The sequence below is a fragment of the Ciconia boyciana genome, chromosome 27 (assembly GCF_034638445.1).
Source record: "Ciconia boyciana chromosome 27, ASM3463844v1, whole genome shotgun sequence".
In the NCBI taxonomy this organism is placed as follows: Eukaryota; Metazoa; Chordata; class Aves; order Ciconiiformes; family Ciconiidae; genus Ciconia; species Ciconia boyciana.
The window spans coordinates 2,617,110-2,753,914 of record NC_132960.1 but is presented as its reverse complement, the minus strand read 5'-3'; the positions used below and the strand labels follow the sequence as shown (position 1 = coordinate 2,753,914).

The window sequence follows — 136,805 nt, the reverse complement described above, 5'->3', positions numbered from 1 at the left end:
TATAGTTAAATGGGAACCAATATCCCATTTCTAGGACCTAGCACCACTGTGTGTGGAGTCTGGAGTGCCTTTAGGAGAGACAGGCAGAGATGCTCTCTGTGTTAGAGAGAGACGGTTTATGAAAATAAAAGTTTTGAGGAGTTTTAGCTTTGGTGGCATGGGAAGGAATGAGGGGCCACCCAAAAGGCAGTAAAATCAGTTAAATACTCTGAAGTGGCCGAGGATCCCCCAGTAGAGCCAGCATGTTTGTCACCAGATATGCAAATCCAGATGTTGCAAATCCACCTGGCTCAGGTTGTTTACCTGCATCTCCCCACCAGCTCAGCTTGGAAAGCTCGATGTGGCTTCCAGAGGAAGGTGGCATCAGTGAACACCTCTCACAGACACACACAGAGCAGGGACAGAGCAGAGAGAATGATTTTGTAATACTGGTGAAATGGCTGAGCTGATGGCTTCTGGCTGCTGTGCTAAAAGCTTGTGTAATAATACTTTCCCCTCCTGCCAAGTTTCCTGTAGGTAGATCTCAAAGGTTGTGAATGCAAACCCTCTGGGGAGACAGACCTAGAGAGGAAGGTGTTGGTGTGGGTATCTGAATGCGAGAGTCTCTAAAATCCTGGGTTGGTTTCTGCTTGTAACTGGTAACAGAGATGTTAACTGGGATGTTGTAAAGACAAACTTAAAAGAGACAGCCTGGAGTGGATTCTCATCCTTTGTCCCTCGGCTTGAGTTCAGGAGAAAGTGCTTTGGCCTCATTTGGCTACAGATGCCAACGGGTCTTTGTATTTATGCTGTGGGGCTCCGTTTCTCCTAGGAGCATTCTTTGGTGGGCAGGGAACTGAGCTTTGGCCGGGCACCGCTGATGAAGGCGTCTGCTTCAGGTGTTGCTGAGTTGTCACTGTAGCTTCTAGAGGGCAGTATCTTTGTGCTGCCTCCATTTGGCTTCATAGCACCGTTGGTGCTGCCCGTTCCTCTTGCAAACAGCTTGGAGTTTCTCAAGGTGCTGGCAGAAACTGCCGGGGTGGGGGGGAATGAGAGGGGGGAGGTTAGAAATGTTTCATTCATGCTCTGCTTTACAAAGTCGTATGAATAAAACTACTTACGGTGCTTTGGTCTGGAGTGGACGGTGCTGATGACTGTGGGTATTGGTTGCTCCATGCTGTGAATGCAAGGACAGAGTGTGAGGACACGTATTAACCTCTGCAGTGCCAGAGAGTTATAGAGGGCTGGAGTTTGGCCCATGTGAGCTGGGCTACGTGGGTAGAGCCAAGCGCATGGTTGGATCACGAAGGCTAACTCAACAGTATCTGGGCAAAGCATCATCTAGAGAAGTGCTGGTACCTTCCAATCTGGGGACTCTAAGGAAAACTTCAGAGCAAGAAACAGGGCTGAACTGTATGGGGACTGCTGGGATTTGTTCTTCCTTTGATCAAACCTTCAATACCAGACTCAAAACTTGGGATGTCTGCTTTCTCCTAGGTGTTTGGGTGCATCCCTTCCCCGCTTCAGGCACAAGGAAGCCCAGCTTACCTGCTCTCCTCCCCTTCCATCAGCTTCCTGTAAGTGAGGATCTCTACATCCAGTGCCAGCTTGATGTTCATCAGCTCCTGATACTCTTTCACCAGATGAGCCATATCCTCCTTGCTCTTCTGTAGGGCTTCTTCTAGCTTGACCAGTTTGGCTTTGGCATCCTTGAGGGCCATCTCGCCATGCTCTCCTGCTTCTTTGATATGCTCCTCTAAGTACAGGCACTGCAAAGGGAAAAGGGTGGTGGAGGCATTAGGTGTGTTGTAGTTTCAAACCTGTATGCCAGAGTTGTTTTGTCACCCACCCCAGGACACACCTGGCTCTTTTGGGACACGAGGCAGGACCTCAGCTTCTGGATCTGTATGTTCAGGTCTGCGATCTCCCGTCGGCTGTCAAGGAGGTGACCCCCGTAGGTGCCTGACTGGGTGCTGCTTTCATTCAGCTGCAGGAGAGATGGAAGAGTGGGTTATCTGTGTGCCTCCTCTGCTGTAGCAAAGGAATCTGCAAGGATTCCCACTGCCCTTGAGGAGAAACACCTAACTGGGGAAAAATAGCAGCTGTGCGGAAGGATTTAGGGCTCATTCTCATATCCTCTTCTGGCTGTAGCTGTGCCAGGTATAGAGCACACTGTCTCTTGGGGTTAATCACATTCTTTCTCTATTTGGAGGAGGCACTGGTGCAAGATCATTTGCATCTTAGGTGGGACAAACTGCCACTGGGACACGTCCTTGCCTTTCTCCACTGACAGTATGGAGAGCCTAGAGCAATGAAACTACTAATTTACACACCTGAGTTAGGAGGAGTTGATCTGGGTTAGCACCCTGTCCCTCCCTCCATTCCTAGGTGTAGTCTGTCCCTCCACATCTTGCTGATTCCTGTAGTTTCTAGGCTGAGCTCTCTCCCTCTTCTTTCCCTGCCTCTCCCCAGTATCAATCAGATAAGAAGACAAATACCTTTCTCCTGGTAAGTGCTTCAGCCTCCTCCCAGCTCCGAAGAGCCAGGGCTTCGTACTGGGCCCTCACTTCTTCCACAATTCTGCTCAGATCAAGTTTGCATGCATTGTCAATTCCGAGTACAACAGAAATGTCCTTAATTTCTGTCAGCAGCTCCTCGAGTTCCTGAATAGCAAAGAGAAAAGGACTGAGATACCAAGTAGTCAACACAGCTACAAGCCAGGAGAGAGCTGAACCCTGGCAGATCTGCTGTGCTTAGCTAGGCAAAGCATCTTCCATATGCAGCATGGAGATGGTGAGATTTCCTAGGTTTTCAGTCCCTGAAGTTTGGAACCTGGTATTATTTTCTGCATAAAATCCGGACTCGGGCTAGGCTGTTGGTTTGGGACCTTTGGCTACAATCTGTTAAGAGTCTGATAAAATAGTGCACTTGTACTGCATTGAGAGCAGGTTAATTGAACTGATGATCATGCTTCAATATCTATCAGTATTCAGATGGTGGGCATATATGTCTTGGGCAAGAAATAGGGCAGCGCGAATCATTCAGCAAGCCGGTGGTGCTAGAAAGATGCCTTTGCTGAGCTCTGCTTCAGTATCTAGAGAGGCTGTGGCTGCCGCTTGTGTTGTTATAGTCTGCTTTGTGTCTGCTTAGCGAAGGGAGAAACAGGACCCTTCTCTGAACACGTACATCGCTAGCAGACCTATTCCACTCCCCAGAGCTGCTCTCTTATGCTGAGGAAACTCAAGACAGCATGGGGGAAGCAGGAACATGCACACACAAGCTGCAGTATCACTGACTGGGATATTTGCTCTTGATAGCTGACTCGGTCACAGCTTTAGAAGAAGGAGCCAAATAATGATGAATGCAGACTCCCTCAGTGAACCTAGAAAGGATCCTTAATCCATGCCTGTAAACTGCACTCCTGGGTGGTTTGTATCCAGGCAAGATGGGACTTGATGTTGAGCAGATGGTGTACGCATTCACTTGGCAGTTCCCCCCAGCCTCAGACTGTTCCTGCAGGAGTGTCACTCTTATCAGTATCTCTGCAGTTGCTTCTGATTTATACCAGTGTTAAAAGAGAGCAGCATACATCTCTCCCCATCTCTTATCTTTCATCTTGATGTTTTTGTTCTTCCCTTTTGTGCTGAGGGCTCTAATCTCTTTAGAGAAGCATTTGTATACCTTGTTTGCCTTGCCTTCCCCTGACTGGGGAAAAAAAAGGGCACCCTGACATGGTGATTCATGAATAACAGAAAAATACCCCACCACTCTTCCAAAGAGCAGGACTATCAGTGTATTTTTTCCCCACTGGTGTTTAATCCTTGAGCCTCTTTATTAATCTTTGTGCAGGTTAATTGCTGTATGAGAAAATGCATGTTTATTGCAAATGCTTGAGCATCCTCTGCCAGGGGGGAGAAAAAAAAACCACAACCAAAACTGGTGGTTTATTAATGAGGATTGAGGCTGGAATTTTCTTCTGATTCATACCAACATGCTGTGAGCAAAGCTGTCAAGCAAAGTTTTCCTCATTTGCCCTTCCACTGGGTATATGTGCCTATACGTTAATGTCAGTCAAATCAACAGGTACAGGCGAGAAAATAACTAACCTGAAAACAAGCTATTGAGAGGAGAGGGCAGAGAGAGAGGTGGAGGGTAATTTCTTTGCATGAAGCATGGGTAAAAAAAAAAAATAAAAATGCAGCCTTCTGCCAGGACAGCAGTGTGGAACCTGGAGGAAATCAGCTCAAGAAGAAGATCCTCACAGCAGGATCTGATTTCCAACTACCCCTGTGAATTGCCCTGCACGAGGAATAATTTTGTTATTTTCGAGAAAATAAGGCTTCATGGTTAGTTACAGGCAGGGCATGTGTTCTAAGGCAGTTCTGATATTATGCAGGTCCTTCTGCCTCTCTGTGCCTCAGTTTCCCCACAAGGTATGTTAACATTCCTCTGTCAAGCATTTTAATTGTTTGTATTGGTAGAATTTAGACAAATCATTAGTATTCCCAAAACACTGCCGAGCCTGCTTGGTAACATTTTACAGGCTCTGAGTAAGTGGCTGTAATCGCTTCACCCTGTTTGAGTAGATACAGGCATGCTGCAGCCTTTGGGTTTGTCTGAAGGGCTGCAGACTCTGTATCCTTCCCGCCTTGGTGAAATCATACCTGACTGCACACTTCTCATTTAAGTGGAAATGGAGTATGTTGGATTGTGTTAAAGAGCATCCAGCACCTCACCCAGGTTCACCACGGCTTGTCCTGTTTTGTTGCGAGCCCTTACTCTGACTCTGAATAGAATAATATTCAGCTCGCTCATGACCTGGGGTGTTTGGTCTCGAGGCAAATGCTGTCAGTGGGGGTTAGGAGCTAAGCCCCAAACCAGCCAGCTCGGGAGTTAGATGGGGGTTCCAGACTGTTAGAGGGGAGACTCGACGGAGCAGCCACCCTGCAGTAGTTGTGAGGCAGAAGGAACATCCTGATCAAATTTAAAATGGAGCTAGCTTAGTTAAAGAAAGGGGATTAGTTCATGAGACCCTGCCTTAAGCCATCGAATAGTTGTCTGCAACACCATGCAGCTCCCCTGGGACAAGCTCTCATTTTGGTGTAAATTCGGAACAATGCCCTCTCTTGTAGTGGAACTGTCCACAAAAATGCCTTTTTTTTTGCATAGTAGCTTGCATGTGTGCCAGAGCCACTCTCCCAGTTGCATTTTTACCTGCTCATAGATGGTTTTCTTCAATTCCATCAGCTCTTGGAGTCCATTGAGTTTTACCTCCAGCTCAGTTCTGTGCAAGGAGCTCACATCTAAATCCTGCAGGAGATGGAAAGTGTATTAATAAAGTAGTTTGTCTTTGAGTTTGTAGCAAGAAGTATTTCCCACTGCCACCTCTCCCCCAGCAAGTGTCCTGCTTGCTATTTATTGGAAGGTACTTGTGAAACTGCTCTCCTGCTCTACAAGTGGAGAGGCTCCTTTTTCCTCTGCAAGTTGTTGTTGGGTTGTTTGGTTTTTTTTTTCCCTGGTGAGCACTTCGGTGGAAGTCTCAAATGAGGTAGGGTGGAGAAGGAAACAGGCAGGGCTGGTCCATACCCACTCATCTTTTGTTCACCACAAAAAGCACGGGTTATTGAAAACTCTGATGCCATCCACAAAGTCACCAGAACTGCCCTTACTGGCTGATGAGTGTGTCAGGGAAAACATGCAATTAGCTATAATGATCGTTTGTGGAGAACGTTTCCTCTGTCTAATAATACCCTGCATTCCTGCACATTGGATTTTTTTTTTTAATGTAAAGGCTGTGCACAAAGCTTCCCGTTTCAGCTGATATTCAAATACAGCTACTTCTGGGGTGGGATGTTTAAACAGGGTGTGGCCATGTGACAGAAAACAAAAGCAAACACATTTATCACTTTCCAGCCTTTCCCAACCTATGATGTCATTCTGAGAGAAAACATGCCAGGGAGGAGAGGTGTTGCCTTGGAGGGTCCTGGGGTGCAGAACCCTCCCGGCCAGGTCTGGCCAGTGCAATTGCAATGTGGTTGGGTGCAGGCATGGTCTGACCCCCAGGCGCTTCCGCCTAGAGCTGTGGGGCTTTTCTGTAACCACAAGCGGCCCAGGCTCACTTGTACTTTTCCTATTGAAATGGTGACTGTGTTCACCACTCTGCTGTCCTCCTCAAGACCTTATTACCCCACCAAACATATGTGGTACAAGCTAGCCAAGAGCTAGCTCTGGACTGTCTTAGCTGAGCCTGGACCATCTTGCCTCTCCAGGCTCTTCTGTGACTACGCGGAGCTGGTGAAGAGCCCGTCTAGATGAAAAGCTTCTCTTGCCACTAACCTTTTTGAGCTCCATGAAGGTGTATTCCATGCCGCTGCAGAGGCAAATTTCATCCTCGTATCTGAGGAGAGTGAAAAAAGCAGTAAGAAATTGCACATGGTGAAAGCCTCCGGGATGCTTAAGGTTGTCTTGCTGGCCCCAAAAAGCATTGGTTTCAAAGCTTTCCTCTTCTACTGTGATGTCCCACCTCCTTGACATACTCTAGACAGCAAGGAGAGAGATCTCTTAGGTGTGGGCATCTTGGACAAGAGGGGATAACAAGCTGCCACATGCTAGCTGCTCTGTAGTAACACTATGAGCACTTTAAGTCTGAAGAGCCCCGAGTAGAGAGGAGGTAGCTTTAGTTCTAATTTAGTTTGAGGGCTAAGCAACCTCAGGTTACCTCACATTTGCCACAGAAAGAGAGAGTAGGCATGGAGAAGTGGGGTGTGGTTAGTTATTCTCTGTGAAACCCAGTCGCATGCCCAAAGACTCCTAAATTTTCACCCTGAGCCTTCCTCTTCTGTTTCTTTCAGGTATCCTCAGCGTTTAATTTCCAGAGTCTGAGAATCTTCTCAAGGGAGAAAACTTTGGCTTGTGAAAATTCCAAGAATACTGGACTGGTGTCATAACTTACCCTAAACGTAGCACAATTTGTGAAGTATCACAGGACCTGGCAAAACAACTCGTGGAAAATAGTGCCCACAGAGCAGAAGGTAACAAAAACCGTACGGGATAGGGTGGAGTCCTAATGGTAAATATCCAGCAGAGGAACCAACCCCGCAGGTGCTTAAAAACAGGTTTGATAAGGCAGGACCAGGAGAGCAAAGACTTAGTCCAGGGGCATATGCATTTCTTGATGGCCAGCAGCAGACACAAGAGGGTAGCTTAGGGAATACACCAACCCTTGTTGGCTCTTGGGACGAGCATGTGGCTAGCCCTGATGTTGCTAAAAGCAGGTATCTGACCAAGAAGCCACAGAGTCTCTCTTGGGCCTGGTGTGTGACCAGCAGCGGTTGGTTCGTTTGCCATGCAGGAGCGTTATGTGATGGGTGTTTGGTATCTCCCACTGTGCTGCTGCTGGACACGCTTTGGGAGAGTTGGCTCTTCTGCTGAGACCAGAGCAGGTTGCGTGCTCAGGGAGGTCGTGGCTTCCCTGCTCTTCCATGATACCTCAGGCTCCTCTTAGCCTAATGTGCTCATAGCGTTCCCAGACTGTGAATTAAACCCTTTGGTGCTACTTATAGATGTCACCAAATTGGCGTGGAGGAGGCCGAGATCTTTGGGAATGAGGTAAAATGGCATCTCCTAACAGAGTGATGATGATAAAATCAGGAATGACAGCCGTATTCTGTTGTTTGGTGATCTAGTGCATCATCACTGTGGTTACACTCGAGAGCCCTCCCTGCTGTTGTACAAACCTTTAGGAGAAAGAGGAGCTGTGCCTAGGAGCAGGAGGAGAAGGTATTGGGAATGCAGCACAGGGGATTGCATTGCAGGGCAAGGGAGGAAGTCATGCTCAGGAGCTGACCTAAAATATCAAAAGCAGCTCCCTGGAGCTGTTGCTCCCTCCACAGAGGGGATAGTGGGAGCACAGAAGGGGATCTGACTGGTACAGGCTCTACATTTAGGTACTTCTAAGGTTTCTCTTGGGTACCCCCATGGTGTTAAACTCACCCTCTCCTTGCCTGCTCTTATAAGGCCAGGTAGTGTGGCTAACGAGATTTACCTGTCTGGTTTCTCTGCTCTTTAGCTGGAATGTTAGCCATGCTGGCAGGAACTATGCACTGAGCGTAATTACAGCCTGCCACTCTTCCTTCATCTTCATTGCATCTCAGCCCAATCCCAGTCTGTCCCAGCCTGCCGAAGCAGCTTTGCACATTGCTGGGCGCTGACATAATCTTGCATATTGAACAAACAACACTCCTGACTGAAAGAGAGCAGGTCCAGCCAGCCAAACATGCTCACCGCATGGCTCTGGAGGGACCTGGCAGCCGGGAGATGATTCACATGGGGATGGAGCATTCCACAGACACATTACAGCATTTATCTCCTCAGAGATAATCCTCAAGCAGTCATGCATTAAGGCACAAATCCATCCCATCTTGATTTGTGCACTTAAGACACAGTTGAGACTGGTGTCTGGTTGCCTTGGGCTCCTTCCATGTGAAGTGCTTCACTTCCAGGCAGTGAAGCAAAATCAGAGGTGAACCAGATCTCAGGCAGGCTATGTTCCTCTCTGGATGTGCCTTCAAGACTACTTTAGGGTGAAGATATACTGGTGGGATGGATGTGAGCCTGGTGGCATGAAATTTAAGTCAGTCTTCCTCTTGTGGAGCAAGGAAATGGGGTAGGAAGTAGCTGAAAACCAACTGCAGAGGTTGAAGGTAGAGGGATGTTGACTGTCTAGTCTTCAGGTGGCAAGATTTGACTAACACAATCCCTGGATCTCAGAACTGGATCCTCTCAGGGCTGCATGCTCCATATTTTCCTGTAGTATCTCCACAGTGCCACACCAGAGTAGGTCAGCATGGGCAAAAATTCCCTGCCTTCTCATTCAAGTGGGTCTTTGCATGTGCAAATCACACGTGTGGGGAGCTGAAGTGAACACTTGTACAAATGTGCATGTCTGGGCAGTCATCTCTGTTTGGGTATGTTTCAGTATTTGATTTTTTTTAGCTTGATTTCCTAAAGAAGCAGGGTTTGAGATCCTGTGCCAGCCTCCAACCTGCTTCCCTGCCCCCTCTCCATCCTGCTCTGTGTTTGGAATTGCTGGTCAATGGCAACCTAATTTGAGAAGGAGGTGCAAGTGTCCTAGCTAGTTAAATCTCCTATATGATTTTTGGAAAGCAGTCCCTGGATGGAGAAGACAGACCAATTAGGGCCTTATAGAGGGGCACTGACAGGCAGATTTCACACGTTAAGTGATCTGTCGGGCAGCAGCCTGCTTGGGTGGTCACTGTGTATATGGCGTGTTACATCTGGAGTGCGGCAGCAGGGATGAGAGCATAGCCAGTTAAATTTGCCAGAGAAGCTATTAGCTTTTCCTCCCCCCCAAAATTTCCTTTGGGAAAAGAAACCTCTGCAGGAGTTGGACGCCTCCAAAATTTGCGTGGTTTAGGCAGACCATTTGCTCCAGAAAAACAACTGGGCTGAGGCAGCCTTCTTGAAGACGGCGTGCAGGACTCAACAGAGTCAGCGTGGGTTAGGATGGGGTTGGATCGCTGCCTGGAGAAGGCTCAGCAGAAGCAGCAGTTCTCTCCCTGTGAATTACTAACCGCTGGGAGCAGCACGGTGGATTGTCACTGTCACAGAAATCCACCTGCACTGGCTTTGGGTGTTAACAGCACCCAATGACAGGGTGGGTTTTGCCTATTTGCTGCTTAGGTCACCCCTGGCAGGGCTTGTGCCTTGCAGCTCACTAATGGGAGAAAGCGGATGGGGAAGGCTCTGCAAATGAAGGCGAAGTGCTTTGAGGAGCAGTGTTACTTCTGAACGCTGTTTTCCTGTGGCTGTGTAGTCCCACAAAGCGGGAACTCTTCTCAAGACCGATAGTTGGACTAGTCATAAGCTAGTGCCCATTGTGGATTTTCTGCTAATACTGTGCGTGTGCACATGGTGCATCCTTATCCTCTGTGTGTGTTGGGTGTAGGATTCTTCTAGTCGGTCTCTTTTTTTTTAATTTTGAGGGATGTAGCATCCCTATCATGTCTATCCTGCTGTCCAACTAGGTAGTAACTATCCAAGAAAATCAAAAGGTAGGGGGAAACACACAGACAGCCTGTTTGTGTAAGCAGCTTTATCCTTAAGAAATCAGGCTGAAAAAAACATGAAGTGCCAGGCCTAGGCAATTAATGAGGCAATTACTGAGTACGGATATGAGTACGAACTGTGAGAGCAGATATAGGTGACTGATCTGACATTTCTTCACCAGCCCAACCATTTTCCTGTCTGGGTTTTCCTGACTGTCAGGGAATAAGCCAAGAGGTATCTTTTATAACTGCAGGGCCACAGAGCAGATATTTCCTCAGGGAAGTACAAGGAAGACCAAGTGCTCCAGAGGGGGATGACAGATCTTAATCTTTTTAGGGGAGGGAGTAAATGGCACAATCCATATTGTGGCTTTGATCCAAGCTCAGGGTTGCTACCTGTCAGCAAGGCAAGCATCAGAGAGCCCAAGTCTTGTAGTGAAACCAACATCCAAATAAAGAGCAGACAGACACCCACCACAAGGAACTTAGGGATTTCTAGGCACCTGGGTATCAGTGCATCACTCTTATACAGAAATCATTATGCTCAGCATAAGGTCAAGAACCAAACTCCTAGTTCCTATTCCTGCTCTGCCACCAGCTCACTCCGTGAGCTTGAATAAGACACTTAACTGCTGTATCTCTGTTAATAAGTCTGTAAAGTGGAGGTATCGGTCCTTCCCCTAATTTGCAGACACGTTAAGTAGCTGGTTTAATCAAAGTCTGCAAAGAGCTTTAAGATCCTTGGGCTAAACTCTCTGGAGAGGGCACTGTTATTATTTATGCATCACTTTGTACATCAAGAACAGGTTTGGGCTATTACTACAGTGATGTCTATCAGTGCTAGCGGAGGGGTAGTCCCTTAGCATCACTGTTCTGTTTTGACAGTGCCCATACATGGCTCTTTGCTACAAATCACCATGGAAGACTCCAGAGATCTTGTGTAGGCAGATGGGTGTAACTGTAAGGGAAAATATCTAATTGTGGATTCATCTGTGGTATGCAAATGACACCGATAATAAGAAAAGCATTGTCTTCTTGAATGAGCCATGGCACATCTCAAATGTTCTTATCTGAAGATCTCAAAGCTCTTGGCAAAAGCAGCGATAAGCACGTGGCAGCTGGTCCTCCCTTAAACTTTCAGCTGCCTCAATATTTTCAGTCAAGAGGTTTCAAGAGGTTTTCTGGGTAAAAGTCTGACTTTTTGGTCACAGCAGAATTTTGCATTAAGTGTTGCAGGGTGAAGAGGGAAAGGAAGGGATGTTTGTTAATACTAAGCAGCCTAGATCCATAAAATGGTCTGGGGGGAAAGTTCTGGCTTGTGGTAATAGTGTGGAGAATAAATATTTCTCTGTTTTAGTGGCTGTCATTCCTGATAATACTGTTCTCCAGAGCTCTCCTCTGGCCTGAGGCATTTCTCAGATGCCCTGCACTCTTTGGTATTTCACTTTTTATGGGTTTCCTTTCATCTCTAGTTAATCAGGAACAGGCTAGGATGCTAACATCTCAAATGCACAGCTCTGTGCACACCAAACTAGGAATTTGTTCTGGGGAATAACAGGTTGTCTGTGTTAAATCAATCCCACACTACTCTTTGTGCACAGAGCTGAACTGATACCTTGCAGGCACGTTCCCCCTTATAATATCCAGCTAGGCTAGACACTTACTTGCTTCGAAAGTTATCCATGGTGCTCAGGACCTTTGTCAGCTCTGACTTGAGATTTTCCTGCTCGTAGTTGAGTGCCTTCATCTCTTGATTCATTTTGCTCATGTACTGATCGTAGATGGCCTTGATGTCTGACTCGGAGTGGGAATTGTCTTGATCCTTCAGGAAGTTCCACCTTGTTGTCAGGATCTTGTTCTGTTGCTCCAAGCACTGGACCTGCAGAAGAGATTTCAGAGACATTAGTAACACCAACAGCCAAAAGCAAAGCTGACTGCTCCTGGCAGGGCAGAAGGCATTGACGTGGAGACCTTCAGAATAGTGGCAAGCTGCTGGGATCAGCAGAGATTTCCAGGTAAGAACGAGAAACCCCCTGACAATTAGGCCTGAGGATGGAGGGTTATAGGGACTTTTAGAAGTTTTACACATTACCTGCTAATTTCTTGATAGAACACGTTCACATCAAAATGAATGAGCATCTTTTATTGTCACTGAAAAATAAGAACTGTTCAATGCTAGTCCCCTTTGTCTCTGAACATATTGAAGCAAAGGCTGGAAATCCACCACAGGTCATGTACAGATGTCCAGGGTGCATGCAGGTCAGATTTACCACCTCAGAGTGGCACAAACAAAGATAACTCCTCTCAAATCTGTAGGATTACAGCATGGTGAAGTTTGAGTAATGAATCAGAGTCCCGGTTTGTATTGCAAAGCAACAAGGCCTATGGGAACTCTAGAGAATAAGCAAAATAATTACAGACTCCACGTGAGGTCTATGTGTGCGTGCACCTGTCTGCTTGAGAGAGGATGCACTGCATTTTCATCCACCCACCGTTTCATGAATCTGTCACTCTTCTTTTCTGATATTCACAATCTTAACAGTAATGCTCAGTGTTTAGCAGTTTTCATCTTCAAAGCTCTTGGCTAACTTAAATTAATTATCTAATTGCTACTTCTCTCCCTTACTGCTCTGTGAACAAAACCGAACTCCTTCAGTCACGTTTTGGCTGGTGATTTGTGGGTTGCCTCCAACAGTGTCCTCCACTCTATCATGGAGGTGATTCAATGCTGGTACTGCGCCCTGTGCAGTGTGAGCAGTGGGGTGCAGATGCTATCAGGCCTTGACCTTCTGCTTGGCCTTCAGCTTTAACTTTAACTTTCTGTGGCTCGAAGCGGCATCAGTGCATTGAAGAGGCAGAGTTCCCAGCTGCTAACCACTGCACAGATGCACCTGGTGAGAGACAGCATCTTTCCCAAAATGCTTCTTGTCTGAACAGAGAGAGAGAAGCAGGAGCAGAGAGCAGCCAAGCAAAGCACAAGCACTCCGATGCTCAGTCAGTTTGCAGCAGAAGGGATGTGAGTGGGATCTTCCAGGTCTCACCGTTCAAGACCTAATCCTTTCTTCCTGGTATCTTAACACATGGCCGTAGACATCCCATCAGTAGTCCAGTCTGCTGACTGACTGCTTTGTCCTGGCACAAAACCAGAGTGGCACGCTGTGTGTGTGCGTGCATGCGTGAGGCTGAGAACCGGAGGATGATGCTGCAGTGGAACCGAAAAGGGGCATTGTAAGTGGCCCAAGTAAGTGGCCTCTGGGGCTACCAGGAGCCAGTTGGGCCATTTGTTCTCTCCATCTGGGGCATCTCAGGGGTTGTGATAGAGCATCCCTCTGTGGGGCTGGGGTCAACCTGTGGGATTGGCTGTAGGGAACAGCCTCTCATTTTAAGGCAGCTTCCCCGTTCGCTGCTGGGACAGTAAATGATTGAATGCATTGGCTGTTGTTCTAAGTCCATCTTTGACACTCAAATCAAGTCTCAGTTCCTGAACTTGCTCCTAATCCTTAGGTGCTCTTTTCAAACTCTTCAGTTTCTTTCCTGTTCCCAAACCATACCCATCCACTGGGCTGAACTGCTTACATCTTGGCTTCTTATACAGTGTCCCTCTTAGCAGAAATTCTTCCTTGCAAAGTCTTTTAACGTGAGCTTTGCAGCAGAAGAATCACCCAGATCTAGCCTAATTTCCTGGAAAATCATGCCTGAATGCAGAAGAAGTGACCAAAGCTTGGTCCTCGGAGGCCTCTACCTCTGCTGCTCAGGCTAAACGTAGGGCTTCAAAGAGGGGCTCCAGGACTTGGCTTTTTCCTGTCTTCCACCTGGATGTATCTGGATGGAAAATAAATACTAGCAGATCTGGAACAGCCTGCTGGAAAACCATCAGCAGCAAACTCCTAAAGTTAGTGTGGTCAGTTATCTGAGGAATTAGCCTCTCAGGCTTGAGAGCATCTGAATTCCTGATTAAAAAAACAAGTTCTCTTTGACAAGCAAGTGTCATTACTTTCCTCTGGAATGAGGGCCTGAGGCAGATGGCTGAAGTTTGCCACCCGATGTACCCCTTGAAGCTACAGCCTTCAAAGCTAAATGCAGGAGCTGCTAGTGCTAAAGTCAAAGCCACCCAACTAAGGTGGGGTGTTTGTATCTTCTGTCCATCAGGCCCTGCAATGCACACTTTCAGCAGGCCACCAGATTGGGTTTATCAGGAAACCCGGAGGCTCTCTCACTTCTTCCACTCCTGTTTGCACGGACCAGGCTAGTGCATGTGGTCCGGCTCACGTACATATTGTCACAGCGTGGTCTTTTCCTGTCTCCCCTACCCCCATCCTTTCTGCTGAGGTCTGGTTTCTGAGCAGGGCTAATGTCCACACAAGCCCTGACCTCGATCTGGATAGTCAAAGGACCAGTCCTGCAGCACATGCAACACAACCCACCTGGGTGATTTCCAAACCAGGGGTTCTCCAAATTCACATTGCCAAGATCTGTGCTTGGAAGAGCACAGACGTGGAGGCTGCCATGCCCGCCCATCCAGGATCAGGCCCCTGGTACCACCACACGCCTGTTTGCACGTGTAGGTGTTATTGGTTCACAACTATTCAGTGTAGATAGATGCTATAGGAGATGGTTCCCCCGCCCTTCTCCTTCCCAGTGTGAATTCAGGTCCTCTTAAAGGTAGAGTTAAAAAAAAAAAAAAAAACCAAGCCATAGTAGCTTGGCATGGAGTGCCTGTATTATAGACTGCAGTGAAGCAATCCTCCTAGGAGATTACCATCTGTTTACAGAGCACCAGGGCTTTGCAGAAACCTGCCTCGGCTAGATGAGTTGTTTTCCTTTGAGAAAACCTTCTGCCTTCTCATGGATCTTAAGAGATGAAAGCAACACTTTCTTAGCTAAGCACACAACCCCTCACAATAAAAACCACAGAGGAGGGAGGTGGGTGGGGGGTCTCCCTTGCCCACAACATTGCTATGGAGGTGAATCTCCAGCTCTCTTTAGCAGCTAGAGAAGAATTTGAGCTGCCGCCTTAATCAGCGTCACTGCCCATGGCTGTTTGTCCACTATGGGAGCCAAGGCCTGCTCTGTCCGGCACCGTGCCTCCGTGGCCCTGCCTTAGCTGCTCAGGCGGGGCAGGATCCCCAGGGGCAGAGCTGCCTGTGCTCCCCGGGGACCCATGGGGTGACAGGCACAGCAAAGGAGATGCACAGGCTGCCTGATGCTGCTGACCACAGATGTGGCCCAGCTTCACCCAGAGATGATGCTAACCCTTGTTAAAACAGATAGCACTGAAGGAATAACTAATTGGGTAATTAGCCTAATATTCAGGGCCTGGCAACAGTTAGTTGAAGGCCTTCATAAGTCTCCTAAGAGACTGATTGGTGTCTGCTTCCCCACCACCATCCTCATCCCCATGCTGCACTGTGGTCCTCAGTAGCTCACCTTACCTTCTCAATTAGGGTCACGAACTTGTTGTTGAGCAACTTGATGTCCTCTTTCTCCTGCTGCCACGTGGCTTGGGAGTCGGGGTCAATATCGAGGTGCATGGGGACCAGGAGTCTCCTGTCGATGGAGAAGGAGGAGTAAGAGGAGCACTGGTGTCCACCATCTCCGTGGAGGCTGAGAGCACCATAGCCATTGCTGGCCACCCCATTGGGACTGCAGCGGCCCAGGCGATCCGGGGACGTGCTGGCTGCTTTTTCTCTGCTCATCTTTCCTGACACCTCCCAGGAGGAGAGGGAGCCACTGGTGAAGGCTTTGCAAGGGTTAGTCATGCTTGGCTTGTGGCTCTGCAGCTCAAAGGGAGGGAAAGGGGGAGGAAAAAAAGAGATGAAGTTTTCTTGCTGCTGCTGCTGCCTCAAAGGGAAGGAGAATAGTGGCACGCTGAGGAGTTTGGTCGGCGTAATTCCTGTCTCCTCAGCTCGTGGGTTGGCTAATGAATTACAAGCACCTGTTCTCCTATGTTCATTAAACGGAGGAGGGTGTAACCGTTGATGTAATCCAGATCAACCTGTTGGCTTTTTTTTTTTCCCCTCCTCTCTCTGTGCCCTCCTTTCTTCAGGAGCTTGTTTGTGTGGTGAGGGCATAGGCACTCGAAGCAAAAACAAATCACTCACAGGTAATTCGCTGGGCCCCAAGCAGCTGCTTTCCTCATCCTTAAATGGTGAAGAAAGCAATCAAAGGTGCTGGGCTGCAGCAGGCTTGGGGAGGATGGCTCTGAGCGCGGCTGCTGCACTAGTACTTGGCACATGGAGCCTGGATTCAGCCCCTAGCTGGTTTCCAGCCAAAATCTGAATCTGCAGGAAGGAATTGTGATTTTTTTTTTTTTTTGAGGGTGGGGAGTGTTTAAAATCATAAAGAAAGAGTCTGAATTGGCTAAGGGTAGGAGTTTGGAAACTCATCTCAAGCTCATCGTGATTAGAGGTGCTCATGGTCTTCCTTTGACCACACAGGCACATCACAGAAGCTTCTGGTGCTCTGAGTGTTTTAGTGATGATAGGTTTGGTTTTGAGACCCCCGGGTGTGGGGACCAAGAGTCCTGAGGTTATTCAGTCATCTGGTCTGGCAACAACGGAGACCTTCAAAACCTCTAGACACCAAGTTGGATCTCAAAAGTGCCCAAGTCCATCTTTGACCGCCTCACTCCAGCTCCTTGAAAGCACTTTAAAAGCTGGCACTGGAGACACCAAAAACCACTGTCTTTTAATGAATTCTAGGCTGCTAAGGTGGCACGCCCTTAAATACCTGTTTGGACCTAGGTATAAATCAGTGTTGGACATGGCTTTCTTGAAAGCGTTTTCCTGCTTTTACTCAGTTTCTCATGTGAAAAATCAGGACAGAAGAGCACCTGTTTCTGCCTCTTTTTGTCTGTTCCATTGCAGTGTTCTCAGGAAAGGGGATGACCAAAATTGAGAATTTCCATTTTGTGGGAAAGCTGCTGTTCTACAGTCTGGTTCTGCCCCATGTTGGAAGACAAGCTGGGAATTTCCCTGCCAAGTGAAGTGAAAGAAAGCTTGGATCTGTCACAGACCTGCTTCAACAAGAAATGTGTCTGATGATGTAGTAGTTTCTGTCTTAAGAAGGCCTTCAGAAGGAAGATGACCCATTCCAGTAGGGTTAACCTTTTCTTGAAGCGTTGTTTCAATGTTTTGCCAAGAACAGTGTGCTTTCTCATGGCATCCCCATCTTACCAAAACACCCTTTCCAGGGAAAATGTTTCCCCTGATGATCTATTTGAATACCAAGTCCCTCACTCAACGGATCCTTGTCAGGACTTTTCAGTTTAATCCTGGTGGCTTATTTTAAGGATTACAACAAAATTTATGGCTGGGAGATAACAAAGCTCATGGCTCTTGCAAGGTGAGGTGAGATTATCTATCTCATCGTGGGCTGCTCGTTTGTGGCTTTGTGGTTGTAGGCACATCAATGTTCCTGATTAGCATCAGGTCATGGGGTCACCTGGCAGGTTTTTTGCTTCATCTGGAACTGAGGGCAGTTGTGATGGCTCCCTAGGAAGGATCCCTCTGAGGGAAGGAGGTAGAAGTGAAATTAGGCTAGTTCAATTTAATAGCAGCTGGGAGCAGTGTTCTGCACTGAGCTAGGCGAGATATTGCACGATCATGTTTTGCAAGATCCCAGGAGGCACTGCTGCAGAGAAAGCACTGCTGGTCATCACATCGGCAACCACATCTGCCTGAGCATCAATCCCTACTCCTTTCTCCTCTAAGTATCAATTCTCTCCTTTTTTTTTTTTTTTCCTTGAAATGAAATTTCTAGCACTGGATCCAGCCTGTGAGGATATCCAGTTTGGCTGAAATGGCATCTCCCGGTGCAGAATGGCACAAAGAACTCTCCTGGTGATCAGATCTAATTGTAAAGCATTGCTTGGTGCCTTTTGAGTCCTGGTTCCTGTATAGCATCATGTACTATATATCCCCCATCCTCTCTATTAGGTGCTGGAGGCAGGGGCACGAATCATTCTGCCACAGGAGAATGCAGAAGGATGATGTCTTAGGATTAAAGCTGCCTGTAATGCTTGGGAAAGGCAGGGTGGAAAGCCATTTTCCAATGGGAGCATCTGGGGCCACTCTACGGTGAGATGAGCAAGGCTTTTCAAAGTCCTGCCTCCTGCCAGAAGGCTGGGTATAATTTGCAATAACCGTCTGAGGAAAGTGCTTGCAAGTGGTCATCTCTGCTGGCAGGTGATGTGAGGATGTGTGGGAAGAGCTTACAGAGAGACGATTAACCTGCTTTCTAACCTCTCCTTTCTGGGTGCCAAGGCTGAAGCTCCTGTTGTCCCACCTGCTAGGTGGAGGGGCGAGGTGGGGATCCAAGCTTGCCCTGTTAAGGGGAGACACTGCTGCTCATGGTGCTGGGTCTTAGGGGGACCCTAATTTCAGTCTAGCCAGGGAATTGCTCCATGGCAATGCCCAATGGCCTGATGCTGAAATGATACCGCTCTTTGGTATCGTAGGTGCACTTAGCAGTGTAGAAACCTGTCACGCCATGCTGTCTTTTCAAGGATGGAGAAGGGAGAGCTGCTTTAACAGTGGCAGCCAAAGCCTTGTTGCATGTTTCTCTCTTGCGGTCTTCCCTGCCCTGTGGGAGAGGCAGTGCTGAGTCAGGGTGTTTCTTTCCTTCCTGCCGATGTTCTCGATGCTCCTCCTTGGCCAGGTATTTGGTTCAGTTTGGAATGGGCTGGTCTCCAAAATCGGGTTTTAAGAATTGGCGCCAGCCTTCTTGGCTACACAGCAAAATAAGCTAAAAAAGGATGGGGATGAGAGGAAGGTGGTACCAAGGTGGAGAAGGCTCTGGAGGATGCGATGAAGGGCCCAGTCACCTCCAGCTAAATGGCTGTGTTGTCCTGCTCCCATAGTGTTGCTGCCTGTGTCTTTGCAGCCTGGTCTAGCTTGTCTCCTGATCCATTTGGATGGAGTCGTCACCATCCAAAGATGCTGAGTGGTCCCAGGATCTCCCATTCTGGATATGTCTGGAGCAAGGCAATGTGTTGCCTTGAGTTTGCAGTGGGGTTGGTTGGCAGGTTGAGGTTTGGGGATGGGCACAGGGTGGCTTAAACCATGACACGGTGGCTTGGGGGTGCTTAAACCTGTGCAGACAAACCTAGAGAGTCTTGTCACCCTTCCCTTGATACATGGAGATTTATCCCAGCCATCTGGAAAATCACCTTTTAGGGTTATTGGCTCAATATATATATGCATAGTAGAATAATTTATTTATCAAGGTTCTATAAGTAATTGCTGTTTATGAAGTATGGATAATGTATGAAGCATAAACAACAAATCAGCATTTGCCCCAAGGAATCCGAATGATTAAGGTTAAGCAAGACAGAGACAGGGCTGAGGGATGCAGAGAGCCACGGAGGTAATGAGTGGGTCAGCAGGACTTATTTAAGCCTCATCAGGCACGCGAGGAGCATCTGGAGTGGCAAGTGTGTGTGCTAAGCCAAATGACACATCGCAAGGGAATGGCTGATATTGTGGCCACAGGTAGGACAAGGCAGAGCAGCTGCAGGTTCCTGGTTCCAGAGAGCCAGGTTCAGTCTACCAAGTTCAATTCAGGTTTAAAAAAAAAAAAAAAGGCCTATTTTGTTAAATGTTTGGTTTGCTTTTGTTAAATTTGTCTGCTGGCCCTCGTACTGTGACAGGAGAGGCATTTACCTGCTCTGTGGCATAGGCTGGAGATAGGTTGATTATATGGGGTCACAGGCTTTGTGGTGAGGGACTTTGACTGCAGAGACGCCTCAGTCCAGCTCTGTTTCTCAGCCCATCTCTGCAGTGCCCGGTGGAGAAGGGAAGGTGCTGGGCTGGGCTGGAGGCATGCCCAGACCAGTGCTGTGGTAGGACAGCCAGGGACATGCCAGTGACCACAGGGCTGCATGCTAATTTGGGCACGCATGTGGTTTGCCATTGCTCTCCTTGTCTGACCCTTCCCAGCCCTGAGGGACGGTGGATGGGCGCTGAGGGAAGTGCTGTAGCCACCCTGCCCATGCTGGGATTGGGGCACGGTGGCTGGGGACAGGAGAATTTCACCCAAGACTGTGGGTTTTTGTGGACCCTGGTTTGGGGGATGGTTGGGGATAGCTCTGCAGCCTCCCCTGACTCCACTCCATCCCTGCTCTTCCCCTCTCTCTTACTTATTCCTTCCTTCCATGCTCATCCACCCTTCTAGTGTCACATTTCCATTCTCACCTCCTCCTTTCATTCCTTTATGTGCCTGCCCCGAGCCATCCACATCCCCTTCCTCCTGCCAGCCCCCTTCCCTCCTTCCTCCTTTTTGATTTCTGGGTGAAACAGTGAGTAGCTAAAACTCTGCCATCTAAATCACTTCCCCCAAAATAGGCGTCACTTGCAAAGAATTTATAGAAGGGTTTGGAAGGCAGGAAGGGACGTGCCCACATCTACTTCGCACTCAGGAAGGTTTCCAGCCCATCTGCTGCATTTGTGCTCACGTAGCTTCCAGGAAATTTCAGGTATTGAAAAAAAATAAGTAGGCCTAATTAAGTGGTGGTGACATCACTTGTTTCTGCTGGGGTGCTGCAGGCTCTTCCCTTCCCATTGTACAAAGGGGCTGGGTGATCCCTGCCTAGGGCTGGGGAAGCAGCTGCTGGGCGCTAGATCTCCCCCAGGCAGCCGCATCGTATCATCTCCCACATAAAGGGACTCTGCTTCATCTTAGGAACCGCTGCTTTATTTTCTCAGTCAAAGGCTGTCGCAAAGTCTGTGAATCTCCATGTGTCTCACTGGCTGTCCATCATCCCCGCTTGTCCTTGTGTCAACCACTCTTTGAGCCCACTCTTTTGAGCTGGGCTGGGAGCCTGAAGGTTGCCAGTTCCCTTTCTAATAACCTGGCCTGTTACTTTGGCAAATGGCTTCTCCTTTCTCAATGTCCCTGCTTATAAAAAGAGCATAAATGAGACACACAGTGTGAGGATTTACTGCTTACTGTTTCTCAATCCACACTTGAGCAAATGACTTCATTCCTTTTAGACGGCACCCAGTATCCACCACTCCGATTACAATCTGGCTCTGTGCTCTTGTGTCACTTTTAATTAGGCATTTTGTTTCTGCATTGTGTGTCATTCTCACATGGTTTGCAGCATAAATAATGATGTATTGTGTTTCAGTGGGTACTGCAAACCTTTAGCCCTTAATGAGGTTGCATGGATATTTATGAGGCCATCTACCTCGTTTTGCAACATGCAGGTTCTGAGGCTAAAATACACTGGGATCTTTTTTGGGGAGAAAAAAGACCTAAGACATCAAAGAGAGAGTTAGAAGGTGTACATTTGCATTGGGAATTGCAGAAATAGATCATTTTGCCCCAAGGTGGGGATTGGTGGCTGATCAGAGAAATCCCAGCCTGCAGCAGCTTCTCTCCTAAAATTACTGCAGCGGGAGTAAGCCCAGAAATTTAAGGGATGGCACATGAGGTGAGATGTCTTTGGGTGTATTTTTTTCTCTGTGAGGACGGGGGTTTGGGCTCCCACTGCATTTGTCATCAGGTGGGAGCCACAAGCTGGGAGCTGGGGCATGGTGAGGGTGGGAATGGGAGAAGGGGATGGTGGCACTGCTTGATGCAGCGGCTGTTAGGACAAACTGAGGGACAATTTGCTGTGGGAGCTCCTTGCTGGAGAACCAGTGCCTCTATGCCCCCTCAGTTGTGGCTGCCTTGTGCCTGCTCTCTTCAGAGGCCACATGCCCAAATCAGCAGGCAAAAGGTCTGAGTTTATTTTTTTTTTCCTGGTCACTTATGGGAGTTGGATCTCAGTCTCCCACTTTTCACCTTGTGCCACCAACCCCTTTCTGGAATAAATGCAAAGCGGGCGTTCGGCCATGCCTACGCCTCACCACAGCCTTCCTGGGGCAGTTTGTCGTGCTGCATACTTCCCAAACGATGCAACCCAACCCGTCTGCAGCACGGGCAGAGAGGTGCAGGGCACGGCCCAGTCCTGGTCAGTGCCTGAATTACTGCGAAGGGACAGTTGCTGTGTGCCTGGTTTTGGTGCTGGGTTACCCCCGGGGGCTGGTTAACTCCTGGAGCCTCCTCTTAGCAGTGCAGCGTGCGGTCGGGAGCTGCTTGCTGTCCCGACGTGTCTGCAAGGGAAACTTTGGCACCAAACGGTGTGCCCTGTAGCGTAGCTCAACAGGTTCGTAGCGTGCCCGTGGTGCAGGCACGGGCCCAAGTCAGCACCTTGAGGCAGAGGGAGGAATTGCCCGCTTGCTTCGCGTCTCGGCGTTATGACATGGCTGAGCTGAGCTGCGTGTGCCCATGCGACGGCCCCACGCAACCCCACGTGTGTGCGTGTGTCAGGGCCACACCGGCACTAAGCCCAGGAGCGAGTCTGTAATCCCTCTTAAATCTGGTACCAGATCTGATTCATCCTGATTTTCAACTCCTGGGGTCAAATTCTGCGGAACTGATTCATGCCTGGCGCATGCCTGGTGAAGGCCGTAAACTGGAAGCTCAGTCCTGCTTTGAAGAGCCCTTACGCCTTTTTTCATACCGGGTAAAGCTCTTCTGCACCGAGGGGCTGTGCGGCCCATGGTACGCAGGAAGGAAGCATCCTTAGCATCATGGAGAACTGTTCTCACTCTTGGCACTATTTTTCTTCTTCTCCTTTTCCTGCCAAGCCTCTCTCCTCCTACGCTGTCCTCGTGTAGCGTGAAAACCTGCTGCAAGTGGAGCTGATGGCTGGAGGTGGCTTTGGGGCTCTGGTGGGTGTAGGGAGGAGGCGGTTGGGTGCTGGGGCTGGAGGAGGTTTCTCTGAGCAGCAGGATGGTCATGGGTAGCCCCAGCTCCATGCAATGCTGGACCTGATCTTCCCTCCCTTCCCACAGACCTGGAGAGAGTCACTCATGTCATAGGCAATGTGGGCAGGTGCAAAGTAATTATAATTATAATTATTATTGTCATCGTTGAATGTATTGATTATGATGGTGCCTGACACAGACCTACCACACCCTCTGCTGCCATCAGCACCCAGGGCTTGGCTCCCCATCAGGTCCAAGGCTGCAGTCTTGCCCTTTGCTCGTACTGTAAAACCTGATACCAAGTCCCAGGCTGGGAGAAGACCAGAGGAAAGGGGGGGTTGTGCCTTCCTTTTTGCTTTCATTTGGAAGCTTCCAGCTCTGTCATATTTGGGTTAAAAGCTGGGTGCTGGAGCAGTGTGTCTTGCTGGCTGAGATATAAATGCTGAGATAAAATACCTGGCTGGTGTGACAGCAGGCAGGTGGGAGTACTGAAGCCCAGATCTTGGGAGCACGATTCTCCTTGTTTCTGTATTTCCCCTGTTTGCAGTTGTAGGAAAAACCCCTTGTCTCCCTGACAGCTGAATTGGCCCCTCTGTAAGCAGAGAAAACTATCTCAGCTTGGTGATTATAGCCATAATAAAATACTGGTAACAAATTAATTGTTTGAATTTCTATTGCCCTTCTATTCTTCTGACAGTGACTCATCTGGGAGGAGGTCCTACACCTCTTTGGTTTAGCCCCTCTGCCTTTGCTTTTCTGCTTCTCTGCCTTTTACAAAACCTGTGTTCAAAAGTTGAGCTGTTTTGGGTAGATCCTGTAAGCTCCCATTTTTACACGTTGAATGCGTTAAATTCCTGCAGTTCCACACGGAAAACATCCCCGCTGTGGATGTCCCCGGCGCTTGTCCAGGAGAAACCATCTTTGGAAACCCTGAAACCCTGGCTGGTACAAACCACCCTCTGTAGCAGGAGGACAGTTCACGCTGAATCTGATGGAGTTTTTGCAATCCGATGGCCTGAAGATTCAAATGAATATTCGCAGCCACATGTTTGGTAACATGTCACGTGCGGGTAGGGAGTGGAGGGAGGTGATACGGGTTTTACTCCTTCCTCTCCCACGTACTTCCGGCCTGCAGGACAGTTTATCTCTAAAACACCGCATACAGTTCTGTGTTTTTCTTTGTTGTTTTTCTTCCCTGGGAGCATTTATTGGCAATGGATCTGCTTGGACAGTTTTGATTTTGCGAAAGATCTCAGAGTTCGTAATTGGGACCAGAGGTTGCGGAGCAGTGTAGTCACCAGCGTGAAGATGGTTATTTGTGCTGTGGTAACTGTGTAAGAAACCCAGTCTTTGTCCGCAATTACGTTGCGCCAAGGGCTGTACAAACGGGTGAATTAGGATGGGTGCCATGTTGGATGCTTAGTATTGTGGGGGTAGTAAGACCTTAATCCTTCCTGGACGTGGAGATGAAGGATCAATTGGTGTAAAGTGGCATTGTGCCATTGACTCTGCCCAAGCTGTGTCAGATGAGACAAAATTCTGATAAGAGCACTTCTCCTTGATGACTGTGCTACATCATTTATCTCCTTCCTTGCTCCATTCACTTTGCGGCATTATCCTTTAACCTAGGCGTGAATCAGGCCCACAAACTCCTGTAATAATGCTGAATACTGTTGCAGTAGTTTTATTTCACCTCCTATAAACTGGTGGTGTTCCCTTGACTGCAGTGAAATGACCTCACGGTTTCCATCTGCTCTGAATGGGGCACATTAGTTTGCAATTGAGTTAATTAAAACAGGAACACAGGAAGATCTTCTCATGCCACATGCAATCTCATTGCCGCAGGCTGTAGCAAGCAGGGATGAGTTTAACCAAGGAGTGGACCAATAATGGGGAGAGAGGACCATCAGCAGCGGTTAAACGTGCTGGTCAAGATGAAACCTCTAACTTGGGAAGGGTTAAACAGCTGGAGGCTGGAGAAATAATGGCCAGAGGAAGAATCACTTTATAATTGCCCTGTATTTTGGGGCTGGCCAGAGTGTATTACTGGCTCAAGATAGATGGACTCTGATCTGACCCAGCGTGCCTGCTCTGTACCACGTGAGTCTCTGCAGAGGTTAGATCAGATCATCTGTTAGGAACTTGAACAGACCGACACATTCAACAGGCTGGGCTCAAAAGTCGCGTGTGATTTTTGTGGGGACAGAACATGGATTTTCCATTCTCTTCCGAGACGTGCCGTTTCCAGAAAAACCAACTCTGGCGTTACCAGGGCTGGCAGTTTCACCTCGGCTCTGAGAACTGTAGTGTTTTAATTTATTTGTTTGTTTGTTTTTCCTTAAGGCTTTAGCTGTGGGAGCGACTCTCAACTTTCATGTAGAAATTATCCATGTAATTATGATTATACATAATTATAACTATATTTATAGTTATTCCTTCATGATTTCTTGTAATCATAGGATCTTGTAATTTGGGGGAGAGGGGAAAGAAAACAGCTTTAGGTGCATGTAAAATAGGCTGCAAGGGGGGAAAATCCATAGCTTGAATGCCTCCACCATGCGTCAGGCACAGAGAGCTTTTCTGATGAGCTGGTGCCCCGCCACGCGCTGTGTCCCCGGGAAGGATCCCTACAGCCCATCTGCGTGGGCTGGGTTTGCTTGTTTGTCCAGGAGCTCATGGCAACGTGCAGAGGTTCCCATTGCTGCAGCTGCCACGCGGGGTGTAAACGCTCCTTCTGCAAACAAGACAGGAGGCATGTGGGGCTCAATCCGTGGGGCAGGGGAGCTGCATTGCTGTGCTGAGCAGCTGGAAAACGTTGGAGGGGGGGAGATTCCAGCTGCAGCAACTCCTTTGGGGTCCAAGTTGTTCCTGGAGGTGCTGGCGAGTGGTTTTGTGCTGTTATCTAAACACCTTGGGGTTTAGACTGATGCTCTTTTTGGATTTCAGCTGACGGAACAAGCGTGGCCAATTCTGAGCTTGAGGAGGTGTTTCTCAGTGGTGGATTACACAGCAGGCAGCTTCCCAGGAGTACCCAGGCAGCAAGGAGCCGAGCCGAGAGCTTCCCAGCGTCAGTGGAGCGGGCAGAGGGAGGAGGAAAGGTGAGATGCAGCTCCTGGAGGGACGGGAGCTTGCCGGAAGCCTTGTTAATGCGAAGCTGGCTCTGGCCTATAGAAGCTGGCTCTTACCCTGGGCAAGCTGCGTCCAGCTATTCCTACTGGTCCTGGTGACGCCCCCCTTAATACTAAGGTTGTTCTGCTTTGTGGCAAAAAGGAGGGGTATGGCTGGAAGACACGGTGTAGTTTAGTTGAGACCCATCATCCCAGCCGCTAGCACTGATTGAGACCTGAGGCTGTTACAGCTGCCGGGCTGTAAGAGTGGAGAGCAAAATGCGGTTTCCATGTGTAAAGCTGCATGAAGTTGCAGCGCAAACAATACCGATGCATGTGCCAAGGGCACTGGAGCAGAGAGAGGCCACGGAAGTGATTTCAAGTCCTCAGAAAAGCCGCTTGTTTATGAAAGATGTGAGGATTTCAGCCCATTCAGTTTATCCAATGTAAGACTAAGAGGGTGGTGACTTCACATTAATAGGAGAATCATACCAGGTTCAAGGGAGCCATTTAAGTGCTTTGGAAGTGGGCAGTGGCAGGAAACTAAAGACACCAATTAAACAGCTTCAAATTGGAAGTAAGGCCCTGAGTTATAGCAAGAGGGTTCCTATTGCAAGGCAATGAACTGTACCGAGGTACCAACCTTTGGAACAAATGAATCCTTCAAATCAGCCAGCCGTCGCCTTTCTGGAAAAGCCGCTTTCCTGTCATTGAGATACTAGGCTGAAGAGCTGCGTCATAATATTGAGCTTTATAGCCTGAGTGACACAGGAATTAGGACTAAACAAATCAATAAAACTTCATGATAGATAGCCATCTCATGCTAACATGGTGCATTTGTGCATCAGATTGTTGACATACGGTGCCTGTGTTTGGGACAATAAGAGAACAAGTTCCCTCTGGAGCAATCTGTCTATATTCGCAGGAATTATTGATGAGCTGGAAATTTTTATTAATGAGGCTACTTAGATCCTAAAAGGGGGAGCTGTGATTGCAGCATGGGGGGAATCTTCAGCACGGCAGTTTTATGGCTGCAGGCGTTGGGTGCAAGTGCCGCGGCGTTGCTTTTGGGTGTTATTAGCAAGAATAAGAGCTTGACAGTGTCATTCTGACAGCCCCATTGTGCTCTTGCAATACCTCAGTCATGCGACCGCCAAAACACTGCTTGTCGTTAGGATGCGAATTAATTTATGACTCAGTGCCGAAGCACTTTGGAGCAGTAATCACAAACTAGGACTGCACTGTGCAAACACAAAACCTAAGGGCACTCCCTGCTCCAGAAAGCTTTCAATGCAAACACTGCAATCTAAACACACAGCAAGAGATAGCCTGTGGGATATCGACAGAAGATGTGGAAACAACAGGCTGACATTGATCAGCATAATAACATATTAACACACAATTTTGCTCGCCTGCAAAGATTTAGTCCTCTTCCATTAGGTTGTAATGATATTTGATTCCCTCCCCCACACACACACTTTCTGGGCTGGAATTGAGAGCCTGCTATGTTTACTAAAGGGTTTAAGGAGGGATTTATCACTTGTGACTCTTTTGTCGGCTTTGTGAGTGTCAGTGCACAGCGGTGGACTGTTCCCGTGTGTGCAGGGACTGGGCTGGCTTGTTGTGACACCAAGCACAGCAGTCGCAATGTCAAAGCATTCACTTCCCCAAGAGGGTGTTTAACCAGTCAATACAGTGTCTTCTGTGCTACCAAACCTGAATCCCTGGGGGTCATTTGCATGGGCTTGGAAGTATTTCCTAGTCCGTGTGGTTGTGAAACTATGCAGTGTTACCATGGCATCCCAACAACACAAGCAAACTCTGTTTGTGACATCTGTGGGTTGCCGGATCCTGCTCTGACTTAAACTTACTTGAAACCAGATTTAAATGGGGAACATTTGCTTGCAGGATGGGTTGTGATAAGCGCAGGGGATCTAAACTGGCTAGCTGCAGCACTGGGAGCTGGGGAGCATATAGCAGCAAGATAAATGAGGCTTTCCTGAGTCTCTCCTGCATTGGCTGGCTTGCTAATCGTACAGAAAAGAAAGCTTGAACTTTGAATGGAAGACAGGCTCATTCTTACCTAAAATCAGTGGTGCTGTATGGCAGTAATTAAGATTAGAAAACGGCTTTTGATTGATCTGGCCCTTGATAGTGCAAACCAGTTCGGTTCTCTTACTGCTGGGGCTGCTGAGATCAGTTTTGCTTTTATGATGGTTTGACAGCAGTATTTTACCTGGCTGGATTGCTTTCTGGTTTGTGTGTCGCGTTGTACAAAAAATCCCTGTCTGCTGATATAAAGGAGTTGAGGCTGGAATGCAACCTGATAAAATCCAGCAGCCGGGGCTTACTTTGGTGAGAGTTATTCTTGCCTGACTGTAGGACTCTAAATCACACTTTCAGATTCAATCCCTGTCTTCTCACGGCAACCCAGAGGAGTTGCAAGAGCGTGGCCTGTCTCTGTCTCTAAACTCAGAAGGACCTGGAGCTATGTAAAGCAGCTGGAGGCTGCTGCCTTGTTGCTAGCTACGTACGGATGAAATGAACCTTAGCCTGTCTACATCAGCCATCAGGTCAAGTATAACTGGATGTGCGTAACATGCGAGTTTACTTTATACTCAATGGGTTGGTTTTTTTTTTTTGCTGGTGGAAGCTGAGCCATCTTGCAGGGCAAGGAGGAATCTTGCCTCGTGTGTCTGTCTGGCTCGATCTCCCCCTTTCCCTCCTTCAAAAAGATAATTTCCTTTTAGTAGCTGGGATCTCCAGCCAACTTGTATTCTTCCTGCAGAGAAGGAAGTACATGTTTTTAATAGGCTGTGGTCAGAATATGTAGCCAGCGTTATCTTGCTGTCCTGATGAGGGGAAGAGCTGAAGGGTGACACGTTTAGGCCAGACTTTGAAATCTCATGGAGGATTTACGACCAGATAGTAAAGAGATCTGTCCCTTCAAGGCTATTTGAAAATGCAGACAGCCCATAAAACTAACTTTTGTCTCTGCCTCTTCTGCATAGGAGCCCAGAAATTTAAGCAGAAACCTGTCCTGTCTCTTTTTGAGTGCGGACTGGCACGTTGGGTATTTCCATGTGCAGGGTGCAGCCCACCTAAAGCACCTTTATTTTAGCACGAACAGGAGAGCGAAGGCAAAACCATTGTGTCCAGGAGTAGCTGCAGCATCTCTCTTCCTTCTGATGCTCCTGCATGGCGCAGGTTCACTGGGCGCTGCTGGCAGAGTACAATGTGCGTGTCCAAGGCTGCAGCTGGCTTTGGTTTATATTAAACTAAACTAGACCTGGCGCTAAGCTGAGGCCCCTTATCTCCTTTCTGCTGTTGCACAGGGGAGCTACCTGCTCTGCAACAGAGTTAAAAATCAATGCGTATTCCCCCCTTCTCATTTCAACATCCATTTAGGCAAGTGGAGAGGAATGGAGAAGCCTTGAGGAAATGGGGATTGGACCTGTCCTGTTACAACTCTCTGCCAAGGGAGCCCAGAAGAGCCCGTGCTTCACGTCCCTCGGCTGCACATGTGGCAGAGGCAAAGGGAGGTGCAGAACAAAGCCAGGTCTGAGTGTGGGGACACGGCGCCAGGTGTGTCCTGGCCCTTCCCTTCTCGCCTGCTCGAATTCAGCAGGTTGGCGGAGGGTGGGAAGGCAGCCAGGCGCACCCAGCTCCCCGAGGCAGTAAAATGATCCCTCTTTTGCCCTTGGGCCAAGCCCAGCTTTTCTAACGGATAAAAGGAGAAGCAATCAGGAGAATTTGCTCACTTCCCTGGTCTCCAGCACAGCTTCCCTGAGCTTTTGAAGGTTTGGGGGATACTGAAAACACCTTCGGAGCAGTCATGTCCCGGTCTGTGAGTTTCAGCTCTCGCTCTGCAGCCATCCCAGGGATCAGCCAAGTGCGGGTCAGCACCGTCTCCTCGACCCGTGGACTAGGAGGGGGTGCCGGCTTAGGCAGGGCAGGTGGCTTTGGCAGCTCTAGCCTCTACAATCTTGGCTCCACCAACAAGCGGATCTCCCTTGGAGGTAGCAGCTCCTACAGCGTTCGCTCTGGATACGGCTATGGAGGCATGGGATTCAGTGGGGCGCTCAGCCCTGGGGGCATTCAGGAGGTCACCATCAACCAGAGCCTCCTGACGCCCCTGAATCTAGAGATTGACCCCAGTATCCAGCGGGTGCGCAAGGAGGAGAAGGAGCAAATCAAGACACTCAACAACAGATTCGCCTCCTTCATTGACAAGGTGAGGTGTTGGAAGTCGATAGATATCGGTTGATAGCTCTGCGGACACTGCTTAAAAGCAGGTCTGACCCAAAGCTCGCTTAACCCGGTGGCGGATTCACAAATGGGCTCAGGATCAGGTCCTCAACAGCATGGTGTGATTTGCCTACTGCAATCCAATAACTCTTATTAAAGCCCTGCTTGCATTGCTGTCAGTAAAGGGTTTTGCCCTGCTTAGGCCCGCTTTGTACCCCCTTTATTTAGCTGGTGTTGCCCATAACGTGGGTGCAGGCTTTAAAGATCAAATCTGCGCCCAAGCACACCACCACCAAATTCAGGGAGGAGGGGGCCTCTTGGAGAGGAATCGTCCCAGTAGAACAGGTCGTGACGTAAGTCAGAGCTTGCTGGGTTTGTTTGCACTGCCCTGTACCTCTGTTGCTTTACTGTCTTGCACTAATTGATCCTATGTCCTGTGTAAACTTCAGCTCTGGCATCCTCAAAATGCAAGGAATCCAGACCTCGTGTTTGAGTAATTGTCTGACTTTGAGGTCTGTGGATGGCTTCTGTTAAGTGTCAGGCAAGCAGAATCTGCTTAGCTTGAATTCATACAAAGCTTTAAAGTCATAAGCCAAGCCCCAGAGTAGCAGTGCTCCCTCCTGGTCTTTATCACCCTCCAGAGTTTAGGTGCTTCCTATGAGCAATATACATTCTTCAGATACCATCCAAAGCCTGTCCTTCCCCCCAGATCCAAACTCTGTAGTGTCAGCCCCCCCTTCCTCCCACTTTCACAAATGACCCTTTGGTTGCTTTCCAGGTCCGGTTCCTGGAGCAGCAAAACAAAATTCTGGAGACCAAATGGAGCCTCCTCCAGGACCAGAAGACTGCCCGGAGTAACATCGCTCCCATGTTTGAGACGTACATCAACAACCTGCGACGTCAGCTGGATGGGTTGTTGAATGACAAAGGGCGTTTGGAGGGCGAACTGAAGAACATGCAGGATCTTGTTGAGGATTTCAAGACCAAGTAATGTATAATCTTCCCATCTAACGGTGTAGTTGAGCTGGCAGGTTGGTCAGTAGATTGGCAGAGATGTGCCCAGCTTTTCTGCTAGGGAGGGAGATTTTTTTCCAGCCATGAGTTAGGTGTCTAGTCCAGGGAAGCTGCCTGGATTCTTCTTGCCTGGATCGCTCGTTGTTCCTGGCACCTTGTTCCCACATGGTCTTCAGTGGCTCCATCCTCTTGGCTTTGCTTTGGGGCCTCCTCAGGGGTGGCTTTGTACTTTGGTTGGACGTGCCCGTTCACATCTGTAGGAACCCCTTGGGACCTCAGCAGGTTGGCAGGCAGTGGGTGAGCTGCTGCTTGTTGTGTGGGTAGGTAATAGAGCAGGTGACCTGCAATTTTTAAGTGCCTTTTCAGTCCAAATCGTGTTGCTTGGGAGGAGTCCCATGAAGAAAGTAGCCTTTGTCCCAGCCTGTGCCCAACCCAGCTGTACAGGGGAATGCCTTTAATTAAAAAAAAAAAAAAAAAAGAAAGAAAGGAAAGAAAGAAAAGAGCTGGCAAACTGGATCAAGCAGGAACTGGAAACAAACAGATCTGATAATCCCCAGGGTGTGTTTAGGGAAAGTCAATAGCCAGTGGGTCCCAAGGACCTGCATGGTAATGATGTTTCCCCCAACCCTGCTCAGTTATTTCTACTCTGTGCTCATCCACAGTTGTACTTTGCATCTCTGCAAGGCAGCAGCAGGGAGCTGGTTTGCGCCTAGAGGAATTATAGCCCTAATTTTAGTTGCATGTCCCATGAATGCAAGGTGCACAGGTGCGTATTTATTCCTCCAGCTTACAGGTCCATGTAAAACCAAACCCTATATGTGCTAAGAGAAGGGAAGCAGGAATTAGGAGCCTAAGATATTACTGCAGCAGAGGGAGTGAGGATGTAGTAACTGGAGTTCAGAACCTGCTTCTCCCCATTTATATGAAGAAAATCTCATCTTCTAAGTAGCATACCTAAAACATGACTAACTCTTTATGTTGCCTCTTTTTCATATGTCTAATTTACACAGTAATTCTCAGCTTACATCTGGGGTAGGAAAGAAGATTTATGTGCACAAGACTCCAGGGGATGAGATTCAATCCTTTATTCAGTAACTGCATTGACTAAGGGTGTGGTTCAGAGCGAGCAAGGGTAGGAGCAGACTGTGTCCGCGCTGTCCACATGGCTTGGTGCAGAGCATGCCAAGGTGTGATAGTGCGCTGGGCTTCCCAAGGTGCCTCGGGAGTTAATGGAGAATATGGAATGATTTGTCTGTTCGTTGACCAGCTTGGTGGAGCTTCCCCCAGGAAATGAGGAATTTGACAAACGGTTCTAGAATAATTCAATCTTTTAACCTATCTCTGATTATCCATTCTGCGCTGCAGGCTATGTGTATGCAGCACGATCATGTGATTTCCAGGGCATACGTTATTCTGCAATAACAATGGATGCAGTTCCTTGACGTGGAAAGGGACAACGTCCATTTATGCCAGTGTGGATGGCTAAGCTTTCAGTGCAGAGCAGAAGGGAAGGTACACGAAGGCTGTTGAAAGTGAAGTAGCTCATGCTTTGGAAGGCAAATTACAGTGCTAGCCATGCAGGCACTGTGTAAATAAACAGGGCAGTGTTCTAACTTTTGACAACAGCAATTCCAAAACAGCCAGAGAAGGTGGTTCCTGCTCTGTTCCTTGGATGACTTTCAGGATTCATATAGCCGATTCTTGCTGTTTTTTTCAGCAGGTTGGCTTATGTAGAATAGTGTAAGGCAGGCTCTAAAATCTGGGCTTGCAAGTGGTACAAATCGGTGAACTCCCATAAAGTCAATGGAGCATGATTTTTATCTGCTGAGGATCTAGCTCATTACATCTCAAGGTGAACACCTGAGGAAGGGATATAGCCAGTATTGGAAGTTTGGGTGCCTTTGAAGCATAGCCACTTTGTGCAGAATGAGAATAATTGCACTCAGCTCTTACCAGGACAGTGGCATATGATTGATACCTGCAAAATGTTCTCAAATGTCCATAATAAGGAAATGCACAGTGAAAGCAGCATTAGCAGGTGCTTTGATCAGCATAGAGGAATTTGTTGAATCTGCTTGCATCTCTTCTGCATTTGTATTTGCTCTCTCAAGGGGCAAGTGAAAAAGCTGAGAGCCTCAGGACATAGACTGCCATCCCGCAGCTGTCCATGACTGAGGATAAGGAGCAGAAATCTTCTTAAGTGCAGTGAATTTTGATGAATGTGGGAAAGCACAGATGAGAAATGCTTTCCGGGTTAGTGGTGATAGCAGTGCGGACCAGAATAGCTTTCAGGCATCAGCTCATCCAAACAGTACCCTGGAACTGTGGCATACAGCCGGTACCTCTTGTACAAATAATACACATGCTGCAGCGGTACAGCAACCTCTGCCTGTGGCTGGCTGGCTTGGGGAAGTCATAGGCTTTGCCAAGGTGGTTCACAAACAGAGAAAGGGAGGGCGAGAGAAAGCAATCGGGGTAACTCTTCACTGGCTCTAACTTCACACCAATCCCCTTTCTCTGGCAGATATGAAGACGAAATCAACAAGCGCACAGCAGCAGAGAATGAGTTTGTGGTGCTCAAGAAGGTGCGTGCCATGGATATTAGCTGGGACTGATTATATGTGTTTGCAGCCCTTCTCCACCTTTTGCCCTTACACTCTCTTTGCCACAGCTGTGCCTAGAGACCTGCAGGTGAAGAATTACAGCTCTCTTTTCTGGCTAAAGGCTACCTCAGTGTAGGCACTGAAGTCTCTATAGGAAGCTGGGAAGGAGTGCCAGATGCTATGGATATTGTAGATTATGGCTATATCTTTCTTTGGGATGTTTCCTAAGGCCTCCCCTGACTGTCCAAGCTGACAGTGGACTTGCAAACACAGGTCCAGGGAACCCTACAGAACATATGGGATCTGCACACCAGCAAGATTTAGTACACTGGTAGATAATTTTTAGGACGTGGTGGGTGGGCAGGGAGGGTGGGCAGATGGACATGGAGAGCAGACAGCTTGGGGAACTTGATGGGCTCATGGCTGCTTTTGAAGCTATCAAAGGCTGGGTGGACTTAGTCATCAAAGCTATGGCAATCTCGATGGATTATCGCTCTATTTTAGGATGTGGATGCTGCCTACATGAACAAAGTGGAGCTGGAGGCCAAGGTGGATGCGCTGACGGATGAGATTAACTTCCTGAGGTCTCTCTATGAAGCGGTAAGGTCTTTTCTGCTTCTTGTGGCTGCTGCAGTGTAGCACCACCAGTAAGTGAAGAAGAGTGAATGGTGACTGAGAAAATTAACGTGCTGTTTCCAGAGACGAGAAAGGTGATAGAGACATGGAGTCTTCCCTTGCATAAGCAGAAATAAGCCTGCAAGTAAAGCGCACATCCTGTGAATTGTCACAGTGATTTCTCCCTATCTGGGATGTGAGATGGATTTATTGCAAACATAGCCAGGACACACATTATTTTTTTGATGCTGTTAGTGTGAAAACAAGGAAAACCAGTGTATTATAGCCAGTGCTGTAGGGGTGGTGTGTGCTTGTGTGTGTCTGTGCTGTGTGAGAGAAAGAAAGGAAAGCTCCTTGTCCCAGACACCTTTATCTTACCCATTATTTGCAAGATAAGAGTTTGATTGAACTGGACACGTTGCATCCTTGGGTGATGTGGTGGAATTTGGCCCTCCCTTTGTTGTGAAGCTGATGCTCAAGCTTCTTAGACTAGCATTTCATGCTGGCTTCTTATCTCAGCAGTGGGGTAAACTAACCTTGCTGTCAAAATGTGGGTGATAAGAAGTAGCTCCACTTCTGCTGTTGTTTATTACTTTGTGCTTTGCAAAGGTCGATGTGATTCAGTTGGTTTCCTTCTAATTAATGAATGCTTTGATTGAATTCTTATCTGCCTCCCTTTCCCTTTTCTTCTCAGATTCTCTCTTTAATTGGCTTCCAAAAGAGAGGCCCTTAAAAGTCAGTGATTAATAGTATTGTTTTTAATGCAACTGGCAGGAACTTCATGAGCTGCAGGCCCAGATCTCTGACACCTCTGTGGTGCTGTCTATGGATAACAGTCGCAACCTGGACCTGGACAGCATCATCGCAGAGGTCAAAGCACAGTATGAGGAGATTGCCAACAGGAGCCGGGCGGAGGCCGAGTCCTGGTACCAAAGCAAGGTGAGTTAAGGGAGAGATAAAGGCAGTTACAGCTTCTGTTAGTACATGTATCCTGTGCGTCATGAGCGGGAGAGATTTAGCTGGCTAATTGACTGCCAGCCTGACTCCATCCTTTTCTCTTATACTGTTTTATGTCACAGTACGAAGCACTGCAGGTCACTGCTGGGAAACACGGAGATGACCTGCGCAACACGAAGAATGAGATCTCGGAGATAAACCGCATGATCCAGAGGCTGCAGGGTGAAATCGAAAATGCGAAGGCCCAGGTGAGGAGCTGCCCTTGTTCTCCTGCTGCAGAGCAGTGGATTTAGCAGCAACAAGCATGCCAGGGATCTGGGTGTAACACAACATCTGTAGAAGCAGTTTGGGGGTGGCTGCAACGCTCACCTCAAAAGATGTCAGTTCTGCTGGAGGGAGAAACTGTGTTGTGAGCAATGTAACGCTGAGAGGCAGCTGAACTATAGGTGAGAACAAGTCCGCCAGCGATCTGGGAGGACAGAAGGGGAGTGATGCAGAGATGTTTCCAAAGGGCAAGGCTGCGTGTGGCCTCCCAGCCACACACATTCCCTGTACCCTCTTGCTTCTGGGATTTTTGTCCGCTCCCTTTTTGCAGAAAGGAACACCATGTTTGAGCACATAAAAAAGAATTTTTCAGCTGTATGCAACTTCTGTTTGCTTTTTCCGGGGGCCGTTATCACTTTATCAAACGGCTGGTGAAAGCCAGACCAGTGAGTGGGTCAGACCATGTTCGAGGCTGAAAACTGGCTATGAATAAGCAGCGTGCACAAAGCTGGAGATAAGCTATTGTGATTCATCCATTTGTATTTATTTGGTTTCAGGGCAGGGAGGCTTCAACACACACTTACAAGCAAAGAGCTGACCCAGTGCAGCTCCCTTGAATAATGAATGAGAGTATAAAGCACATGTGTTTATTGTGAGCCCTTTCTGCCAAACATGGGGCTTTTTTGGAGGTGCAGGGGGCACAGCTGAGGGTGCATTAGACTGCCAGCTTGATGTGGCCCCACAGGGATGCTTTTGGGGTAGGTCTGCATTGTTTGTTAACTGCAGGTCTGCTCGAGTCCACGCTTGCCTCACATCAAAGCTTGCTGGAGACCAACTGGCTCTGAACAAGCTCTGGGGCATAATAGGAGAGAAAACCTGAGCTTGCATTAACCCTAAGTGTTGTGCTGTTGTGTGCGGTGTGGGTGGGCTGAGAAGCTGAGGATCACCTGAAGAAAGTCGTCCAAAAATGTAGCCAGTGGAGAGACATAGGGTCTGCCTTTCAGAAGAACGTATTTTGGGATGAGATGAGCTTCCTTTGCAGGCTGATCTCTATCCAGTGCCCAAAAAAATGTGTAGACGTGAACTTCTAGGAATCTAAGTTGAGCAGATGGCTCCAGGGCTCTGCAGATACACAGAGATGGTCTGGCCAGTAGATGTCAGAGGTCCGTGGGCGGTAGTGTCCTCCACCAAGGAGGTGAGATGCCCACCGACGTACTCTGCTCCATCCCTGCAGCGTGCCAAGCTGGAGGCAGCCATTTCTGAAGCTGAGGAGCGTGGCGAGTTAGCTGTCAAAGATGCCAAGGCAAAGCTGGAGGAGCTGGAGGCAGCTCTGCAGAAGGCGAAGCAGGACATGGCCCGGCAGCTCCGCGAGTACCAGGAGCTCATGAACGTCAAGCTGGCCCTGGACATCGAGATTGCAACCTACAGGAAGCTGCTGGAGGGCGAGGAGAGCAGGTGGGTGCAACCTGTGGGTTTTACGTGAGGAAGGGTCCAGCCATTTGTTCCCTTTGCTTGGGGACATTGTGAGGGCCCAATTCCAGTTTCTGCAAGGAAATACAGAAGAGAAAACCTTGCATTTTTAAACTGATTTTTGGCCCCGAAAATGCTTTGGCTAAAGAGCCAAACTGACAAGTTCTAGTGAAAATTTGATACTTTCGGTGAAAATATGCAAAGAAGAAAAAAGTTGTATTCCATCATATGTTCGATCTGTGGCAGAAAATTTCCAAGTGGCTCATGGAATTAGGACAGAGCTTCTGTGCTCTTTCAGCCCCTGCCAGGTGATAACAGAGCTTGTAAATGTAGGGCCAGAACAAAGCGCTGGATGGCACACTTATCTTGTCTGAATTATTTACAACAGCAGTAATAACTCACTGCCATTGTCTTCATCCTCAGCGCTGAGGCCCTGGGGGAATACTGAGTAATGCAGAGTCTAACCCGTCCTCTTCCTTTTTACCTTTGTGTTTTTCTTCTCCAACAGGTTGGCTGGTGATGGAGTTGGCAACGTCAACATCTGTGAGTTGATTTTATAATTTATAATAGTTACACAGAGCCATATGCCTATAGAAAATGCAGGTGGTGACCAGCTGGGTCTGCGTGCAGGAGCCTCATAGTGCCCTGCCTTAGCTTCTGCAACCCCGTTAGCCCCCTTCTTAAATGGGAGCCCCCTGAGACAGAATTTGGTAGTGCTGTTGGCTTCGTGGCAGACTTCAGCTCTAACTCATCTGTGTGAAATTTAACTTGGGGGAATAGTGATCTTTCTTTCCTCCTATTTTTGTATGGAGATAGATGTACTAATGAGAAAAGGCATTGCCTGGATTGGAAGTTAGTGCAAAGGTGACGTTAGAGAGTGTCTTTCTAGCTTGGGCAGCATCGTGTCCTCACCTTGCCTGGACATTGGACAGATGCTGGTGTCTCGGAGACGCTGTCTACAGCTCTAAACCAGTGGCTCTACTGTTCTTCCACTTAATTGCCACTGATAGCTGGTGAACCACATGCCCACAGTCTCTTTGGTGCACCAAGAGATGAGCTGAATGTGTTTATGATATGGGGTTCTCCACGCTGCTGGGGGTCCTGAGCCAGACTGAGTGATGGAGAAGGAGGTGGGCTGCTCAACCCTCACATGCATCTGGCTTAGCACAGAATAGATGCTCTGGGCCAAAATGTAACAAGAGGTTAGTATCCTAGGCCCTGTGTTTTGCAGGAGATCGTAGATAGTTTTCATTTGGTTGCTGCAATTTAAAAATGCCCTTTTTGTGAGGGTGCCAAACTGGCTTTGAAGTTCCCTGGCGCTCATGTTTTGTTTGCTTCTTTCTGTGCTGCAGCCGTGGTCAGCTCCAGCAGTGGAGGTGGCTATGCCAGTTCCAGTGGATTTCTGGGAGGAGGAATCGGAGGAGGCCTTAGCCTGGGAGCAGGCATGGGCAGCGGAGCGCTCGGCTTCTCCTCTGGGGGTGGCTCCAAATCCTGCATCATCACCACAACCTCGTCCAGCAGGAGAAGCTTCAGGAAGTAACTACAGGAACAGAGATCAGCGGTACCCATTACATGGAAGGAGGGAAACCATAGAAAGAAAAGTTTTGTTGCCTTTTATAGGACAAATTGGCTGCAAAATTTCTGCAATGATGAATGAATTGGAATAAGACATACCAGAGTACCTGACCCTGCCACGTCACACCTAAGGCTTGATCCTGCACTGTTGAACTCAGTGGGAACCATTCCACTGAGAGCAGGTTCAAGCCTGTAGGGTGAAATTTATCCAGTGAAGCAGGCAGGATAATGCTTTTGTTACTTGTGTGCTTGGTACCCCCTGCTCGCAGCTGGATTTCACCCTTTGAAGGGCAAAGCAATCATTTGAGTGGCAAGCTATTCCACATTTCTCCTGTGGTTTTGCAAAAGAGACCAGAAGATTATCTCCCTCTTAATATGATTTGGAAGACTTTATTTCCTTAGGATCCTCAGAAAATGCCAGCCCTTGTTAAGATTTCAGCCTGGGTTTGTTTTCTTAAAGTATACCAAGAAGAAAACAGTGAAACTGGTTTGGGTTTCTCCTTATTTTCTTTGGAAATGGGCTCAGAAATGGAATTCAACAGTTCTCCTCTGAATGAAGCTGATTTCTTATTGAAGGCAATGCAGACAGATTTACTTTTAGGTTCTTTATGGTGAAGTAACTCATAAACAAGCTCCCCAACCCATTCCCTTTCCTTAAAAGAAGCCCAAAGCTTAAGGGGTATGAAGTTGCTTAAAATTATAAGTAGCTCACTAAAATGGGAGATAACATTCCCCATCCTCAGGTGTCTCTGTTTACTACCCTACATTTCAAAGCGTATCTAGTGATATCTGGTGTCTTTACTGTAGCTAGAGAAAAAGCATGTTTTGTTGATGCATCATTACAATAACTACTTGTTCCTGCCAAAATGTGTCTTCAACTTAAACATGCCAGGGAAAATAGTTAGGTCATTACTGCAGTAGGAAGAATGGTTAGATAAATAACTCAAAGGAACTGCACACTGAATTGTATTGCATACTCAGCCACGTCCTAGCAGTGTATCTTTGGCTGATGTTTTATGCCTTTGTGGTCTGAGACCTTGTCATGAGGCCATTAATAAAGTTTCCCTATTGCGTGCTTCTTCAGTCCCGGCTGAGTTCCTTGTCTGTGCTGCCCTGGATGCTCAGGAGCTCTGGAAAACATCCAATGTTATCGCCTTCCTCCGGTCTCCAGAGCCTGCGCCTAGCTATGTCCCCTGGAGCAGTGCCACGCTGTGGTCAGGGTCAGGATTTAGGGTTTGCCACCTGCACAGTCCTTTCATTCCTGGGTGAATTTTACCCACCTGCTTTGCACCGAGTCTGGGCAGTGGGATGATGGGACTGCTTTTGGTCAAGCACTTGGCTTCAGCCCACCCCCTGATCAGGACTGAAACTGACTGAGACCAATCCCTCCCCGAGCACCATCTTCCTTCTGCTGAGCCGAGAGGAGCTAAACACTGGAGGAGACACCTCTTTTGCAGGTGACCAAAGCCTGGAGATGTGAACCTGGGCCTTGCTGCATGAAGACAACTCATTCCTGCTCCTTTTGGGGCAGCGTGGGGTGAGAAGGGCTCACCCCAGGGTGATTTGTGCTTGCTCCCGCCCCTCTCGTAGGGCCATGGTGCAGACACAGGGCATGCCCTTGCTGGAGCTGCTGTTGCAGAAAGCATCGCCTTAGTGGGGATGGGGCCAGGCAGAGATTTTGTAGTCACTGAGAAAATCTGTTTCCTCCAGGATGAGAATGGTGATGAGGCTGCCAGGGCCTTGAAGGATGCTTTACCCACCTGTGCCCTACCCAGACCCCGTCGCTCCAGTGCCCAACATGGCCCAGCACCTCGTGACTGAGCAAGCAGAGTGCTGAGCCTGCGTGTGGCTTTGCTACACGCATGGCACTAATGGTAGGAAGGGGAGGAATCCAGAGTGCCCAGCAGAGCCATGTTATCAGCGGCCCGGCACACCCAGCTCACGGCTTTTATGTCATAGCCAAAAAATCAAAATGGAAAAAAATCCCCTGAAGTTAATTGAAATGAAGAGCTCAAAGACAGATATTGCCCAGATGTTTTTGGCAGGGGGTGCCACTGTTTGCTGTCATTTGCATGGGTTTGTGATTCTTAGTGAGGAATTGTGGGTCTCTCTTAGCATTACAAGAGATTAGCAGGGCTCCATCGCTGCTCCTTGAATTTTTGGGTGTCAGGCTTGCAGCACTGACCTGGGAAGGGGCACGTGCAGTCTGTGTGGCTGCAGCTTTTCCACATTCACAGAACAACATATGCTGCATAATGGTGCTGGGGAACAGGGGATCCGCACACTTCAGGAAACACCGTGAAGTATCTTTGTGAGTCCATGGAGACAGATGCACTTCGTGCTTTGTGCTCATTCTTTGGATCTGGTCTTGGCTCAGTCTGGGGTGATAAGTGGAGCTGGTTCAAATTTAATCTCTCTGTTTCAGAGGGGATGCTGATATTATGAAGGCAAAGTGCCCTGAATTAATGTAAAAGCAGGTGTATTCAGAGTGTCGACTGCAATTTCTGCAAGTGGGATACAGGAGAAATAATTCAACTTCAGAAGCAGCTTTGCAACAGGGGAGATTTTTGCACTTCTAGAGAAGGAAGACAGATGTGACCCGGAGAAACCCAGCACCCACCCACTCCAGAGCTCTCCACCGCGGAGCACTGCTGCTGCCAGACTGAGCAGCGTGTGAGCTGCCTTCCGTGCTGCGATTTGGCAGGTAGAGCCGTCACCCAGCTCTCGCCACTTGGGCTGTCTCCTGGGTGCCAGACTTTGCCTCCCACTGCTTGTCTGAATGGCAGCAGAGCTTCCCATGCTGGTGGGCAGGATGTCGCTGCTGGAGAGAATAGAGGCAAAAAAGGATGATGATGGGAGCAAGCAGGTCTCAGAGGTATTAAAAGGTAGAAAAAGCCATCGAACGATCCACAAAGCAGTAATTTTTGGCCTCTCTGTTTTGCAGCAGTGACTAAGAAGAATAACAAACATCTGAAATGTGGATAAAATAATACACAGACAAAGGATGTTCATGTTGGTGCAGGGCCAGGAACGTGCCTGGTCTGAATGTCAGGGTGACCCGGCAAGCTGCTGTGGTTCATGGAGGAGCCATGAATTTGGGCTCAAAGAATTTAGGGAAAGCTGGAGGTTGTTTAGCTTTGCAAGCGTGAGTTGAGGGAAAGATGGAGCCCGGCAGAGAGCAAAGACAATCGCAGAGGGCAATTCCTCCTCGAATGAGCGAGTCCTTTGACCATCTGGTGACATCTCAGGGACACTATTCTGTTCATGCTTTGGGGCAGGGTATGGCCAAGACATCCCTCCCAGCCCCGTTTTCCCTGCTGTTATGATTTAGGCAGGTAGTGCTACACAGTCAGGAGCACATCCATCTTTCTATACTCAGCTGTGTATTTTCAGCCTTCCACAGTACAACTCCATAGCTGTAAGTGTTGCCTTCATCACTGAAACATCTCAAAGCCCTTAGTTATTATCATGTCAGTTAAACACCTTAATAGCTCTGCCCTCCCGTGAGCACGTTAATGGCCGGAGAGGTTGCTCCATGCATGTGCTTTACGCGCAGGCATTGAAGATGCCCAGCTGATTTCATCTAGGCAGTCAGTAGTATTTCCTCTTTCCAACTGTACAAGGAAATCTTGCTGCTTCCTCAGCTCATAAAAGCAGTGAAATTGCTTTTTTTCCTTCTTACAGTGTTGCCAGTTTCTGTGCAGCTGTAAAGCCCAGCTACCCCTGCCAGGGCTCAGAGCGCTTCAGCTTCTGCCTCTTGCTCTCTGCAGGGTAAAATGCACAATAATTAAGTATACTTTATAATATTTTTTTTTTTATCTAATACTTTAAGCAAATACTTCTTTGAGTGTTTGTTCTCTCTCTGCTTGCTCTTGGCCTCTGTATTTCTCCCCTCCTAATGAGCTGTCCTGATTTTCTCTCTCCAGTTAAGTGCCCCAGCTGAATGCTGGACCATCTTTGGTGTTTCCTTCTGGGCTGCGTTGCAGGATGTGGTCGCTTTGCTCTGTCCACCTGCCCCTGTGGCACTGCTGTGCCGCCAGCTGCAAACCCGGGGATGCAAGCTTGGCCATGTGTTATTGTAATAACAGGACTGAGGTCATTGGCAACGCAGTTCTGTCCACAGACGTCGGAGTGTTTTACAAAGGAGGTAAGTTCTGTTCTTCTCTGTAGGGAAACTGAGGCAGAGGAAGGGTGAGGACTTGGATGCAACCAGGCCTGAGAAGGCGGCTGCAGGTGGTGGGGAGCTTTCTTCAGTTCCCTGGTGTTTAAGGTGCATTTGCTTCGGTTTCCATCAGTTTTTCAGTAACTACCAAGGTCAAAACCCTGCTCTGAGGTCAATTGAGATTTTCATCTTGTGTTTAAAAGGAATTAAATGGCACAAAACCAGTATGGGCTGGGCTGAGTCCCCAGCTCCCACTGGGTGGGGAGGAGCAAGGTGGGGGGGAGACAACTCCTGTCCTGGGAAGGTTTCCACCTGGGAAGCCTAATTAGCTTGATGGGAAGCCTAATTGGCTTGATGAGGTTATAAAGGGCAACACCCCATACAGTAGAGATGAAAAGAGGTCCTCCAGCCTCTTGCTGGAGATGGTGGCACTTCGTGCTCCTGCACTGGAGCAGCCACAGCCTGGGAAGAGGTATGTAGCATGGGCTGGGAGCTGGGTCTGCTTTGCCTAGGGGGTCACTGCAATGAAGCTGTGCCCTGCTGGAGAGCTAGGCAGGATCTGGTCTGGTGCCAGGATGAGAGGAAGGACAAGGGGGTGTAAAACCATCCAGCACCTCCTGGTATATGGCTTTGAGGAGTTCCAGGCAAGTTGAGGCAATTGGTGATGGTTTTAAGGGGATTTAGCAATCAACAATAGTAATAAAAAGTTTCAGTTAGCTTTATGTAAATTGCCAGAGCATCTTTGCTTAGTCAGTGCCCTCTAAATGTTTTTGTTTGTTTGTTTTTCCTGGGGGAAGAATCATTTGGGCCTCCACCCTGTCCTAATGAAGACATCTAACCTGGGAAGCACCTGCTTCTCGTGCCTTGCTGGCAGCCAGCTGTGTCATAAACACTCAGCATTGGGTGGAATGGATCCTGCTCCTTGTGTGCAGGTGTGAGGAAGAAGAGAGCTCTACTTCCACCTCAGCGGTGCTCTGGAGAGAGGTTATAACCCCTCTCCTTGCATAGCTGCTCATGAGCGTGGAGAATATGCGTTGGGGGTTATGGGAGACCATTGAGGTGCGGTGTCTGGGTTAGGAAGGAAGAGCTCCCAGCGGAGGGAGGGCTTGGCCTGTGCCTGTTTTAGACCCCTGTAAGCTTTGGCATTGAGATCCTGGAGCAGAGACAACAATTAACCCTCCTTTCCCCAAATTAAGGTGTCGAATGAAGGTAACTGAGTTGCTATTTCAATTTATTGGAGATGCAAGACTAAAACTAGGATGAAAGCTGCTGACAAAATGTAAGGTCATTAGAAATAAATCCCTGCTTCCTCTTTTTCTTCCTAAATAGCATTAATGTACTTACATTAGCAGTTCAGCGTGCTAGGTACTGGACAACTGGGAAGGCAATTGATGCTGGTCCCATGTGTTTAAGGTTGGGTTTGGATCTCTTGAACAAGATCACAGAGGAGCTTTGTGTCCTAGGGCCAAATACATTGATGGATCAGTCCCTTTCATGCCTGACAGCGGACTCTGACTCCCAGACTCTTCAGTTACGATGGCATTTATGGCAACAGATGAGCCAGACCATTAAAAACCCAGAAGGAAAAGGAAAGTTGAGGATCAGTTTCAAAACAGGTAATGCAAGTACATAAGCAAACTGCCTTCAAACAGCAACAGCCCTTGAAATCTATCCTTTGGGGCAAATAATCAATGAAATCAATGCAATTGTAGGGAAACTGCAAGCTAGGCAATTTTGGGTGAGTTCTGCTCATGCCGGGGTGTATGTGTAATCTAAAAGGCTGGCTGATAAAACTAGGTTGATCCAGGGTGGGAGCTGCTAAGACAACTGTGCGAGTGGAAAGACCAGGGGACTACACCAAAGGCATTGTTTTAACTGCACAATGGGAGTCATGAGGGGGATTTTAGCCCTTCTTGCTCCTAGATTCCCTAGCAGAAATAGCAAAACTCTTGACCATAGAAAAGCCCTCTCTGCTTTTTGTATGCCTGTGCATGGAAAATGGGTGTGCAGCCTGGGGGAGCTGGGCGCACACGAGCCAGCTCTGGCCTGGCTGTTGCTGTGTGTTGGCAGAAAGGCATGCATGTTGCTTTGTTTCCAGCCTTGCCATTTATCTACAGCTCTTTACACGTTGCTCCTGGCTGACTTGGTCATGGACACCACCTTCATGTGGGAGCTCCTCGTGCTCCTGCTGCTAACACCATCACTGCAGCTCACCGCTGTGCCGCAGACCCCCACGCTGCTGGTCCAGCACGCGTTTCTGTTGGCTGACGTGTGGGCACTTGCAAAGCCAGGCTCTGGGCTGTAGGTGAGAGCTCCCTGCGAATGGCAGACAGCTGCAAAAGGCAGAGCAAAGCTGGGTTTCAGCTTAGGGAATTCCCTGGAGAAAAGGCAGAAGATGCCCAAGTTTGGTAGAAGGTGAAGGTGCCAACTTACAGATGTTGTCAGGGAAGCTGCCTTCTGCACAGAGCCTGTAGAGAATGGGAAAAGGTTGCATGTTATCAATCTGTCTTCAAATGCAAAGCCCTTTAGCCTCAAATGTGAGCCTGACCCTCTCTAGCCTGTCTCTTCCTGTTTGGAGACAGTAGGACTCACTGTTTGGGTGGGTTTGCACTGGTGGGGGTCTATTAGGACTGATAGGAAGAACCAATCTGTGTCAGGACTGTGTAGATTTCTTGCAGCATGGCAGCTCCAAAGCAGCACTGGCCAGTTGTTTTTCCTTTCAACACATCCATCTACAGTAGCTTGTGCAGCCCTGCTAGGGTCTGTCACTCACCTGCTCTCCTCTCCTTCCAGCAGCTTCCTATAAGTGACAATCTCGATGTCCAGGGCCAGCTTGACGTTCATGAGCTCCTGGTACTTGTGGAGCTGCTGGGCAAGGTCTGCCTTGGTCTGCTGCAGGGCTGTCTCCAGCTCGGAGAGTTTGTGCTTCGCATCTTTGACAGCCGTTTCCCTGCGCTGCTTGGCATCGGCCACGGCGGCTTCCAGCTTGCAGCGCTGCAAGGAGCGAGACACCGTCCGTCTTAGCTGTCTCTTGCTATCTTCAAACGTAATGTGTTATCAAGAGACGGCTTTAAAGTCTGGTTGTGCATTCAGCCCAGCAGTAAGATGGACATGCAGTCCCCTCTGGCAGGGGTTTGAGGGAGCCGGAGATGCAGTTTCAGTGCTCCCTCGTGTTGCTTGCAGGGGATGGGGGGCTGTAACCGCATCTGTCTTCAGGTGCTGCGTGAGCTGGGCTTTAATGCAGCCCTAGTTGGAGCAGTAGAGCCCCAGTTCATGAACACCCTTTGCAAGGTGCTACAGCACCATTTAATTTGGTTGTGGGAGCTCACAGGAACAGCAATTCACACTCTGCCCTGCTGAAACAACCAGACCTGGCTGTGCTTACCTGGTCCTTGGTGCTTCTGACTTCTCTGTTCAGTCTCTGGACTGTCCGTGTCAGCTCAGCTATCTTGTTTTTTGTCTCTCGCAGGCTGTCGGCGTTTCTGCCTGCAGTGACTCGCAGCTCCTTGAACTAAAAAAGCCCAAAAGACATCACTGCATGTCCCAAAGACACATGCTTTGAGTTAAATCAGAGCAAATCAGGAGAGTGGGGGGTGTTTCTCTGGGTCTGAAGTTGGACTGAAGAGAAACCTCTGCCAGGTTTTCTCACCTTGCTTTCATACCAGGCCTGTGCTTCTGCCTGGCTCCTGCGGGCGATGTCCTCGTACTGAGCCTTGATGTCCGCGATGATGCCATCCAAGTTGAGATCTCCCCTATTGTCCATCTGCACGACCACGGAAGTATCTGAGATCTGGGCCCGCAGCTGGTGGATTTCCTGGTGACGACATGGGGTTGAGCTGGTCAGAGATGCTGGCCCTGCTGTCCAGCCCCAAGATGGTGTGTCACCCGCATTGTGCAACTCTGTCCCCCTTTGCAGTGACCAAGCAGAGATGAATTCCCGAGTCTCACCATTCACCGCAAGCGATGACCACTGCCCTGCATTACCCCCTCTTCCCCTGTCCTTTGGGATAAGCAACTTCAAAATCCAGCTGGGAAATGCAAATGATGGGTGGAGCAATAGGGAGGCTTCTTACCACTTTGTAGAACACTCTCAGGAATTCAATCTCTTCTTTCAGGCTTTCCACCTTGGCCTCCAGCTCTGCTTTGTTTAAGAAAAAACAGTCCGCGTCCTGGAGACGCGTTGGGGATAGAAGAAGGAAGTTTGTTAGTGAGAGCAGACTCAGGGCTACCCTTGGGGTGAGGGACTTTCGGTGCTGGAACCGTGACCGCGCGCCAGCTCCCAATTACGCAGTTGCTGCTGATTTGAGTTCAAGCGAACCCGAGCACCAGCTCCTGCTTGTACTTGTTTTGTGTGCTGCTTTTGGGAAATAAATCACCGCGTGCACCCCAAAGACCTGAACCCGGAGAGGAGAGTTCAAACAACCCCTTGCTCACCTTCTTCAGGGCAATAAACTCACTCTCGGTGCACGTCCGCTGGCTGCATTCGTCCTTGTACCTGCGTGGGGAAAATGGGAGATTTTGTTTGAGTTCAGCGCAATTACATCTTTCTTTGGGTTTCTGCAGGCCTTCTTTCAAGAAGTGAAACTCCTAATTTTTTTTCCTTCTCCCCAAACAACATTTTGGGATGTTTTGGTCTTGTTTCCATAGCCCATGGGAAAGCAAACGTGTTTTCAGAGAGGTTTCTGTGTCTTTACAAATTTGCAGCAGAACTGTTTTTATTTGACCTCTGCAACAGCAAATCGCTGCTGAACATTTCTAAATGTTAATTCCTTGAATTAGGAAGGAGAGAAAGAGAACCTGGAAGAGGAACATCCTCTGTTTCCTGCATATCTCTGTAAATTGGGACCTTATTTTATATACTGAGATCCTGGTAGATCTCTCCATCTACCTACTAGTTCTCTGGGAACCATCTACTACAAGTTCATGGTCTCTGCCTGTGTACGAATCCTGAACAACATTTGGAGCCCTGCACTCACATTTCTCTGGTTTTTACTTACATTTTCTTGTTTGTTTCCAAAACCTGCTGTGCTGCTTTCAGGTCTGTTTCTAACTGGGCTCTGTTGCACCCCAGTGCTTCCAGCTGCTTCTTCAAGTTACCAATATAAGCTTCTAACATGGGCATGATGGTATTCTTGCGGTGTTTTTGACCACGCAGAAAGCTCCACTTGGTCTCCAGCACCTTGTTCTGCTGTTCCAGGAGTCGAACCTGAATCCCAGAAAGCAAAATAGAAAACGAGATGAGGATTAAAGGGCTTGTGAGAGCCAGTGTCCATGCAACAGCAGTGAAATGTGTGTTCCTGCTCTTGGTACATGTGAATGCAGTGTTTCCTAATCCAGTGTGCATTTGTGCATAGGCTGTTTCTGGGCCACCCGTGTGGAAATGCACAAAAATCTAAGCACTTCTAGAAAGGAGAGATTTGCAATAAATTGGGGGTGTGCAGAGAGGAATGGGAAGGAACTGGAAGGCTGATGAAACTAGTTTTAGCTTGTTCCCTCCCTGCAGTCAGGCCTAGAGATCGGACCAATAGTGCCTGTATACTGAAGCTTCCCCAGTGGCTCATAAGCACCTTGGTGCTCAACTGGCACCCTTATGCAAGTTGCCCTCAATGTCTAAAACGAGTTGTCTTACAAGGATTTCATGCCCTTTCCATGCTAGACACCTCACTTCAATTCTAGTGCCTGCAAACTGGAGCTGAGGAGGGGTTCCCAGCTCACCTTGTCAATGAAAGAAGCAAATTTGTTGTTGAGGGTCTTGATCTGCTCCTTCTCTTGGTACTTCACCGTTTGTATGTTGGGATCGAGTTCCAGTCTGAGCGGTTGGAGCAGCTGCTCATTGATGGTGATGGGTGTGATGGTGCACGGCCTGGAGGCTCCATGAACCCCATAGCCAAAGCCAGCACCTCTGTAGCCAAACCCCATGCCAGCTGCACCAAAGCCATATCCACGTCTCGGAGGAGGACATCTTCCAACAGCTATTCTGGGCCTGGAGGATGCCACACCATCAAGACTTCTGCTGCTGAAGTAACCCAAACCACAGTAGCCCATGCCACCACCCCAGTGACACGAGGCAGTGCTGAAACGACATCGATTCCTGGGAAGAGCTGCAGAGGAAGAGCTGAAATTCCGGATGGCATGGCCAGAGCTGGCACTGTAGGAGCAGCAGGACATGGTTGCTGGTGGGAGACGGACTGGTGCAGGCAATGATGTGCTGGGAGTGGATTCCAGGGTGCAGTTCCCTCTGACCACAGTGGAGCACCTTCTTCCTTTTATTTGTGTGGAAAACGGGGCGAGGCTGCATGAAACTTCCACAAAATGTTTATGATGCAGAGAATGTGAACTACTTAGCATATATTGTGCTTACCAACAGAGAAAGCAGCAGCATATTTGCCCCATAAAGGTTTGAAGAATGCTGTTAAGTCAGAGGTCTTGTGTAGTAGCAACAAAAATTAGGGGAGTTGTGCTGGGTGAATTGTTTTCAGGAGACATAGTAAAAATTGCATGTTCCCCTTTTTATAGGTTGGACGAAGTGGAACTGAGCCTTTGAAAATGTAAAATGCTTTTCTGTCAATGGAGATCTTTAAGTTTTGCTGGTACCTCAGCCTGCAAGTAAGAGCTTTGAAGGAGAATGTGATTCAACCTGCTATTTAATAAGAACTATCAGTAATAAATGTGAATTTACTGAGAATTAATGAACAAAGTCTTGCAGGCAGGTTAGTGGTAAATGACCATGTTTTGTTGGTTCTGCTTATAAAAAGGCAACGTGTTTTAATGCCAGGGAAACATCTGTGGGGCCAAATCTATTTCTCAAGGTGATTTTTCTGCAGGTTGCTGATATGAGTGTGTTCCAACGTGGTAAATTATTTGGGGGAAATTGCTGATCAGTGGAAATTGAAACCTATGCTTGGAACATAGTAGCTTTTGCAGACACTCGTTGGCCAAATCCTCAGAAAACTGGCGTCTCCTCCTCCCCTCATCCCTCAACTTGAAGGTTGGGTTCCCACCTGGTTTGGGGCAGGGCCAGGCTTGGTCCTTCGCCTCCTACGTTGGGCGAGTGCCCTCATTGTGGTGTCAGGGCTCAGACTCTTCCTGGCTTTGCTGTTCACATGCGTGTGTGTCCAGGTCCTTGGAAGCACAGGGATAGCGTCGGTGCCCGCGTCGCTGTGTGGGAGGGCAGCGTGTTTTGTAGGGGCAGGGTGGAAGTTTCAAACTAATGATTTTGGTTTGTTTACTGCATTTCTTTCCCCTTCCCTATTCAGTGGTTGGTTACAATTGCAAGCCAAAATTACCAGCTTTGCTGTCAGGATCTGGGAGCTCTTGGACGCTTCGGCTCCAGGGCTCACAGACATCCTTGGGGGAAATGGGGCATGAGAAGATCTAGAGTTAATCCTCATGTGTCAGACCACGTTGCTCCAGACTGTAGTTGTATTTTATGGCTCTCTGGCTGCATCTCTTCTCTCCACATTGTCATCTTAGGAAACGCTTTCTGCTTTTGATGAGATGACCGACACCAAATGCAACTGTACAGCGCTTTTGGACAGAAATCTGAGGACAGGGGTTGCAGGAGGCTGGGTTTGCAGGGAGCCTGACCCAAAAAGGAGAGAGGGACAGGGGATAAAGCTGCAGGTTCTCCAATGCAACAGGGAAAGGCAGTTGAATATGTTGTTGAGCCGACTCCAAAAAACCCCAAAATGTTTTGAGCTAGCTCAATTAAGCCAAATAGTTCAAATCAGGTTGAGCATGTTGGGAATGAGACGTTTTGGTGTTACTTTTTTTTTTTAAAGGAAAAATCTCAATTTGGAAAAAAAAGAAAAAAAAAAAAGGTTTTGTTTTGGAAAAACTTTTTGATGGGAGAATTCCTCCTCTTCCAGCCTACCACAGGCTTCAGAGCAGGAAAATATCCCCTGGTTTTGTTCCTGTTCTCATGATCTCTCGCATCCCAGCTGCATTCACGCAGTCTGGCTGTAGCCACTGTTAGCAGGTCTGTCATACCACAGTGATTTTCAGCCCCCAGGGAGTTTCCCCCCCTCTTTCATCCTGATTTTAGGGGATTAGGTCCAGGGGAATGATGTTCACTGAGTGATGGACATGGGAGGAGCGTGGTGGGTGAGATGTGTTTTGACCTGATCTCCTCACCCCCCACCCTGTTGCCATGGACCAACTCTGCACCCCACATTTTCCAAAAGCCGGTGGATCTCTTGGGGACTGTAATGAGAGATGGCCTCGGCCTTGATTTGAGTTTGAGTTTTTCTTTTTTAATTGTCTCGTTAATGTGTGTTTTGTAACTCTGAAAAGAGGAGCAGTATCATGTGATCTCAGGTTTGCTGTGTCAGTTTATTGGGGAGAAATAGAAAAAAAAACAAGATAAAGGCAAACAACAAGCATCATAGAGGAACTGGATGTTCTAGGTAAGACTCCTCTGCTCCCTTTGATTTTTAACTTTTCTTTGCAATCACGTCCGTACACTGGAGGAGCAGAAACTTATATCGCTTAGTGTTTTTAACCCAGATAAGTGGCTCCTTAATACATACGCTGTGCTAACTGTGCCCTGCCCCGTTAAAATAGCATTGCTGCACAGGCTTTGCTAGACCTGCGCAACCTGGGAGGAACAGGCAAACTTTGGGAAGAGCCTATTTGTAAAACTACAGCATAAAGTAATGAAAAGAGCAAGTTTCATAACAGTATTGAAAGTTGCAGGGAATAAGCAACACGGACTGGACTGAAAGCTTTAAAATCCCCCATCTGTTTTCTGTGTGTGCTGCTAGCAGGCTGCTGCTGATATGAACTGGTGGAGTGAGGACCCTTCTTTCAATGCCTGTTGTTGTTTTAGTATTTTGACCTGTAGGAAGTTGTAGAGGACATGAGTTTGACATTGGAGCTCTTCCCGCTCACAACACTGTATCCTCCCGTGGTGGTACAAGGAGCACAGATGTGTCCAGAGCCGGTGATGATGCTTTTGCCACAGACACCTCCTCCCGTCACTAGACCTCTGCTTCTGAATAGGGATCTGCTGCTTTAAGAGTAGCTGCCACCAAAGTATGGGTCAGTATTGCATGTGATTCTTCCCGGGGATTGGCACACAGCTGCAAAGAAAACATTTCAGCTCAGGATTTCCATCCTACAGGGGAGATCCTGGGGGACTAGTAGGAATAGGGATTTGTCTGGTACTTAAAAATATTCACAGGGCAGCCACTGTCTACGCACAGCCTTAGGGGGATGGGGAAAATGGAGATGTGTGAAAACTAAAGTCCCTCTAACATTTAATGTGTGTTCCTATAACGGGCCTCCCTCTGTCCCCTCAATTAGCCCATGTGTGAATAGGTACCCAGTCATTTCGTCTGGGGTGGCAAAGGTGGCCAGGCACGACTGGGACTGAACCTTTGGCTTGATAAGACCTGAGGCTACACAGGACATCACCTTTATTCATGCAAGGTTTTCCATCTGGGGGGAAAGCCTGAGTGCATTAGGAGCTTTTGACTTTGTAAGGCATTTGGGTCCATAAATGCTGGAAAGTGCTTTGAAAGTGTCACCCTCTAGGACTTCGGGTCTCAGTGGGATTTGCTGCAATTACAGAGGTGATGGCTCATCAGACACTGTGAAAGGTGGTTGTGGGATGAGATGTGTTACTATTTCTTCCTTGCAGGGTTGTACGAGCACCCACCTGCTCTCCTCTCCATCCAGCAGCTTCCTGTAGGTCGTGATCTCGATGCCCAGGGCCAGCTTGACGTTCATGAGCCCCTGGTGCTCATGGGCCATGTCCTGCTTTACCTTCTCCAGCTCAGAGAGTTTGCACTTTGCATCCTTGATAACCACTTCCCTGTGCTCCTCAGCTTCAGCAATGGCTCCTTCCGGTTTGCAGCTCTGCAGATAAGAGATTTTCATTACTGCCACTTATTTGCATGTGCTTTGAATAGTTCAGAGCTGTTGAATCTGCCTGTCTGTGTATTCATCCACCTGCACTTTGTTACCTTTTCAGACTTTATAGATAAACCTTCAACTCTAGGATGATTCTCTCTGCCTAGCTGAGACTTTGGTGTATATGTTGTCTTCTCACTGCAGGTCTCTGCTATTCAGTTATTAGTCGTAACGGACCATTTTACTCTGTACTCTGGATTACCAGCAAATCTTAGAGTTGAGCAGCTGACCTGTATTTTACCAAAACTGGCTTTATTGCTCCCTTGCTCTAGCGGAGGAGTTTTGGAAAGCCACAACCTGGGAATGGCGATTGACACATTATTGCCCCTGAGTCATCCTTACCTGGGCTTTGGTGTTTTCACATTCTCCAGTTAGTCTCTGAATCACCCAATTCAGCTCCACAATTTCATTCTTTGTATTACGCAAGCTGTCATCGTGTTTGCCAGCGGTTTCTCTCAGTTCCTCATACTGAGGAGAGAGAAAACACGATGAAAATAAATACCAGAGTGAGGAGATGAGTCAGTAATTAAACCTACTATGTGATTCTGGGTCCACAGTCCCGGATCTTGAGCTTTAAGGCAAAAACCTTTGTCACTGGGGGACACGAATGACTCGTTTACACAGTAACAGCTCTGTGTGTGAAGGCATTAACAGAGGATGTATGACACATAGGGAAAACACAGCAGGTGGCTAAGAAAACAGACCTTTAAAAAGCCTGTTCAACCCAAATTAGGAAATCTGAGGCCCTAAGCAGGGCCCTTAGCAGAAGTGGGGCATAAATACTTTTGAGAGTGTCGTCATGACTCACCTTGCTGTAGTACCAGGTTTCTGCATCAGCCTGGCTTTTTTTGGCAATGTCGTCATATTGAGCTTTGACATCAGTGATGATGTCGTCCATGTTCAGGCCTCAGCTGTTGTCCATTTGCACAATAACAGAGGTGCCTGAAATGGGTGCTCAGATTTCCTTAGGTGCCCCTAAGTGATTTCCTAGGGGCGACAGCAAGATTATCAGTTGTCTGCACCGGAGGTGCTTTCCCTGCGGATCTCCATGGTGTGGAGACAAGGAGATGCAGTGTGCTCCACATACCGTGACTTCAGGCTCACTGCAAAAAACCCGAAGAGGGATTTTCTGGTTTAATCTCTCTGGATCCTACCTTCACCATCAAGTTGAAACAGATTCCTTAGGATTCGCCCATGTAGTGCAAGAATAACACCTTTGAAATCCAGAGCAATCAACTGATGTACACATGAAACACCAAAAATCTCTATGAACTCAAATGATGGTTGTGGGAGCCTAACTCCACAGGCCCCCTACGGAGGCATGGGGTGGAGGAAAGGGGAGCAGAAAAGGAAGAACCATTACGACTTCACACAGACTCCTCAGGCAGTTGATCTCTTGGATGAGGGACTCCACCTTGGCTTCCAGCTCAGCTTTGTTCACGTAGGCGCAATCTGCGTCCTGAAGCGCATCAAGGGTTTATGAAATGAAAGAGCAAACTGCTTAATGCCAGCAAGTGATGAGAGTACAAACTCTTAGGGCTGCTCTTTTCAAGGACATAAATTTTACCATGCTATTAAATTGTTCCGCTCTCTTATCCTCTTAGGCAGAAGACAAAAAATCACTAGACACAGAGAAGAGAAGGAAAGGTTTTGACTAGTTGGGGTATACAAACATCCCAAGTGAACCACCTCAGCTAAAACTGACTCACTTAAGGTGGGATTCAACTCTTTTAATTAAATCTTCCCAAAAGCTGGCCTTTAGGTCCCTCTAGAGTCTCTGGAGAGTGAGAGGCAGTCTCACCCTCTCTTTCCAGCAATATTGGCTGCTGTTCATACTAAAAGCCCGGAATAAGTGTTTGAGTTGGTTTGAACTGCTCTTACCTTTTTGAGCGTAGCAAACTCATTCTCTGCGCCTGTTTGCCAGTGAGTTTCCTCTTCATACCTGCAAGGAGAAGAAAAAAGATCACTTTGTTCCTCATTATTCAGCTTAAGCAAGAACATGAATCTGATCTTCCTCTATCACCTCCAAATGCTCAACCTCAGCATGGAAACCAACTGCTGGTGCAAGCCATGCACATGTACATGTGGAGGAGATCTTGCATCTTGTGCAGCTTTTGCCATCCAAAAATTAGGTGAGATCAGTTCTAGCCCGTTTTGGAGCTTCTATCTTTTTTAAACTTACTTTTTCTTGTAATATTCCATGATACCCTGCATGGTGCTCAGTTCTGTTTCCAGCTTGGCTCTGTCGCTTCCCAGAACATGCAGCTGCCTCTTCAAGTTGCCAGTATAAGTTTCAAACATTGGCTCAGTGTTGCCCCTGTAGCACTTTTGTTCCTGTATAAATTCCCCTGTGATCTCCAACACCTTGTTCTGTTGCTCCAGGAACTGGACTTGAAACCCAGAAGTAAAGCATTCAAAGTATAGTGATTTTGTTAAACTGGTGACACAGAAATGAACAATTACAGTCCCAGAACGGGCAAATTGAGAGAGAAACATCTGTGAGTTATTCAGGATAGTATCAGGTGAGTGGAGAAGGCATGCCTTTAAAATCTCTCAAGCAGCATCTTCTCATAAGAAGGTTCTTCAGAAAAATGTCTTGGTGGTTGTTATGCAAAAAGAACTGAGTTAGACTCAGCACCAAAGTAAAGTGGGGTAAGTCAGAGGTAATTCTACTGAAGTTAGGGTTCAAGTGATATAGAAGTGGGGTATTAGAGAATCCGCTTCTCTGCATGTAACAGCAAAGCTTGATTGTCATTTGCAATAAGACTGCTTTACACCACTCTTGGAGCATGAAAATACCTTCTTGCTCCCACTGAAGGCTCCTTTTTACTCTAAGGTGGTGCAAAATGTCCTCCTCATAAAACCCAAACAAGTCCTCACTGCAAAGTCAGGCTGTGAGTTTTGGCTGCTGTTGCTATTAAGCAGTTTGGCAAATGCATTCCTTGCTTCGGATGTGCCGTACAGCAGCTTGTTACGGCTCTGTGGCTGCGATGCCCGTTGAGCCGGGCACCTCTTCTCTTGCCTTGTCAATGAAAAATGCAAACTTGTTATTGAGGGTCTTGATCTGCTCCTTTTCCTGGTACTTCACAGACTGAAGGTTTGGGTCTATCTCCATCTTGAGCAGCTGGAGCAGGTGCCCATTGACTGTGACCTTGGCAGTGGGTATGCAGACCCCCAGGGCTCCACCGACCCTGCAGCCAAAGCCGGCACCTCCATAGCCCAACCCCATGCTTGAGGGGCTGTTGCCATATCGCAGTAGGTGGCAGCCGCTGATCGCTAGCTTGGGCTTGCTGCCCGCATCACCACCAAGGCTTCTGCTGCCGAAGCATCCCAGCCCAGGGTACCCCACACCACCACCTCCCCAGCACGAGACGGTGCTGACGGCATATCTCTTCACACTTCTGGGGATTACAGCAGAGCAAGAGCTGAAACTCCGTGTGCCCCCGGCTCCGGAGCAGGCATGGTAGGATGGGCAAGATGTTGAGACCAGCTCGAAGGGGAATGAAGGCAGAGGGAGAAGCTGAACGCAGGAGCAGGAGGCAATGCACACCAGTTGACCCAGCCAGAAACCCTCTGCAATGAGAAGCAGAGCTTTCACCTTTTTATGTCCCAGGAAAACAGGCTTTGGTTGCACGACCAGCCCCAAAAGACCATTTTTAAAGATGTTTATGAGCTTAGGTTGTTTGGTAATATCCCACTAGTCTCTTTTGCTGAATAGTGACCTGAGCTGCTTTTAAGTGCACACCTATCATTCAGTTATAGGCCGTGTTTCTAATTTGAATGGGAGGGAATCCCTGGTCCCATAAAAACTGCATTTGCAAACCTCTCCTTTTTATAGTGAGCATGAAAGAGAGAAGCAGAACCAATCTTTTTATGTTTGCAGGGCCCTGGGAGCGAGGGAAGGAGCATTGCTTTGTTTTACATGTGGGAAAAGAAGAATCTGAGTTAAACTCTTGGGAATATTCTAGGGATTCAAACACTGGGGCTGATTTGGTTTGTATTACATGAGCCTTTAGCCAGAGTTGCTCCTTTTGTAATCCTAATTTTATAATATACTTCTTCCTTTCTTCCTTTCTTCCTTTCTTCCTTTCTTCCTTTCTTCCTTTCTTCCTTTCTTCCTTTCTTCCTTTCTTCCTTTCTTCCTTTCTTCCTTTCTTCCTTTCTTCCTTTCTTCCTTTCTTCCTTTCTTCCTTTCTTCCTTTCTTCCTTTCTTCCTTTCCTCTGTAATTTTGTTAGCCTCAAGAGAACAATCTTTTAATTCTCTCAGGACAGGAGATGGACCTGTGCAAGCGTATTTCTTGGTGCTAGGGCTCTGCTGGTCTGTAACTACAAGCAGAAAACAGTGCAGCAAAGCAGGGTGTGAGAGCAGGAGAAGGCAGTGAAAGATTTTCCAGCTCAGACCTTTGCACCAGCCGGGGAAATCAAAGCCAAAGGTTGAATAGATGGAGGTGATGGTGGAGTGAGTGCACTGATCCTGCAGAGAGAAATTCAGTCTGATTTGCTGCTCTGTCTCTCAAGCTGCCCGTGTGCTTCTCTCCTCCACTGAATGCCCTGAAGAGGGAGTCTGTTGTTTTCCCTCGTTTTGGGGGGAGTGTGAGTGACACCGGTCAGATAGATTGACACCTCTCATCTTATTGCTTGCAGAAGTGTCCTCCATGGGCAATAGCTTACAGGAGAACTGGGCTTGGTCATTCTTTTCTGGTGAAATTGTTTGGCAAACCCCTGTGAATGTAAGTTTGGACTATATATATTTTTTTTATTTTTCAGCAAAGGAAGTGGGTTCAGAGTGACAAAGGTGCAGGAAAGGCAGATAAGTCTTTCCTAGAAAATGAAATAAGTGATTTTCAGTCCCATCCTTGCTGAAATATTGAAAGGGCTGTGTGCCATGGGTGGGAACCCTCTTAATTCTTTTGCCTCCAGTGGGATAACACTGAGGGCTTAGCCCTGAAAATCTCAGCCTTTTCTAAAGGTGCATTGGCTTTTATGTGATTTTCTTGGCATTCACCATGGCCTAAGAACATGTTCTGCTCCATGAAGAGGATCAGAGAGAAGTTCATGCATGCAAGCCTGAAAGCTGGCCTGCCTCATTTAGCCGCGCAACATTTTAGGGTAAAGCTGTGTGGGAGTTGTATGTGCTAAGCACTTTTTGGGACTCAGCCTAAATGGAGTTCAGAGAGCTCAGCATCTTTCATGATTGGGCCCTGGATGCTGGAGAACAGCTGCTACACGTGATAGTTGGCATCTTCCATGAAATGGAAGAAGTCATGTTGGCTTCTTTTCTCACTTTCTCTCTCTTGGGTTTTTAATTACAGACCTGAGCAGAGCTCAGTACTGCCAGCTTGTCTGAGCCAGCCCGGCTTCGATCTGCTGACCCAACAGAAACCTCAGCTCGGGAGCATCACACTGCCCGGGGATCGCATCCTTGTTTAGCACTTGGTCTGACAGCTTTTTTGGCCGCTCCAGAGAGGGGATGGAGATAAATCCCTCCTGTTTTCCCTGCACAAGCTGCAGGTCTGGAACCAGCCTTTCCAGAAGTTTAGCTCTGATGCGTGGGATCCATCTTCCTTGACTTTAAAACACCTTTTGCAGTGCTCCTGCAATGCAGACATCTTCAGCCAACTGCCTAGAGCGCTTTCGGTCCCATGGAGGGAGGGAGGTGTTACCGGGGAACGAATCATTTGACCCAAAAGTGTCTGGTTTTGTCCTTTGACTGGCTCAGTAGGTGTTTATGGCCAGGTGAAATCAGCCCCACCTTCTGGTCTTGCTCTGTTGGCTGTGCATCTTGGAAAACTTTCCAAAGTGCTTGGGCATTGCTGCTCTGTGACCCGTGTCTCCAATACACTTAATGTTCCCCCTCCTTTCTGGGACTGAGAGGAGGAGGCTATGGGAAGGCTGTGAGTGACAGTGAGTGCCTATGGCAAATCTTCCAAACCTTATTCTAAAATTACACTTTTAGGTGAATTTTGTAATGGCACAGAAAACCCACATTGCTCATGATAAGTTTGATTGCAGTTTATTGAAGAAATTTCATAAAGCTCATACGGTTCAATGGGGGCAGAAGATGAGAGGAAACGAGCTAGTTACATTTTGGCACATAATTCTCCAACCCTCTTCTTTGCCTCCCTCCCCCTTCCGTAAAAAGAGAAGAAGAAGAAGAAAAAAAACAGGCTAAGAACAAAGGCACTAAAACAGAGATGTTCTTCCAGGTTATGTAAAATTTATGTTACCAAAGCCTGCTGTTCCTCCCTTTTGTTTTTCCTGTATTTTTAACCTCTGTGTCTACTTTAAGCTCACTCTGGCTAGTGGAAACGAGAATGGTTTGCTGCTGAGACAAGGTCTAGCAACCTGTAGGTTACGTGGTCTTTTGGCTTAAATTATACATACTGGGTGGGTGAGGAATTCAACATTATAGAGAGCCAACCCCTTTCACCTATGGAAAATGAAGGCTGCATTTTTGGATGTAGGTAGAGCTAGAGCGCCCTGGAGTGAAACGACAGCAATGCAAGAGGAATTGGGAAACAGAGCAAGTGCCTCTCTATGGAAAGACGCTTTGTTTTCAATTCTTCAAGCCTTTGTGGGGAGCAAGCCCAGCAGTGGGGAGCAGGGTTGGTTAGGAGGGAGCACAAGAGACTGTGGTCTCAACGCACCTCCTGCTTTCTGTTATAAGCAAGTGAAGGGACACATTCTGCTTTCATGTACGCTGGTGTAAATCCAAGTCCTGCATCTACTCTGGATTTGTACCAGGGTGCTGGAGCAAAAGGGAGCCCTGGTAAGGTAGAAGCTGAGCTCTAACGATGGCACCCATTAATGGGAAGGCTGATTACTCATTGACAAGCAGTGCTGGGCTTCTGGTCAGCTGGGTGAGGCTTTATGCAGAGGAATTAATTGAACTTGGAGAGGCATCTCTCCCAAGCCAGTAAGTAGCGCTGGGAATATGTTTTCCCCTAATGGGAAAGTCACAAGCATGGTTCTTTGGATGGTGTTAATAGGCTTTGTGCTGGCAGCAGGAGGTGGTGCTCAACCTCTTCTGCTCCGGATGAGCTGGGTGCCACCACAACTTAGCTCCGATAGCTCTTCTTGGTGGTGCTTTTCGACACAAACCTCATGCTTGAGCTGCTTCCTGCGCCAGAGCTGAATCCACCAGCCAGGCAGCTCCCGCCGCTGGAGCTGGCACCGCTTCCCCCCATGCTGAGCCTGTTGCTGAAGCCTGACCCCAGCCCCAACGTGTTCCCACCTCCGTAGCTGCTACTGGATGAGACCACAGCTGTGATGGGAAACCATGGGCAGAGGGTTAGGTTTTTTGGAATAGTACAAAGGAATTTCAACCTTTAGTTTCACACATTCGTGTTTTTTCTTGGACAGTCTACCACTGCCTGTAGTTCATACATCTTATTCTCTGGCTTTTCTTCCTATCCTGTAGCAGAGCTGGCCTTAGACATCTGAGTCTCCCAGGGACAGTCTCAATGTACAAAACCTTTCAAGTTCAGAGCTGGTCAGAGAAAAGATGTATCAGGCTCTTTGGCCTCCCCAGTCCCACAGATCACTCCAAAACCCTAAGTGTACTCCATTTTTGTGTCGGTAACTACTAGCTGCGTAGCTCATTTTCATTGTCTTATCCTCAATTCCAGGTACATTTAAGGAATATCTCAATGAATACTCAATCTATTGCTTAAGACCCAGATTACTTACAAATATTCACTGCACCAACGCCTTCTCCAGCCAGCCTGGAAGAAAGAGAGGACAGAGAAGGAGGGGCTTGTTATTTAGGACAATTTCAAGCAACAGTTTGGCACCAGGGACACTGGATAACAGAATGGTCTGGGGTGTTAAGGTCTGATGATGAGTGTCCGACAGGAATTGAAATAACACCTGTAACTGCGTAGGATACGGATGTGTGTTCTCTGCAAGTTTTTGTGGTCCTTCCCTCTCTTGTTGCAAGGAAAATGTGAAAATATCTATGGGTTTGGACATTATTTGGTTTGCAGGGGGAGCCACCCACCTGCTCTCCTCGCCCTCCAGCAGCTTCCTGTAGGTCGCAATCTCGATGTCCAGGGCCAGCTTGACGTTCATGAGCTCCTGGTACTCACGGAGCTGCCGGGCCAGGTCTGCCTTGGCTTTCTGCAGAGCATCTTCCAGGCCAGCCAGTTTTGCCCTGGCATCCTTGAAGGCCATCTCCCCGCGCTGCTCAGCATCTACGATGGCCGTCTGCAAACTGGCGCACTGCAAGAAGTGGAAATAGGTCTGGCAACTGCTTGGTGGGTTTGGACCCTGATTTCCAGGCATCCTTGCAAGGGTACAGCAAGGTAGTTGAGATGTAGGTGCCCCTTTGTTTGGAGCGGTCCTGTGTGCCATACCTGTTTCTTTACACTATCAATTTCTGAGTGGAGCCACTGGATCATGCGGTTCATCTCTGAGATCTCCATCTTGGTGTTGTGGAGGTCGTCCCCGTGCCGGCCAGCCGTGAGCTGCAGCTCCTCATACTGAGATGGGCAGGAAGATGAGACACCAGGGCACAGTCAGATCTGGGCAGGAGCTTGAACTCATTGGTAGAGATTGACCCTGCTCTGATCCTCTCTTGACGGGGTCTTCTGTCTCTTTCTGTACTCAGTCCAAGCTCTTCCTCATGAGCTTTTGCATATTTCCTTCCTCCCTCTATCTCCTTATGCTCCTCTGTCTCTCGTCAAAATGGCATTTTCATGTGTCCAAGAAACTAAATGAAATCCTATCCAAATTGACTTGATTTTACACCCTACTCCCCTGTCCTCTCTGCTTGCACTCTCCAGTATAAAATAGCCTTTGGGAAAAGCTAAACAAAAATTTTCCTAGCTCACCTGGTTAATTTTCACATCCTCACCTTGCTCTGGTACCAGGACTCGGCCTCTGCCCGGCTCCGGTTAGCAATGTCCTCGTACTGTGCTTTGACCTCTGCAATGATGCTGTCCAGGTCCAGGTTTCGGTTGTTGTCCATGGAGAGAATTACGGAGGTGTCAGAGATCTGTGACTGCATCTGAGACAGCTCCTGTAAGTCAAACAAATTTCTTCTCAGTCCCAAATATTTCACTGTTGTGCTTGTCCCAGAGAGAATGTGTGGCAGAGGGGTAGGAATGGGGAGGACCTGCAGCTCCGAACAGCTCTTTCAGGCTGGTTCGGTCCTGTTGGTACCAGGAAAAGGGGGAAATAGCAGAACTGGGAAATTTGGGAGATTCTTACTGCCTCATAGAGGGCTCGCAGGAAGTTAATCTCATCTGTCAGTGCCTCCACCTTGGTCCCCAGGTCCACCTTGTTCACGTAGGCGGCATCCGCATCCTGGAACCACGACAACAGAGGTAGTGAACCAGATCTTGCCTATCTGCATCCTTGTACAAAGACCAGTTGTCATTTAATACAAATCTTTGGCGACAAACCAGAACTGAAGAGTTTCTTGACCTCTGTGCCTTTAAACAGAGCCAAGAGTGAACTGGTTTCTTCCCTGCACCTTTTTTTGGGGGGAGGGAGGGATGATGTCTATAGATCTAAGCAATTTTTGACACGTCAGAAGCCACTGAATTTCCCTTTTTTGCCAGTGCACAGACAGATATTTTGGACAATGCTTGAAATAGTGGGAGTTTCTCATGGTGTCTCCTGCAGATGGGACCGGGGGGCTGTGGAGGGTAGGACTGGATACAGAAAGGCTGCAGAAGTGGCAGAGCATCTAGTGGAGTAGTCACCATACCTGCTCACAAGGTATGGATGACCTAGATCTGGTCTGGTACCTGGGGGACCAGGACTCACCTGAATTTTGGATGAGGGGCCTGAAACAAGAATGAGCTATTGCCAAGGACTGACACACTGGCACAATTGGGTGTTTCTGCTTCAAGGAGGGATGACTACACGTTTGCTAAGTGCTTTGCCCAGCTTGGCACTGCCGGATAAAAAGGGTTATTTGCATTCAAATGCGTTTTGCCTTTAAAAAGTGTGTCCCTTCTTTGTTGTTGGCGCCTCACCTTCTTGAGCAAAACAAAGTCATTCTCTGCAGTCGTGCGCTTGTTGATCTCCTCTTCGTACCTGTTGGGAAGGGGAGATGAGCATCCCTTTACAGCTTCCACACTGCAACCCACCCTGTCCACCATGGGCATATGGAAATCCCTCCTCCATGCGTTCATTGTAGGGTGCTTGTGGAGAGACCAAAGAGTCTGTTCCCAGGGGCATTTACCACCAATGCGTAGATCTCTGGAGGAAACAACAAAAATAGCTACCTAACAATGCTATGTCCTTGCTATGTCAGTGCATATATTATTCATAGCATTATTAGATATATATATCTCACCGATTATGATAGAAAGACAGCACCCTTGGGCTAGGTGGTGGGAGGAGGCCATCTAGAAAAGCTACAGGCCTTCATTAAAGGCACGTTTTATCCTCCCAGAAGTTTTCGCTGTGAATGGGAGCCTTGTACTCTCTAAATTTTCTCAGGCCGGGAGGGCTGGGTGGAGCCGTAGCTGAGCTCATTGCCGCCACACCTGGGTTAGTCAGAAGAGCCGGAACCTCTGACGCCAGCTCCCGCGGTAGCTTCGGGAGGGCTGAGGATGGCCAGGGAGGAGGGAGGATGATGGCCTGGGCAAGGAAAGCCAAGGTCTGGATCAGCAGCAGCGTGCGGTCCCGCTCTTGGGAAAGGATAAAAAACAGCAATAGCCATGGACTGATGCCCAGCTCAAATGAAATGATTAAATCGGGGAGATGAAAGACAGGAGTTCAAAGGAAGGAATCCATGCAGCTAATAAAAGGTTAGCCTTTCATGACCCTTTCATGGGGGAAGATTTCTTCACATGAGGAATATCCAACTCTTAAAATAATTTCCATTAAGCAAAGTCCTGGCCCGTATGTGGATTTGTGGGTCTCTAAGCTCTTAGCCACGTAGAAGAGGAAAACTAATTTGGCATATGTCTAATTTCTAATTGCCATACAGATTAGTATTTGACTCAGAAGAGCAAAACATTAGGAAGAATACTTTGTGATCCACGAAGTTTCAAATAAATAAAGGTAAAAAGAAAAAATTCCTGGGAAATGGGGACAGAAGCAGTGACATCCTTTTGGTAGGTGTAGGCATTGTCGCCACAATGCGAGATGATGGTCCCTGCCCAGCAGTGTGTATGATGTCATTGAGCTTTTGCCCAAAGATTCCCTGGTCTGGAGCCAGAAGGAATATTTGCCACTTTATGTCAGATGCAGGCAGAGTATTCAAGTCTGAACCTCCTCCATGATGTGACCTTTGATTGTCAAAGGATTTCTTGTCTGAAGTCATGGTACACCCAAGGGTCTTTTCTCAGCTGAGCAATCTCTGTTGCTGCTTTGCTAATGTTAGACATTGCTTTTCAAAATTTAAAATGGCTTTCGCCATGGACCTGTGATGAGAACAGAAGGAGGACACTCTAACCCAGTTAATCAATAGCAGTATTGTGCTTACAGCTGGGATTCATCTCAAGGCAGCTACCTGGAACTTGGCTATTTTGGCTAAGCTCTGCTCTTTGAGGTTCCTTCTGTAGCTGATGGAGAAAGATATTTATCTCTGGAATGTCATTTGTCCCATCCTAAAATTAATTAAGGAAAGCCGGATGGCTGATTTGTAGCAGCCATCTGGATTTCCCTGAGGTCTTACATGGCCAAACTGACACAGGACAGATTTTTCTCTGTTAAACGTTTCTTTTCTGAAGGCACAGAGAACCATAAAAAAGAAGTCTCAAAGGAGAATGTGGATGACGATTTCTCTTCCCCAAGGCAGTTGTTTCTGTTCCGATGCTATTTTTGGGCTAGAGGCACTGTTGGTAAAGGTGGCAAAGTGTCAGACATAATCTCACAAGAAAGGGAGAGCAGAGGGGTTTTGGCAGAATGTGCGTGTCCTTGTTTTGAATTGCAGCCTGCACCTAGCTCTCATCTCTTGTTTTTCTGGTTCCAGATTGACAATTTAAGCTCCTTACTTACTCACATCCATTAAGCAGTGTATCCATTGTGGGCATGGTAGCAGACACTAACGCTTGATAGATGTTTTTCCAAAGTGCAAAGAGTGGATGAGAGAGGGAACACCTCCTTCTAACAGCCTAAAGAGTTAATGAGCTGGGCTGAAACCCTTGCCCAAGATTTCAGTGGCTTTCCATGGGGTGGAAGCTAACTCCTGACTTTTCAAAGTGCTAAAACTATGCGATACATTGATATTAAGGGACATTATAATAATTTAAAAAAAAAAAAAAAGGAAAGAAAAACAATGAAAAATACTTAAGCACACACTTAAAGCTAATCTTTCTTTGTAGACAGTTTTTCTCTCCTGGAAAGGAGCCCACATCAGTAAGAAATGTGAGCGTTCAGAGTGCTCAATAGTCTTGTTAAGATTCAGGTTTCATCCTGGTCTGTATTAAAATGACTGCACAGGAGCGGAAACTGTTTGGAAAGCTTAAGCTCTGGATAGACTAAGCTTTTGAGAAGCTGCTCCCGAACTCCTGTGGATGTCTGACCATCTGAGCCTTCTGCAACATTTAAAAAGTTCACCTGTCCCTGCAAAAAAGTTGCATATGTCTTGCAACGGGTAGAGTGCTGCTGCTGACATCTATACAGCAGCTAAAGTGAGGGGAACCGAGTCACTTTAGTCCTTTCTGAGGTCTCACAGTTTTGGGGTTGCCTTGGGTCTTTTAACTCATCCAGGAAGAAGATAGAGTGAAGAAAAGTGGACAGGTTTCTTTCTGTGTGTGTGTTGCTTACCTGATCTTGAAGTCTTCAACAGCATCCTGCATAGCCTTCAGCTCTGAGCTGAGCCGCAGCCTATCCCCTGCTAGAGCATTGAGCTGTCTTCTCATGTTGCTGATGTACACATCAAACATAGGTTCAAGGTTATTTTTCACGAATTGTTGGTCTTTCAAGAGGCTCCATTTGGTCTCCAGTACTTTATTTTGTTGCTCCAGGAACCGCACCTGAAACCCATCAGAACAATTTAAATCATTTGGGATCATCAGCTCAAAACCTGCCTCACTTTTCATGAGATGGGGGCTTTAATGTGAGGGGGGTTTTGTTTTATGTAGTTTAAAGTGGGCTTTAGATGGGCATGTCATCAAAAGATCATTGGTAGGAATATTTGGAAACCAGGAGCAACCTTCAACTGCAAAGAAATCTGGAAAAATAATTTGCACCATATCCAGACTGTCTATAGAGCTCTGACAAAATGAGCTGTATAGACAGTCTGGATACAGAGATAAAAGCTGATCAAAATCCTTAACTCGTTGCATTAAGAATTTATAAATAAATTTACAATGTTGAGAGCAATCCTGATCCTACTCTATAGGCAATGTAAAACATGCCAGGCTGGATGAAGTGGAACATGTCTTACCTTGTCAATGAAGGACACAAATTTGTTGTTGAGGGATTTGATCTGGTCCTTTTCCTCCTGCCGCACTCTCTGCATGTTGGGGTCAATCTCCAAGTTAAGAGGTACCAAGAGGTGTTGGTTGACCGTGATGTCTTGAATACCTCCAGGGCCACATCCACCTCCGAATCCAAACCCAGCTCCACCAACTCTACGTGCCAACCCGCCATGACCTGACCCATAACTGTATCCTGGTCTAGCAGACCAATACCCTCCGCTCATGGAAATCCTCTTGTTTGCCCCTAGATTGTGAAGGCTCCTGCTGCCAAAACCACCCCTGATCTGTCCCACGCCTCTACCACTGCAGCGGGACATGGACATGGAGCTGAAGCTGCTTCGGTTAACAGGCATAGCAGCAGAAGCAGTACTGAAACTCTTAGTGAGTCCTCCTGACCTAATGCCGACTGACTTCTGTGCGATTGTTCACCGGTGGCGAGAACAGAGGATGGTAAGGTGAGATGGCAGATGAGTAGAAATCTTTGGGAATTTGGATCAGGAGTCCCCTCTTCCTTTTATCCTTTTGGAGAGCTGGGCTTCTCCGCAGAGGGCCGCTCAGTTGACTGAGCTAATCGGTTTGGTATGCTGGCACGTGGCCACCTTTCCCAACCCGTTAATCACCAGACTCGCTAATGCAATGGGCTGTCAACCTTCAGGCTTATAAAACTAACCAAATTTTCTAACCTGTATTTTTTAGAGCAGGGATTACTGGTGGGAAAAAAAAATATTTACATCTGGAAGTTCCCTTTTGGGCTTGCTTTTAACTTGGTTCATGGTGTCAGTGCCCATTTAGTTTCAAGCTGATGGGACTGAAGTTGCCACAAGAGGGAATCTAGGGATGTTGAAAATGCCAGTTTGACGTGCTTTGCTAAAGAAAAAACTGACTTTGCTCCCCGATTGCCAGCCATCTTGGGGTAGGAGCAACCTGTGCTGATCTAGGCAAGAAGTTAGATGTCTTGGTCTGCACTCCTCATCTTAGCAGGCAACACTTCATCGGCACAGAGGTACTTCTGGTAAAGATGATAATTTGGGAGGCACCTGTGCTTTCTGTTGGCTACAAAGGGAGCCTAGATGCTTTGCTTAGCCAAAATGCTGAATGATGAGACAGCTAAAAGCACATGGTCCCCCAGAGAGAAAACAGCCTGACTTGTAAAAGTCCAGGTCGTCAGATGGCTGTTTGATGCTGGACAGCGTTTCAATAACAAACCAAATACCAGTTCTGCTGGTGTCAGTGGAAATATGATCCAGAGATGCCAGAGAAAGATGGGCAGGTGTTGAAGAGGATGACCCATTTCCTTTCCGGTAGTGTCTTACTGTGCTTAGATCTAGAGGATTAATGAAAAGCTCAGGTTTATTATATCGCTTTCTCTTTAGGCTAGAAGTCTAAATGACTTCATGTGCGTCACGTTTACCTCCAGTGCTTTAGTCACTCGGCAGGGTTGTGTCAGAGACTGAACCAGCACAATCTGCTGTGGTAATCTCAGCACGTTTTTTTTTTTTCTTAATACGAGCTTTGGTGCTTTTGTAGTTTGTCTCTCATTACTGCTGTTCAGGAGATTAGAGAAGGAGAAGTAAACCTTCCTTACCCTCAGGGTCTTCAACTGTCTCACTACCTATGTTGGGACATTATTCTTCCCAAAGAGGGTGACTTTGGGGGTTTAATGGGCTTTCCCATTTCTAATTATGGTAATGGCAGTGACGGCATTTTATTAGCCCCTGCAGCTAGTGCATGTACAGAACAGCGTGAGCTGAAGTACTTGCTTTCATAGGAAAAACTAGATTTATATCCCTACATGACTCATCACATAAAACCTTGAAAGATTACAGGGGTTTGGGCGCGATCAAGGTGCCATGAAAATGCTGAGATGCCGTAATGTAGAAATTAAGATAGAAGGACGTTTTCTCTAGTGCCTGCTAGGGAGAGTAGATATTTTCCCATCCTGTGGAAGATACTGATGCTAGAAAACTTTGCTCACACAAACGGGAATGGAACATCCAACTGCTCTGTTCCTGTTGGATATAAGAGGTGTCCATGGAGTTGCAGTGAGCGCAGAGGAAGGAAAGGTCTCAACTCTTGTGTGTATGACTTCTGTTTACCTTCAGCTCTACTCTGCTATGTTAATCATGCTTTTCCCCAAGGTCCTATAAAGTAATTGGAATTAAAAGGAGGATGCAACAGAATTAATTCCACGTGCCTTTTATTAGACAAACACTGGGAAATGAGGATTTCAGAGAGTCAAAGAACAAACAGAAGCATGGCATGTTTTATATAAATAAGGACAGACAGCTTTGACTTCCAAATCTTTTGCAAGTAACAGGGTAAGGATTGCACACAATATGAGAGGAAACTTGGCACACACTAGCTAACAGTGCTGATGTCTGACTTTAATAGCATCTCTTGCTTGAAGAGGTGGTGGAGACGTACTTCGTGCTGGAATTGCTTCCACTGACCATGCATGACCCGGCTGTGCCTTGTCCGCTTCCAGAGCTGAAGCGCATTCCTCCAGCGCAGACCCCACCTCCAACACCACTGCTGCCACCGAAGCTGAGACAGTTTCCACTTCCATATCCCGTTCCTACAGCGGTTCTGGTCACAGCTGCAAGAGGAAAACACTCTCTTTAGAGGCATCCACAAACAGTGGGCTCTGAGTGGCAGGGATACAAATGTAAAAGTTGCCAAACTATCTTTAAAAGTTACTTACAGATATTCACTGCGCCGGCACCTTCTCCAGAGAGCCTGTTAGGAAGCAAAATGAGCCAGTAAGAATTCAAGGGGAACCCGTGAACAGGAGCTGGTTGAAAAGGCAGGAGAATTTCCTTGGAATATTTTTGGTGGATGTTGGAAAGTTTGCACGAAAGGCTACCATCTTCCCAACTAGCTCATCTTCATGGGCAATTGCTTGCCTTTTAAAAGGTTTCAGGTCTTCTGAATGTGGGAAGTCTAAACCTGACAGAAGGGTCTGTGACTCCATTGCACCTCTGGAAATTGGGATATTAAATTGCACCCACCTACACTCCTCTCCCTCCAGCAGCTTCCTGTAGGTTGCGATCTCGATGTCCAGGGCCAGCTTGATGTTCATGAGCTCCTGGTACTCACGGAGCTGCCGGGCAAGGTCTGTCTTGGCCTTCTGCAGAGCTGTCTCCAGCTCAGCCAGTTTTGCCCTGGCATCCTTGATGGCCATCTCCCCACGCTGCTCAGCATCCACAATGGCTGTCTGCAAACTGGCGCACTGTGGAGGAAAAATAGTGGGTGCATTCCTTATCTAGAGCATAGACCAGTTCTTTGTACCCTGAGGCCATGATGCCTGGTCTAGATGCAGAAGGCTTTGGGTTAACATCCATAGGTGTGATCTTAATGATCATTGAATTGATCCATCTTCTGAGCCAGGTCACAACCTGGATTTAATCTAACTCCACACCTCTTAACATCTCCTTAGGTTTACTAACATTGCATTAAGTTACTCTTAGTGATGTTACTGCACTGAGATAAATGCTGTCATATTCATTCCTGATCCAGCAGAACTCACTTAGATGCATTTATTTTTATTCCTTGGAGTTGGCTGGACAACCAAAAGGTTAGACCACAACAAAAGTTAAGTCTTATGCATTTACACTGCCCTTTACCTGTTTCTTCACGCTGTCGATTTCAGACCTCAGCCGCTGGACGTGGCGGTTGAGCTCGGAGATCTCCTGCTTGGTGTTACGGAGGTCGTCCCCGTGCCTGCCTGCCGTAGCCTGCAGCTCTTCGTACTGTCACAGAGAAAGGAACAACCAGTCAAGGTAAAATATATTGGTTTTAGAGCCAAGCAGAATGCGAGTATGTGGGTGTTTGCACTCAGAAGTATGAGTATGTTCTCAATCCCAAATTAGCACTTCCAAACTTTATAGGATTATTAAATCTGAAGACATCCTGTGTTATAAAAATCACAGTGGGACCCACTTCCCCGTGGATGGGGAGGGAGTGTGATTTTCCCATTGCAGAAGCCCTCCTAGGCACTCACCCTGGACTGGTACCAAGACTCAGCCTCCGCCCGGCTCCGGTTGGCAATGTCCTCGTACTGTGCTTTGACCTCTGCAATGATGCTGTCCATGTCCAGGCTGCGGTTGTTGTCCATGGTCAGGATGACAGAGGTGTCAGAGATCTGGGTCTGCATCTGAGACAGTTCCTGCAAAAGCAATGGATATTTCGGTGAGTCGCAGGTGTGAGACACGAATGTTGCTCAGAGGGAGGAAACCCCCCAAGTTAGAGGGTAGACCTGGGTGGACAAAGTGATTTTTCCAATACAGTTTCAGGCAGGGTTAAGACAGCAGGTGAAATGGAAAAAGCATTGAATTATTTATTGCAACAGAATGAAAAATAATCAGTCCTGAGCCTCTGAAGTGGGAAAGGAAGGCAAGGACATTGGAAACTGGGAGAGGGATGTACACGCTGGTGCTTACGGCTTCATAGAGGGCTCTGAGGAAATCTATCTCCTCCATAAGGGAGTCCAGCCTGGCTTGCAGCTCTGTCTTGTTCATGTAGGCAGCATCCACCTCCTAGAAGAGGAAACATATCACAAAAATGAAGTGGTTTTCAGAGAAGCAGAGGAAAAGCTGGAGAACTTGTTTCTTGCTATGCTCGTGCAGGGCTGGGAGGCACAGTGTGCGCGCACCCACCTTCTTCAGGATCACAAATTCGTTCTCGACAGCTGTGTGCTTGTTGATCTCCTCTTCATATCTGTGGGATGGAAATGGAGAGTTGGTCTAGGCTTGTACAAAAGTTATTTCATATTTTCAGGACCAGCCTTTTATTTTTTTTATATGTACAGTTTTGTACCTTGGTCTCTTAGCCCTATGATTTTCTGCCTGTGACTTTCAGCCGTGGGGAAGTGAGGCTGAATATGTCTCTCATTAAACTTAACCTGGGCCTTACTCAGAAGATTATATCAGCAAAAAGGCCTTCTTTCCTTGTTTTATTGCACAGATGCAACAGAGAGCTTGCATCTGTCACAGCCCACCCTGCTCTCCAGACCACAAATGGAGGGACTTACTTGTTCTTGAAGTCCTCAGCAAGGCTTTGCACCTTGTTCAGCTCCCCTTCCAAGTTCTCCTTGTCTGTCAGCAAGCTGTTCAGCTGTCTCCTGAGGTTGTTGATGTAGGTCTCGAAGAGGGGCTCAATGTTGTTTCTGACTGTTTTGTTCCCCTGTTCCTGCAGGAGGGCCCACTTGGTCTCCAGGACCTTGTTTTGTTGTTCAAGGAATCGGACCTGGATAGAGAAAGGAGATATTTTAGGATGGTTTTCCTTAGAGAGGCAAGGTACAATCCTGCAAGGATTCGCTTGCTGAAAGGTGGGAGCTCTCAGCCCTTGGGGAACAGCTGACAATTTATACAAGAAAGCAAGCATTGCACATCTGATGTTAACATTCCTGCTCTCTTTGCAAACTCTGCTTCCTTACGTCCTATATCACCCATTTTCCCCCTGTTGGCCAGTCTCCTCTCAGCGTTAATGTGAGGGATGAATGGTCCCAAAGCTGGAACCCCTCAGGTTTTATTCCCAGGCTGCTGATGTTAGAAAAGGCAGTACAAGAGCAGCAAAATTTCTGATAAAGATATAACTTGTCCTTGCTTGTGCTTCCCCACTGAAGAATCAACACAGCATAACCAAGAAATCTTATGTCTCACCTTGTCGATGAAGGAGGCAAATTTATTGTTGAGGGTTTGAATCTGATCCTTCTCATCCTTACGGATACTCTGCATGTTGGGGTCAATCTCCAGGTTGAGAGGTTTCAGAAGGCTCTGGTTGACTGAGACTTCATGGATGCCCCCAGCTGGGACAGCAGGGAATCCAGGGCCACCCATGCCACCACCAAACCCAAAGGCACCACCAACTGCACCACCAAAACCACAGGATATCCCAGTGCCAGCACCAAAACCTGCAGGTCCGTAGAAGCCACCACCTCTTCCAGCTATGGAGATCCTCTTGCATCCACCAAGACTGTAGAGGCTCCTGCTTCCAAAACCTCCAGCAACTCTTCCATACCCAGCAGCGGTGCCGCAGCTTCCACCTTGGGATGCAGAACGTAAGCAGAAGCTGGTGCTGCTGGCATTTGGGATGAAGGCGGAAGCAGCACTGAAGCCAGTTTTGCTCTGGTTCATTGCAGCGCACTGGCGAGACATGGCAGCTGGTGTGAGCAAGGTGAGAACGGTAGAAAGAATAAAGCAGCAAGGAAGTGGGTGAAGGCAGGAAGGTGAAGTTGTGCTCCACCAGGCTGGGACTGGCCCTTTTATACCCTCACTAGGTGGGGATGGGTCTGGTGTGGTGCTCATCCTACTGATTAACTGGGCTCGGCATACCCAGCAGGAAAGCGGACAGTGAGTTCACCGTGAGCACAAGCACATGTGAAGCACTCACAAAGTGCAGGAGTTGCATTTTTTTGTGACAGTCATGATCAGTCTGTCGAAATATCTGAGAAAGCACTAAATACTGCGGGCTCAACTCTTGTTCGCAGCCATCCTTTCCCACTCCCTCCTTTCACCTTTGCAGTAGATGGTTCCCCATGTTGGGCAAGCGCTCGCTCATCTCTATTTCATGGATGAATCAATCCCTCTGTTGCGTAAAGGTGCATTATTTCACGGTGCGGTGGTCCGAGGTCTGAGAAATCTGTTATTGCGGGTCTGTGTTTTCCTCCTGCTGTGGTTTTGAGTAAACCCCAGCAGGACATCAGCACCTCAGGCCCCGACTTGTTGGAAATTCTGGACTCTTGTTCTCATGCCCAAACAAGAGCCATTTAAACCATAACTGATACAGAAGGGAGAAAGAGGCGATGGAGGGAAAGCCAGGATGGTGATGGGAGCATTAGTGGGAGTCTTGGACCATCAGCTATCAAAACCCAGCTGGGGAGTGGGAAGGACATGTCAGGTAGTTTTATGAATGGTATTTTCAGACCTTTTCTTTCTGTGAAAAGTGTCTACGTTTCATCCTGATTCAGACTGACAACAAATGATGAAATATCAGAATATGACCTGGGAGGGAGTTACAGTTGTCTGTGACAACACAGAACCTGAGTTGGCAATTTCTCAGGGCTTCACCTTCACAGATTTTTGGGCTGTTTCCTGACTCATGGGGTGGCCTTGTCTCTACACGGTGTGAAGCCTCGTTCCCAGGCTGCCCTCCCCATGTCTGTTGTCTTCCCCCTGTGATATCTCTTACTCACAAGGAAATTCAGTGCTTGGGATCCAGGCTTACGACATTGTTCACAGACAACTCCCTTTACTCTTACTCCACATAGCACCCAGGAAAAGTCAAATAGTGCATTTCTGTGGTGAAAGACACATGGTGTCTTGACTCGCCCTGTGCATGCTGTGCGGTAGAACTGTACGCACAGGCACTTATCCTAGAGCAGGCAAGATGCTCGAAAGTCAGTCCCAGTGTCTTGTCTGGATGCCCAGGGATGGACGTGCTTTTCTTGGACCCTGCAGCCCTTTGTGTTTGCCAAGGTATGTCTCTCTAGTGAATGCCCATGCCCAAGCTGAACACCTGCTCATCAGAGGAGGTAGCAGCCCACCTGCAGAGCGTTGCTGGGAAGTTGTAGCTTTCCCAAGCCATTAAAAAGACACGTGCAGGCACTGGGGTATATGGAGCAGGTGTTTGCAGATGCGTCTTTCAAGTGTGTGCTTGTGCTTGCCATTTCACTCATGGAGGCCGGGCAGTCAAGAGAGTTTGACCAGAAGGTACCAGGAGGGTAATTTGCAGATGCCCGTCATCTCTTTTTGCCTTTCAGCCGTGCTTCCCCTCCCTCCCCCCCTCTATTCTGCTAATGTTTCCATTACACACCCTGGAATGAAGCTAAAATAACTGTTCTGGGAGTGTTTCAGCTACTGTGCGTTACAACAAGCAGCAGTTTTTGAGAGAGAGGAGCTTCTGTGACTAAGCTACCGACTGCCTGTCCTAAAGAACTCCGTAAAAACGTTACGGGTAGCAAGTAGCAATCAGTTCCCTCCACGCGTTGCAAATTCAAGCCCCTGAGTGCAAGCACCATTCATTTCATTATGACTAAGGTTTTAATCTAGGCTGTGCTAGAATTAACGAGGGCTGTCCTCTCCCACTGAAATATAAGCCCCAGGCCATTGCTACATCTGTTTAACTTGTCCAGCAGGACTGGATGCAGAAGGTTACGTACGTGGTGACCAGAGCCCTGCTCTGGAGCAAGGACAGCTGTACATCAGTCGTGTATCCAGAGATGCGAACCTTTGCCAGGGTGGGTTTTTTGTATCTTGCTTAAAAAGGGATGCCCTGGGAGAACAAATATTTTGGCCCCAGCCTTTCCCACGCTAGATGAAGGGCTTTGTAATCTCTGCGTTATGACCCAGGTGTTGATGCAATGGATGGCATCCATCTGGCGTGCCTGTTGGCTATATGCATTATATCCTCTTTGGTTAGAGAGTGTGTTTGGGCAGCAACGAGGAAGACCATTACTTAACCTTGCCCAGGCTGCTGTTCAGAGTGAGGATATTGCTCCTTCCCAGGAAGCTGCGGTGAGTATTCAGCAGGGAGAGGTGGTGGAGCAGGAGTGAAGAGCCGCAGCAGACCCATAACCAAGCCTGCAAGTTTTTGGGAAGGAGATTTCCTCAGGGATACAGAGAGAAACATGCAGAGTTCAGATCATCCTAGAAAATTATGGGAAAGTGCTGGTCTCAAAGGAAAACCCAAATACAGTCTATCATTCAGGCACTGCCAATTCCTCTCTATTTGCCCATCTCTTCGAGTATTTTCCTAAGAGTGCTTCTCTACCCATTACTTGAACTTATTGAAGTACATGGGGCGAGGGTTGGGACTTTTTTTCTAATCACATCTATTTGTTCAACTGATCTTCCAGCAATGAGATCTGTCACTCTGTAGCTTTTAGCCAGATGATGCTCTGCTTTTACTTCGCAATTAATTTCTCCCGATTAGTCAGAACCACATCTAAAACTGCTACACCTCCTCTGTTTTTTCCCCACCTTCTCACAACAAGATCTTGCCTCCACTGTATTCTAAGAATGTGAAGAAACACTGGATCTTGAAGACTTTCACTTTCCAACAAGCATCCCATTCTTGGATATTTTTATAGCTATTGGATGAACGACACGTAATTCAACGTAGTATGTGAATGCATATGGACCAGATCCTCCACCTCCTTGTAGTCAAAGGAGAGGGAACATCAGCATCAAGACCCAAGATAAACATCTAAAACATGTGGCCAGTGCTCTGAACAGAAAGGGAGTGCTTTCAACCTGCTCAGGCAGATGTTTGCACTGCTGGCACCTGCGCTTAGGTGAGACAGCTCACAGTAAGCGGGGTTTTGAGATGGACTGATATACTTGAACAAGCCGGGTGGTTGCTCTGACTCCCCTAGTAATTAGTTCCCTATTGTTAGAAGTTTATGCAGGTACATCACACACTTGGCACTGCCCTTTGTACCCCCTGGGAGCCAGGCTGTTGGCTGTTGTATTGGCTGAAAGCTGCACAGTAAATGAATCTCAGGCCTTTTCCCCTGTGCCCGACTCCTGCCTTGGCGTGCCCTGTGTTTAGCTTCCAGGTGTTTTACTTGCACAGTGGGAGAACATTGAAATCAACGGCAAACCTCCCTTTGGTGCTACGCTCTGCCTGTGTGTTTTGGCTGCTAATGGAGAGATTCAGGAAATGTGAATGAGGAGCAAAAATCTGCGCCTTTCACCGGGCAGGGCCCTAGGAAAAGTGCTTGTTATCTGCATTTGCATTTGCTGTTCCACGTCTTTAATTAAAAGGTCCACACAATAGAATAAATTACATATGCATTTTTATTAGACAAACACCAGAAAGTGAAGAGAGACAAACAGTCATGGGACACATTTTATATACAAAATCCGGCCAAAAAATGCTGAGCTGTAACAAGCAAGTTGCAAATTTAAAACAATTGGACTCATGTTCAATAGCAGAGCCCTACACGACACGTGCTAGACAACACAGCTGAGAGAGAGTTCCTAAAGTGAGGCTCCTGTGCGACAAGACATAGGGTTTAGGTGGCCCTCATTCTGTTGACCCCAACTATGCTTTAGTAAAGGACCAGTGTTAAGGTGTTTTCTGGCGAGTGAAGGCGTCTGAAAGGAAACTTTTAGCTTCTGTAACTTCTTCTGGTGGAGGAAGTCGAGACGAACTTCACGCTGGAGCTGCTGCCGCCTCCGAGAGTGGTGCTGCTAACCCCGGGACCGCTTCCGCAGCTGAAGCTGTTCCCCATATTGCAGATTCCCCCTCCCATGCTGAGGTTGCTTCCTCCTCCGTATCCCGTTCCCACAGTTGTTCTGGTCACGGCTGCGAGAAGGAGAAGGAAAAGCTTTCAGTTTCTCTGAGAATTGGCTTCTTGGCGCAGAGACACACTAATGCTTAAATAAGGTAATTGCATATATTTTAGAAACTTACAGATATTCACTGGGACACCGTCTCCAGCCAGCCTGTTAGGGGACAGAACACAGCAAGGTAAGAGGATAAGAAGTCTGTTGATAGTGGGGAAGAAAAAATAGGGTACATTTCCTAGAGACCTTTGGGGAGAAAAATAAAAACTTGGCATAATTCAGGGATGTTTCCCACAGTGTTATTTCCATTAGCTAGGACAATCTCCCCCCTCCCCCCCACCGCCTCCTAATGCCCTGTTTAGCATTTCAGAAATGCTGAGCATTTCTCCAGTGCTCGCATTGCTTTGCTCCTCCAACATCAGGACTAGAAGGGTTGTGTTTCCCACCCACCTGCACTCCTCTCCCTCCAGCAGCTTCCTGTAGGTCGCGATCTCGATGTCCAGGGCCAGCTTGACGTTCATGAGCTCCTGGTACTCGCGGAGCTGCCGGGCCAGGTCAGCCTTGGCCTGTTGCAGAGCATCCTCCAGCTCGGCCAGTTTGGCTTTGGCATCTTTGAGGGCCAGCTCCCCGCGTTCCTCAGCGTCTGCGATGGCCGCTTTCAGATTTGCGCACTACAGAAGAGAAGCCCCCAGTTAAATTCCCCATACAAGACCTAGACTTGTTCTTTATCTACCCTGAAATCACAAGGTCTTATTCCAGCACCATCAGCTTAACCGTTTTTAGTGACAGTTCTCTTTTTGAGAGAAAAAGGATCAAACTGAGCAGAGCTTGCCTAGGTTGCCTCTGACGTTTTCCTTCCTCTCCCTTGCAAGTCAGGGTGTAAATTGGTTAAAAGTGTGGGGTTTGCTGCCCTTTACCTGTTTCTTCACGCTGTCGATTTCAGACCGCAGCCGCTGGACGTGGCGGTTGAGCTCGGAGATCTCCTGCTTGGTGTTACGGAGGTCGTCCCCGTGCCTGCCTGCCGTAGCCTGCAGCTCTTCGTACTGTCACAGAGAGAGGAACAATCACCCAAGGTAAAATCCATCATTTGTGGAGTAACCCAGGTGCCGGAAAGCATGGGTCCCTCCTTGAGCCCAGACTAGCAGCTGGAGTGCTGCTCTGCAAGATATAATATTTGAGGTTTTCTTGGAAGAGTCAGTCTTTATCTGTTCAAGACAAAACATGAAGATAACAGCACGGAAACCCCCAGTTTCTTCACCTTGGTTTGGTACCAGGACTCTGCTTCAGCCCGGCTTCTGTTGGCAATGTCCTCATACTGCGCTTTGACCTCCGAGATGATGCTGTCCAGGTCCAGGTTTCGGTTATTGTCCATGGTGAGAACGACAGAGGTGTCAGAGATCTGTGTCTGCATCTGAGACAGCTCCTGCAAAGTGCACAGGGGATTAGGTGAGCTAATTCACTTGAGAGATGCCTATTCCTCCTTTCGGATGATCGTGCAGACCTGGGAGAGGCTACAGATTGTTATCTAAACAGCTAAGACGGTTGGTATAACTCTAAAGAGGTAAAGGATTTAGCATCTCCTGGGGGAAGAAATTACAGGTTTTCAGAGGAAAGGAGGGAGGGAAGGGTTGAACTGAGGGTTGAAATGTCTTGGGAGGTGGTTGTACTCACTGCTTCGTAGAGGGCTCTCAGGAAATTAATTTCTTCAGTCAGCGCATCTACCTTGGCTTGTAGTTCCACCTTGTTCATATAGGCAGCATCTACGTCCTGGAGAATGAGAGATTTAGGTAATATGTTTTAAACTCTTATTAGCAAGTCAGGAACATGCGTATCTCTGCAATAACAGTCCAGGGAAGAAACCATTAAAAAAGCCTTTGGAGTATAAATGGATGGATTTGTGAATGAATAGGTGATTAGAGCTCTACAAATAGTCATCAGATGGTATTCTGTAATTTGCTCTCACCTTCTTAAGTGTCACAAATTCATTCTCTGCAACTGTACGCCTGTTGATTTCATCTTCATACCTAATGGAGGGAGGCAAAAGGAGCATTTGTTTAGGCAAGTAACAGACGGAGGTGATTTTAGTTTGCTGGAATGAACTTCCTTAAGAGCATTTTGCATACAATGTTCTTTTCTCCTACAGAGCATCTGAATAAGAGACCACGAGCATGTTCCTAGGCTAAACTAGTTAAAACAAGCACATAAAAAAAATTTTAAAGAATCTGTTCCTTTTTTCCTATTTCTGGCCATTAGTCATACTCCTTCTGCCTGGCTTAAGCAAATTAAGCATGCTGTCCTGAAACTGTCACACCTACCGTGTAATTTTTTTTTTCTCAGTAGTTAATTTAGTTAATAAGTCTTTGATCATATTCTAAATTATTCCCTAAATGTTTGTGTATTTGGATCTGTTACTCTGTTACCATTTATCTTGAGAAAATGTCACAGCCTTCACTGTCGGGAATTCCTGTGTCCTGGACTCTCCTGGATCCCCCAGTTGGCTTAAGGATGTTGAATGGAGAAAGGCTGCACCTACCTAGGTAAGTAGACCACTAGCTCAATAGACTTACTTCTTCTTGAAATCCTCAACCAGGTACTGTGTGTTGACAAGCTCTCCCTCCAGCCTTCCCTTGTCGCTCAGCAAATTGTTCAGCTGCATCCGGAGGTTGTTGATGTAAGTCTCAAAAAGCGGCTCCAAGTTGTTCCTAACTGTTTTCATCCCCTGCTCCTGAAGCAGGCTCCACTTGGTTTCCAGCACTTTATTTTGTTGCTCAAGGAATCGGACCTGCAAGCAGAAATATCCTGAAGATGTTTTGAGAGAGCAGAGATTATGGAGGGCTTTCCTTGCAAATGTGGGATCTCAGTACTAGCTGAGGTGGTGAAGTACTCTTTCCAGCTGGTTTTCATAGCCACATTCTCATCTGGTAGAAGAAGGGATTTGCTATTTGACTGCAGGGACCCTGCTCCGTATTGCAAACAAACTCTGGAATGACTACTGATTTTCTTGCACCATGCTTCCCCTTCATTGCTTTGCTAAATCAAGACAAAGTGCATGCATTTTGTGTGAAGAGTGCGTGCAAAATCAGATAAGGAGCAAAACAGGGTTTGCACTCTTATTAAGAAAACAATAGTAAAGTGCCATTTCTCCTTCCCTTCAGTGTAGCTCCCCCACCCCACGAAAGCTCCAAAATAATGTAGCATTTTCCTTGAAACCGAAGAGGAGCTGCTCAACCAGAGCAGAAATCAAGCAGGTGCTCTTGTACATCTAATACAGTTAACAAGGAAATGAAGTGGACAGACAGTGTCGGATCAGATTTGCTATTTTGAACTAACAGTCCAAACACGCTGGTACTGTTGCAGTGATAGCTCTAAATGCCTTTGAGGAAATTCAAGCAATGAGAAGCTTACTTCTCCCTAGTGCCAATTCATGTGATTCCTTTCGTGGTCATTTTAGTTGGGTCGCTTGCATCTCACTTTAACCATCTAAAAAACTGTTATCAAGGCTTCTATAATGCTCAATGGAGAGAGCCCAGCAACTCCAGAAGGATGGGATTATCTTCTAGGGCTTTCTTTCTCCACTGCCTATGAGATGTCAAGCAGCAGATGAGGAGGACCTCACATACTGGATGATTAATTCGTAGCAACCACTATGTAGCAGGTACCGTTCCCTGGAGTTTCTGGGGACTGGGCATCTTCCAGTCTCATTCCTCACTTCTATTCCTTCTTGATCAGCTTACGTGCTCATAAAGCAGCTAAGAAAAGAGTCCCATCAAAAAAATCAGGACAAGATATTTAGGGAAGCTCATGTCTCACCTTGTCAATGAAGGAGGCAAATTTGTTGTTGAGGGTTTTGATTTGTTCCTTCTCCTCCTTTCGGATCCTTTGGATGCTGGGGTCAATCTCCAAGTTGAGAGGTTTCAGAAGGCTCTGGTTGACGGAGACTTCATGGATGCCCCCAGCTGGGAATCCAGGGCCACCCATGCCACCACCAAATGCACCATATCCATAGCCAAGGTTAGCTGGCATGCCAAAGCCACCACCGTACACACTACCAGCGCCACCACCAAAACCTGCAGATCCATAGAAGCTACCACCCCTTCCAGCCACAGACATCCTCTTGCATCCACCAACATTGTAGAGGCTTTTGCTTCCAAAGCCACCACCAACCCTAGCAAACCCGCTGCCAGCATTGCAGCTTCCGACCCGGGTGACAGAGCGTGAACTGAAGCTGGTGCGGCAGGTGTTTGGGACGATGGCCGAAGCAGCGCTGAAGCCACTTCTTCCCCTCTGAATCCTCACGGTGGACTGGCGAGACATTGCTGGCTTTTGGATTGGGATGGATGCTACAGCAAGAATAAAGGAGCAAAGGTGCTGGCCTGGAGCAAGGAGTAGGAGGGAAAGGAGAAAGTTGAACCTGTGCTCTCCACGGGCTCAGGAGAGCCCTTTTATGCATGTATGAGACTGGGATGGGTTTGATGAGGTGGATCATCTTTCTGATTAATTAGGCTTGGCATGTCCAACAGCATTCTGGAGAGTGAACTCACTCCGCACACACGCCCTTCTGAAATAATATAGCCAGGTTCTGAGCAACAGTGGTATTCTTTGGGAATAACTGTCGCCTTCTGCCTTCTTTGTAGACAGCCAGACTCTTTGCCATATCAAAGCGTTTGAAAGTTGCAATGAGTCACTTTGGGCACAGGGAGGAAAACACCGTTCAAAATGCCTGTCACTCAACACCTCTCTCATTTGAAAACTTCGTCCCTCAGGATTGCTTTCGCCCCTTTTCTGTTCACAAGCAGGGCTTTGAAAAGTTACAGTCCCTTGTGTTTTAGGAAAGGGATCTGTGTCGGGCAGAGCAGTGTTTTCCAGGAGGCCCTGCAGTAAATTTTTCTATCCTGGGGTTCTGTGATAGGTACTGCATGGTCCCCTCTATGCCACCACAATATATTTGCAGAAATAGTTTTGCTTCCATCCCTATAAAGGCTCAGCTCCCTGAGCTGCTCTCTTCCGAAAATCCTGCTTCTGCAGACTTACTCTTCTGTCACTAAAAAGAATACAGGAATGAAAATGAAATGTTTTGACAAGGTCTTTTGTTCGTGTGTGGATTTTGACAGCTGCCATTGAGCTCTGTCCAAGATAATTGTGCTAGTACCATGGCTTTGAAAATTTGGACTTTGGTATTTTAGCAGGATGGAAACAAACAAACCAACCAAAAGAAAAGAGGAGGAAAGATTGTGGGAATGGGAACTGCTTTGAATCCACTGGCTCTATGGAAATGGAGTGCTCCGGGGCTGTTCCCAACTCACAGTTTATAAACACGACGTAGCTTCCCAAAGATTTAATCAGCTCTTTCAGCACTGCACATCTGAAAGTGTGATCCTGCCTGCTTGAATCCACTAGGCAAGTGCTCTCCAGGATTCCCTCTGCCCAGATCTGGACACAGTAAGACATTCTGGATCTTTCCTTTCTCAGCCGTAGGTACCAACACAGCCCTTTGCTTTGCATTTAGCATGGCAGGCAGTTTGAGTAACAAGTCGAATAGAAAAATGTGAAAAATAATTCATTTTGAGGCACAGCAAGTGTCTCTGGCCCTCATTGTGTTTCGGGTTGTTCAGGAAAAGATGATTCATACATAATTTATTTATACAAGAGGGTGAACTTGCAAATGCATCCCCCCCAAACAGCTTCCTCTCGTGTTGTCTGCGAGTCCAAGCAGCTGCTGGCTGCAGTACAGGAATAATGTAATATTGAGGAATCCCCACGGTGGAGGGCTGTTGTGCTTCGATCTGCCCCTGTCTTGCAAGGTAGCTGGGAAAAGGAAACTCCCAGAAATACTTTTTTTCCCCGTTGTTTCCCCAGCTGCTTTCTTTCAGATGGATTGCATTTGCAATTGAGTTTTTAAGTGAAGGGGGGAATAAATAGCAATTGTTAGTTTATTTTGGTGTCTATTACAAGACTGAGCTTTTATTGTAAGGAAGGGCTTAATCCTGCAATTTTTGCCCAGTGGGGCTGTCTCACTGGGTCTGACTGTCTGCACATTTGCACCCGTGGGACCTGGAAGTAAACAGGTTGCATCCGAAAGGCAGTGGATTATTGATCTGCCTTAGGGTTTTGCCCACCACTTGGCAGATGTCATGACTTGAATGCATGTGATTGATTTCCCCCCCCCACATAGCATGCTTGATTCATATAGATGCAAGTCCCGGATAGCAAGATATCCAAAGGCAGATGCACGTTGCCAGCCTTCTTAAATGCCTATGGCTCCTTTGGGAATTGCTCTCGCGGGTGCTATCCATCTCACTAACTTTGACTGTCTGAAAGCTTTTCTCTATTCTTGTGTAGTCAGTGGAGATCACCACCAAATGGCAGATTCTCCCATCCTAAGGGAGATGGACGGAGAGGCCCCTGAAGATGGCTTTCCACCTTCACCAACACTATGTGGTGAAGTGGCTGACTCAGGGTGTGCAGAGTTAGCCAGGCTGAAACCCACCCTTGGTTACTAACAGCATGATGCGTCAGTACTTTCCTTTTTCCCCTCAGGCTCCTTTTACATATGAAACTTGTCTTTTTTGGCTAAAGAATACGCCAACTGCGTTGGAGTCCATTGTTAATAATAGTAATAATACAGCTCCTCCAACCAAGTAAAAAGAAATTAATTTCTTTCCATTTCACATTTGCACTAGGGTGGAGGTGATGCGGTTGTCACTCATCTGGAAGGAATTTGAGAGGTAATTACAAAAGGCAGAACTGTGAGCACAAGGAGCTGTAGCTACAGGTTTGGGGTATGGGGTGATGGCAAGGGGGGCCCCCACCCTGCTCTGTTGATGAAACACCGGGTTTCCAGGTAGCTCCTGGGGGAGTGTCTCCCGTGCATCCTGCAGCTCCAGGCATGTAATGAATTTGCTGCTCTGATGCAGATAGCTTGCTCTGATACGGCCTTTTTCTCCTCCACCAGAGGATAATGCTTGTGCTCACTCAAGCTGCTCTGTAGTTTTGCCTCCTAATCAAACAAAGGGAGCTGTGTTTGGGCAGGTCCTGCCGGGTGAGAGCACCCCTGCCATGGCAGAGGCCATCTGCGAGATTGAGCAGGCTCTGAAGCCTTTTTCTTCCCTTCCCCTCCTCATTTCTTCGTAGCAGGCTGAGCAGAGGGGGCAGGCAGCAGTGGGTGCAAGTCCCAGACTAAGAGGCAGGAGATCCCTTTACACCATGCTGTAAACGTGGGAGTAAAGTCTTGGCTGAGTTTGGTTCTGGCATCATGCTATATGAAGGTAATAACTCTCCTTTGAGATTAGGAAAGTGAGTTCTGACTCTGTCAGGGCAATAAAGGCAACTCCAGCCCCTTTAGTGAGCAATTTGAACCATTTGCTGTGTACCCAGCCAGTGAACAGGGGATACCTCCAATGGCTTTTCCTCACCTCCTCTCCATCTCTCCACACCGCTGCTCCTCTCCAGCATCCGCCTCAGAAGCCTTTGTCTGATGATGGATGCCCTTTCTCAGACAAGGCTGAAATTTTTAGAAGTCCCTTTATATGTTTTGTTTGCAAAAATACATATATTTGTAAAATAAAAGCATGTCTTACTAACTTGGGCTGGTTCACCTGTGCTACCTAATCTCAGTTTAATTATCAGTAAAGTCAAGGCTGTAATTTAGGTTAATTGCTTAAATTAAAGCCTTTGGGTTAAACTTGGGCTGCTAACCTAAATTCAAACCCTACTCATTTTGACCGTAATTTACTATTTCATCCCAAGTTAATGAAGTCCTGCTGGTCACCCTGAGCTTTTTCCACGGGGGACCACGCAACTCACACCATCCCTGTGCTGTGGGGACAGGGACCTCTGAGGGACCTCCTGAGCGGGAGGCGAGTGTCCCTGAATCTCATTTCCTGAAGGGATGAATTAGGATGAACTCTTCAGAAGCTTTCCCATAGGTGTTGCCCTGTGATGGGTGTTGCAGTCCTTTGAGCCTGTTCCCAGCAGTATCTGGAGGCCAGTCAGCTATAACTACTAGATGACTTTGAAGTGTAGGTGTGACCTGCTTTCTCCAGATAATTGTTTTCTGTGCTAGCACAGAGACACCGATACAGCCCAGAGTTTTGGAATAACTTTGCCTTCATTATTGCTGTTGTTGCCAGATGCTTTATACAGAACAGGGAGCTCTCATTTCCCCCAATGGCTTGTTGCATCTTGAAAAAGCCTCTGACCTTAGGTGGGTATTAGCTGATACCTCCTTTATCCTATTCTGCATGCAACACTGGTGCTTAGATGGTGGTACCCGAAGAAACCTAAATATTCCGAATTGCGTTGTAATGCTTTCCGGGCCTTTCTTTAATCCCTGAGTAGGGCTGCTGGGGCTGTGATCTCCACCGAGCTCCACGTGGAAAGCAAGATCTTTCAACACTGAAGGTTATCGCAGCAGTATTGTAGCGTCTCGTCCTTTCTTATGGCCCCAGGGTACGTCTTTTCTCCCGATAAAGAAAACCGAGCCCTGGAAGTGGTGTTGCTGGAAAGTCCCATTATTTTGGATCAGCTCTGTGCCTGCACGTGGCATGTCCCTCTGCTCACCGAGCGCTGCTCCTGGTTCGAGTTTCCTTGCAAAGCGCCGTATCACTTGTGTGAAGTTTAATTCCTATTAAAACAAACTGGATCCACACAATGCTATTCTCAGAGCTGGTAAGATCAACAAGGATTATTCATGTGTCCTGGAAAGTGTATCCAGTCACGGCGCACCGATTTTATGGGGCCTCATGTTTATTTACCATGCAGTGCTATATTGCACTGCACGTGAGCCCAGAGGTCCCTGCTGCTGTCCCGCGGCGCTTGGCATCGCGTGCAGCCGGACTCCGATCTCCAGCCGCTCTGGGCAGCGGGATGTTGCTGCCCTGTTTAAATAGCAACGCTCAGACTGAACATGCCTCACAGATGGTAGCTGGGAATATTGTTCCGCTGCTGGTTTTGCTGCGTCCTGTGTTACCTTCCCTGCAGCCATTTCATGTCTTATTTCATTTGCAGGCTGTGTAAACCATTTGCAAATTAAAACAAAATAATTTTCTTTGATGAAAATTCTGCTTTTGAGTCAAAAAGCTGCAAAGTTTCACTTGGGGAATGTTAAGGGAAGATGTTTCAGCATTCCAGAGACAGGATCATTCCCACAGAAACATTGAAATTAAATGTCGGTTTTAAAAATATATTTCACCTAATGTTTAAGTTGCCAGCTAAAATTACTTGTCAAGTTTGACTTGCATCTGTGAGTTTTCCAGGTCTCTCTGCAAATCAGAAGAAGGTAACTAGAAGATGACTTTCTGCGTCTGCTGTCCGCTTTGTCAGAGAAGAGGTGCCAGGGTGGGCTCTTAAAACACGTGGAAACAGAAAAGCAATAGCTGTTCAGTGCTTTTTTTGTCTCGGTAGCATCCTCACCCTCAGACGGCAGGAGAAGGACCCAACAGCAGCCTGTGGCACCAGACTGACGGAGGCTGCAGAGATGCCCAGGTACTGCGGGGATGGGTAAGGGCTTGGCAGCGCGGCTCACAAAGAAGTTTCATGGAGGGTTCAGTGTTGGTGGTGGCCCACGTGTTGATGCAGCTGATGTCACAGCAACACGTTGTGCACGCTTCTGTTAAAACAAAACAAAACAAACTTATATTTGACATTTTCAATAATTAAAAAAAACCCCACAACAAAATATAGTTTAGCTATAATAGCCCAGTTGGGATGCCCTGCCTGCTACAGATGCCTCTGCTTTGCAGGCTTCACTCTATTTCCTTACAACAGTCTAAGAAACATGGTCAGATGCTTGAAAACTGATGTGAACTGTTAAAGGAATTAAGCCCAACGCATTCACCCATCGCAAAACCTCCTCTGGTGCAAACGGGCTGCCCTGACTTTCCAAAGCCATAATTTCCTTGCCCCTTCCCATGCGCTGGAGGGGAGACTCGTGGGTGTGAGCCCCACCCCAGCCCCACCGTAGGACCGCCAGGGCTTCTAGCCCTTGCAGGGCAGCACCATGCCTTTCTCTTGCTCTGGGCCCCCACCTGCTGGAGACACCATGCTGGATCGTCTGGGGCTAGCACACCTCCGCGCAGCACGATGGGTGTGGGCAGGGTCCCAGTGACTCAGGAGCTCAGAGGTATTTCCCTGCGGTGAGCGCTCGGGCACGCCGTGCATGAGGTGCTTTTGCCTTGCAGGCATGGCTGACGCCCCCCTCTCCTCTCACTCCCTGCGGTCCTGCCTGGGTGCACCCCCAGTTGGAGTTTGCAGGGGATGAGGGGTGGGTTAGTGGACACCAACCAGTCTCCTTTTGGGACCAGGATCCCCAGTGGGCTGCGGGTCCTTCCTCATCTGCTCCCCTCCTGCTCTGGCCCATTTCCTCACCCTCGGCTCATGCTCCAGCTCCTACCTTTGGGGCTGGGTTCCCACCTCGCACCGTGCTTCCCAATTGCTGCTGCCAGGATTTGCGCCTGGCCCTACAGCCTGGCAGGGAGCAAGAGCCAGGGGATGCCCGCAGAGCCGCAGGAGGGAGCCCGGGAACAGCATGGGAGCCTGGCTGACACCCTCCGTCAGGCAGGCCTTTGAAACCTCCCCGGGGGGGCTGGATGGGAATTGGGAGGCCGGATGCTGGGGGCACCTTGGAAGACCTCAGGTTCATTCAAAACGAAGCTGAGGCCCCGAAACGGCCCTTCCAGAGGAGCAGCCGGGATATTTAGTGAAGTATTTGCGTGTGCTAGGGAAATCTTGATGTGCAAACACTGCATGTGCAGATATTGGGCGCTTTGCCCTGTGTCCACCCCTCTTTGCTAGTGCTGCCCTCCCTCCAAGTGCTCTTTCTGCTTAGGGCGATGTTTGGCTGCTCCATTCCCCTCCCTGTTGATGCCGTTCTCGCTGTGTCCTTGCTGCGGTGCTGATGCCAGAGCTGGGCTCCTCTGCCATAAGATTTCCTCCTGTTTGCACTGTTAAGTAGCGGCTGGGCTGAGCCATGCCCCACATGTACTAACTCATGAATCCCAGCTAAACCTTTGGCAGTCACCTTCCTTTTCCCACTCCCCTGCCCTTTCTTGCTCCTGCAGAGATGGGCAGAAAGGGCAGCTTTGCGGTTAATCACTGCAGTGGGATTCATCCAGCTTTTGGCTTAGGCCTGAGACAGCTTTTCCTCCCCGTGCCTCAGTTATCCATCCATCCCACCCTTCTTTCCACGCTCCCCAGCCTGTCCCAGAGCCACGCCAGAGCCTGAGTCCTAAAACTGAGGTTTTTTTCCTCAAGACAATGGTCCTTTCTCATAAACTGCCTACAGAGAGTCCCCACTGCAGCTGGGGCGCAGCACGCATCCGTACCCAGATCAGCGGAGAAGAAAAGCCAAAAAGCAGCAAATTTTAAAAATGACAAATGCTCTTTATTGGACCATACGGTAAGGTAGGTCTGAAAGTGAAGAGGCTGTAGCCATGAGAACAAGGAGTTAGAAATCAGTGTGGCAATTCATATACACAGAAAGCAATAACCTTTCCCACAGGTGCCTGAGAAAACAGAAGGGGCTGGAAAAATCTTTACTTGCAGACAAAACATTTGGAGGTTGTAACACATGGCAGAGGCTTTTAGGGCATCTTGGAGCTATTTTCGTTGCTGAGGACCCAGGACTGTGGTTTCACAAGGCTGTCACCCTCATTTTAGGACGAATGAAACAAATGTGCATGGCCAAGCGCAGCTGTCCCCGTTCAGCAAAGTGCTTCCACTTAGCTTTAAATGCGTGACTCCACGGGGGAACAAGGGAAGAGCAAGGACTGTGCTGAAAGAGGGCCACCACCGGCGTCCACGACGGCTCTCCAAAGCCCTGTCAGTGACCTGTTACAACCTATGCTTTAGCCAAAGGTGCTCCAGCTTCTCGCGGTGGGGTCCTGGTCTCCCCCCGCTGCCCCAAAGGTGGAGGGTGAAGGACGGAGGAAAGAGAGGGTCTAGCACAGCTATTTACACCATTGATTTTGTAGGGCAGCACTTGCTTTCAGAAGGCAGGAAACACGTTGTCAGCCGTGCGGGGGGCCCCGTGCTTGCCATCCTTATCTGATGGTCTTTTTGCTAGTGGTGGTCTTGGAAACGATCCTCACGCTGCCTCCTGTGCTGGAGCTGATGCCTCGGCCGCTCCCGGAGCTGAAGGTGCTGCCTCCGCCGTAGCTGAGCCCCCCACTGAACCCTCCGCTCCCGCCTCCGAAGCCGCCGCTGCCGCTGGTGCTGCTCATGCTGTAGCTGCCGCCACCGCCTCCCATGCCGAGACCTCCACCCATGCCCAGGCAGCTGCCGCCGCCGCCGTAGCCCATCCCACTCGAGCTGCTGACCACGGCTGCAGAGAGACACGGTGCACACCCGCTTTAGGGTCCTGCTGTCTGCCCAAGGTGGGGGGAACTGCACCACCCCTGCAGCGGAGGGGGGAGCGAGCAGGGGTGGAAGGGGGGGGGAGATACTTACAGACGCTCACAGCTCCGACTCCCTCTCCGGCAAGCCTGTCGGGAAAGGGGAAAGTAAGTGATAATGCCAAAGCACAGACAAGATACAACATTAGCCACTGGGGCCATCTAATTAGACTTTTGTGGCCTTCAGTAGGGACTATCCTGTGGTGGGGTATGTCTGCATCACACATGAAAGGTGATACTGCTCGTTTTTCTTAGTGCATCAGATTCCAAGAGCTGCAGAAACTCACCTTTTCCTAGAAAGCTCGCCATTTAAAGTATCCCTCTCTTTGCCCTTGTTTTACATCTTGGTGCTCCAGCCCGTTGGGGTGAGCTGTCTCTTTGAGCCCAAGGAGATGCGCCCTGCTCTGAAGAGCAGCATACAACAGGTCCATGTGCTTGTCCTCACCTGCTCTCCTCTCCCTCCAGCAGCTTCCTGTAGGTCGCGATCTCGATGTCCAGGGCCAGCTTGACGTTCATGAGCTCCTGGTACTCACGGAGCTGCCGGGCCAGGTCGGCCTTAGCCTTCTGCAGAGCATCCTCCAGCTCGGCCAGTTTGGCCTTGGCATCCTTGAGGGCCAGCTCCCCGCGCTCCTCTGCTTCAGCAATGGCTGCTTGGAGGTTGGCACACTAAAAGCAAGGGAAACAGACAGTTGTTTAACTTGGGCTACCCCAAACTGCTCTTCTGAGTATTGCTGTGGTATTGTAGGTACTGGCTCCCAGCACGGCACTGAGAGCTCCTGATGGGCCATTGGGAAGGTGCCATAGGGTGGGTAACTGGGGAGCTGCGGCCATAATCCTGTCCCCCAAGAAAAGGAGAGATATCTACATCTCTTTGCTTTGCTACGCACCTTTTCTGGGGTGGCTTAGTAGCTAACAACTTGCTTCCCCAGCAAGAAAGCGGCTATCACAGCACATCCTTGCACTGAGGGACCTTCTCTGGTGGGCAGAGACAGAGATGGCCATGCCCTCTTTACTGCAGGGGAGGAAGCCTGGCCTTCCAGCCCTGCTCCAACGCCAGGAGCTGGCTCTTCCTGCTGTGCCTGGCCACCATCACTTCCTACCTGCCCTCAACCATGCAGCAGCTGCTCTGCAGGAGCATCCCCTCCTACCTGTTTCTTCACGCTCTCGATCTCGTTCCGCAGCCTCTGGACTACTCGGTTGATCTCCGAAATTTCTATCTTGGTGTTACGCAGGTCGTCACCGTGCCGCCCAGCGGAGACCTGGAGTTCCTCATACTGATATGTAGAAAGGAGGAGAGCGCTGGTTAGGCACGACGGGGCTCAGGGAAGGGTGAGGGGACTTCAGGGCACAAAGCGCAGGTCTGGTTGCAGGTTAAGGGTGCGGGACAACATTCCTCTGAGCAACCTGCTCATGGAATAACAGCATTTGCCCTTAGTTATCAATATATGCTAAGGCAGCAGCTGTTGCATTGCACAGAGCATCTGTGGCTTGTCACCTACTGTTAAGAACCTGGAAGAGAAAGAGGAGTGCTCTGTGTCTAAGGCCAGATCTACCAGTGACTCCTTGTGAGCCCAGGGTCAAGGCATTTAAGCATCTTGTCCCTTGGTTTCACCACAAGGAATATAGGGCTGGTCAAGAGTAGCAGTCCACAAGCGAACACTGGGGATCTGTATGCAAGAGACTATTGCAACACACATAGAAAATTAATTAATCTCTGGTGTAACGCTGTAATTCTTCCTGCCTCCCATCAGCTAGGGTGATGCCATGTGAATCGCAGAAATCAGTCTGTCATTTTGGTTACCCACCTTGTTTTGGTACCAAGCCTCGGCCTCAGCCCGGCTCCGGTTGGCGATGTCCTCGTACTGTGCTTTGACCTCTGCAATGATGCTGTTGAGGTCTAAGTTACGGTTGTTGTCCATGGACAGCACCACAGAGGTGTCGGATACTTGCTGCTGCATCTGAGACAATTCCTGCAGAATATGCAAAAAATTAAGTTAATGGTCTGGTATCTGGGGTGGAAACCATGCAGGCAAGAGGTGGCTTGTGAACCTTATCCACCAAGCCATCTCCTTGCATTTCCCCCTGCTCTGTCGTTAACTATCTACCCTTTTTTATTGTATGCCTGCACTATAATTTCAAAAAGGCAGTGACTACCTTCTCTTTTACTGCTGTACAGCACTGAGCATGGTGGCTGGAGCTCCGGGGCATGGAGAGCTGTACAGCAGGGAGCTGTGGAGGGTGCTATCGTGGGGAGAGCTGACTGCTTACCGCTTCGTAGAGAGCTCTCAGGAAGTTAATTTCATCTGCCAGTGCATCTGCTTTGGCCTGCAGCTCGACCTTGTTCATGTAAGCACCATCGACGTCCTAAAGAAAAGAAAACCAAAGACTTCTGATGAAACCACAAGCCAAAGGGGCTTCAGGACACCAGTGGGACCATCCCTCTGCTTCCAGGTCTGTTATTCTTTAGGCTTGTTTTTATATTGCTATGATCAAGGTTTGGTTTGTTGGTTTTTTTTTAAATCTAATATTGGACATTTATTGTGAGCTAGAACCAGGTTTCTGGGCAGAAGGCAAAGCTCTGACTCATGGGGATGTGACCCAAGACAGAGTTGAACTGAGCCACAAGAGGCCGGATGGTTTGCAACTGCAACCAGAGGAGCTATCTTGAGAAAACAGGGCAGCTCCATTGGCACGGAGAAGGTTATGCCCATTCGTGGCCTCAGGAGGGCCCAGCCCATGCTTACTCCTAGATGTGCCAACATCATAGCCTGACCCAACCACGAGGTTGGAGGACCCCAGCTCCCATCAGCTTTGCTTGAGCTCTGTGCATGCTGAGTTAATTTCGTTGTCTGTGCCATAACTCCCACTTCACTCACCTTCTTGAGGACCACGAACTCGTTCTCTGCACCAGTGCGCCGGTTGATCTCATCTTCATATCTGTTAGGATAAAAGAGTGAGAGGGTTTTGGTGGAAAAGAAGAGCAAAGCCAGCATGGGAAGCGGAGATGGGACCACTCCAGTCCCAAATCATTAGTTGTGGCTCTCCGATGTATTCCTTACTCCCACCTGTTTACAGTCCAGAGCAGAGCAAATGATTACTGACTCTGAGCCTAGAAGACTCCCTGGTGTGAGTAGTCCCAGCTAAAATTAATAGATTTTAATCACTGCTCTTAAAGTCAAGCTCATACATAAATGTGTGCAGGATCAGAGCCCGTTTCAGTAGGAAGTAGGAGGAGGTATTCTTGGTGACCTTTGCCCAAAGCAAAGTTATGCAAAAGGCTTTCAATGAAGGTGCATTGCAATACCTACAAATATATAATAATGTAACAAGTTGATATTTGATATTATAATAATGTTAATGGCTCCGAATAACCCGCTGCAGCATTTAATTAAAAAAAGTCTGTGATTCTTTAGCCGTGGTTGTGCAAGAGCAGATCATTATGCCTCCGACTATGTTTCTGTGGAACTTTTTATGGCTCTGAGCAACATCCTTTCATCAGATAATCAGGGCAGGGCTTCGTTAGAAAGTAGACAAAACATGTAGGCTGTTGAGGCAAAGACCTGGATTTTAAAGGCAGGTTCGTGCCAGTCCTCTAACTAATATTGGCAGAGGTATCCCTGCAAATGGATCTCCGAGCGGACATGGGGAGAAGTGGAAATTAGCCAGTGGACTGGGAACCAACTCTAGACTTGAAATAAAATGTGTTCTCTTTCGCAGGCAGTAGCTCCAAAATCCAGACAATGTCATTTGTCATTTTTGGTCTGATCAATATTTCTAAAAGCCTATAATACATATCAAGACCTGAAATGCACCCAAATACAACATACCAGAAGCTATGTCAGCCCGTCCTCTCAGCTGTAAGTGCCATCTCCCTGTCCCCCCCCAAAAAAATCTGTCTCTTCACATGCTTAACTATCTAATATAAACATATTTCAGGCCTCCAGGGTGTTTTTCTCAAATTTGCACTTGGCCAGATCTGGTTGAATAAGGGAGAGATTGTTCTCACCAGGCTACAGCCAACTAAAGATAAACAGCCTCGCCTAAAAAAACCACCTGAATGTCCCTTATAGTCAGCAGACACCGACTGGCATGTCTTTAAAATGATTCATCCCACCTCCGCTGGACACCTTATCTCAGGATGGGATTAATTGCGCCCCAGAGAATTGTTTTCTTTGGCAACGGTCAGAGAAAATAGCTGAGCATCTTTCACGTGATCGGAGCTGAGAGAGGCTGAGCGCACGCGGGTCGCCTGGAGCCCTCTGGAAGGGCTGGGATTTCCTTTGCAAAAAGAGAAATGAGGGATTTTGGATCTGGCAGTTTATGGCTATGTTTCATTCCCTTTTTGCATGTCCATTATACTCATGAGTTACGCATTTTTCTGTCTCCGGGTGTATTGTTTTGGGAGACACAAGGCATCAGACTGTGACCTCTGTTACACCGGAGCAGCTTCCCACGGGTGCCTGAATTCTGTGCTAAATGCTGATCCTGCACGTAAGAAATCTGACATAACTAGAGGTAATTCTGAGATTAATTTTTGCTTTTATATGTTCTTTTTGCAAACTGGAAGAGGAACCCAGTGCAAACACAAGGTGTGCACCAGCAAGCATGAACCGCCTATCCTGATTTTCCCATCTGTTAATCATCTATGCTAGAGAGCATGATTTCTTACTTGTTCTTAAAGTCTTCCACCATGTCCTGCATGTTCCTCAGTTCAGAGTCCAACCGTCCCCTCTCTCCCATAAGACTGTCTAGCTGCCGTCTGAGGTTGTTGATGTAGGCTTCAAAAAGGGGCTCAAGGGATTTCCTGGTGACTGTGTTACCCTGCTCTTGCAGGAGGCTCCACTTGGTCTCCAGCACTTTGTTCTGCTGCTCCAAAAAGCGCACCTGGGGAGAGACAAGAACAGGCACATGCTGAAGCCCATGTGAACAACACACAAAAAAAACCACTGCCAGGAAAAGGAGGGATCATTCAACACAGAAAGAAAAGGTCAAGAGATGCTGGGACATTTGGGGAGAAATTATTCAGATCTTCCTAATTTAGGGCACTGGATTCTCGAAAGTATCAAAAGCAGCTAAGATGTTTAGCGAGATTTTTCAAGAACTATTAAGCAGGCTAAACACACATATTTGCAAATGTAGGTGTTTCTCCCCCAACAGGATGCTCAGCCCACCTTACTGGTTTAAGTTGGTGTTATCCCATTGAGATGTGTAGAGCTTTCCCATTTTACAACCAGTAGAAGATCCATCCAGCCCTTGGGATGTTTTTCACAGGGAGGAGGGGGATTTACTTTTTCAATAAAATAAGGTGCTGAAAAACTCATCCTTGCAAAGAGGAAACATAAGACAGTTCTTAGTTTTCGGCCAAAGCCACACTGTTTGTCGGCTGGGATTAGTTCAGGTAAGCCCCCAAATCCAAAGGGAGTTTCTTCCTGTTGTTCTTTCCCAAGGCAACTGATAATATGCATGGTTGATGTTTAAGACCAAACTCTCACCTTGTCGATGAAGGAGGCAAATTTGTTGTTGAGGGTCTTGATCTGCTCCCGCTCCTGTGTTCGCACCTTCTGGATTTCCGGGTCGATATCCAGCTTGAGGGGTGCCAGGAGGCTCTGGTTGACAGTCACTTCTTGGATGCCACCAGGTGGGCAAACAGGGAACCCGGCACCACCTCGACCACCAAATCCGGGCCCTCCCAGCCCAAGTCCACTGCCCAGCCCATAGCCGCCACCACCACCAGCTCCTAAGCCAAAACCAGCACCTGCTCCACCACCATAGCCAAGACCAAAGCCAGCTCCTCCACCAAAGCCGTATCCACCACCGGCTCCACTCCGTAGACCTCCACCGACTGAGCTGTAGGAAATTCTTTTGCTTCCACCTAGGTTATAGAGACTTCTGCTGCCAAAGCCACCACCAGCTCCGAAGCTTCCTCCACCTCCGGCTCTTCCTCCTCCAACTCTGGAGACAGAGACGGAGCTAAAACTGCTTCTGGTACCACCGCCACCTCCTACGATAGCAGAGCCTGAGCTAAAGCCCCTCATGCCCCCTCCAGTAGATGGTCTGAAAGAGATCCGACTCATGGTGGCTTGTTCAATTGGAAATGCAAAGAGCAGGAGAGGGGAAAAAAAAAAAGGCTGGTGAATAAAAGCTGCGCAGCAGGAAAAGAGCAGAGGGCAATGGAGACAGAAACCCCTGTGATGGGAGAGCTTGGGAGCGTCCTCTTTTATCTGCTTGGAAAACTTGGCATGAGAATTCAGAACTTGACGTGCCTTGCAGCAACTTGCCTTGTCAAACACACCTAGGCTACAGCGAGGCGCTGAAAAATGCATTGTTTGCAGGCAAGAAAGTAACGGAGTGAGGGAGCTCCCCCCTCTACCAAAGCCTGCTGCTCTGAGTCATGAAATTAGAATTGAACGGGACGACTCACTGAGATCTGTGCTCAGGAGCAGGATGCAACACGATTCTCCCAAGACCCTGGGAGCCGGTTTTCCTTAGGCGAGCCAAGGGCTCACTCTGAGTAAGGTTCCTTTCGCTGAAGCTTTTGCAAAGTGAAGTTTAGGGTTTAAAATGTTGCACAGCAAAAAGGGCAGCATAAATAGGGGCTTTTCTGAGGCTGCCAGCTGTGGGACTGGACGTGTATGTCCTGTTATTGGCTTGGGAAAGGTGGGGCTGAAGGTGGTTCTACTTATCGGTGCAGCTCTTTTGATTTTTTTCAGAAAAGGGATCTAAACGATCAGGGGCTTGCAGAGAATAGCTGAGTGGAAGTTGTCTTGTGGTTGTATTTTCTGGGATCTTACCAAAAAAATCATCTCCCCTCACTGCAGGGGAAACTGAGAAATTAGGTAGCATGGCTTTCAAAGGCAGCAAGTAAATCCCTTTTCCAAAATAACTTCAAGTTACATTAAAGGGTACTACGAGACTTATAAAATAGTTATTAAAAAGATGCTTGAAATGATTGCTCTTCTTTTGAATCTCCTTGTCAGGCTCAGGGTTCAAAAGCTCCCTGTGAAGTGGTATTTTTATCACTTCTTTTCCACCCCCTGTATTTAACCAGCAGTTTCCTCATTATTGCTGGCTCGCCAAGATGTTCTGTGAAGGGGAATTCACCCGCTTTTCTTCCAGCTCTCTCCCACCCCCTCCTTCACTTTGCTGAGATCATTCAGCCCCTGAGGAAGATTTTTCTAAAATAGCCTTTGCCTCTTGATCTTGGGCTCTCAGCTGAACCCTTGCCCAGTAGCTTCAGTCCTCCCGGTGAGGCTGGGTTGTGCTTTAGGACGGTGTAAAGGCAGGAGAGCTGGGGATCTCTTCTCTTGTGTCCACGAAGAGCTAGACACAGGTTACAAGAGAAGATATCCCCTCCCTCCCACACAAAATACGTCTGCAAACTGGACTCTGCCCAGCCACATCCTTGGGCTGTGAGCACTGCCCACCTCGCTCCTGTTATATGTCAGACAAAATAATAGTGCAAGGCAGAGCGATGAAACCCCGAGCAGCTAAATCACAAAGATTCTCGAAATCGGCTACGTGAGCAATAAGTACAGGAGCTTAATCCAAAATGAGCAGCTTAAGGGTATCTGCTGCATCTCATAGCTTGTTTCTGTTGACGTGTTTCCAACTGCCGTTTTCTCTGTCTGGGAACTTGAAGGAACCTGAGCAGAAGGGGAGTTTGGTTTTGTTTTGTTTTTTGGTGGTTTTTTTTTTTCTCATTGCAATCAGAAAAAGCCAGTGCTCACAACTATCATCTCCTGCAAGCACTCCTGTCACTGCTTATTGCCAATAGCATGAGTCACCAGCACCCGCAGCGCCTTCGGGCGAGCTATCGGAAAGCCGATCCTTGGACGGGCTGTTGCAAGGCACCCTTCCGCTGAAAGGGAGACGGCTGGGCGGTAGCAAGGGGGTGCTCTCGCCTCGGGAGTGGAGACGTGGGAACCTCCTGGGTGCTGGAAACGCAGTTTCGCAGGGAAAACTGCACCCACGCTCACACATCCAGAAGCAACAAACCCCCATTTCACAGGTGATGCACAGTGGCAGGTAATCTAAATAATAACACCACTGGGGTTATGCTGATATTGAAAATAAATAAATTCTATTACAAGCATGGCAGATGTATGGAGATTTGCTTTCCTAAGCCTGCAGATGTGAATTGGCACATGTGTGCTGGATCCTGTGGATGGGGGCCAGGCAGGGAGCCTGCCTTTGACTTCCAAAGAGCTATGCAAAGTCACACCTGGGAACCAGAGCACAGGCTGCAAATGTTTTAATTAAAGCAAAGAGAAAGGATTCATGTTGAAGACAGTCATTACCTCCCCAGCTCTTCTAGGAAAGCCTGTTGCTGCAGACAACGGTAATTAAGTGGAATATTACAAAGGATTTGGAAGAGTAAATCAAATTATTGTTTAGGCACCAAAACAAGGAAAATTCTTGTAGTATCTCTCAGTCCCACACAGTTTCCTTGCTTGGCTTCTGTCACGCACGTGCACTGTCCTCCTGAAGCTGCTCTGGGTCGCAGGTGGGCTGTTTGCCCCCGCAGATGGGAAGGTTGCCTGCAGGGAGGATGTCAATTTGGGAGGCAGGATTTGCTGCAGAGGGGTTGCCCGGAGGGTGAGGGCCCCGCTGGGGGTGCCGGGTGGGCTGGGGATGCAGAGCAAAGGGAGGAGGAACGGGGCCAGCTGCGATGTTTGCAGGAGCTCAGCTGCCTGTGAGCACCGCTTTTGGACTCTGTTATTTGCTTGTTTTTCAGCGCAGGCTGGAAGAAAGACATTCAAAACTTGTAAGGTTAGTTAAGGTTAGCTGTATTAATTCCTCACACCCGTGCTGTGTAATTCGGCGTTCACACAGGCAAGTACAGAAATCGAGGTGACTCAGAGTTTATTTTTAACCTTCACTAATTTTTGGCCTGTCTGCAACATCCTCTGTGACAGCAGGGACCGAAGAGTTGGGTTTTGTCCCTGGACTTTGGTCTTTCTTACTGCGGCTCCTTTGATTTTCTGGGTGAAGGGAGATTTGATGCTCCCGTGTTTCGGTGCATCTGGGTTTCAGTGAGGTTTTGCTGAAGCAGTTGTGAGCGTCTGCTGGAAACCCGCTGGGCTGGCGTGTACTTGCTTGCTCTTTCCCATTTGCTGCGCTGAGTTATGTAAAGGATGTTGAGAGGTCAGGGAAGAGCGAAGAGTCTGACTCTTTGAAATGCAATAAGGTGTGAGTGTTTGTCTGAGGCGATTTTCCCCCCTATTTTATTCTCCTTTTGCAATGACGGCTGACCAAAATACCTGCATTGGTGAGTTGCTCTGCTCCAGCTCACTGAAACCCATCCTCAATCTAGATTACCCTGATAAAATCCTCCCCCAGAGCCCTGTATATGCTTCACTTTGCTATGTCTTTTTAAGAGAGCAAAAATTAAATACTGGGGTTTTGCCCAAGCTAGCAGAGCTGTGCAAAACCCTCCTTTCCGTGGAAGAAAGGCTTTTGGATTAACCCCAATCATATTAAGAAATGAACCATGATTTTTTTTTTTTTGGTCACTTAATGGATAAACCCCCACCCTCCTCCTCTTCCTCTTTTCTCCAATTCTTCAATTTGTTTTGCGACAACTGATTTCAAACTTTTCATTATAATTTTATCAGAATTTTGAAACTTTTCCCCCAAAGTAAAGCAAAAGCCCCCTCCAGCTCACTCTGCTGAAGGTTGTGAGTATTTCATGCTACTGGTTCTGTTTTAGAATAAAAAGATGTAGGAACAAATAAATTACAATCCAGTTTTATTGGACACGTTCCAAAAAGAGAGAGGGAGGAAAACACAGCATCATATCACTATCATTGAAGTATAAAAAGCTGCAATTTTCTTTTTTAATGGTGTGTTCACAAAAATAAAAAGACGAGGTGGAAGGCTAGAGGGGTAAATTCCATCAGAAAGGGGAAAGTAGAGTTTGGGCACTGGTGTGCCTTTGGGCTCCTGCTCCTGATTGCCTCATTTTCCATGTGCTGGGCTGAAACCTGCCTGCACTTTTCAGTTTCCCAAATGTCTTTCTTTTGGCAGAGAAACCCACACACAGAGGAGATGCTGAAATACCCCCAGGAGCAGTGTGGACATGGCCCTTCAGGCACTTTTTTTCAGTGCAACTTTCCCTATCTCAGACTTTTACCTTGACTGCTGCTACCGAGACAGTGGGGAAAGTCAGCGAGACTTGGACTGTTGGGTGATTTTGGTGTTACTTAAGCCATTCCCACAAAACCTAGCATGAGACAGGACAGCAACCCAATTTAACTGCAAACACTGATCTTGCTTTTGAAGAACTCTCTGCCTCAGTTATTATTTAGAATTTAAAAATCCTATACTTTAGAGAAGAATACTTTTCCACATGCTTTGGATCAGTCACTGGTGGCTCCTCTGACAAGATGCACGCACCAGATTATGTGTAAGGTGCCACTATGGGCAAACTTTCATTTAAGAAGAGAAAGGACAGCAATGTGAGAGTAGTTTGGCCTGCCTTTTAGATAAGCTTGTTGCAAGTTGAATCCGCATCCCTGTGGGTGGAACTTTCCAGATGGAGGTATCTCAGATTGCTTTCCTAATATTACGCTCTGAACCCCTGGCCAGGCTCGTGTGCCTGACTTCACACAGCACATCTGGAAGAAATATGTTTTTTGAAGCTCAGCTGTGAGTGGGGAAAAAAAGGATTTTCCATCGCACTCGAGTGACTCAGAAGTGACTCCTAACGGGCTCTGTGCTCCCATAATAAGGGATATTTTAAGAGGGGCCCCACGCTTGCAAACTACTGCCTGGGATCTTTCAGCAACCTCCTGGGGTATTTCTACATAGCAGAAAAATAACCCACATCTCTGATAAAGATGAGTTGCTTAACTTGAAGGAGCAAGTTTGGTTCATCCCAGCAGTGAAGACAAAGCAGGCTGGACTGAAGCCAAGTTCCCAGCCCATCCCTGGGCTTCTGTGGGCCAGAACTGAGCTAAAAACCCATGTTACTGCATCTTCACTGCTATTTGATAGGTCTTATAGCCAGACACAGCTAGCTTACAGCTAGCCACAATTACAAACAAGCTGCTCAGCCTCATTAAAAGCAAACAAAAAAAAAACCCAATTCCCCATTCAGAAAATCAATTAGGCCCGTGTTTTCCTTTTAATCCTTTTTCAGGTACTTTGAGAGATCGGGTTAGCACGTGCTCTGCTGCTTTTCTTGAACTGTGATCCAAATGCTGAAGAACTACGGTGCGAGGAGCCAGGACAGAGGTGGGTGGAGGGGATGGTGGTATGCAGGAGCGATACAGGAGTAATGCAGGAGCAATGTGGGAGCGATGGTTTTGGAGAGGGTCTGGTGTTGGTTTTACTCGGTCTGTGTAGCATTCTTCAGGCTTTGGCTTTTTATGCTCTTTTTGCTGGAGGAGGTTTTGGAGACGATTTTCACACCTGAGTTGGTGCCTTTTGCACTTCCAGAGCTGAAATTCCCTCCACCAGTGCTCAGACCACTGCCAACACCTCCTCCGTAGCCAAGACGGCTTGCAGTGCCGAGACCACTGCCTCCTCCAAATCCACCTCCAAGACCACCACCACCCCCGAGTCCAAGTCCTCCTCCACTTCCAAAGCTGTAGCCTCCACCGCTGCCGCCTCCTCCAAGACCAAAACCGCTTCCGCCGCCTCCTCCAAGACCAAAACCGCTTCCGCCGCCTCCTCCAAGACCAAAACCGCTTCCGCCGCCTCCTCCAAGACCAAAACCGCTTCCGCCACCTCCTCCGCTTAGGCTTGGTCCACCAAATCCTCCTCCTAACCCAGCTCCACCAGCTATGCCAGAGCTGGAGCTGATGACAGCTGGAAGAAAAAACGACCAGAGGGTTGGACGTCTGCTTGGCAATCACCCAGTTCCAGAAAGCACCGTCATCAGGACCTGGACCTACAGGACTTAAACCCAACCCTGTGCAAGCCGCTAATGCTGGTGGTAGGCTCTGAAAACCTTATATTGGGCAAAACCTCCCTTTTCCCAAGGTTTCTCACAGCCTCTGCTCCCAGCGGGCCCAAAGCAAGACAAGCACTGTGGTACTTACAGTAGCTGATGGGGTTGAGTCCCTCTCCGCTCAGCCTGTTGGAGGGCAGGTAAAGGGGAGGTTAGAGCAAAATGGAGACAGGTAGGGGGACCAACTGCTGGCAGGGGCAAAGCGATAGTCGCTGTTATTCCCACAGGCATTTTGCTCCCACCTGCTCTCCTCGCCCTCCAGCAGCTTCCTGTAGGTCGCTATCTCAATGTCCAGGGCCAGCTTGACGTTCATGAGCTCCTGGTACTCGCGGAGCTGCCGAGCCATATCAGCTTTGGCTTTCTGCAGGGCATCTTCCAGGTCAATCATCTTTGCCTTGGCATCTTTGAGGGCCAGCTCCCCACGCTCCTCGGAGTCTCCAATGGCTGTCTGCAGGGTGGCACACTGCAAGAGGAGGGATTGGGACTCCTAAATGCTGCTTTTCTTTTTGGGTAAGAGTCACCCAAGGAAGAAAACAATTCTGGTTGGGGTGTTAATGAAAAAAGTTATGAGTGAGGTCATTCACCCATAGCTAACATTGCTGGAGTTTAAATGCCAGCCTGGCAAGTTAAATTTAGTACGTGTTACAGCATGGTACCCTTTTCAGGAGGGAATTCAACACGTTTAATGAGGTACATCACACTCTGTGGCTACTGAAGTCCCCGATCAGCAAAGCAGAGCTGTGGTGCTAAGGGACCACAGAATGTGGCTCCACGGGCTCCTTTTGCCATTACTACCTGGTTCCTCGTGTTCTCTATCTCTGACCGGATCCTCTGGATCAGCCGGTTGAGCTCAGAGATTTCCCCCTTTGTGTTGCGCAGGTCATCCCCATGCTTCCCAGCCGCGGCCTGCAGTTCCTCAAACTGAGATTCAGAAGGAAGAGTAAACCATCTGAGATGTCCAGGTGGACAAGATGTGGCTCAAACAGCCTCATATAGGGACAGCAGTAATTTTCCCCAGAAATGCATCCATGGCATCTATGGGTCTGTTCACCTTGGTTTGGTACCAAGCCTCCGCCTCAGCCCGGCTCCTGTTAGCAATGTCTTCATACTGAGCTTTGACTTCAGCTATGATGCTGCTGAGGTCCAGGTCCCGGTTGTTGTCCATTGACAGAATGACAGCAGTGTCGGACACTTGTGCACTGAGCTGAGCCAGCTCCTGCAAGGAAGCACACAGGATCCCGGGCCAGCTGCACTTACCTTTTCAAATGCCATGAATGATGGCAGTCGCTGTCCAGGGGGTGACAACAGGACAGAAATCAGGGGAGGAGGGTGTCTGTACCGCATCATAGAGGGCTCGGAGGAAACTGAGTTCATCAGTCAGGGCATCCACCTTGGCCTCCAGCTCCACCTTGTTCATGTAAGCAGCATCCACATCCTGGAAAAGAGCAACCATGGGGACACCTACAGCACCTGGTACCTCTTCTTTAGCTCAGTCAAGAAGTGGCCAAGCCTGAAGATGAGGCTTGTCCCTTTCACTGCTGCAGTGGTGCTGCCTAGCTGGAGAAGCTGTGCTTGGCACATGTGCCTGGAAAGAGCACCAAAAGGACATCTCTTGGCCAAAAGGAGTGCTGGGTGTAACTTTGTTAGTGGATAAGGAGAGGGGTGCAGGCCATTTGGCCTTGGTACCTGGGGTTCCCAGCACTGCTGACCATCTTTGATTCTACATGGTCTGTTTTGCCCAGGCAACCATGTGTGTATGTTGTGGGACAGGAGTGGGACAAGAATTCACTTCCATCCTCCAACCCCCTCCATTCCTTTCCCCCAAAACCACAATCCGAATGACAGCTTTTAAAGGATGAGGAGGCAGCTCCATGAGATCACTCATCCTGTAGGACTCTAGCAGCCTGTGCAATGGTTAGGGTTAGCTCAGCATCTGTAACATCTCCTGTCTCACCCACCTTCTTCAGCAGCACAAATTCATTCTCCGCTGCTGTGCGTCGGTTGATTTCCTCTTCGTATCTGCAGGGATAAAGGGGAAGACATGCTGGATCATACCTTGGTAAGCAGGACAGTTGTACAGGTAGGACTGCAAGGTTTATCTGGGCTGGGTATGGCGTTTCCAAATCAACATCCTGGAAAATGCCCGGGTCTGATTTGTGACAATCCCATTTCTCAAAAGGTTGAAATGACATTTCAACATAATGCAGGTGGAACAAGGAGGGTACAGCTTTTTTAGATTATTTTCCTTTGCAAGTGTCATGACAAGTTGTTGTGTCCTGGCTGAACCTGTGTTTTCTGATTGGAAAAATGTCGATGGACCACCTTTCTGCTGCTGTCGAGGAAGGCAGGGGTTCTGCAGGGAGAGATACCTCACAGGAGTGGTATATTAGAGGGAGATTAGTTAGGTACCATATTACGGGCTAGAGCACAGAGTGGAGATACGTTTTTTTTCCCTTTCCTGTAGAAAGTTTGATGAATATCTCAGGCTAAATGTTTGACTTTCAGAAAGCTAAATTTAAGTGAGATTAATACTACTGCCTAATGCTAAGCTGAACCATTTGCATCCCATTTCACCCCAGGGTGCCTGGATGTGCCACTAACAGGCACTCACTTGTTCTTGAAATCCTCAACGAGGTCTTGCATGTTCTTCAGCTCCCCGTCCATGCGGCCTCTCTCGTTGAGCAGGCTGGCCAGCTGCCGTTTCAAGTTGTTGATGTAAGCCTCAAACAGGGGGTCCAGGTTGTTTTTGCCTGAGTTGGTTTTTTGACCCTGGTCCTGCAGGAGGGTCCATTTGGTCTCCAGCACCTTGTTCTGCTGCTCCAGGAAGCGAACCTGAGCATTGGGAAGCAGAAGAGGCTTAGCAGAAGATACCTGTGAGCACGCTGATGGCCAATAATCAGTAACTGGCACTGATGCATAGCACAAACCAAGGAAATCCCAAACCAAGAGTATTAAATCCAGCTGTGAATACCCTCCAGATTATCTAGGGCTATGTTAGCCCATCCAGTAGCTAAGCAAATCTGCCCTCCGTGGACAGTTCTGTTTAGAGACAATTTAATTTAGCAAGCCAATGAGCAATCATTAGAAAATGTGGGTTCAGCTCTTTCATCACTTGCTTTCTTTAACATCCTTTGGTTTTTCTTTCTTTGTAAGAGATATTTATCTTCCTTCATTAAAGCTAAGATCTGAGTACTACAGGTTAAAAGACAAGTACTTAATTGCCTTTCCTTTTGCTCATATACACTACATATTTACCCAAAGCCAAGGAAGGACTTAAGTTGAGTCAATATGAAAAGGACTTCAGCTTGCGGGCAATAAAGCAATAAGGACTAACACGTCTGCTGTGGTTCCCCACAGAGAGAGCTGGGTTAAGTGGCTAGATCTGGACCTGAAACTGGCTTACTCCATTTGAGCTAATATATCTTATTTCTCAGGCACAAAACCTGGATGTAGTCCTCTTATTACTAGTTTCTAGTCTAGTTTTCTGCCTTGTAACTGTTTAGAAGAATGTTCTTTTTTGATTACTTTAATGAAGACATGCAAATAGGAAATATGTGATAGACTGTAGATCTATGAAGCTGTATTTTTGTAGCTACAAGACTGTCTCACTCCCTCTCTGTCATGATTCCACAGCACTTGATGAAGTCTCACCTTGTCAATGAAAGAAGCAAACTTGTTGTTGAGGGTCTTGATTTGCTCCTTCTCATCTTTTCGCACCTGATGGATGTTTGGATCTATCTCCAGGTTCAGTGGTGCCAGGAGACTCTGATTGACAGTCACTTCTTGGATTGTACCGACTCCAGGTGGGCCACCACCAAATCCCACTGGGTTCCTGCCACCACCCAGCCCTCCACTGAATCCTCCCAGCCCCCCTACTCCACCAAAGCCAAACCCTCCACCACCTCCCTGTCCACCACCAAAGCCAAGCCCACCAGCACCTCCACCAAAGCCATATCCACCACCTCCACCACCGAGACCAAGTCCAAGACTGCCACCAGCTCCGCCACCACCACCGCCACCTCCCAGGCCAGAGCCACCGCCAGCTCCACTCCCAAAAGCAGCTCGGAAGCTGCTTCCAACACCGATGGATATCCTCTTGCTACCACCAAGGCTGTAGAGGCTCCTGCTGCCAAAACCGCCACCACCACCGCCACCTCCTCCAATGAGCCTTCCAAAACCACCTCCACCTCCTCCAGGTCGTGCCACAGACATCGAACTAAAGCCAGCCCTGTTGCCGCTTGGAATAATAGCTGAGGCAGTGCTGTAAGATCTGCCGCCACCGCCCGCTCTCATGCTGGAAGTTTGCCGGTTCATTGCAGCAGGAGATAACAGCCCGGCACTGGCGAGAAGCAGCAAACAGAGAGTGTGGCTCTCTGATGGAAGGGAGTGTGGGATGCCCTTTTTATCCCTCTGGGGATCTGGGCTTGGTTGCATGGAAGTCCAGTGATCAATTTAGTGCCTTCATGGTTTTGACGTGCCAGGCAGCCAGCTGTCGTATGAAACTTGTTAAATACTGATTGCACTCAAACACACCTATTGGAGCTGGTGTGAATCTGCTCAGCTAGAACAGTTATCTAACTCCCTGATTTTTGGCAAGGAGAGCTCAGCCTTAGTGCAAAGCCTCTGTATGCTTGCAGAGATGTATTATTTTATTCCCTTGCTGTGAAGCAAAAGAAAAGAAACAGAAAGGAGTGAAAAAGAGGAATGGCTACCCAGGTACCCCTATGCTACTTATAAGATGCAGTAGATCAGTACAGAGCTTCGTGGAGAGTCCTCTGAATTAACTTGAGTGAAAGGCAGTGAGACTAAAATGGCTAAATCTGAACATAAAATTTTCATGGGGCTTCTTTGCCTGAAGGCAAAGTGCGGGTGTGATGTTCATGAAGCCTGACGTCTCATTCAGGGCTCTAATTTATCCAGTCTGCCTGTTCTCATTAGTCAGGCAGAGACTGTCTTTTTGAGCTGACTCGGTACCTAGCACAAAGAGATCCTGATCCATGATTTTCCTCTGAGACACTATATGTAAATGTCACCTCAAATTTTGGCCATTTAGGATTAGGTATTTAGTCTATAGCAGGTTTCCTAGGCTTCCTTTCTAGAGATATTGGCACCTCCAGAGGACAACTCCATCCCACCCAGAGGTTGCCATTGCAATGTCTCCAGCCAACTTACGATGCGATCAATACATTTTCATCTTGATCTAAAAAGGATTTCAATGAAAGAGGCAGGTTTTCTGAAAAACACTTTGCGGAACTGTATTATTTGCATGCTAACATTAAGATGTAATCAGTCTTGACTTTCTAGCTCTTTACAGCTGTGATTTCTTTTACAGACCTTTGAACCTTCCCGTTCAAAATGTTGCCAAAAGGAAAGATTTAACCAGCATGAAAAATACTCCCACAAATTCTCATTATTTTACTTCCTGGAGTCCTTGGGAAAAAGAGCAAATTCAATAGGGTGTGGTGACATTTTCTGGCATCTTGGACTTTGTGGAATGGCAATGTTTAGAGTATTTTATTCTTTGTATTTAAGAACTCAGTTCGTTTTCAGCATGTTGCTGTCCTGGTGGCATTGCCCGTGCTGTGTGCATGACTGGAGCTTAAACATATTTGCAGCACAGGACTCTACATGCCCTTTGAAATACATTCATGTGCCTCAGTGCTACAAAACCATTAAGTACAAGCTAAAAATCCCACTGGCATCTCTGGAAGAAAAATTAAGCATGTGCTTCATATTCTACCAAATACAGCAGACCAAATATCTGATTATCCTTGGAGAAATGCTGCCAGGCTGGGTCAAACCGGGAGAGTTGGGTCACTCAAATAGACTTTCCCATTGCAGTGCGAAATTCCCGGTTGGTACAGGTTGGCTTGCTTCTCTTTGGAAAATCTTGGGCTGAATCTGCCTGGGATGTCACCTGAAATTCATGAACATCTACTGCCTTGATTATTTGCATGAAATTCAAAGCCCAGGTGCGATGGGAAAATGAGATTGTCTTCATGCTTTCTTGACCCCAGTAAAGGCAGATAGTCCTGAAGCTGACAAACGGGTTCGGATCAGATATTAGAGCTGAATTAATATAATGGGATTAAAGGTGGGGCTGCCAACAAGAAAGAGGGAATTGTCATTTTAGGCTCCCACACTCTTCTTCCTTCAGCCCACTGTCCACAAGGTATGTGAGCGATGCAAGGGCTCGGTGAAAAATGCACCATTTCTTTACTGGCCTGGTTTATTGTGCAGAGGAGCTGGGGTTTGTGGGCTCCATACCCAGAGGCAGATGTGGCTTTTTGCATCTGTCAATTTGGATCAACTCTACTAGGCTCTGTCAATCTGCAAAGGGACATGTCCGGAGTGACACTGAGCAGGTTTTGGCCCCCAACTGCCCCAAAAAACTTGCTCCCTGCCTTTTTTCTCCAAAATAGCCTGATCTACATGAACGTTTTCAAGTAGGCAGCAGAAAACATGGGTTTTGCAATACTTGGGGGTTGAGAAGGGCAGGGATGATTAAAGGTATTCTCCCAGAAATGCAAGAGCTGCTGGGCTGCTTTGGTACCCTGGGGAGCCGACTGGTTATTGGTGTGCAGGTATTGTTTTGCAGGGAGGAGATCAACATAAATTATGAGCTGTTGGGGCAATGGGAGCTTCTTGTTTGGGTTTGGGTGTTTCTGCTTGTTATTTACATACAAATGAGATGAAGTCCAAGTTGTATGCGTTGAGACAGAAAAGATGAAGATAACCTTTAGAAAAAAATCCTCTTTTAGGTGGGTGGGTTTTGCTTTCTCGGCAAGGGCTGATCCATTTGGATTTCACCACCCCCCAGCCTGGATGGTGTTGTTAAGGCATGTCATTTATTAAAAACTAATTAGTGATCTACTACCTGCTGATCACATCCAATAAACCATATTGCTTTCCATTAAGAAAAGCACTGCAGACATGGGGAGCCTGAATCCACCACGCTCGGCACAGCCTCTGTGCTGGGAGAGAAGCAGAGGCAGATGCTCAACCAGCGGGAACCAGTGGTGGGTTCACCACTGTCATGCCGGCGTGGACAGAGCCTGGCAGAATGGTTGAACTCATCCTCCAGCCATGGAGAGGCTGGAGCAGACAAGCTGTGAGTCAGCAGTAAAGTCTAGGAAAGTTGGACGTCGGGGAATGAATTACAACACCCGGTCCTTGGTGTACCTTTCATGGGGTAAATTAACCTGCCCACACCCTGTGCTGCTTCCCGACTGGGTGAGGAGAGACAGATTTCTCCAAAGGGCAATTCAGAGCGAAGTTGTCTCAGGGGCTTTTGACTGCGCCCAGGCGAGCCGTGGGAGGGAAGAAGCCGGCAGGGCTGGCTGGTTTTCCCGGCATCCAGCTGTGCATCCAGCTGTGATGAGTGCTACTGTGGCAAGCCCTTCCCAGCCATGTTATAGAGACCTTTCAGTGGGTCACCATCCCTTGGAAACTGGGGACCCTCGCAGAGAAAAGGAAGGGGGCAACCTGATCTCACCTAAATCCCGGTCTCCTAAAATGGCGGGAGAGGGTTTTCCCCTCCCTGCAGGGGATGTTGGAGAGGGACGTCCAGGCACATCCTACAGGCTCTGCTCTTTGTGTGAGTTCGTGTGTTTTACGGAAGGTGGGGCGTTTGAGGAAGAAAGGCCCTGATGCTGCACTTTGGGAAGGTACACTTTTCTCTTGCTTTCTTTTAAAATTAGCCTACTCTTGTGAGAGGGTTTCAGGGGTGGGGTGTGCGATTGTTTTATTTTTGTTACTACCTGAACTGGTTCTCACCGATTTCTTTAAACAAGGGCCTGGCTGCTTTTTTGTTCTGCCTCCAGAGATCCCAAACAGTGCGAGAGATCCCAAGAGAGCTGCACGTCCCACGAGCAGTTAAATATCCTGGTTTACACTGCGTTTCCAGACTTCCTTGTGGCCAAACTCATCTCTGGATGGAATAAAGGTATGCAAAAGTGCATCAGGAAGGAGAGCAGACAAAGTCTCAAAAACACTTTGTTAAAACTCCACTTCTTGCGAGCTACCAACCCCACCCATTTGGAGATTCATATTTGAGAAAATATCTATGCTTTTGTGATGTCAGGGAGGGAAATAAAACCCGTGAAGCAAAGCATGAATTATGCATGTAGTTTATTGAAGGTACAGCTGAAAGTTTGGAGTAAGCGAAGGATAATCAACTCTGTTCACTTACACATTAAAAGCATTAAATCTGTCTATCTAGTACACACACAGGAAAAACAACGCATGCATTTAACTACAGAAATATAAGGTGCTCGTCGGTGTGTAATTAAAATCTGCTCTACCAAACCTGGTGTAGCAACTTGGACCAATTTACATAAGCATTACCAACCCTCTCGTAAACAGGAAAAATTGGATATTCTGGTGTCATTAAGGAAGTTAAATAACAGCTGCAGCTCCATCTCGGACAATTAAAATGTGGCTTCTCTTTCTGAAGTTGGGATGACCAGATTTTTCATCCTTTTGCAATAACTGCATTAGGGAAAGAAAATCCCTGCTGAAAAGGGGTCAAGCAGAGAAGACTAATTTAAGAGCCAAGATGATGTGTGAAGACAGGTATGGACTCTCTGAAATGAAAATCTCACCTGGCTGAGATCGTGGGGGTAAGTTTCCCCCCCACTCCAAGAAGGACATGCAAGAGAAGGTGGGTTTTGATCATGCAAAGAGTTTTCAGCAGAGCAACTAGCCTAATTGTGTGGGTGTGGGCAGCGCATGGTTGTGTGATCCCTATAGCTGTCAGAAGGAAGGGGAATACTGTTTTATTGCAGAAATGCTGATTATTTTAAAATATGATGTGTCATTGCCCTCCGGTCTCTACCGGGTTGTTCTGACCACACGCACAGCTGTGCTGTACCTGCTCCCGGCGCCGCAGACCCCTGGCCCGGGAATGATGACGGCTCCCGGGCTGCACTGCTCCACACCAGCGCACACGACGTTCCCCAGGTTGCCCAAGCCGGTGGTGCACTGCACCCCCTCCGCGCCGGAGATGACTTCTCGCCCCACGCAGCTGACCGCGCTCCTCGCCCCAAATCCGCCCCCCACCCTGGGGAGGCAATCTACGCTCCGGGTGCTAAAGCCGGCACCACCGACACCGAAGGAGGAGACCACCCCTAAGCCCGCACTGGCCCCTCCTGTCTTGACAGCGCATTTGCCTCCGATTCCAGATAGGGATCGGCACTCTCCGACGGTGCCACCGCCACTGACCACAGCTGTGGGAGAAAAACAGGCTCAGTTACTCCCAGAGCAGCTAAAGCCCAGCTTATAAGGAAATTTACAAGCTTAAGAGACTTGTAAGGAAATTAAGGGAATGCTTCATTAGCTTACCTACGCTCACAGGGTTGCCGGTACATATCCTGTTAAGAAAAGAAATGTCTCAAAGATGTATTTAGGGAAATATTCCCCAAATACAGAAGCAAATAGGTCATTGCCACCTTAGGAACCCTGCAGGTACTTCAGCTTTTCTGTGCACCCAAGTGTGAGGTGCTGGTCCAAATTGCCCACTGAAGCACTGCAGAGCTGGATCCCCAAATCCCATAGACATCTTAATATCCCATCCTCTTCTTGTACCGCAGGCAGGGGATCTGACTGCAGCATGCTTGGTGCACTGCAATCCAGCTGCCCTGAGAGGATGAGGAGGAAACAGGGGCAATGCTCCCCTCTGCACCCATGGGGAGAGAAAAGGGATGATGATCCCCTCCGCACCCATGGGGAGCTGCCTCCACCCAGCGTTTCTCACTGCCTCTCTCTGCTGTTGGGTTTTGCCAATCGTTACAAGGTGCAGCCAGGGATGCTCCTACCTGCTCTCTTCTCCTTCCAGCAGTGTCCTGTAAGTGGCAATCTCAATGTCCAGGGCCAGCTTGACATTCAGCAGCTCCTGGTAGTCTCTTAGCAAGCATGCCATCTTGTCCTTGGCTTGCTGCAGTGCAGTCTGCAGGTCAATCAGTTTCTGCCGGGCATCTTTGAGGGCACAGTCGCCCCGCTGCTCAGCATCACAGATGGCCGTCTGCAGAGCTGCGATCTGTGGACAGTAACGGGCAAGAGGGTGGCCAGTGGTGATATTAAGAGGCATCTCCACAGGGTTGCTCATGTATCCCCTTGTTTCTCAGCTAGGAACTGCCAGAGAGCCTAGATTTATGGGATGGCCCATGGGATGGCCAAGCTATTTGGGATGAAGGGGAGGGGACCTGTTAGCTGCATGCCGGTAGGAAGCATACAGCAAATACTGTTTCTGTTATAGCCAAACCAACTGGTTTCTTCTTATTTGCTAAGTGAGAAATAAATCTGCTTCTTTGTGTATCGACAGCAGATGAGAAGCTGCAAATATAGGCTTAAGCTGGGGTGGGGGGGTTCTTTGTGGCTCAACAGGGTGGGAGCTGGTGAGGACGAAGCCCTTTGCTGAAGAAGTTGCACACCCCGCTGCCCATGCAGCGTTCAACCCTTCGTTCTACCTGTTTCTTCACGTTATCCGACTCGCACTGCAGCTTCTGGATCATCCGGTTCAGCTCGGCTATCTCGCTCTGGTTGTTTCTCAGGTCGTCGCAGAACTTGCCCCTGCTGCTGTGGAGCTCCTCCAGCTGTTGCACGGGAAGAGGATGACGTTAACGTGCCCGAATCGCCCCCTCCAGGGAAGGAGGTGACTCTCCAGAGCCGCACTGACATCGGGTGCTCCCGGGGAAGCACCCAGACATGACCGCAGCCCAGACAAGGCGACAGTCCCAGGTAGGTCCTGAGCATTTGCCCTTTGGGAAGGGGATGGTGTTCCTGATGGGTGTGCACAGAGGAGACCTCTCTGAAGCAGCACTGTGATCTGCTGTGCTCTGTTTTTACAGAAAAGTCTTAAACCACAGTTTTAATTTGGGGTGGGTGGGTGGCATTACTTTCTTTAGCAAACTACAGTGCACGCACACTGTGGAGTGGGTTTAAGTTGCGTCATGGAGGACAGAAATGGTCCTCAGAGTTTTGTCGGCCAAGGGATTTCATTGCCATCTGTGCTGGTGGTGTGAATACTCACTCTGGTTTGGTAGAAAGCCTCCACTTCAGCCTTGCTCTTCTGGGCAATCTCCTCGTAGCAGCACTCAACACTTTTGATGATGCCCTCCATGTCCAGGTCCCGGCTGTTGTCCATTTGCACGATGACAGAGGTGTCACACAGCTGGCAATCCAGCTGAGCTCTCTCCTGCAAGATCCATCGCATGTCAGTCCCCTTCCCTCAACCAGCCCAAGCCAGGCATGCAGGTACCCCTGGCAAAGGGGGGTCTGGTAAGAAGGTGGGGGGTTGGGGGAGGTTCTCCCATTAACACCCAACTAGAACATGGGGTTCTCCAGGTGGGTGACTGGTTTCCAGCAAGACCTGGCAGCTGGGACCTGTTTTGGTGGCACAATATGGGATTGCTGCATGCAGTTCCCTAAGGAAGGGTGGGGAATCCTGGTGGAGCAACTCGCTTCGTTGAAACTTGGCGTTTCTGGCTGCGTCAGCAGTTTTCTGGGCTGTGAATCCCTCAGGGGTGAGTGCTTTGGGCCCCATTGCTTACAGACTGCTGGGAGGTGTTTGGCTAGAAAAGGTGCAAATACAAAGTGTTCTCCGCGTGTTTTGTTAAAAACTTGCTACGTTTTAGACAAAAGCATTACTTTCACCAAAATACTTTGACTAAATGTAGCTTAAAAAGTGAAGTGCTAAAAATATTTGGGTTTTGAAGAGTGAGATGTTTCAGTGGTTCCCAGGGATGGTTCGGATTAGAATTTGAGGGGCTTTTTCTTGTAGAAGATCCCTCCCTTTGCAGCCAGCAATATAGGAGACAACCAAGAACACCCTTTGCCTTCCCAAAGCGTGTGCAATAGTGTTGTTCTCAAATACATATGAAGAGATACAGATTTTTGGGATGCAATTTCAGGATTTTCAGAAAAGACACCTTTCCCTGCATTTAGTTTCGGCGTAAGAGCTCAGGGGGGCAGCAGATGATGCATCGTCCCCGGAGCAGCAGACAGGCAGCTGGGAGATCTTACCTCGGCATAGATGCACTTCAGGAACTCCAGTTGCTGCCGCAGGAGGCCCACTCTCACCTCCAGCTCCTCCTTGGTCAGGTAGAGACAGTCCACATCCTGGAGAGACACCATGTGTTTGGTGAAAAGAAGTGAAGAAACAAGGACTGTGGCAAAGCCCATGTTTTCTGTTAGATTTGGAGGAAACCTCACTATTTCCAGCCCTTAAGACATCTGGGTTTGCATTGTATGTGCTTACAACCTGATAGGGGTTCTCCACATTCATGGGGTTGCCTCTATTTTGTGGCTACCCGATGAGGACTCAGGCAGAGTCATGGTGCCAGGACCCCCCTTTTCTCTGCCTGGCCCCAGGCCCAGGTTTTGCCCATGCGCCTGCCACTCTCAGCTGGTCTCACCGGCGTTGTCCCTAGCATGACTCACCTTCTTGAGGACCACAAACTCATTCTCCGCAGCCGTGCGCTTGTTGATCTCATCTTCATATCTGCAGGAGGAAAGGAGAGGGGTGGGATGCTGAGCCCCAGGGGTCCTGTCCCCACCACCCAAGCAGCCAATGCAGAACATGGGAAGCATGATTAAAACCAGAGCCTCTCACTATTGCCTTGGTACCTCTTTTTTGATTTTTGCTTTGTTGCTATTTCTTTCCTCCCCCCTGGGCTTTGTTCAGCAGTTTTAAATAGTCCACGCCAGCAGTATCGGTGGCTGGAGTGAGATGGCAGTAAATCAGGCCAAACCACTAGAAATGCAAAACCCCGTACCTCAGCTGAAGGCTTGGATTGCTTCTTCTAGCCCTGCTGCTTTGTGTGATGTTTTTCTGAAGCATCCAGGACTCTGCTCTGAGTGTTTATGGGGAAACTGTGGCCAAAATGCCCCAAGGGAGGTCAGGAGCTTGAGCAACCTTTGAAACTCCCAGGTGCAATGGGAAGGAAAGCCAGTGCATAATGACCAAGTAATTGGGACCTAGAAGAACTTTCACAAGATGATTCTATGATTCTACGATTCTACGAGTCTGACCTCCTTGGTGGTGGCTCAGTGAGAAAAAACATCTGAGATGCTTGACTATAAGATCTCTGGAGAAAGGATTACTCTCTTATCCTGTGCTGTATACCACCAGCCACCAAATGTCCTAGTTCGTGGCTCAGCAGAGCACATGGGGAGCTATTAAGGAATATCTGCATCTTAGATTAAAAAACAATTCCCACATTCCCTCTGGGAAGAGAGAATGAACCCCAACAGAGACAATGTGGATAAAATATGGGGTGGAGACAAATAAGCTGAGGGTTTTGTGGGAACGGATGGCACCAGGGACGTGAGATTTGGGGGAGCCACAGGCACAGATGACATGAGAGATTTGATATGGCAAACCACGGTGGTGTGCAGGAGCATCAGGGAGAGGAAAAGTGGTTCCCTGTCCCTCTCCCTAAGGAAACACTGTGGCTGAAGAGCTCTCCCAGTCCATCACCAGCACCTGAGATGCAGCAGCGGGACCCCAGTACAGGAAACCAGCCCAATACTAGTGTGCCCTGCCCTACTCCCCTCCCTGTGCCCCAGTTTTTGGACCCATACAGTGCAATTGCATTGGCTTCACGCTCAGAAGCACCGCTCAGGCCAGCAAACACCCCGGTCTGCAGCTTCTCTCTGCCTACTACTTACTTGCACTTGTACTCTTGAACCAGGTCCCTGAGGCACCGCTCCTCATTTTCCAGCCTCTCTCGCTCCCCCAGCACACACTCCAGCTGCTTCCTCAAGTTGCAGATGAAGTTCTCGAAAACGGGCTCCAGGTTTCTCCTGGAAGCTGGGAGGACATACTGCTGCAGCAGCTCCCACTTGGTGGTCAGCACCTTGTTCTGCTGCTCCAGCAGCCGGACCTGGGGAAGCAAGAGATGTGAGAGTCATGCAACCCTCTCTCGTCCCAGGCAAAGGTGCTTTGGGTTTCTCCACTTCCAAAAGGAAAAGGTAAAAACAAAATCAGAAATGCAAACGGTTAAGTGCTGATTTCTCAGCAGCCTGAGTGAGACCCGCACCTTCTCTGAGCTAAACCTGGTCCCGCCCAGGACTCTGAACAACGTTGGTGCGTTTGCTCTGTGTTGAGGCCAATCATCTGTTCGACCAAAGCTCAGTTCAACCAAACACCACCTCTTCCCCTGCGACAACTGGCTGACGGAGCATCCACTGCCTCCCCTGATGGGCTGAGTACAGTAATGAGTCTTTCGCAGCACTAAAAGCTCCATCCAGGATCTCATTTGAATGTATCTGATTTAAACTCTAACCACGCATATTTATCATGCCTTTCACTTCTAGATTAAAGAGCTCCCTAGTACTTGAGAACATGTATGGATCATGAATAAGTCATTTTTCAAATGGGAGGAAGCGGAGTTGCTCCTCTTACGTGGGTTTGGTTTTTCCAGCTGCAGAACAACTCGCAAGGAAAATCAAGATCAGACAGAGCAAAGGCTTCTCTGTTTGAAAAATCATTTCCTGTAACACATCTCTAAACAGTAATGAAAATCCTTAGGCTTAGCTAAGAAAACAATTACAAATTACATCTATTTCCTAAATATCTGTGATAATTAGGAAATAGATAATGATAATTCCTAAATACCTGTGATATCTCTGTGATAAATTACATCTATTTAGGAAATCACCAAATCATTTCATTCACAGAGTGGAGGGACAGAGAAGTTAAAATTGTTCATCTCATTTTAGCTAGACATCTATCTTTCTACATCTCCTTGATGAAGCACACAAACCATTTTAAAAATGGAAAAGTCCTTTGGGGTTTATAGAGGTGCGATAGCAATGTCAGATTATACATTTGTAATAAAACTTCCTATTTTGCCTTTTTACATTTCCGTGTCTCCATCCCTTCTCTCACAGGTTTTGATTTACTGTATCCCTGGAGCCGCTCCCGATTTAGCTATTCAGCAGATTGGTGACCATCGAAAGGTAAAATACCGGTGCGGTTGCCTTGGTGCAAGGCTTAAATCCAAACAGTCTCCAGGTCAGGACCACCATGGTCTATCAGAAACGTTTACGATATCAGGATGCCAGGAGAAATGGCTACCGACGTTGCCTCGCTAGAGACAATCCATCCGTCAGAGCCTAGAGACATGAGACAAACAGCCTGCGCGCAGGGAAGCGGGGTCTCACCTTGTCAATGAAGCAGGCGAACTGGTTGTTGAGGTTCTTGATCTGCTCTTTCTCGTGGGTCCGCACTTGGCACTCCTCGGGGTCGACCCCCACGCAGAGGGGCTTGAGGAGCTCCGGGTGGATGCTGACGCCCCGAATCCCTTCAGATCTACCTCCACCGAGGCCGATGCCAATGCCGCCGCCATAGCCTCCGATAGCCACGCCGTCCCCGAGAGCTCTGTAGCTGCCCAGGCCCCCATAGCTTCCGCAGTTACCAAACCCTACGACCGTGCCCACGCCAAAGCGGCCTCCGCCATAAGCCACGCCACAACGTCCAACGCCGGGGCCACCGTAGACCCCGCTGCGGCAGCTACCACCGAAGGAAATCCTTTGCCCTCTGCCCAGGTCGCAGACGCTCCGGCTGCTGAAGCCACCAATTCCACATCTCCGTCCCACCGGCTGGCAGACGGAGGCTGAGCTGCTGTTGCCCCTGCCGAGGCCGCAGACCGCGGACACGGAGGAAAAGCCCCGTCTTCCCAGGAGAGAGCTGGAGGTGTAGCACTGTCGACTCATGGTGGCTGGGGGAGATGGGAGTGAAGCGGTAACGGCAAAGCAGAAGAGCAAGAGAGGAGCAGGGAGTGAAAGAAGGAGATCTCCTTTAGCTTCTCTGAGGCAGAGCCCTTCTCCTTATATACATTTCAGGAGGTGCCTGAGATGCAAAAATTTAATTTATCCACTGGGTTTGGTCTGCCTGGCAGCAAGGAATGGCTTCCAACATTTTAAACCCACAGCAAACACTTCTATCTCATACGAAATAATGTGGAAATTAAAATAAACTGCTTTGCTTGCAAGCTTCAGTTTCAGGACTTATATTTTACTTAATTAATCTGCTTCCTTATTGTGTAATTATAGTTTAGGAAAATAATTCAAGGGGTTTTTATTCATGGCTTGTTTACGGTTCGGTTTCACCACAGCATTTAATTATGTTTCAGGACCTCCTGCAAAAATGTCGTGTCAATGCCGCCCCTTCCAGAGTCTCGCGCCAGCTCAGGGCTGGCTCTTGAGCAATGACCGGTGGCGATAGGGGAGAAGGAAGGCATATCTGCCAAAGCACGGCACTGACGTTGTCGGGAGCGTTCCTGTAAGCATTCATTTCTTCCTCTCATGGGTATGGCTGCGGCTCTCGTAGGCGATTTGGTTGCAGCCATGTTTGCCGGTTCGTGTGCTGATAAGTGGAGCAGGACGGGGTTGGCAGTTTCCTTATCAATAGAGCATGAACTGTGTGAGACGGTGCCGAGGACCAATTCGGTCATGGGGCGGATGCTCTGGCAAATTGGGGGTTCAGACAGTTGAGACACTGGTCCAGCTGGGCTTCATGTGCCCCTTAGAATATATGGAATTGAAGATAAGGCATTTCTGGGAAACGCTTCTCTGCAGACAGCGATTTATTGCCGAATTATGTGCCTAGGGAAGGTGATAAATGTGTTTAGTATCTGGGTGTGATGTGACTGGCACACACGGCGAATTCACGCAAACGATAGCTGGAGATGCAACAAAGAAGTGAAGCGAAGTGTTACAAACAGGTTGAGAAATGTTAGCCGGAGTGAACTTTTCTCTTCGTATTCCTGTGACACACCTATTTGACATTAAATTATTCTAGTAATATCTGTTAATGAGAAGGTACCGTACCGTCTTAATTAAAATTCTTAAAAAGATTTTTGAATTTGCTTGGAAACAAATAAAGTTCCTTTTTTGCCTTAACAAAAGGGTCTAATCACAGAATCACAAGTGATTGCAGGGCTTGCCCTAAGAAGTCTTTGCATCTTTGCTGGGGCAAAATTAACTGGTTCTGGGAGGATTCCTAGTCAATGCTGTTGTAAACTTGAAATAGGTTGTCTTGAATTAAAAATAATGTAAAGGAATTATGATGATTTAGAATATTTGTGGAGTCTCGCTAGGTAAAGATCTTCCTTTTTTTTTTTACAGGTCTCATAGTGGGTTGAAGTGAACTGTAAAATACTATATGCAGTTATAATCATGCAGTAGTTCCGTTGTAGCTCCATCAGTCCGAGTATATTAGGATGCACACCTTGCAATGAGATGTACTTTCATTTGTGAGATTGAGATAGTTGGAAAAAGCAAACGAGCTTTTGGGCCCTGCATCCTTCATGTCATTCTGCCCAAGATAATCCAAACACTGGGACCTCTTGCTAGTAAGTGAAAGGGAGAATTATTTTGGAAATTTTTTATTTTGTGCTGAAGTGTTGGTGCAAGAAGTGTGGAGGACAGTTGGGTGCGTGGTCTGAAGCCAAACCTGGAGCACTGCCTAGGAATAGGGCATTCATGGATGGGCTAAAGCATCACTTAGCCTTTAGGTAGGTCCATACAACATGACTTTCATGAACTCTTTAGGTGGGCATAACCATGGGCAAGCTGAAAAGCAGGGAGAAGTCAGGCCATTAGTAGCACAACTGGCTGTGGTCCTGCTTTCTGCGTGGCTGAGCCCTGCACGCTGGCTTGATGCTGCTGCAGTGGGGCAGAGACGAGGCACCAGGGATGGTGACCAGAGCCACTGCTCCGAGCTCTCCCATCCAGCAGGAGCACAGGGAGAGACTCCAGCTCCTTTTCACGGCAAGAAAGACACAGCCCTTCATCCTTGAGGGTAGCGACTTACTGGTTTTTCCAGCTGTGAGAAACCTGGATCTGGTTTGGATCAGGTCCCTGTTTTCCTCCATATCTCTGCTTGGCTGCCCACCGTAGAGTGCCTTGTGCTGCATGGGTGATACAGGTACCACTCGAGGGCTGTAGACCCTCCAAGCCTCTGGTTTTGTTGGAAAGCAGGGAAAATGCCACTCGTGGGCCAACCATCCACATTCCTCCACCACCTGCGAGCCCTGAGAGCCCTTCTTACGTACGACGTGCTGCCAGGCTGTTTCCCTGCGGATCGAAAGCAACAAACCTGCACTTCAACCTTCGGCTCCTCCTCACAGCCCTAAGAAGTGGCTTCTTTCAGGTGCCTAGCCTTGCACATCAGAGAGAGACGGTTCAGGGCAGCGCTTGTGGTTTCCATCCGCTGAGCTTTCACAAAGCCGGTTCGCAGTCACATGGTGGAAGCCCTGAGCACTGGTTACATCAGCTTCAAAGGAGGAAACATTCTGATGTGATTTGGTCTTCTGAAGAGAAGGATTGCAATTGCTTTTATTTCATCGGCCACACACATGCACAGCACTGGCTCAAGTCAGATGCAAATGCCTTCTTCGTAGAGACCTTCTTCATGTCTCCATGCTTTGTCCTGGTTGATTGCACATCAGATAGTGTTTGAAGAGCTGTAGAAAGGGACTAACCTTCCTCTTTAAAAGGAAGAGGTGAAACTGCTGTTTTCAGGCTGATGGGATTCAGCAAAGCTTTAAAGCAGCAGCTTACTCCCGGATTTACCAGGGAAACCCCTGAGGTCCTTGGCCCTAAATATGCCTTCAACTGTGGTGGCTTCCATGAGGCTTATGCCTTTGAGATTTACATGTACCCAGATGCATTAGGATAAATTAATTCTGCTTAAGCACCTTACTAAATTGGGACCTGTTAAGCCACCCGTGCAGATAGGGAGAGCCTAGGGGTTTTTCCAGCCTCCTGTTATGATTCCAGCTGTAACAACCCAGCCATCCAAGCCTGCTTTCTCCCAGATAGAAAACCACTTTTTAAGACCCTTTCCTGAGAAAACAGGGTTGGCAGGGCTTGGCCGTGCTGGTGCTCTCCCTCCCTCCCTGCAGGCTGGGCAGCTTTTGTGGCTCCTTGCGAAAGGGACCATGAAGTCGCCATTAAAATGGCTAATGAGGCCCCTGGGACATCTCCCTTTGGTTTCACGGGTCCAGCCATCCAAAGGTGGCTGTTCCCGGTCTCTTAACTACAACTTGATTCTGCTCCCACATCAAAGCAGATGGTGGATTTGTGGGGACCAGGGTAGAGATGATGGTCTGGGCTCCTTCCATCGCCCCTGGGCACCTTGCTTTCCTCCCCATAACCTTGCTCCACAGCAGCCATTCACCCTCAGCCCGGCTTGTCCCTGGCCATTACATAGCTTTTATGCTGCTTTAGGGCAAAAAGATGGACAAGATAATTCCTGAGGTTCCTTCCAGGCTGTTCCCAGAGCATCGATGGTCACTGCCCATATGCACCATCTGCATTTGCAGTGCTTCTAGATAAGACCTTGCCAAAACTTTTAACCTCCTTCTGCAGTCTTTCTGCTGGACAGTTATAAACTGTGGGTGACCAGTGTCGGTCACATCACCACTATTGGTGAGAAGATGTTGGGGTATCATGGCAGTAGCTAAGCAGAAGAGAGTGTAGCTCCCAAAGGCGATGTCTCATGCAAGGAACATGGAGAGCTACCTACTACCCAGAGCTGGATGTCTGCCCTGCCTGTGTCCACTGTGATGCACTGGCCGCGCTTGGTGCCCTGACAGCAAATCCAGGTGCTTCATTCAGGGCAACTTTGTCATATTCTGGGCAGTTCTTTATTTGTGTGTTGGAAAACCTGGGTGTTGAATGCAGAGCTGCGTGCATCTTTCAGACAGAGCTTCTGTGACTTCTGGATGTTTGACTGCAGTAGGCAGGATGCCAGCAGCAGCACAAGGCAGCCTGTTTGGATTTTTTAAATCTCTGTTTCGATGGTGTTACCAGGTGACCTAAGCCGAGAAACTCTCCTTCATAGTTCTTATTTACCACCTTATTTTGCAAGAGACAAATAGGTTTCGTACCAAACGCCACGGGTGTCCACCCCCTTCCTTTGTAACGTTCCTCTTTTGCATAGGAATTTGTAAGGTACTTTTGCATCATCTGACCAAATTTGTGCTAACACTCGGGGCCGATGGACTATTAGGGCTCTGAGTAATGGGGTGGAATTGGTATGGCAGTGTCATGATGAAAGCACAACAGCCAGGACTAAGCACTGGGAATTGCCACTGCAGAGGCAGAGCAACCGCATGCCAAGGAAGGACACGAGGTTTGCACTGAACATGTTTTTCTGGGGAAAGATGGGCAATCCTTGTAAAAAGCTGCAATGAGAACCACATCAGATTTTGAGGTTGGAAATGCTCCTGTACTGTTTCACGGGACAGTTGTCTCTTCTCTTCTATGATACAGATTTTTTTAACCAGAAAGCATGTTCCTTCATGCACTAAGCCAACCAGGGACTCCAGAGATGCCCTCCAGCAGCTGAGTGAAAGGGGAGAGTGTGGGAGGAGGGAAATTCAGCCACTGAATTTCAACTAGTTCCCATTGATAGGTCTGTAAATCTATGTCTGTGTGTGCACATGAGTGTATATAATAATGACCATAGAAAGTAGCTGTTCAGTGTGTGTGGTTCATGTAATAGAGTTAATTTTGCAAACTTATAAAAGGTTTCTTAAAAAAAAGAGGGAAGTAGAGACAATGGACAAACATTGCGTGCAGTTTATAGTCAGCAGAGCAGAGAACAGAGCTTTTATCAGCAATACGATCTCTGTGTGCCGTGTTGAATTAAAAAGCATCTCTGCTGAGAGGGACAAGGAGACATGCTCAGTAGAGGGCAAACCCTATCACTAGCCTTGTAAAAATTGTTATCTCGACTTGGCAGGCGAGATAACATAAAAGAATAAAAACACTTCTAGTGTGGGAGTCCTTTTACCTGAATTCAGCTACCTGAAAACTAGTCACCAAGTTGAAGCTAGAGGCATGGGCTCCGTGAATAGTCAATGGGAGAGCTTGGTATCATCAAGCAAAAGATTGTTTTCTAAAGTCACCAGTGCAGGAGAACCCAGAGACAAGGAGTCACACTTTGCAGGGCCGTGGGGGCATGATCCAAGAGCAGAGGTGGTATCTCTATGCGGCTACCAGCCTCAGCAAAATAAAAGGACAAATACAAACCAGGACGAATAACAATGCCGTGTTTATGAGCACCTATTCATTAAGCTTTCCAGATGGACACTCAGATTAAGGAGATTACAGAAGGTATAGCTTCTAGAGGACGTACCTATTATCTTAATGAACGGTTGGCGTCACTTTTGTGATTCATTTTGCCACCAACACGCAAAGAACTCGCAATGCGTCACTCCAGAGGTGGTGGCTTGGTGCATAAGCTCTGTATTATGGTTGTATCCACTGGGTTAACTAGAGATAAAGAGCAGTATTTGTCCTAGAGGAATTTGCAACCAACTTCTATTCATCACGGCCCTAATACTCAGAAACACCTGCTCCAAAGTTACCTCAAGCCCCAGTGCTATCTGCCCTGGAGAGCAGCCAGCTGAAACATTGGGCACCACAGTCTTTATTTCCCCAGCTCAGCAAGCCTGCAGGGTTGTAACCTCCATTTCCAGGGATTAACTCTCTGAATTGCTAGCAAACCACACATTCAGGGAGATAAAGGCAAGCAATGGTGATGATTATACCTCTGGACTGGTAATCCCTCCTCCCAAAGGTAAATGCTCCTCTGCCGCTGCTATGTCCTCCAGCGTGCAAGATCACTATGCCTTCAGAGATGCAAAGTCACGCTTTGATTTCACTGTGTTTCTGAGGTGGATTTCTTCACTTCTTGACCTAAATCTCCTGTTTTAGGAAACTCTTTCTTCCATGGCCAGAGATGTGCCCATACTGAGTTTGAAACCCAGCGGGGACACTATCACCGTCCATTGCACCAGACTTGGGAACCTGCGCTGCAAGAAAACCCAGCGCTCAGTAACTGGAAAAGAAAGCCAGAAATGGCACAGAGAAATGGAAAAGAGAAAATCTTCCTGTGCATCATACATTTTTCATAGCTGTGCCAACAGGACTCCCTGGCCATGCTCTGTTGGAGGATAAAAGGAAATACGTTATTAGGCAAATCAGCAACTTTCAGAAGAAACTGCACTGAGTGGGATCTTAGAAATGACTATTTCATTTAACGGCTACTCTTAACTCTGCACCCAGGTGATGCCGAGTGAATCAGGCACCCATCTTCCTCCTCCGCTCAGTGGGGATACACACACTGAGGAGATTCATTTGGGGAACTCCGGTGTAATTTCTTGAAGCAACATCCACACATTGGTGTGTTGCCTTGTTATTCTCTTTGTTCTCGTTATTATGTGGTTGCTTTTTCTCCTTGAATATCCTATGGGGTAATCTGCCTGCTGGGCACCGCATGTGATACCAGGGAGTGTTAAGCACCTGCCTCTCTTGTTCTCCATCCAGAAATGGCTTGCATGTGGAAATCTCAGTGACCAAAAGCCAGCTTGGTGTTCAAGACATCCTAATAATTGCACACCTGGCCTTCCAGCTCCTCCTTGGCTTAACGTAGAGAGCATTTCATGTTTTTTCTCCCAGGCGTTTTTGCAAATGCTGTCACCACACTGCTCAGCATCGCAAATATCCGTCTGCAGACAGGCTACCTGTCAAAGGACGGACAGGTGGCTTTACTTTCCCTTTAATTACTGAGCATGACAGCTGTGGCTTCGTTGTCCTCATTTCAATTAAGGACTGACAGAGACCCAAGGCGCACTGTCCCCAAAGCGTCATACCCCCTTTGAGTGCCTTCTTTCAAGTTACTCCAAGAGTATATGATAAAGAGAACCAGTCGCTTATGAGATTGCTACTGGGTTTGGCATAATTGCCAGTTGCTCTGCAGAGGTTTAGCACCTCCTTCCCACCCAAACCCTTCATTGCTGTCACAAGCAGAGCACTGCGGGGCAAGCTCATGGTCTCATCTCCAAAGCCGGAGGTCTCAGATGCTGAGTGTTCAGACCCTGTTTCTCTGTTACACTGAATCCTCTTTCCTTGACCCTGGAACTGAAAGAGCACCTTAAAATGTAAAAGGGTTTTATGCTTTACCCTTCCACCTGCCTGTTTTCTTCACATAACATTGTTAATTTAATTTCCCTTGTACAAAATAGCCCATTTCAAGAAAGCTAGCAGAGATCCTGTTTAATACACTGTCCTAGATCAATATTTGGGCTCCTCCAGAGCTGGGGGTTGCACTTGTGCAATGGTCTTCAGTAGCTGATGTGTCCTTCAATCATGGCACAAAGCCTTGATGTCTGCTCTGAGCTCTGTTCGGTGCTGGGGTTTCTGATGGTGCTCATCTCCCATTGGGCGTCCATTTTCACAGTGATGGAGGTGTCGCAAAGCTTGTGCCTAAAGGTTGCAAAAAAGCTGCAGTCCAGAGCGATTCCCCCTCATTTGCATCACTTTTGGGGAAACGCAGAACTAATTGTATAATGGGAGTCTTCATCCTGCAGCTAACCTGGAGTGATTCACTCTGACCTGGAGTGATTCATCACTGAAGAATATACCAAGCCTCCTTTAATCCTGAAAAAGGATAAATCCACCCACTGAACTGGACCATGGCCAACGAGCGTTGGGTATAGACAGAGGATTCCCCATGTAGGTAACACTTGAACGCTGAAGAATATCAGTGGGATTTTTGTTCCCATATGCAACTACCACATAAGCCCTATTAGTGAATATGTTGGATAAGTAGACGGTCCAGCTCCGAAACCCAACACTGTCTACACTAAACTGGGCTGTGCTAAAGATGAGGGTGTTTCCAGGAAAAAAACATAACCTGCATTTCCCTGCGGACAGAAAGGGAGGAATTGCTACCTCTTCAAACACACATCTCAGCAATTCCAGCTCCTGCCTCAACAAATCCGCCCTGCCCCGCGGGGCTCTGTTGTGGCATGGCGTGCACCGTCCAGCTCCTCAGGAGCCGACGCAGGACCGGCCCCATGCAGACACCGAGCAGTTCACACTCAACTAGCCAGTTGGTTTGCATGGCTGGTTTGGGTTTGGGTTCCCTTTGTTTATTCTAAGCAGACTTGCAGATCATGTTGTCTGCGGTTAGGAGTTTCCTCGAGCCACCTCAATGACACAAGCCTAGAAAAAGTGGAGAAGGAAAGTTAAATCTACTGGCCGGTGTTTTGAGAAGAGTAAACCTCCTGAAAAGGTTTTATTGAGGTAGGAGAAAAACTCTGAAATCCTGACCAAAGGCAGAGAAAAACCTCTTGGGGGCAGCCAGGTCAGAATTTACCCAGACATTTGGTTTGGCCACCAAACAGAAAGGTCCAAAATTCGCTTTGTTCTAGTGCAGCTGAGTTGAAGCATCCAAAGAAAACTGATGGTTTTCCATTAAAATCACCTTAAAAGGAAAGAAGTTGTATCAAGCAGCGGCAAGAAAGATCCAGCACAATCCTATATTGCTTGTACCCAACAAGGTCGAGAATCCTACATCCACATGCTGAGCCTGGACCACAAGCTCAGAATATCTTGCTCCTACCCTGATCCATCCCTTTTCAAATGACTAAAAAAAAAAATGACTCTGACTAAAAGCTTCCCTCTCCCTCCCGTTAGTAATATTGACCACATCAGAAGAAACAACTTGCTTTTGAATATAATGTGGATTGTGGAGCCGTCTGGCTGCAAGGAATGAGTGTTCACAGGAGGAACTAATTACTGGCTAATTTCTTACCTGTATTTATCCACAATCTGCTTTGTGGCAGGCTCTCTGGGTATCGTTTGTTCCCACTTGCCGTGCAAAGTGTCTATCCACTTCCTCGGGCTGCAGATGCAGGGCTGAAAATAATACAGCCTCAGATTTCCCATCTGTGCAGCCACAAAACACCCAACTTGGCTGCCTACCCTGCGTGCTAGTGCTAACAAGAATATAGGCATGATGATAGTAAATGGTGTGTTCATTAAAGAACAGAAAGCAACGTATCAGGAAGACGGCTAAGCCATCTCATTTGGTCCAGGGATCAGAAAGGGGAAATAAAACCACTGTGCTTTCTGGGTGCTGGATACATAGCTTGAAAATTGGATATCTGCAGAAGAAAAAAAAAAAAAAAAGCAAATTATCCCTGATAATGATTCCCTGAGTAATGGTAAAAAATGCAATAAATCTACATCTACATCAGACCACAAAAATGCAACTTCTTTCCTCCAGGAAATTCTGACCTAGTTAAACTTTTTTTTTAACACCTAGGATAAAAAAGCTGAAATTAAACAAGTTTATTTTCTTCTCTTTTTTTAAGTAGGATATTCCAAACCATATCTTTCCAATTTGGCTGGGCACTTCCCAGTTTGGCTCTGTAAGGAAATCACCGCAGAATAAAACAAAATTCCTTATCAGCAAAGCAGGCAGATTTGCTCCTGAGATTTCTTTACCTATGTATTTCATAGTCCCAGATGATTCAGCCCCAGAGCTGTACCATTGCTGGGGGCTTTCATCTATGCTGATGCTTTGGCTGTTTTCACTGCTTGCAGAATGAGTGGGACCAGGATCACCATCACCATGATTCATCCTGCAAGCTCCTCTGCTGCTATAAACTCCAGACCTTCTGCACTCACTGGGGTTCCTGCAGTCGCTGAGATCTTTAAAGCCAAAACTATGGTATGTACTTCCACATCTTGTGCCACCCTCGCTGCATCCTGTGTGTGGTCCACCACCAAGGTCTCCCTAGATTTGCACAGAGGCCAAAGGGGGCCGTTGTTCCAGCAAAGCTGTTCAAATGTCTTGCTGTTGCTACTGATTCAAAGGCTGGATGAGTCTGAAGCCTTTTTAGCTCACAAGCAGCAGAAAAGGCAGAAGCAAAGGCCCATCGTCCAATGCTAGACTGCAGAGGTTGCATCTTTAGCTCATTCCAGGTAGGGAGAGAAGAAAAAGGCACCTTCCCTGCAGGGAAGGGGCAGAGCAGGAAGGGAAAGAGCCCGTCTAGTGGCAGACTTTGAAAATATCCCTTATGTTGGGCATGGTTGGATGAGATAAATGTCTTTGAGCCTGCATGGTTTTGTTTGGTTAGTGGTAATTGGTATCTGGTTTTGACATGAAAAAACATTATCGTAACTATCACACACACACAGAGAATAATGAGCAAGTGAAAAAGCTTAAATTACAATCTTGGCTCGGGGAACATTTCCTTCTTTAATGTATTCCACTCAGGTTAATTACCAGTTCAAATATTTACTGCGAAGTGTGTTCTTTCAGTTGATTGCTGTGGTTGTGCTGTCTCTTCTGCCTCGTACTGCAGGGGCACGCTGTGGAGATGACTTTCTTGGAGATTACTTTCTCAGAGATTACTTTCTCTTTGTTCCTGTAAGAGTCCCACCTCTTCCTCCTCTTTCCCACATTCTTGTCTCGGTGTATTTAGTGCAGAGAGATGCTTTAGGAAAAGGTGAGTCACTCTTTCTAGTCTATAAATTAAGTTCAGGGTGAGTGGGTCAGTGTGCTAAGGCTGTCTTTTTTGAAGATGAGTTTATGGCAGAAGTGTTCCATCCTGGGCAGGATGGTTGAAATCGAAAATGCTGATTATAAAGGGTGGTGACATATTTGCAGGAGGTTTCCCGACACAGGAGTAGAGTCATCCCTGTCTTCATATTGCTCTTTTTTGCAACACACCCAGGACATGCTTGTTTTTGGAGGGGGCATCCTCCGAGTTGCCCGTCTGTCCCCATGGATGATGGAGGAGACCTGGACCATGCACTTAGTGTAGATGGCTTTGCTTCTTCCCACTTTCTTCTTCATCTCCTTGTCTGTGGTAGGCTTTAGCTTGGAGTGCTTGTATTGGTCAGCCAAAACATCAAAACCAAAACATTTCATAGAATAAAATTGCTGCAATGGTATTTTTAAACTATTAATATTTTTTTACTAAAAGAACTGAATGGAAACATTTCTCAATTCTCAAAAGGTTTTCTCTGGTTATTTTTAACTGACAGAAAATCCAGTTCCCCAACTTAAAACAACTGTTTGTTTAAGATAATGGCTATTAGAAAGAAGAACAAAAGAATAGTCAGAACAATCCTCAAGATTTAAAAAAAAAATGTGGGAAGGAAAAATAGCAATCACTTACCAGGAAATGTTCCTGAGCTTGTAATACAAGCTTTAATGAATAGTTTGAAAACCATTTGAGATGAACCTTTTCCTTTTGCTACTGTGACAAAATCTTAAGAGCTAGCCCATTCAGCTGTAGCCATAGAGAAAAAATAAATGCAACCTTCATTTTCCTCTTTGGTTTGCTAAAATTATAGCTAAGAATATTTGGGTGTTGGCCCAAACATGAGGAGGAAAGGAGCTGCCCTTGTTTTGGAAGAGGTAGTATCATCTTCCTTTCTTCTCTCTATTATTCAGTCCACTAAAAGATAATTATTCTCCCACTGAAATTAGGCAGTCGCCTACTTCTTCCTCGGTTGGGATGGGAGAAGTCACCCTTGCTAACATTAGGAAGGTATTTTAGACTCCTGTCTGCAATTCACCCCTAAAGCAAGAGAATGAGGCACTGCAACCGACAGCCCAGGCTTGTGTCTTCTCTTATCTGGGGACACCTTGGGGTCCCAACTTTAATGGTCTGGAGGGGAAAGCTCTGGAAAACCTAGGGCTTGCTGGGCTTTCACCCCTTTGAGGCTGGGAAGTCATGCAAAGCCAGTTCCTGTTCTGCCAGGCCACAGAGGGAGAGCAAGCAAGGGCAAGACCAACTGGTCGACTCAGCCAGCAGCAGGTCCCAAAGCTGTGGCTTTCTCCACCTTCTCTTTCTCGAGCAACTGTCTTTTTTAGCAACAGCAAAACCTAACAAAACGTGGCCTCTGAAACAAAGCCAAGCTGAGATGTTCTGCCTATGGATTGCGAAGGGATGGCCATGCTTCCTCATAGCCACAAGGAAGACCCAAACTTGGAGCCACAGTGGTTCCTGGACAGCCATCCTGTACATGCCACCTGGCTCTGGCCCAGAGTGATGTCTTGAAACCGCACAGGGAATTGGTGACGTTCAGACAATTAACTGGAGCTGCCTAATGGCTCAGCAGGGACTCTAGGCATTGGGCTTGCCTCCTTTCCAAATTACATTTGCAAGTGGTGAATGCATTAAGCTCAGATGCAAAATTACCCACCTTGGATGGGCTCCATCTCATCTAATTGTAGCCACTTAAAAGTTAGATAAACTGCTGAACTGGGTTTCCTCGTTTGAGAGAGGAGCTCAGGAGGAGGACCGTCCACCTCACCTAACCAGAGTCTGACATGCATAAGGTCAAAGTTAGATGAAGCAGTTTCTACTCTTAGCATAGAAATGGCATCTCATGCCCTTCCCCAAAGATTCTTATCTTCTTCCTCGCGTCAGTCTTTAATATTCACTTTTTTTAGGTTGCAATTAGAATTTTGCCCTGTGAGAGCGGTGAGATTAGTGGTGCCACGTGACCTGTAATTCTTCATGTGCTGGAGACAGGGAGAAATTCACTGTGATAATAGCGTCTGCAAATCCAGCAGATGACAGGCAGGGTGTATTTGTCTGAGTACATGCAGGCGTCTCGCATGGTGATGTCTCCATTTGCACTAATACCCCTGCCCCGGGCTGCCTGCAGAGCCGGGAGAGTTCTAATTGATGCAGTCAGTAGAGTCTAGAGCTTGATGCATTTCGTGCTAAATTAGACATCTGTGTTTGGTCAGATGAATCACCCCATGGAAATGTTGGTTTCTTTCCATGAAATGAACCCCCAGCAACCAGCTCACATGTTGAGCTCTATGTGGGAGACTTCAAAACTAAGACAAAGTTGATCCCACCCTGTTATGGCCAAGAGATTTCATAACTTATTCCTTTTCCTTTTAAGTCATACAGAGTAGATGTCACATTTTGTCAGCCCTAACACCACTGAAGCAAAGGTTTTTATGTCTGAAATACATATGACTGGCAGAGCACAGCCCTGATCACAAGCCCGTTGAGCCCAGGTCAGTTTTGGCATCTCTCTTCATTCAACTGCTGTGACACGGAAGGATCAAACAAGTAGGTTGTTCTGAGGTTGCAGCAATGAATGAAGCTACAGGCTGGCAAACTTGTAGAGGACATCTTACAGTGCTCCGAACTATTTTGGGGGTTTCTGGCAATCTTTGCTATCGGTTGTTACTTGGGCTATAAAATATCTTATAGGTGATGTGATATAAGGAGGTAAATAAAACAGAATAAACACCATTGGACTCTCCCGGCATCTGAGTCCCACCATGCTCCAAAGTGCCTAAAGAGAATCAGAAGATCTGTTTGGTCCTTTCTTCCCCCCATAGACTGTGAAAGAGTACTTCTTCACCCATTTTGTAATTTCTTTAAATACCATCTATGGAAAAATTCAGAGGCAAACCACGTACTTTCAATGCAGTTTATTGAAGGTGCAGTGAAAAGCTGGGAAGTTTGAGTAGTCAATGAAAGAAGCTCTGTTTATGTGAGTACAAGATGTCAACTCAGAAGATTTATGCACCAATAACTTCCCTTGGCATTTCGGGGGTGGGGATGGGGGTGAGCTCTTCTAAAATCAGCACGCTTTGAACTAGCCACCCCTAACATGCAGAAGCAAATGAAAGTACTACGTATTCATCTGTAAGCAAATTCCACAAAAAGCCTATGGCTGCAGTGTAACTAGCAGGTGCTTTGAAAGTTGAAATTGCCTTGTTTAAAATTTAAGCTCAAATTTGCAGCTCAGGGTTTCTTCTTTGATAAAAAAAAAGGGGGGGGGGGACCGTGCTCTTTGCAGTGCCTCCTAGGAAAGTTAAATCATCACTCTCTTTTCTGAAATGCTTTGGGAGGCGCTGGAAGAAAAAGAGGTGTCTTGTAAGGAAGAACGTTGTTAATGAATCCGCTCATTATGTGAAAAGCCAGAGAAAGAAGGCAGTGCAACAAGCAAACCCTTAAAGCTGTGATAATCTAGACAGTATGAACTTGGAGAAATAATACTGTGTTGAGCACCTGCTGGAGAAGCTTGCTAGATGTGTCTTTAGGGTTGGGGACTCTGAAAACATAACCTGGTGGGGTATATATCTGATGCTAATAAATGTGGGAATGGGCTTGGTAACAAATGTTGCTACTAGTGGGCAGAGAAACCATCCTGCATCATCTCAGTGGTAGGAACTGCGTGTCTAAGCGTTGCCCTCCGACGTTGCTGGCTGTGCCACCTCCCCAGCTGATGGCCCTTATGGAACAACGCACGGGTCTCTGACAACCCCGTAGCTCCCCACCACGCCATTGTTGCACCCCACAACTTCAGGGCTGTTGGCAACGACGACAGGAGAGCCCCCCAGCTGTCTGATGACGCAGCCTTGGTTTCCGAAGCTGACCACCCCACCAGCTTGGCAAGCCCCCATCCTAGCATTCAAGCCCCCGTTTCCCGTGCTGATGACGGTGCGGGCTGGGTACCCCCCGCTGCGGGAGCTGAATCCCCCATTTTTGCAGTTGACCCCTCCAGCTTGGCAATACACCTCTGGGACACACTGCTTGGCCACCGAGCTAATGACTCTTTTGGGGTGGATCCCAGCACTCCGGGAGCTGAATCCTCCATTCTGGGAGCTGTGTCGTCCGGACCGTCTCCCCAGGGAGCTGTAGGCACACACAGCCCCGTTTGCAGCCAGCATCCCACAGTCATCGGGGATATTGTAGCCACTGCTGACCACAGCTGCAAGACAGCCCACAGGATTAATTATTTAGAGAGGAAAACTGGAAGACTCTCACAAGGCAAGTTGTTTCATGAGTGACAGAACCGACCAAACTTGATTTCCTCTAGATTTGTCCAATTTGTCCATTTGAGCCCCTGCTCCTTCCAGCTCCTCCCCCATGTCCCAACACATCCCCTCACAGATCCTCCCAATTCCCACATTGCTCATCTGGCTGGTGGCATATTCTTTCCCAGGTTCAATGCACATCAGTGCATTGCCTGGCAGGTTCACCAGGGCAGCTCACTGTTGCCTCCAAGAGTAGAAAAAGGTCATGAATTTGACCTTCCCCCTTCCATCCAAAAGCTGATTTCTTTTAAATTCAGAGGTATTTGAGATTTCTGGGACTAAACCTCCAACATCAGCCTGGGCTGAAATGGAAAAGGGAGGCAGAGGCAGAGGGAGCTGAGGCAGACAGATAATGCTGCTCCATAAACTGCCTTTCCTAAAATGAGAAACCCTCATGGCTGAAAATCTTCAGGTTACTTACACACGCTCACTGGGTTCCCCACACATATCCTGTTAGGGGAGAGAAGAGAAGAGAAATGCACGTTATCCTATTAACCAGTTGCATGCACATCTAGAAACCTGACGTTACTCATAACTTCCAGCCGTACATCCAGCCCACTTAATCCCTTGTTGTAACACGTCTGACTATCCCTAGGACAGGAACTGTTTTTACTGGCACAAGGGTCGCCTGTATGGCCTCCAGCCATCTCTCCAGTCCCAGTTTCTGTGAACCTGGGAGGATCCTGGAGCTGCAAAATTCACTTGGGAGCTGGAATAGTTCTGGCCTCTGATACACAGGAGAAAAGGGACGAGGTTTCTGTCACCCACCTGCTCTCTTCACCCTCCAGTAAAGTCTTATATGTTGCAATCTCAATATCCAGGGCCAGCTTGACATTCAGCAGCTCCTGGTAATCCCGCAGCATGCAAGCCAGCTCATCCTTGGCCTTCTGGAGGGCATTCTGCAGCTCAACATGCTTCTCCCGGGCATCTTTCAGGGCACAATCCCCACGCTGCTCAACATCACAAATGGAGGTTTGCAGGCAGGAGACCTGTCAGAGGGGAGGATAACAGTGCAGGTATCTTCAAGGCTTCATTTCCTAATTCCTGGGCATTCTGGTTTTGGATTAATCCTCTCTTCCAAATGCAAACAGAGAAAAAAACCACCAGCGTCCCTTCTCTCTATCCACTTTTCACCTATACACTTTCCAACTACAGCCTAGAGCAGGTCTTAAGTCTACTAAAGGCCAATGCGTCATCTTCCCCCATATCTGAGCTGTCCTCCAAGACATTGCCCTTTCTGGAAACATCGCTTCTGGGCCTCTCCTACCTGCTTCTTCACATTCTCCAGTTCACACTGCAGCTTCTGTATCATCCGGGTTAGCTCTGAAATCTCACACTTGTTGCTTTGCAGATCATCGCAATACTTGCCTCTCTTATCCTGAAGCTCCTGAAACTGGAACCAAGAAACAAGACAATTGTCATTTTTTACCTGCAGCCTCTTAAGTTGCCAGGCACACACCCAGGTTGCTTCTTACTCACCCTGGTTTGATAGAAAGCATCAACTTCTTCTTTGCTCTTCTGAGCTATTTCTTGGTACCAGCATTCAACGTTCTTGATGATGCTTTCCATGTCCAGGTCTCGGTTGTTGTCCATTTTCACGATGACCGAAGTGTCGCATAGTTGGCGATCTACCTGAGCTCGTTCCTACAGGTTGGGGAATAGCTTAGTCAGCTGTTAGCAATTCTCAGACTTTGTAGTGAAGGAAGGGCTGGGACAAAGAGCCACACAGCTCAGTTGATGGATATAACAAGTCAAGAAATGTCCCTCAGGTTGGCTCAGCAGAAAAATCCTCCCTGCTGGATGAGTTGCCACATGTCAGCTGCTGACCTACATGCTGACCTGCAGCAATTCTGCCCACATCAAGGGCAAGGAATCTGAGTGACTTAACCCTTGGTATCCTGTAATCTTCAGCTGCTTTACTGATGTTAATGACAGGATTAAGCTGGGAGTTTCTTTAGCTCTAATCAGACAACTGCAATCCAGAGTAACTAGACAGACGCATCTCTTTTCTCTGGGGTAGAGTTAGGACACAGCCAATTCATACCTGGAGCTGCATTAAGAAAGGAGGAACCACCCTATTTCCCGCATAATCATGTTAATATTATATCAACCTTGTACTTCCATGCTTTCAAGTATGCAGGGCTTGGGATGAGACATGTCCAGGAGGGGTTTCAAGCTGTAGAAATTTGGAGCACCTGAAGGATGAGAGAGCACCACCAAAATCCTGGGACGGACCAGAGAAACCCACCTCCTCAAACACACATTTCAACAACTCCAACTGCCTTCTTAACAGATCCACCTTCACCTCCAGCTCTTCCTTGTTCAAAAAGATACAGTCTGCATCCTGAAAGAGAGGAGACACGTTCCAGCCCAATCTCGCTGAAAACATTGGAGAAACACACAGAAGACAGAGGCAGCACCAATAAAACAGAAACAAGTTTCAACAAGATTTCAAGAGCAAAAAGGTGTGAGAGGGTGAGTCAAGATGCCCTGGTGGCTCCTAAAGGAAAACAAAACCATTCCAACATGACTTACAGGGATTAGTTTGTTTATTTATTACTTAGGACCTAGCTGCAAACTCAGAATTGACTAATGAGTATTTAAACATAATTTTTTAATATTGTTCAAATGATTTCTGCTTTTCTCATGTCCAAGTATAAAGGATGTGAAGAGACTGTCAGAAAATAACCAGCGTCTTAGACACCGGGTATTCCAGTGTGACCTCTCCCACTCTGTCCCCCTTCCACAAACACACCCTCCCACTACACTTCAAGAATGTGCTTGGGGTAACAAAAGTATTGCAGTAGTGCTGATGATGTAAGCTTTGAGGATACATTCTTTTTACTTTCTACTTGCATTTGTCTCTTTTTCTGACCCTGTGCCTCTTTACAGGCCTCCCTCCTTCTGCTCGTTATAACACTTTTGCCGGGCATTTGCTAATATTGCACTATTTCAGCCAAGCTTTACACTAAATAAACCTATTATAGGTATAATGATTCATGTATTTTTGAGCTTCTCACCTTTTTGAGTGCCACAAACTCATTCTCCACAGTTGTACGCCTGTTGATTTCCTCTTCATATCTGTTGGAAAAGGAGAAGAAAAGGGCTGAGCCAAGCAATACTATCTGACACACAGACATTAACCATCAGGTATAAATAACCTTTGCTTGCTCAGAGACTGCCATCAGGCACTGCAAGATCAGTGTCTGGAGACCAAACATTAGACCATCCCAAGATTAGAAGCTTCTTCATGAACAACAACATTAACAATGCAAAGAGTTCGCAAGTGAGACAGAAAAACGTGACATCCCCAAAGGGGATGTGCCACATGTCTGGGAGATGTTGCCTGAGATGAACCAGAGGAGAAGTAAAATGCCAACAACTAGAGGAGACCTGAAGGTCCTTACTTGCACTTGAACTCCTCCACCAGCTGGCTTGTGGCACACTCTTCGCTGCCCAGTTTTTGCTTTTCACATAGCAAGCAGTCCAGGCGCTTCCGCAGGTCGCAGATGTAATTCTCAAAGTACAGTTCAAGGTTTTTCCCTTTCTTTGGTAGGACGTATTGCTGCAGGAGGCCCCACTTGGTCTCCAGCACTTTGTTCTGCTGCTCCAGGAATCGTACCTGCAGGCCAAAAAATAGCAATTCTTCAAATAAAGAGATGAATGCAATAACTCGACACCTGGTTTAACTGTCTGCTCTCACTGAAACTGCAGGTATAAGAATAGGCTTTTTGGGAAGTGAGAGGTGATATGCCACGATGATCATAAAATTATCTGCCCTTATTTAGAAATCTAGAAATCACATGTCTAAATTATTTAGAAATCTAAAAGCCACATGTCTGAATCTGCCTTTCTCACCAATGAATAGAAATAAAGCTCCTCTGGATGGTGCCTCTGATGTATTTTAGGATGAGATTGAGTCGCCAGAGAGTGGAACCTGTTTGTCTCTTTTTTTTCTAGAAAGGGATCCTAAGGTGACACCTCAGACTTAGATATCTAACGTTTAGGTGCCTGAATCAAGATTAACCTCCTTTGCCTTCAGGACTGTTTTTCGAACAGTCACTATATTTAAAGACAAAGGGGGGGAAAGGGTCTAATACAGGACAGAAAGATGAGCCCGTCAGGGCTGTAACTTCTAGCTGAGCTAGAACAATGCTGCAATGAGAAATGCAGCCTTGAACTGAGGCCGTCCAGAGAGGAGACACCTGCAAGAAAGTCCAGTGCTACTGTGGCCATGATACAAACACCATCAAATACTAGGACTGGTATGTGGCTGAAATGAGCCCTTCCCCAGTACTGAAGATCTCGCTCTGAGCCAGCATGGCTCTGTGGGAATCTGGACCCTTGCATGGACCCAGCTCAGTGATTCATGGCACGAGCTGGACTGGGGTTTTGGAGGAGGTCGGTTGTGTTTTATGTTTCTCAAAGTAGTGCAGGTACAGAGCAGGTTTGCACTCACCTTGTCGATGAAGCAGGCAAATTGGGTGTTGAGGGTCTTGATCTGTTCCTTCTCCTGACAGCGTATTTCATGTTCCAGCGGGTCGACCCCAACACAGAGGGGCTTCAGAAGCCGTTCATCAATGCAGATACCTTGGATGCCATCAGCCTTGCGATCGGGGTAACCTCTCACAATACTATATCCCCTGGGGCCACAAAGACCAACCCTTCCTCCAACATTACCGTAGCCTATGCCGCCAAAGCCGAACTCTCCAAAGCATCCAGTACCGCAGACCCCGTTCACGTAGGAAATTCTCCTGTTTCCACCCAGGTTGCAGACACTCCTGCTGCTATAGGCACCAGCTCCACATCGGACAGGTTGGCAGGCAGAGGCGGCGTAGCTTCGACCACAAATCTCCGAAGCTGAACTGAAGCCTCTTCGTCCCAGGACAGATCTCACTGTAGGTGCCTGTCTGCTCATCGCGGCTTATTTGAAGATGGAATATGAAAGTTTAGGGGAAGCTCTTCTGCAGGAGAGGAACAGAGATCCCACTGAAGTGACACAGTGATGCTACCCCTTATATATGTTTGGGAAGCTGGCCTTGATAGGATCAGGACATTAATTTAAAGTGCTTAAGGGTTTGGTTTGCCTGGCAGCAATAAATGCTCCTCAAAATGCAAAACAGCCCAGCAAATACTAACTACTGAGGAAATAAAAAGGAATCTAAAAGTGCTCTGTTTGCAAGTTGGCTTAGAATATATTACGGTTTGAAGTGTTCCCCTAACTTAAGCTAATTATAGTTTAGCAAACATTTTTGAAGAAACTCTTTGTGATTTGTTTGCAGTGTGTCGTTTGGGGTTTTGTGTCTCATGGGGTTTTGTGTATGATGGCATGTTTTGCAGACTTGCACTTTGTGGGGGTAATTTCACAATCTCTCCTTTTTTCTCTCA

At 47.8% G+C, this 136,805-nt stretch overlaps 11 protein-coding genes and 2 long non-coding RNA genes across 13 annotated transcripts in view; 3 read left to right on the top strand and 10 right to left on the bottom strand.

Annotated features, from left to right (window-relative positions):
- Positions 1-1,559, top strand: part of LOC140644530 (uncharacterized) — a 9,272-nt gene extending 7,713 nt beyond the window's left edge. The window contains exon 4 of the long non-coding RNA XR_012039800.1: positions 1,477-1,559. This is a non-coding gene — a long non-coding RNA (uncharacterized lncRNA). The remainder of the gene's footprint in view (positions 1-1,476) is intronic.
- Positions 1-16,212, bottom strand: part of KRT80 (keratin 80) — a 16,674-nt gene extending 462 nt beyond the window's left edge. Inside the window, exons 1-9 of the mRNA XM_072847450.1 lie at positions 15,479-16,212; positions 11,711-11,925; positions 6,316-6,376; positions 5,194-5,289; positions 2,478-2,642; positions 1,841-1,966; positions 1,528-1,748; positions 1,101-1,156; positions 1-1,010 (exon numbers count right to left, since the gene is read on the bottom strand). The exon at positions 1-1,010 is cut by the window's left edge and continues 462 nt beyond it. Coding sequence (XP_072703551.1) covers positions 808-1,010; positions 1,101-1,156; positions 1,528-1,748; positions 1,841-1,966; positions 2,478-2,642; positions 5,194-5,289; positions 6,316-6,376; positions 11,711-11,925; positions 15,479-15,805 — 1,470 coding nt within the window. The 5' untranslated portion in view covers positions 15,806-16,212 and the 3' untranslated portion in view covers positions 1-807. The remainder of the gene's footprint in view (positions 1,011-1,100; positions 1,157-1,527; positions 1,749-1,840; positions 1,967-2,477; positions 2,643-5,193; positions 5,290-6,315; positions 6,377-11,710; positions 11,926-15,478) is intronic.
- A 9,227-nt stretch (positions 16,213-25,439) lies between these two features.
- On the top strand, positions 25,440-39,737 carry LOC140644528 (keratin, type II cytoskeletal cochleal). The gene is made up of 12 exons (XM_072847449.1): positions 25,440-25,553; positions 25,748-25,899; positions 28,312-28,498; positions 29,317-30,142; positions 30,935-31,143; positions 33,695-33,755; positions 34,278-34,373; positions 35,163-35,327; positions 35,468-35,593; positions 36,844-37,064; positions 37,588-37,622; positions 38,432-39,737. The coding sequence occupies exons 4-12, from the start codon at positions 29,744-29,746 to the stop codon at positions 38,617-38,619; spliced, it is 1,500 nt and encodes a 499-aa protein (XP_072703550.1). The 5' UTR covers positions 25,440-25,553; positions 25,748-25,899; positions 28,312-28,498; positions 29,317-29,743; the 3' UTR covers positions 38,620-39,737.
- A 5,200-nt stretch (positions 39,738-44,937) lies between these two features.
- Positions 44,938-48,984, bottom strand: LOC140644358 (keratin, type II cytoskeletal cochleal-like). The gene is made up of 9 exons (XM_072847091.1): positions 48,532-48,984; positions 47,814-48,022; positions 47,251-47,311; positions 46,890-46,985; positions 46,466-46,630; positions 46,202-46,327; positions 45,590-45,810; positions 45,250-45,284; positions 44,938-45,149 (listed from the first exon to the last, which is right to left on the bottom strand). The coding sequence occupies exons 1-9, from the start codon at positions 48,982-48,984 to the stop codon at positions 44,938-44,940; spliced, it is 1,578 nt and encodes a 525-aa protein (XP_072703192.1).
- A 2,872-nt stretch (positions 48,985-51,856) lies between these two features.
- On the bottom strand, positions 51,857-57,785 carry LOC140644357 (keratin, type II cytoskeletal cochleal-like). Its single transcript, XM_072847089.1, is given in 9 exon segments — positions 51,857-51,896; positions 52,475-52,674; positions 53,071-53,196; positions 53,537-53,692; positions 54,092-54,187; positions 54,610-54,670; positions 54,911-55,113; positions 55,739-56,301; positions 57,734-57,785. Coding segments are annotated over 9 exon segments (1,497 nt in total).
- Positions 57,786-59,786: 2,001 nt separating this feature from the next.
- Positions 59,787-66,529, bottom strand: LOC140644450 (keratin, type II cytoskeletal cochleal-like; the record flags this gene model as incomplete). The annotated part of the gene is made up of 9 exons (XM_072847300.1): positions 59,787-59,992; positions 60,418-60,452; positions 60,728-60,948; positions 61,083-61,208; positions 61,583-61,747; positions 61,939-62,034; positions 62,712-62,772; positions 65,458-65,666; positions 66,080-66,529. Coding segments are annotated over 9 exons (1,569 nt in total), but the record flags the coding sequence as incomplete, so codon positions are not given.
- A 1,968-nt stretch (positions 66,530-68,497) lies between these two features.
- LOC140644449 (keratin, type II cytoskeletal 5-like) lies at positions 68,498-72,268 on the bottom strand. The gene is made up of 9 exons (XM_072847299.1): positions 71,774-72,268; positions 71,143-71,357; positions 70,769-70,829; positions 70,553-70,648; positions 70,114-70,278; positions 69,737-69,862; positions 69,122-69,342; positions 68,815-68,849; positions 68,498-68,709 (listed from the first exon to the last, which is right to left on the bottom strand). The coding sequence occupies exons 1-9, from the start codon at positions 72,266-72,268 to the stop codon at positions 68,498-68,500; spliced, it is 1,626 nt and encodes a 541-aa protein (XP_072703400.1).
- A 3,956-nt stretch (positions 72,269-76,224) lies between these two features.
- Positions 76,225-80,716, bottom strand: LOC140644383 (keratin, type II cytoskeletal 75-like). The gene is made up of 9 exons (XM_072847181.1): positions 80,213-80,716; positions 78,970-79,184; positions 78,366-78,426; positions 78,074-78,169; positions 77,661-77,825; positions 77,320-77,445; positions 76,853-77,073; positions 76,530-76,561; positions 76,225-76,421 (listed from the first exon to the last, which is right to left on the bottom strand). The coding sequence occupies exons 1-9, from the start codon at positions 80,714-80,716 to the stop codon at positions 76,225-76,227; spliced, it is 1,617 nt and encodes a 538-aa protein (XP_072703282.1).
- Positions 80,717-87,768: 7,052 nt separating this feature from the next.
- Positions 87,769-95,142, bottom strand: LOC140644381 (keratin, type II cytoskeletal cochleal-like). The gene is made up of 9 exons (XM_072847178.1): positions 94,284-95,142; positions 93,461-93,675; positions 91,668-91,728; positions 91,060-91,155; positions 90,597-90,761; positions 89,940-90,065; positions 89,237-89,457; positions 88,847-88,881; positions 87,769-88,721 (listed from the first exon to the last, which is right to left on the bottom strand). Exons 1-9 carry the CDS (start codon positions 95,112-95,114, stop codon positions 88,441-88,443), a joined length of 2,031 nt encoding a protein of 676 aa, XP_072703279.1. The 5' UTR covers positions 95,115-95,142; the 3' UTR covers positions 87,769-88,440.
- A 4,978-nt stretch (positions 95,143-100,120) lies between these two features.
- On the bottom strand, positions 100,121-105,058 carry LOC140644382 (keratin, type II cytoskeletal cochleal-like). Its single transcript, XM_072847179.1, has 9 exons — positions 104,396-105,058; positions 103,356-103,576; positions 102,703-102,763; positions 102,084-102,179; positions 101,796-101,960; positions 101,540-101,665; positions 100,987-101,207; positions 100,836-100,870; positions 100,121-100,602 (listed from the first exon to the last, which is right to left on the bottom strand). The coding sequence occupies exons 1-9, from the start codon at positions 105,056-105,058 to the stop codon at positions 100,121-100,123; spliced, it is 2,070 nt and encodes a 689-aa protein (XP_072703280.1).
- Positions 105,059-109,576: 4,518 nt separating this feature from the next.
- On the bottom strand, positions 109,577-116,461 carry LOC140644385 (keratin, type II cytoskeletal 4-like). Its single transcript, XM_072847183.1, has 9 exons — positions 115,910-116,461; positions 114,413-114,627; positions 113,183-113,243; positions 112,766-112,861; positions 111,774-111,938; positions 111,211-111,336; positions 110,560-110,780; positions 110,087-110,115; positions 109,577-109,971 (listed from the first exon to the last, which is right to left on the bottom strand). Exons 1-9 carry the CDS (start codon positions 116,459-116,461, stop codon positions 109,577-109,579), a joined length of 1,860 nt encoding a protein of 619 aa, XP_072703284.1.
- On the top strand, positions 110,250-116,679 carry LOC140644386 (uncharacterized). Its single transcript, XR_012039779.1, has 3 exons — positions 110,250-110,588; positions 111,295-111,481; positions 115,637-116,679. It is a non-coding gene; the product is annotated as an uncharacterized lncRNA (long non-coding RNA).
- A 14,153-nt stretch (positions 116,680-130,832) lies between these two features.
- Positions 130,833-136,335, bottom strand: LOC140644412 (keratin, type II cytoskeletal 4-like). The gene is made up of 9 exons (XM_072847235.1): positions 135,877-136,335; positions 134,825-135,039; positions 134,438-134,498; positions 133,666-133,761; positions 132,897-133,061; positions 132,685-132,810; positions 132,186-132,406; positions 131,839-131,867; positions 130,833-131,311 (listed from the first exon to the last, which is right to left on the bottom strand). Exons 1-9 carry the CDS (start codon positions 136,333-136,335, stop codon positions 130,833-130,835), a joined length of 1,851 nt encoding a protein of 616 aa, XP_072703336.1.
- Positions 136,336-136,805: the final 470 nt, after the last annotated feature.

Bases quoted from the DNA above. Each gene is read 5' to 3' on its own strand.
- LOC140644528 (XM_072847449.1), top strand. From the start codon at position 29,744: ATGTCCCGGTCTGTGAGTTTCAGCTCTCGCTCTGCAGCCATCCCAGGG. The intron at 30,143-30,934 runs GTGAGGTGTTGG...GTTGCTTTCCAG, and splicing joins TCGCCTCCTTCATTGACAAG to GTCCGGTTCCTGGAGCAGCA. The intron at 35,328-35,467 runs GTGAGTTAAGGG...TTTATGTCACAG, and splicing joins AGTCCTGGTACCAAAGCAAG to TACGAAGCACTGCAGGTCAC.
- LOC140644358 (XM_072847091.1), bottom strand. From the start codon at position 48,984: ATGTCCTGCTGCTCCTACAGTGCCAGCTCTGGCCATGCCATCCGGAAT. The intron at 48,023-48,531 runs GTGAGCTGGGAA...TCTGGGATTCAG, and splicing joins TTGCTTCTTTCATTGACAAG to GTTCGACTCCTGGAACAGCA. The intron at 46,986-47,250 runs GTGAGCAAGGGG...ACGCGTCTCCAG, and splicing joins AGTTTATTGCCCTGAAGAAG to GACGCGGACTGTTTTTTCTT.
- LOC140644449 (XM_072847299.1), bottom strand. From the start codon at position 72,268: ATGTCTCGCCAGTGCGCTGCAATGAACCAGAGCAAAACTGGCTTCAGT. The intron at 70,830-71,142 runs GTAAGTCCCTCC...TCCATCCCACAG, and splicing joins GCTGAGGACTTCAAGAACAA to ATATGAAGAGGAGATCAACA. The intron at 69,343-69,736 runs GTAAAGGGCAGT...TTTCCTCCACAG, and splicing joins TCGACAGCGTGAAGAAACAG to TGCGCCAGTTTGCAGACAGC.
- LOC140644383 (XM_072847181.1), bottom strand. From the start codon at position 80,716: ATGTCTCGCCAGTCCACCGTGAGGATTCAGAGGGGAAGAAGTGGCTTC. The intron at 78,170-78,365 runs GTGAGAGCAAAT...CTCATTCTCCAG, and splicing joins AATTTGTGACACTTAAGAAG to GACGTAGATGCTGCCTATAT. The intron at 76,562-76,852 runs GTGGGTGGGAAA...GTCCCCTAACAG, and splicing joins CTGGAGGGAGAGGAGTGCAG to GCTGGCTGGAGACGGTGTCC.
- LOC140644381 (XM_072847178.1), bottom strand. From the start codon at position 95,114: ATGCATTTTTCAGCGCCTCGCTGTAGCCTAGGTGTGTTTGACAAGGCA. The intron at 93,676-94,283 runs GTGAGAGTTTGG...GTCTCTCCCCAG, and splicing joins TTGCCTCCTTCATCGACAAG to GTGCGCTTTTTGGAGCAGCA. The intron at 90,762-91,059 runs GTAAGCAGTCAG...CATATTCTGCAG, and splicing joins TGAGAGCTCTCTACGAAGCG to GAATTGTCTCAGATGCAGCA.
- LOC140644382 (XM_072847179.1), bottom strand. From the start codon at position 105,058: ATGAACCGGCAAACTTCCAGCATGAGAGCGGGCGGTGGCGGCAGATCT. The intron at 100,871-100,986 runs GTGGGAGCAAAA...GCCCTCCAACAG, and splicing joins CTGGAGGGCGAGGAGAGCAG to GCTGAGCGGAGAGGGACTCA. The intron at 100,603-100,835 runs GTAAGTACCACA...TTTTTCTTCCAG, and splicing joins ACTCAACCCCATCAGCTACT to CTGTCATCAGCTCCAGCTCT.
- LOC140644385 (XM_072847183.1), bottom strand. From the start codon at position 116,461: ATGAGTCGACAGTGCTACACCTCCAGCTCTCTCCTGGGAAGACGGGGC. The intron at 114,628-115,909 runs GTGAGACCCCGC...TTGCTTCCCCAG, and splicing joins TCGCCTGCTTCATTGACAAG to GTCCGGCTGCTGGAGCAGCA. The intron at 110,781-111,210 runs GTAGAACGAAGG...TACTGTCCACAG, and splicing joins CGGATAACGTGAAGAAACAG to ATCGCAGCTCTGCAGACGGC.
- LOC140644412 (XM_072847235.1), bottom strand. From the start codon at position 136,335: ATGAGCAGACAGGCACCTACAGTGAGATCTGTCCTGGGACGAAGAGGC. The intron at 133,762-134,437 runs GTGAGAAGCTCA...CCTCTCTTTCAG, and splicing joins AGTTTGTGGCACTCAAAAAG to GATGCAGACTGTATCTTTTT. The intron at 132,811-132,896 runs GTGAGTAAGAAG...TCTTGGTTCCAG, and splicing joins ATGCTTTCTATCAAACCAGG to TTTCAGGAGCTTCAGGATAA.